The 144,179-nt window shown below is 35.3% G+C and overlaps 4 protein-coding genes across 6 annotated transcripts in view; 2 read left to right on the forward strand and 2 right to left on the reverse strand.

Moving 5' to 3' along the window:
* Window positions 1-21,414: 21,414 nt before the first annotated feature.
* Window positions 21,415-24,186, forward strand: LOC132546642 (dentin sialophosphoprotein-like). The gene has a single exon (XM_060210364.1). It carries the CDS (start codon window positions 21,415-21,417, stop codon window positions 24,184-24,186), a length of 2,772 nt encoding a protein of 923 aa, XP_060066347.1.
* Window positions 24,187-31,165: 6,979 nt separating this feature from the next.
* LOC132546655 (polyhomeotic-like protein 1) lies at window positions 31,166-46,002 on the reverse strand. Of its 3 annotated transcripts, none has more exons than XM_060210379.1 (13): window positions 45,917-46,002; window positions 44,214-44,499; window positions 43,451-43,676; window positions 42,718-42,881; window positions 41,682-41,907; window positions 40,872-40,924; window positions 39,777-40,589; window positions 39,446-39,643; window positions 39,108-39,240; window positions 37,568-37,732; window positions 36,338-36,438; window positions 35,485-35,658; window positions 31,166-34,561 (listed from the first exon to the last, which is right to left on the reverse strand). In XM_060210379.1, the coding sequence occupies exons 2-13, from the start codon at window positions 44,448-44,450 to the stop codon at window positions 34,364-34,366; spliced, it is 2,688 nt and encodes an 895-aa protein (XP_060066362.1). In that variant the 5' UTR covers window positions 44,451-44,499; window positions 45,917-46,002; the 3' UTR covers window positions 31,166-34,363. The 3 variants fall into 3 exon arrangements, with proteins under 3 accessions (XP_060066362.1, XP_060066359.1, XP_060066361.1); XM_060210376.1 differs by having other exon boundaries at window positions 44,202-44,499; XM_060210378.1 differs by having other exon boundaries at window positions 44,202-44,499; window positions 45,904-46,002.
* Window positions 46,003-58,459: 12,457 nt separating this feature from the next.
* LOC132546657 (multifunctional procollagen lysine hydroxylase and glycosyltransferase LH3-like) lies at window positions 58,460-111,134 on the reverse strand. Its single transcript, XM_060210381.1, has 20 exons — window positions 110,937-111,134; window positions 101,151-101,239; window positions 100,679-100,815; window positions 99,951-100,065; window positions 73,915-73,966; window positions 73,448-73,560; window positions 72,165-72,228; window positions 70,029-70,126; window positions 69,093-69,194; window positions 68,619-68,750; window positions 68,325-68,446; window positions 67,468-67,569; window positions 66,828-66,953; window positions 66,309-66,441; window positions 65,797-65,910; window positions 65,470-65,538; window positions 61,947-62,057; window positions 60,756-60,902; window positions 60,436-60,564; window positions 58,460-59,189 (listed from the first exon to the last, which is right to left on the reverse strand). The coding sequence occupies exons 1-20, from the start codon at window positions 111,025-111,027 to the stop codon at window positions 59,034-59,036; spliced, it is 2,202 nt and encodes a 733-aa protein (XP_060066364.1). The 5' UTR covers window positions 111,028-111,134; the 3' UTR covers window positions 58,460-59,033.
* A 30,387-nt stretch (window positions 111,135-141,521) lies between these two features.
* LOC132546646 (uncharacterized) overlaps window positions 141,522-144,179 on the forward strand; it is a 6,226-nt gene continuing 3,568 nt past the window's right edge. The window contains exon 1 of the mRNA XM_060210369.1: window positions 141,522-141,753. Coding sequence (XP_060066352.1) covers window positions 141,522-141,753 — 232 coding nt within the window. The remainder of the gene's footprint in view (window positions 141,754-144,179) is intronic.

Genomic DNA, 144,179 nt, shown 5'->3' on the forward strand with positions numbered 1-144,179 from the left:
ATATCATAATTACAACATTCAAGGGACACAGAAACATGTTAACTGGTATCATTTATGAAGTCACAATTAATAGCTTAAAAAATTATATAAATTTGCTATTCGCAATAAAAACAGGATGTTTGTGAAAAAGTGATGAAAAAAGATGGTTTAACAATGGTGAAGTAAAAAACATGTTGTTTATATACAGTTTTTTGACAACAAAATGGAACAAAAAGGGATTTGTTTTGGAATAGGTGCAGTAATACAAAGTATTTGGGGTAGGGATTTTAAATGATTGGGAGTGATGTTTTTCTGCATATATTTGATTGTTAGTGTGTTGTCTCATTTTCTGTTTTGTTATGTACTGGATGACTTGAGAAGCGGACAGCAAACAAAGATAAAAATTACATTAGAATAGATTTACATAGGTGCAGGTGTCCAGTTATAGATAATGGAGGGTTGTGATAAAGGGGATGGGTACAGGAAGGGATGGATGGGAACTGTTGTTATTCTCAAACATCTGCACACCATATTTATCCAGCAATAAGCCCATGTCTGATAATAAGCCCACCCTCATAAACAAAGGTATTATATTGTAAAATGTGTATACAACTTGCCAGGGGTTTTATTTTCTGCTATTTTCACAGTTTGAATCAAATTGATTAAGAAAGACAACCTGAAAACAAAACTAATAAAGAAAATTACATGCAGTGTGTTTCAAGCTTTGTTAGATTTACAGATTTATTTATTTTGTTTGTGCCTGTAACAGAACATGTACATCATTGTGGAACAAAAAAAAAACTTCTTCTCAAATAAGCAATGTGAAAAATTTAACAATTTAAAAAGCATAATAAGTGTGATGAAAAACAGTGCATTTCACACGGGACGTCGGGCAGAGCAATACATTTTGTCCTGTTTTAAAGTTTGTTGAGTATACTTCTTAACGTTTGTCTTGCCTCCTTCCATTGATGGAGGTGTGTCACATATAGGGGTTACCAAGTGCAAGTAAAGAGCAGTCCAGGTCAGCTAGGTGTTTGATTCAAGTGCAAAAAATTGGTATAAGAAGAATTACTTACACGGAGCCTGAGGGCACCAGTATGTTGGAGTCTTGGCGACAATAATGAGACAGAGTATTAGTAATGGGAGGGGTCACAGAGTGCACTCCCATGCATTAGATATCCCCTCAGCTGTAGTGATCCCTCCCATAACCAAGCTGTTCTCGACTGTTTCTGTAGGCACGCCTCTTGGTTCTGTAGTTATAATTACATTTTGGATGTAAAATTAGTAACTCTTCAATCAACTAATTATTTCATGAAAGACACTATGTGTTACGTAAGATTTTCCTGGAGAATACTTTTTGAATGAATACTTCAGGGTCATAGTCTGGACAGATGATAAAAATGATAACTATGTAGATTTATCTAATAATAGATAAATAAACATTATGTTGCGTTGTCAGATAAACAAAAGTTCTATAAAGAATGATTTTGTGTCTGTTACATATAACAAATACTGTAAATCTGGATTAATTCTAATTGATCGAAAATCATCCATTACAAACCATGTAATGATTAATATTTCAAATCATTCTGGAATTCATTTTAGTGAAACAGAAGAGATTCTACCGTTTGTTCTTATTTGTCTCATGGAGTATAAGATAAAGAATTTTGATATTAATCTATGGTGTGGAAAGTTTCTGCCAGTAATGAGGATTTTGGTTTGTTTTTTTTGTGCTCTACTAAGACTGATTTGGTGAAAGTGATGAAAATTTGTATTAATTAAGCATTCTCTACAGAAGGAATTATCAGGAATGATTTTGAAGATGATGTTAAGAAATTTCTAGACAGAGGATTTTAGACTGTATGTCCCATGAGAAAAAGAAATTGGCTCTGTCTTTCATACACAAAACATTATATATCAAAACAAGCCCTTAAGGCCAAATGGTCACCATATTTCTGTGTTGTCTTTATAGACAGGTGGTCTTTATAGGGAGGTGGCCTTTGTAGACAGGTTTATTTTTTTGATAATAATATTGATTTATAGCCAAGATATTGTTATAGACTATCAGTCTGTCTGGAGAGGTGGTCATTATGGACAGGTGGTCTTTACAGTCAGGTGTTAGCTATAGACGGGTAGATTTTAAGGTCAGATGTTCATGAAATAAGATGGTTTCTTAAGACAGGTAGTAATCAGAACTCATTCTTTATAATTAGAAGTTTTTATTTTTATTTTCAGCTTGTAACAATAAGAAAGTATTCTGTCCATCAAAATTTGTTACTTCATCTTTGATGTTTGGGGAAAAAAGATATTAAGTCGAGAGAAAAAGGAAGTCTGATGAATGTTATTAAATTTTATTTCAGAACATGAAGCATCGATGGGGGATTGTAACATGGTAACATAATGATTAAACACCAATGGCTAGTCATGTGTGTGTTCCTTATATGGGTTTGTTTTACTAGGAAGACATTTTTCTATGGCGAGATGAAGGTGAGAAGAAATTACCTCTGGTAGTTGTTGCTTCAGATTAATCTGATAAAGATGCTGTCTTAGTGAAACTTCACCTAGTAACATCACAGGATTTTCTTTAAGGCTGCGGGTTCTTAGAATCAATATGAATGTGTAAATCTGTCATTAATTATTCAATGTTTGATTTGTACAGCTGTATAATTTGATTTTTAGTCAAGCCTAATTGAAAAACTCATCTGATTTGAAAGGAGATGTGTTGCATGACTCTGTGTAGTTAAGACAACATGCATGGAGCACTTCACAAAGACAAAGAGATAGGGAGGTACACAGCTTTAAACACTGAATAGATAGTATTCAGCAGTTGTTGAATTGAATCTGGTTTGTGTTGAAGATTTCAGAACTTTAAGAAAACATTATTGGTATAAATACATTCTAAATAAATGCTGTTACACATTAAAACAGTTATTTGTTTATTAATATGATGAAAATTAGAATAATTTTTTTCATTAAAGAAACTTGTTAGTTTGCTGGGTTTATTATACACGAACAACAAAGATTGTTTTGAGGCAGAGTCTCCTTTAAGTAGCTGGTGGCTACTTCACTGAACAACATACAAGAGGCCCATATAGTGTCTTGCCCAAGAACACAACCAGGACACCACAGAATGGCATATTTCTTAGTTTCCTGAAAAACACAAAGGGCCACAATTGGGAGTGTGGAACCACGCACCTCACCTGAGGTTACGCAGACCAATGCCTTGAACGACAGATCTGTTGCAACCCCAACTCTGGTCTCAATGTTTTAATTTTTGCCTGCCAAGACTCTTAAAAAAAATCATGACTTGTTTCATAAAATCTTGTATGAAAGAAAATGTCCATACAGATTCCATGTTTCCTGTACAATAATGAAAACTGATTATAACTGGAGATCGCCATTACCAGCCAGTTAGAACTTATATAAAATTTCTCTCTCTCTACCTACTAGTCCAGACATTGAGGGAGTATTTCCTCACTGGTGAAGTTGGTGGTATTGATTGCTGTATATGAAAAGCAACATTGTAGATAACATAAATAAAAACACATTGCCCAGAAGAAACAATAAATGATACATGAAACCAACATACACATTTACATTGTGTATGATACAATAAACCAGTTGTTAACAATATTGATCAGAAACTTTTATTGCTAATGAAAAGCAATTTTATTATCTTTTTTATTTCCTTCCTGGCTCATAAAGTACACAATTGTGCAGTGTATATGGAAAGTTAAATATCTTTACATACTCCAAGTGAAATATTTTTATCGGTTTTATTTTCATGGTGTAGGTAGTTTTCGCTTCAAGGGGCACTAGGCCATATAGTGACTGTTAATGATTGGGCCATTAGGGTCAGTTTGGGCACACCTTGCCCTGTGGGAACTGTATGGTCAGTATGTGTCAGAATGATGATGGATGAAATCTGTAGTGACCACTACTGACCACTACATGTGTAATACTCCAGTCAATGTGTCTATGTAGCTGACACCACTTCAGTGACCTTCACCTTTTAATGTACAGCTTGCTGTACTATCAGCTTTGACCTGAACACTTTAGGACCATAATGATCCATAATGACCCTGGATGACAGAACTAACAAGTGATTTGTAAAGCAAATGTATGTATAGTTGTCTGTATTGATTTGGACTAATCTATGAATATGGTGCTTTTGTAGATGTCAGGAGTTACTAGTGGGAATTTCCCTTTAGTCCAGCTATTGTGTCTGCTGGAGGTGGAATTTAAGGTCTGTAGTTCAAGTCCCAGTGAGGACAGAACATATTTTTCATAACTGCTTCCTATTACACATTAACCTTGGAGCAACTAGACTTTCTCTTGCCCAGTCATTTGCTTCCTTTGGGTCAGTTTGACAGGATGTAGCTCAGATAAAGTAACTCGAGTATCAGATAATATTTTCCTCAACAGTAGGAAGTATTTATTTTGGTAAATTAATTAGCTTGAAACTGCCAATGTTATGAACAGCTGGTATGTTGTTCTTGGACTGTCCAAACAGGAAGGAATCTGTGAAAGGTTTTAAAACAAAATTTGTAATGACTGTCAACTGCCAAACACTGTCTAGAGAGTAATAACATGGCAGATTTAAGTACCAGTAGATTTGATAATTCATATGGAATTAGATATTAAAAATAAATAAATAAATAAATAAATAAATAAATAAATAATGGCAGAGATTTAAGTACCAAAGAAGGAAAACATAAGAAAGAATCCATCATTACTTAGTAGATAGACCATCATTATTGTCTTATCATCAGCTTGTGGGACGATCATTAACAGATCTAAGGATTCATTGTTTTGGGCTGTTGTGTTTGTGATACGGTACACAGTCAATCCTGCCTACAGAGGTCACTTATAGGAGCAGAGAAAAGCGGTCTTTATACACAAGTGGACTTTATATAGAGGTCCAATTACTATAAATTGCAATTCATATTGAACAAAAAAAGGTTGGTGTCGTATAAAGGTGACCTTAAAGACAGGTTTGACTATTGAAATCAGTCCACATTTCTCTAAACTCAAGCCTATGATATGACATATGTAGAAGATGAGGTGGGGATAATTGTTGCTCTTTCTGAATAAATAATTAATTGTTTCAAGAAATTAAATTTTATCATTTAGGTAGTGAATGCCAGAAGCTTAATCAGATCATTTTTAAGGCATTCAAAAACTTTATCCATTTTTTCTCTCATCTTTATTCATACAAGGAAAAAGAAAATTGAACGTGTTGCAGGTTTTGGGAGGTATGTGATCTGCATGCATGATCATTAATCTAAAGGATTCTGTCAGAGATGTTTTCGAGAAAAAGTAATTCATTATAATAATATTCAAATGGATAAGAAATTAGAAGCTTGTTAAACAAGACAAATCCTGAAATGATTGGAACTCGATGGTTGGAGATAATACAAAAAACGTGCAGATATTGTCATGTATGAATAAGAAAAATGCTTTTTTGACAAACAGTGATGATCTTCATGAGATTTATCTCAAACCATTGACATATCAACTATTTTCATGGGTTTTTTTTTATAGTCTTGTTTGCTTAAAATATTCTTATCAAGGAAGTGCTAAAAAGTCAGATTGCCAAGCTGAAGTGAGTCCCTGTCAGATTTAGCTTTCAATGCTATATTAAGGCTTATAACATTTGAGCTACTGAGTGTCAGATTATCCCAGTAGGAAAATTGTGTGTCCAGATGGTATGCTTGACCAGCTGTGACAAGTGACAGGCCAATTCAGTGCACATGTCATTAAGGGTGGAATGTGGTCAATGTATAAATTGATTAAACTTGGGTTACATTTTCGAAGGCCATCGGAGTGATTCATTCAACCATAAAATATTGTTTAATGTTTGGGGGAGGGAGATGAGGGTTGAGGTGTGAGCAAATCCAGTATAAGAGGACTTTTTTGGCTATATCAGTGTTATTATGCATTAAAATTGGAGTAGAAAATCTCTCTCCCATTTATTTTATGTATCCTGTTGTATAGGTTTAGTCTGGGGCAGTTTGACTAGTGGTTTTGGTTTACATGTCATTAGGGACAGAATCCTTGACCTCGCTTTTAATGTCCAGTTGGGGATGACCAGCGTAATCAGAAAATTGATCTTGACCAGTACTGGTTGCTTACTGACCCAGACTGGACAGCAGCTTGAGGATGGCTCAAGCTTTAGGATGAAGTGGTCAAGAATCACAGCCTTGACGGTGTTTGAATTGATTGTGATTGTTAACTGTCAACACATGGTCAAGACAGATGGAGAAAGTGACCACTGGTCATAATCAGATAGAATAATCCTGGGATATATATACATCAGAACTCCTAAAGGTACAAGTATTACGTTTATTTAGGTAATGCATGAGCATTAAGGTCAATATTATACCTGTTACCATTAGATCTATACATTTAGATACTGTATTTATTCTACAGCATATGTCCAGGGGCTAAAATACTAGAATTCTGGCTCAAAGGCAAGGAGTATAGATTTATTCTAGGACAATGAAGTAATATTTGTACATAATTCTAATAAATGGCAACAGATATGAATTTGCTAGCAGAGTAATTTACGTGGTACAATTGAATTTGTCAACACTAGCTTGATATTTCAACAAGGTAATTTAAAGGTCAATTACTGCAATTTCATATTCCAAATTAATATAATTCATAATAAATGTATTTAACTACACCTGCAAATTATATCTAAATCAAGAAATATTTCTGCTAATAATCAGAAGAAAATCTTATTTGAAGCACAATGTAGGGCGAAAATAGTATTAAGAAGAATAGTATTACAGTTTTAAAATGCTGCTGCAATGGTCTTGAGGAGGATCAACATTTGTATCTGTAAGTGAATGTGCTGTTTGCTATAAAGAAGGTAGGAAGATCAAGAGTTTAACATTACATTACACTTTTGTCAAAGCCATTGATCAAATTCCTCAGAAAATTATAGGGGTGGATGTACACGTTTGAAGCTGAATGTTTGACCAATGGTCAACTGACCATGACTAAGCCATTAGAGTGGACATAATTCTGCCTGTAAATCTTGGAATGACCACTAGACTTGAGTTAAGTGTGTACATGTGGCCTGGAGATGCCTTCAGGAGGTTTCTCATTTAAAGGGGCCGGCTGGCCAGCTTTTCAATGGCTGCCATTATGGGTGAAAAGGTATATCTACCTGTCCAGAGTACCTGTTCCATACACCTGTCATACAGGTACGCTGAGGGATCAGGTGTGAAGATGTTGACGTACGGTATTAAGTCCTTATTAAGACTTGTTAACATGTTTATGTGTTGACTCAGTGAAAACGTTCAAATACTTGATCTCTAGAATGTTTGACGTCAGATGGGGAGTGTACAAATGTGCGATATGATCCGATTTATCCGGAGGAAATAAATAATATCCTAGTCCTTTTTCTGTGATTTCGTATAGTTAGTAAGGAATGTTCAGCTGGAAAATTTCAAGTTGAGATGATTGGTACACTTGTCAAATTTCTGAATTTAAAAAGAAGGACAATCTATCGGAGATAAATTTTTCTTCAAAATCTAGGGTTAATATAACTTCACCTATGCTATCTTCAGTATATTGACGATTTACAATCACTGAATATCTAAGTCTAGCAATTTAGGATGAAAAGCAGACTGCGGCAAAAATATGAACCCGGTATTGATAGATACAAAGTTTTGATTTTACACCAGAGATGAAAATGATTATAAGAATTCAATAGAAACCCTGGACATGTGTTCGGTTTATCAAATATCAGGAGCTTCCTCTATGTCAAAAGATATGATGTGTTGGTGTATATAACAAAAAATTTCGAAATTTTATGTTAACGTAACTGATGCCAATATTAACTGGCTAATTACTGTTTAAAATATACCACTTACAAAACAAATGTTAAATTTAAAGCTTATGTCAAAGTCTAAAAGCTTTGATAATTTCTTTTCTGTCGATCTAACAGAAAATTTTGTTTCTAGATCGTTATTAGACACCGACAGTCAAGGGTCATCGACATAAGGGGTTAAGATTTGTTTGTTGACAAAAGCATCAATATGATGCTGGAAGACGTCGTTCAGATAGAGAGAGTCAGTAATATCCAAGCGTTTTGCTATATTTGTAGTCGTAAAAGATGGCGCAAAATTGAATTACCTGCCCAGATAAAATTGTTACAGTGAATCAAAATCTTTGAAAAAAAACACTATAGACCTGTATATATGGATCCTAACTGATTAACATGCATGAAATTTAATCCCTCTAGTCATTAGCATAAACTGGGCCAAAGACTGAAATATCTTTTCTGCGAAATTAAACAAGAATGCAGTAATATACAAACTATGACATTCGTCAAAGAAACATAAATGTTCAGGACCTCTCCACCAACCAGACTGTGTCTTACTTAGTAAATGGGAACAAGATCCTAGCAGGCTTGTATCCACACTGTTATTTCCGAGAATAGCGGCCTAACACTTGGTATAAGATATTTAATTCCTTTTTATTCATTATTATTTTGTGGGTAGAGTTTGACATGTGGGCGTGAGTGATATTAAGAGGGTAATTATTGCTCAGTGACAACAAACCAATAAAATGATAGCTATAGAATGTGGGGGAGTGATACACCCTTTCTAACCTTTCAGTTAGGAGTGCTTCGAAAGCACTCCAATTTAAATGTCTTTTGATCATTTCTTCACTAAAGTTGTTTTCCTATATTTTCTTGATTTATTTTTGTTTTGGTAAATACTGGTGGATATATATGTGATATACTGGGATCAGTTTTGACGATAGGAAAGTGTTCGTGTCAGAATCAGGATATCATAATGCTAAGCTGCGAGTCACAGAGGATTCTCAGAGTTGTGTGAAGGATACACACTCCACTACGCATCGTTGATGACTAAATAATTGTGCTGTATACTGGAGGTGTCTAGATAATACTGTACACATCTAATTGGGAAATATTACATTTAAGTTGACATATATGTCTACCTTCAGGGATTTTTTCACATAATTCTGAAAAAGGTAAGATAACAGGACTTTTTCAATTTGTTGGAAATTTATGGTAGATTTGAGTTGGATGATTACTTTACTGTTGACCTCAACTTAAATGTTGACCCTGATGACCCCTTCATTGATACAGACATCACTGTTGATGCTTTATACTTTATTCACCAATAAATGTTGACCTTGACCTTACCACTGACCTTGAACTTTACTGCAGATCTTGACCTTTATTGGTGATATTCACTTTTACTTGACCTTATGCTGTCCTTTATAATCTAATTTGCCCATTTAGACTCTGTATGTAACTATTTGTCCTCTACTCAAACCAAAATTTTCAGTTTGTTGCTCTCTTCTAACAATATTCTTCTCTTAAATCACTGAACATGCATAATTTTTACCCAAAATAACCTCGTTCAATTTGTTTCAATTTTTGGACCTTTTTGATTATTAATTAAGCTTGGTGATTTAAGTGGTACATAACCAATGTTTTTGTACAAGTCATTATAAAAAACAGTGGTAGTAATCTCATTAAGATATTAAATTAATTAAATCTCTCATTGTATTGATTGACAAAAGTTCAAATTTCATAGTTAGAACAATGGTCTTTTTCGGGTGGACTCGTCCTTGATTTTTTTGTCCTGTTTTTCTGGACTATTATGAGATTGCATTACAGAGGAAATAAAACATTTTTACGACTTACAAACTTCTGATACTATACTAATATTGTATGGTTTTATAATTCACAGCACAATTTGTATGACAGGGTAGGAAACGGCTATCAGATCCTAAAAACGTCCATAATTAGTACATATACTCTGTTGGAAAATATATTGGCTGGTTCCTTGTATTCTAATTATAGTAATTTTTTATCTGCCGTTTGCGATTCAGACTGGATATGATATACTAGGTATTTCTTTAGTAGCCTGTGATTAAAGGAGCTGTCTTTTGAAGTGGAAGAGTATGCCACAGACACATCTAGATAATTTCCTGATATGTCCACACTGACAATACAGCACTATATCTTTTACACTGATAATCATTTTGAAAAGCTTCACATTCAAGCAGCACGTAAGGCCTGACAGAATACTGCATATCATAATTACAATACTATAGAACTATATTGGCGGGCTATATGACTGTACCGTATTTACTGAAAACTTTATCGGGTAGGACTTGTATTACATGAAGAACTTTTATTTTATATTCCAACTTTTGGGGTTGAGGAATACACTTATCAAAGTCATTCACCTCAGTCTTAAGGTTCTCAGAGAAACTTCATGCAACACATCATACTAGGATGAGGAGGTATTCACCATGATTAAATGTCATGGTATGGAGGGCTTGACTTTACTGAGTCATGTCAGGCAAAAGTCATATGTCATGTGAGGTTGTGACCATACATCATGTAGATCTATAATCGTACGTCATGTAAGCTACAACTATATGTCATGTAGGTCTATAAACATATGTCATGTAGGGCTGTGACCATATGTCATGTAAGCTACAACTATATGTCATGTAGGCCTATAACCATATGTCATGTAGGGCTGTGACCATATGTCATGTAAGCTACAACTATATGTCATGTAGGCCTATAACCATATGTCATGTAGGGCTGTGACCATATGTCATGTAGGGCTGTGACCATATGTCATGTAGGTCTATAACCATATGTCATGTAGGGCTGTGACCATATGTCATGTAAGCTACAACTATATGTCATGTAGGCCTATAACCATATGTCATGTAGGGCTGTGACCATATGTCATGTAGGTCTATAAACATATGTCATGTAGGGCTGTGACCATATGTCATGTAAGCTACAACTATATGTCATGTAGGTCTATAACCATATGTCATGTAGGGCTGTGACCATATGTCATGTAAGCTACAACTATATGTCATGTAGGCCTATAAACATATGTCATGTAGGGCTGTGACCATATGTCATGTAAGCTACAGCTATATGTCATGTAGGCCTATAACCATATGTCATGTAGGGCTGTGACCATATGTTATGTAAGCTACAACTATATGTCATGTAGGCCTATAACCATATGTCATGTAGGGCTGTGACCATATGTCATGTAGGGTTGTGACCTTATGTCATGAAGATCTATAATCATATATCATGAAAGCTACAACCATATGTCATGTAGGTCTATAACCATATGTCATGTAGGGCTGTGACCATATGTCATGTAGGGCTGTGACCATATGTCATGAAGATCTATAATCATATACCATGAAAGCTACAACCATATGTCATGTAGGTCTTTAACCATATGTCATGTAGGGCTGTGACCATATGTCATGTAAGCTACAACTATATGTCATGTAGGTCTATAACCATATGTCATGTAGGTCTGTGACCATATGTCATGTAGGGCTGTGACCATATGTCATGAAGATCTATAATCATATATTATGAAAGCTACAACTATATGTCATGTAGATCTACAACCATATGTCATGTAGGGCTGTGACCATATGTCATGTAGGGCTGTGACCATATGTCATGTAGGGCTGTGACCATATGTCATGTAGGGCTGTGACCATATGTCATGTAGGGCTGTGACCATATGTCATGTAGGGCTGTGACCATATGTCATGTAGGGCTGTGACCATATGTCATGTAGGGCTATAACCATACATTACGTATATGTGTAATAGACTCTGTTGGGTGAGTATTTAAGTTACTACGGCATACCTCAATTTCTTGTCCTCAATGACAGGGAAAAGAGAAATGTTGGACCGCTGCCATTTTGAGTATTTGTAAAAATATGTTAATTACACACCAGTATTGATACAAACATGTTTTATGGGGACAAACTGACAGAGTCAACTTATTCTTTTTTGTCTGTCTGAAAGGCTTTATACCATTGTCTTACTAAACTGAAAGTAAGAGTTTAATCAAAGAAGCCTGCAAACATTGTGTTAAAAAAGTTATCTTTTGAGGATTTCCTTGTGATTAAGGAATCTTAGACGTGTGAACTTTTGCTGGTAGGTCCCTGTGATGAATTCCTACTAATTTGCTAAAAGGAATGACTCATGTCTTCATGAGAGGTCTCAAATAACAGGTAGATTATCCTTACCTGTAGATGAATTATTACACGTTTGTTGACTATGAGTGATCTCTGATGACAGGTAATTTGTATCTACCTGTATAAAAAACCACTACCTGTATGTTGAATCTGTGGGTGGTCTCTGATGACAGGTAATTATATTTACCTGTATACAAACTACTACCTGTGTGTTGACTATGAGTGATCTCTGATAACAGGTAATTTGTATCTACCTGTATACAAACTACTACCTGTATATGGACTCAGTGGGTGGTCTCTGATGACAGGTAGTTTATATCTTCCTGTATACAAACTACTACCTGTATGTTGACTCAGTGGGTGGTTTCTGATAACAGGTAATTATATCTACCTGTATATAAACTACTACCTGTATGTTGACTCAGTGAGTGATCTCTGATGACAGGTAATTATATATACCTGTATACAAACTACTACCTGTATGTTGACACAGTGGGTGGTCTCTGATGACAGGTAATTATATCTACCTGTATACAAACTACTACCTGTATGTTGACACAGTGGGTGGTCTCTGATGACAGGTAAATTTATTTACCTGTATACAAACTACTACCTGTATGTGGACTCTATGAATGGTTTCTGATAACAAGTTGTTTATATTTACCTGTATACAAACTACTACCTGTATGTGGACTCTATGAATGGTTTCTGATAACAAGTTGTTTACATTTACCTGTATACAAACTACTACCTGTATGTGGACTCTATGAGTGGTTTCTGATAACAAGTTGTTTATATTTACCTGTATACAAACTACTGCCTGTATTTTGAGTCATGAGAAGAGTGTGTTTGTTCCTAATGAAAGCTAATTAGTATTTAACACTGAAAGGCCCCACAGTTGATTGGGACATATATTCCTCTAATTGCTTTTTGACAAGTGTGGGAATGATGGTGGTGGTGCTACCTCCTGATTATAAAATGATTGTAATTATTCGTTGTGAGATCACTATTACAGACATGCAGAGTAATAAGACGTACAGATCAATGCGTGTGATATCATACTGTATGTATGTACACCAATCAAACTGTCAAACCGTGATAAAGCAGGCAATGCAGTGCTGCACATGTCAGCATAGAATTAAGACAGGATAACACAGCCAAAAGAGCAACAGACTTTAAAATCCAAGGTGTATGGTTCCTGCCTAGGGCCTCAGATGATCTTGTGTTGTCTTGGTTACTGTCTTCTGAGTGCCTCCTGCATGGTATTCATTGAGGTAGCCACCAGTCACTACGAGGAGACTTTGCCTCAAAATTACCTTAGCTGTTTTCTACGTGATAAACAAATAAGCCAACTGTGTTAAGAAGGTGTGATCTCTAACAAGGCACAGGTTCTCAGTGTTTTTCTTGCCTGGTACTCATTACAGCACTTGTCTTCATTTCATTACAACTTGATATCTCTCAGACTACAGATGTATTGCTATTTTCAAATCTACATTCAAATGCATAAAAAAAATTGGAAAAAAATAAAAAGAAAATAAAAATGCAATGTAGGGGAGGGGGTGGTTCAGGGCAGGAGCTCTTGTATATATGTAGGTAAACTCTGGGTATAAATCCTGTTGATAAGTGGAACATCTGTTTAGGTTGTGTTCAGGTCCCAGACCTTAATCTTTCTACCAGATAGAGATGAGAGAGTCCTATATTTCATGACTTTTCTGGATTCCAGATAACTTGTTTTGTGTTTCTTGTCTGTTTGCAGTTTGATGGTTTCTTGATAAACCTTGTTTCTAATATATGTTCAGATCTTATTTCAGTTTGTTGGGAAGTTATCTGTTTATATTTGTATTTGTACTAATCAACATATTTTCTTATTGAAATAATCAAATACAAACTCAGGGTTAACCAAGATGCAGTTAGGTCATGTCGGTAAATCAAATACAAACTCAGGGTTAACCAAGATGCAGTTAGGTCATGTCGGTAAATCAAATACAAACTCAGGGTTAACCAAGATGCAGTTAGGTCATGTCGGTAAATCAAATACAAACTCAGGGTTAACCAAGATGCAGTTAGGTCATGTCGGTAAATCAAATACAAACTCAGGTTAACCAAGATGCAGTTAGGTCATGTCGGTAAATCAAATACAAACTCAGGGTTAACCAAGATGCAGTTAAGTCATGTCGGTAAATCAAATACAAACTCAGGGTTAACCAAGATGCAGTTAGGTCATGTCGGTAAATCAAATACAAACTCAGGGTTAACCAAGATGCAGTTAGGTCATGTCGGTAAATCAAATACAAACTCAGGTTAACCAAGATGCAGTTAGGTCATGTCGGTAAATCAAATACAAACTCAGGGTTAACCAAGATGCAGTTAAGTCATGTCGGTAAATCAAATACAAACTCAGGGTTAACCAAGATGCAGTTAGGTCATGTCGGTAAATCAAATACAAACTCAGGGTTAACCAAGATGCAGTTAGGTCATGTCGGTAAATCAAATACAAACTCAGGGTTAACCAAGATGCAGTTAGGTCATGTCGGTAAATCAAATACAAACTCAGGGTTAACCAAGATGCAGTTAGGTCATGTCGGTAAATCAAATACAAACTCAGGTTAACCAAGATGCAGTTAGGTCATGTCGGTAAATCAAATACAAACTCAGGGTTAACCAAGATGCAGTTAAGTCATGTCGGTAAATCAAATACAAACTCAGGGTTAACCAAGATGCAGTTAGGTCATGTCGGTAAATCAAATACAAACTCAGGGTTAACCAAGATGCAGTTAAGTCATGTCGGTAAATCAAATACAAACTCAGGGTTAACCAAGATGCAGTTAGGTCATGTCGGTAAATCAAATACAAACTCAGGGTTAACCAAGATGCAGTTAAGTCATGTCGGTAAATCAAATACAAACTCAGGGTTAACCAAGATGCAGTTAAGTCATGTCGGTAAATCAAATACAAACTCAGAGTTAACCAAGATGCAGTTAAGTCATGTCGGTAAATCAAATACAAACTCAGGGTTAACCAAGATGCAGTTAAGTCATGTCGGTAAATCAAATACAAACTCAGGGTTAACCAAGATGCAGTTAAGTCATGTCGGTAAATCAAATACAAACTCAGGGTTAACCAAGATGCAGTTAAGTCATGTCGGTAAATCAAATACAAACTCAGAGTTAACCAAGATGCAGTTAAATCATGTCGGTACCTTCAGTTTTATGGACTAATACTCAGCGTAATTAACTTTATGCTAATAGTTTACCGCCCATTTGCCTAAAACTCAAGAATCAGATATTTTGAAGAGATCTAAATTTTATAGTTGATTTCTGATTTATGACTCAAGATTCTACTGACAAGGACTTAGTCTACACTGATAAAAGAAATCAAAAGAAAAGTATGGAATGAAAATTACCTTATCAAAAAAAAACTTTCTTATCGTTTCTCAAATATTGCCGAAAAACTACAGCAGGCTATCTTGATAGAATTCACCTAAATTTTGAGCACAATGTTGTAGATGTACACAGGGATGTTAAAATAAGGGGCAGTACCTTAAACTAGGCAGATAATCCTGTACTGAAGTGTACTGAACAGTACTTCTGTGTAGGCTTTTGTTGACTTAAACATCCTAAAGGCGTCAGATGATTGAAGCAGGTTAATTGAGTAGAGTAGTGGAGTATGGTTCATTACAGGTCCTGTCTCGCCACCCATTAGGGCAAACTATCAGCCCCTACTTACTTCTTGTAAAGGCCTGCCTATATATAATGTGGATATAAATGACTTTAATGGCCGATCTCTCAGCCAGAAGGGCAATTATTAAATGACCTCTTGATTGATGTGTATTTTGTGGAGTTTTTCTCTTCACAGGACTTATGGAAGGATGGGTCTTTCAAATACCTTTATTGTGTTTCACAAATCATGGAAATGTTCATGTCACTCAGGGACTATATATATTTAGAGATAAGTGTACATATGGGTTCCTTGGGCTCCATGAAATCAATCAGGCAAATTTTCATTTAAATCTTTTAATTTTTTCATCTTTTTTATCTTGATATATATCCCATTGAGTACTTTTGGATGGCACCAAACCCTGTCATCGTCCCGTCATTTGTTTCTGGACCTTTTTATAGGGGAATTTTAACAACTGAGATTTACCTACTAAAACATACCAAACGTGACTGATTACATTTACATTTGGGGAAAAAAAAAATTTCTCTTCGCTTTGATTTAGAATAAAGGAGCAGATATTTCCAGATCAAAAATTGTCTGCAGTCTTACTTATACTTTAAAATTGAAGATTTAGTGGCAGGGGCAAGTTGATACAGAAAGTGTTAGAGACTCTAAAAATTCGTCTTACTGTATTGTAACTCACAGTTTATTGTAATTTGGACCCTTCACCCTCCCTGTTGAATTAGAATTGCATAACCACCCAGTTGTGTTCCTGTGGCCTTGCAGCCCTGTAGGAACTTAATAATCATGCTGTCTCCTCTCTCAAGTGTTTTATTCTGTGCTATTTTGAGAGTGGAGCCCTCCCTGTTTGTCCTGCTAACTGTTGTGTTATGTTTATCATAATGCTCTGACCTTACCCCCCAAACTCTTTTGCATATCTCCTTGTAGCAGATCTTATGTCCTCCTATCTTACCATCATATCCTGTTTCTATCTCCTAAATGGGGTCCTCTGTCCTCCCTTCTTTATAATGATTTCTCTATACCCTTCCCTCCCCTAAATTACGGGGGTGGGCTGTCCTGTCATTTTACCCCCTTCCTCCCCTCTCAAATCTCTACTTTACTATCTCCTAGAGAGGGGATCATCTGTTTCCCTGTCAGGGTGGAGTCGTTCAGTCTTCACTTTCACTCCTAGTGAAGACAGGCTGATATCAGTGAGTCATCAAAATGTTTAAATGTTGGAAAATTTTCCCTGTTTATTCCAAAGATGTTATTCAGCAGCAGGTGTGTTGGTTACAGAAACTTAAAATGTTGTGAAGTCCAGATTTTTACATAGAAGAAGATATTTTGTTATCAACATTTGAAAAGCTACCCAACCATAACCGCAGCACTCAGTCTTCTGCTTTAGACTTACTCCTGTCTCTAGAATATTTCAGTTATAATTAAAATTGAGTCATATATTTCTAATGTCATGGATATATCTGATAGTTTCAAAGGAAGGGGACATAAGTCAGTAGAAAAATGTAGAGAGTTTTTCTTAACAAAACTGGGGAACTGGTAGTTGTAGTCTAACATTCAGATGTACAGATTACAATTTCTTCCAACTTTCTTATCTCCCCTTGGTAAACCATGGTCAACTATTTTGAATATAGACCCAAGTTCTCCAGTCTACAACAGAGATTTGTTTTTATACCGTTTTTATTTAACAATAAGCCCATACCTGGTAATAAGCCCACTCATATCTATAGATTTTCACTAACAGATATTTTACACTGGTTGATGGTCCTAATAACCTTTCATGTGTTGACGGGCCGTAAAGAACATAATAATGATAATGATTTTCAATGACCTGTAATAAGCCCACCCCTGACTCTTGTGTCATAGGCAATGTGTTGACCCCTTGGGCTTATAACAGGATAAATATGGTCTGTATCATTGTAGAACCAGTACCAAAACATCAACATTAGAAATAATGGAGAGAGAGATGATTACGGAAAATGAATTCTGTTTATTTATCGTTGATGTTAGGAAATTTCTGAATGCTTTGGTGGAAATTAAGAAATTGTAGGAGCTGGTATCAGGTTTTACGAGGTATATTATCATGTGCTTGACAAGGGGATAGATCAGTGCTTATAGTTGTTTGTGGTTCAGTGTTCAAAGACTGTATAACTGCCATTTATATAATGCTGCTTGGCAGAATATACAACAGGTCTGTTAGCTAACAGGTTGTACATACAAGGGAAGGGACCTTGGTAGTCCAGGCTATTACTGCGTTGGCTTACATAACATTTGATGAAGATTCGAGGTGTGTGGTTCGACTGTAAAACTTCCCCATGTAGCAGTTTGTGTTTCACAGGAATCTTGAGAATTGAATTGGTCTGTGTTGTTGTGCATGTATCCTTAAGCAAGACACTTAAACTTTTAACTTTAAGCTGTCGAAATGTTAGAAAGTTAGCGAGGGGGGGCGGAGTTTATTTCAGGATTAGAAATAGCCTTTTATTTGTAATGAAATTTTTACAGAACAGTAATAAAGGTGATGGGCTTATTACCAGACATGGACATATTGCTGAAGAGATAAGTTTTATGTGAAGTGACCTGTATAAGAATTTCATAAATATAGCAGAGCAAGGAAATTGTCACTAATTACAAATAGTAACTATCATGTCATCTGGTCTGTGGCCTTTTCAGCTTGTATGTACCGATGCAGCAGATTGCAATCAGCTGTAGCCTATATATTTATTATAGATACCTGTTTACAGTATTGAAAAGCATAAATTATTGTAAACACTGGAAGTCTGCCAGCCCCAGACACAGATAGGATATGTTACATTGGTATCAATATAAACAGCCAGTAGCTTTCACATAGTGTCACAATCCATCTGATCGTTCCCACCAACATTTATTTATAGGTCTTACAGGCCCATTATTTTCTGTAGGACTTAAATGTACCATGTCATTCATAATGCTCTAGACGCAGGCAACTTTGTACAATGAGAGGTGAAATTCAAGATTTATGAAAAATTTATCTCTGGAAACATAAATAGGCTAATAATATATTAAGGTATTGTCCGATTGGTTTCATTATATACAAGTGTCTGGAAATTTATGCTGATTCATCGGAAATTTATTACACGATTATAGATTTAAACATGGCAAGTGTGTCGTTTTGTGGGAAGTTCACATCCGTCTTGAAGTGGTATACTTTTCTCCGGTTCTCCAGAATCCCTGATCCTAATCTGATAGCTTTGATGAATTTTGTTATACAATATCTAGATATCAAAATATTTTATATCACTTATAAAAAAGGTCTTTTATATATTTTTTCGGTGATTGTTTTTTTTTAAGTACATATGTACTAAGAGAAGCATTCTGCGCAGTAAATTTTATCTTATACATAACGTCTACATCAGCTATAGATATTATATAGTTTTGTTTAACTGAATTGTATTCAGTCCTGAAGCCTTACTTGGTAAGAATATATTTACAATGATCTGTAGCTGAAAGGAACCTGGCTTATATATAATGATTTAGATTGATATCAAGTTGTCATTTGTTTGTATATTGCGAAGTCTTTTCATGAAACCTAGTCAATGATCTTTCACAACCCACTATCAATCCTTTTTTTTTTCTTTTGAAAGATTTGAAAATATGTAGTATAACTTGGGTATAAACACAAAATTATTTTTCTCCATCATTCTTTCTATCTCCACTACATTTTAAATTTACCTTATTTGTAAATGAAACAAGTGAAATTTGATAAATATAGATCATGTGTAAAACCAAATTGATTTATGATACTTTGCTTCACATTATTGCAAGTTATGTCCTCCTTATGATCCCTATATATTTTATATAAGGACCATGAAAAGTTTTAAGAAGAACCTGAGGAACATGTCAGGTTTATTTCCAATATGAATTACTTATGATAAGATAACCAGACTTCTGTAAAGAAGTTAAAGATGTTGGTAAGGTTTGATACACTTTAAAATTGCATGGTTGAATGGTTGACTGACTCTGTTTGTCTTCCTATATTACAGAGAGTATCCAGGTGCTGTGGTCACTCACTCTACTTATTCTGGAAACCGTTCCTGAGTCGGCAAAGATCTCCAAAAAGTGAACCGAGATAAAAACATTGTGCTTTGAGCAGGAAAGCTTTGAGAAAAAAAAGAGGAGAATAAATGAAGAGATTGCCCGCTGCTTGCCACTTGAATGAGAATTTAAGTCTGTTTTACCATTACACAGCTGGGGATAGGATTGTGATGTTGAAGACGATTTTTGGATTTTAATGGTAAATTTGATACTTGCAAGTGTTGTGTAAGGTTTCGAGTCACTGTAGTGTCCTTCTGACTCATCCTGCACATCAGAGGGCAGTCGTCTGCTGCTGAAACGCGTGGAGCATCTGTGTGATCTGTTAGGTTCGTTGATGAAATACAGGTTACTGTGGTGAACTCGCATGTAACATAAGTACCTATAACTGTAGGCCATACAGACTCCTCACATACACGGAGGAGAACTGGCTGTTTTTGTCCTGTTTTACTTAACTTGGAAAAAATTCAGGTCATGATTGGTTTGAAATTTACCTGGAGAATGACAGTTTGAACTTTTGGATAGTAAACAGATATATATGCTGGAAGTGAGGTCGAAGACTTAAGAAGTCTTTGTTGCACTTTAATCATTTCACTGGCATAAACACAGCGCACCTGGCATTGTGAAGAAAAAAATCTGGATTTTATTTGTTCTGAAAGTGTTTCAACACAACTACACATCACCAGAAAATAGCCTTGATTTAAATTCAACTGTTGTTTCTGCGCTCCTTGTAATTAACAAATTCCAGTTTCATTGAATGAACAGAAAGCTTATGTTGAGGTATACCAGTTGTATGACTGTACTAGATTATTTGTGTTTTGTTTCGGTGGACAGGTATTGTGTTCTACTTTGGTTAGGACAGGTATTGTGTCATTGACTGCCCTGAGGAAACAGACCAGGTATTGACCAGTTTACCAGCTGTTGCATACCAAATTGAATTACTGTGCAGAATTAGCCTGCTAGGCCTGTGTTCAGACACTGATTTAACAACCCTGTGAAAAATTCACCTGGTGATTTACTCTATTGGAAATAACGTGGGAGCTGAGGAATCCTAGTCAGTTTTTGTTGGATTTTGTTTTGTGAAGTGGAAAAGAAATTGTTTTGTAATCTCAATTTTAACACCGTTATTTTTGGATTACACCAGAAAAAAACTTTAATTCAATGAACATCATTTTCATTGGATCTACTTCAACATGTCTGGTAGATTCACCTGTGTTGATAAAATTTTCTACTTAGACAAAGTCAAATTTGTCGGTCTTATAGATCTGCCAACACCAGATAGTCTACAGCAAGGGACCATCTTTTGCCAGAGGGTCAGTTTTGACCATTGGTCAATGTAATATATGGCATTTTTGTGACTGTCTGACTGATTGACCAGGGTGATTACTCGAGTGTGACCATGCATAACTTTGCACAAACAGATGACAGTTGGTATGTAGTTTACGTGGATGGGCAATGAATGGAACTCAATGATTGTGATATATAGATGAGACTTAATGATCACAGGTAAAAATGACTCTAATGTTGACACTTTGTACAAGTCATCATTTATTTATTACAGGAATATTTACGTGAATCATAGTGTTATTGGGTGTTGTTCCAAGGAGAATATTCAGCTAATCATTCATGAGTGTCGAGAAAAGATGAACATTACAAAATGACCAGCACAAGCCACCATCAACTATTACAAAGCTCATCTCGGCCGTCACATATGATTGAGAATTACCAACAATCCTTCATACCAAGGAGGATGCCCCAGGCAAGTCGTAAAAATGAACAGGATACGGTGAACCGTGATGACAAGCTCACACCACCTCTACCACCTCGGAGCCGGCGAGATGTGAGGAAGTCAACAGAGCAAGCTGGAGAGTTCCCACCCAAAGGGGGAATATCCAGTCTGTTAAAAACATCTCCGAACTCTTCTGTGTTGACTCAGAGATATCCGTACAACCGGACCGTGTCTAATTCTGCAGGGTCAACAGGAAGGTCATTTAGTTCGCTGCCACGTCGAGTTGGCAGTGACAAAGCTAAAAACAATTCACAGGTAAATGAGTCAAAGTCTCCTCTCTACTCACACCGCAGTGACCAGGTCGAATCAGTTCGGAGTCAGTCTGGTCAGCAGGACGACTCCACACAGGGACTTCCCTCCAACAGTCAAGCTGATAACAGAAATGTTGTGTTAAATACAAACAACAAACCAAGTGACTTTAGCAGGAGTAATTCAGATTCATCGGATATTCCTCCTCAGATACCTCCTCGAGGTTTACCGCACAGAATTTCAACCAATGGAATGCCACCCTCTCCCAAGTCACCTTGTCATGACTCAAATTCTTCTTCTAAAGAAAGTGCTTCAACTCCAGAACCACAGCCTTTGACTCGTACCAATGTCACAAAGCATGACACAATTTGGACTGTTGAGAAAGAGGCTGATGAGGGAGTTGGTGACCTACTTAGTCCTCCAATGAAACATTTAACTCCGGAAGTCACAGCACAAATGCTTGACAATTTCGATCCACATGATGTGTTAGATTCAGCTAGTGATTCATCAGCTGATACCATGATCATGATGACTACGGAAGAAGAAAAGAGAAATGAGGAAAGCATGAATCATAGTCGTCAGAAATATGAATCAAAAAAGATTTTCGCTGACTCGGATGTGACGGTTGTACCAGAGTGTAAAAATTCTATCTTGTCAAAGGGAAATGGGGACAGGTCACATCTGAAAGTGACATTTATGTCCCCAAAAAGACAAGTATCGGAAGACGAAAGTTTAGATGACGGTTATGGTACAAACTCAAGTTCAGGAACGTCGTTATCATCCCCATTGTCATCTAGTTCGTCATCATCAACAACAAATTCTGACCTGGAAAATTCATGTAATCAGGGAAACGGTAATATTGGGAAACGGGATTTGAAGCCTTCTGTTCACTTCAATGGACCAATCATAAAGCCAGCTTTGACTAACTCTCAGCCAAGTACACGGAACACTTGGGCGGTACGACGGAGAAACAAAATGGTAGAATCGCAAGATAATTCTCTTCAGGAAAAGTTACGACAATTGGCAATTATTGAAGAAGAAGAAAATAATCAAAACATGCATAATGCAACAGACGTAAGTCCGGAGATGGAAATGTCAAATCATACTAACAATAATGAAGTAAGTTCGTATGACAGGACTAACGTATACGAGAAGGGGAACACTGAGGTTGGGACTTCGATAGAAATGCGTGGTGCAAGGACACAAAGTGGTGAAAATATTGGTCCTCCAGAGGACTTACGCCGATTCGAGGGGGATTTATGTGACAAATTCACTGATATGGATCGAAATTATAGGAATTACTATGACTTCGATAAAACAAATGAAAATTTGAAAGATGATTCAAAAGTGCTATACTTCCATCAAAAAACGATGAAGCAAAACTATGGAAATGATAATTATTACAACCCTCACGCACATCGGAATTCCCAAAACATGGATCAGAGTCGGATTGGACAACTTGACCCTGCAATGCAACCCCAGGTCTCCTCAGGTGTACCAATGTTAAGTTTGAAAAGTATGGTTTCCATGGATACAAGGGGTCCTAACTCAGCGCGTAGTGATTATGGAGGACGTGTGCCATTTGCAGGTGATATGCCTGGGAGAAGTTTCTCGTATCAGTCAAATAGTTCAGGGGTCAGTTCAATGGGAAATATGTCTACTTCGAGTGATTTCGTAAAAGCAAACACAAGTTGTGATAATATTTTTGCAAATGGTGGCACTGATGGAATGCCACATAAAGGTCGTTTCATTTCTGTGGACAACGTTAATCAGAATGGCAGACGGCCATTTTTTGCAAGCTCAGCGGATATTTACAACATGTTTCAAAGTGGGAACAATCTAGCCACACAGATTCATCGGCCTGCTTCGTATCGCCATAGTTTTCACGAAATGCCATCTTCTGGTAATGTTGTTGTGGAATCTAGTCAACTGCAGCCAGAACAACGGCCGCGGGCTGCATCGACTAGTGTGACTATGCAGAGCAAATCCTCTTGGAATTTATTTGGAAGTATGTTTAGTAAGAAGAAATCAAAGTCATCACAACAGAAAGCTGACAACAGTGCTAGCAATAGTCAACCAGTAACAGAAAAAGCTTCTACTTTAAAACCATCAGGAAAAAAGTCATCCCAAAATGCCAAGGTTTTCCCTAAGGAGCCAAGCAAACCTGTCCCCCCACCTCCGGTTGGACAAAAACAACAATACACAGTAGTTCCCATCATACGAACTCCAAAAGCACAACAAATGAGAAACCCAGGAACTGACTTTGGGGTCAGAGGTCAGTCTCAGACACTCCCTACACGGGGCTCATATGACCACAATGTGTACAAAAGCAGATTTAAGACAGTAACTACTGACGAAGGAGATAGTCAGAAGTTATCAACACTTGTCTGAGTGTTTGGACTCCTTTTTTTTATTACAGTACTCATGCACACGCTACATACGTACAATTCTCGGTGATTTTAATGATTACTGCAAGTTATTAATTAAGTCATAGTATTTCATCATTGCAAGTTTTTATCTACTTTTTTGTCGAAGATTAACATCATCAACTTTCAGATATATTTTTGCATATCTGATATGACCATGTGTTGATACTGGATGAATTAATTCCAGTATCAGCGATATTCAATAGTAATGAAAATTACCAAATTTAGTCATATTTTATTCTTAAAAGTTAGAACCTGATGCTTAATGACGATTTATGACGTTCTAGAAAATTTTTATTTCAAATCTCTGAAAATATTTCATAAACTTCCATATCTGAGGGTCTGTGTTACATCCTATTGTGTACTTCATATAAATACAACTTTTTTAAAGTAACTTAAACTTGGATCACTTGTTACATTGATTCAGTCAATTAATATTTCTATTAATAAATTACTGATACTGTAAAATTATTAATTTTTGTCGGGAATTTATTTTCCTTCATTTCTTGGATACCCTCAAACCACAAACTCATCTATGTCCAAGAACAGTTGAAATTAATATAAGTTGATGTATTGAGCTATATTAATCCACAAAATTGATATCGCATGAAGGAGTTATTTTTGAAAAACCATGAAAATTGAGCCCAAAGAAAAGACGTGATTTTACATTATTTTATGCTTGGGACAAACAAGTAAGGGACAGTCATATGGAATTAAATTATTTTGGCAGGTGACATCATTAATGAAATCCACCAGTACCAAAAATGTGATTTTGGTATTAAGTTAGAAATATTTATCGTTTATGATTTCTGTAAAAAAAATTTGATCACTCTCGAAATTCTTAGATTGTTTCTACAAGATACTGAAGTGTGAAGTCATGGAACTGGTTTCATAATGCATTATTTTGATTCACTCAAAATTCCATTATTGAAATTGTGACTTTAATGCTTTCTGGAAACTACTTCATAGCTCACATACCTTATAGTGGAATTTGGCAATTTAGCCCTAAATCCTGAAAGTTTATATTTTGCAATTCAAATTTTGGCTGTTTTTCATCATTCAGACTCTAATATTCCGACCAATTTGACAAGGATTTCCAATCGACATTGAGCATGGAGAAGTTTGTAAGATTTTTTTCTACGATAAAAGTTAAATATATTGATGGTACTGGAAACAATTGATCCTCTATCACAGCTGTCATCATTTGTTTGTTTTCCATGAGGTGACCTTGATATCGGGTGACCTTGCATGATCATAGATCATCTGTATGCAAATTAGTAAATGAACTACCTCGTCATATAGAACCACACACATACTCTGTGTATACATGAATGTTTCACTGCTGTTAGCCTTAAGCCATTTTTTATCCATTTTCTGTACTTTTGTAACATGATAACATCACCATTTTGTGGAATGTGTCAGCATTTTTTTCTTTTTTTTTAATCATCTTTGGTTTAATATCTAATGAAACATTGCTACATTAAGTCCCTAAAGTGATACAATTTTTAAAATATAAAGAGTTTAGGTTAGGAGAGTATTGCTAATGCCTTGTTTTTTAACTACTGCAGATTCTAGTGTCTGTTCAAAACTACCCTGAGCTGATGTTTTTTTAAAGGAAACTGACTAACCTCATTCTGATATTAATGATATACTTTTTTCATGTCTCTGTGTTATGTAACATGTGGTTACAGAAAAAAAAAATTGTAAGGTTAAATATAGGAGATTTCTTACAACAATCACACAGTGGGGAGTCCTGATTGTTCACATCAATTACAAGATAAGAATTACTTCAAGAGAAGTTCATGTGCTCACAACATCTCTAGTTAGTTTTGAACTATTGTGGAACTCTTTTTCTTTAAAGATACGAAACAGATCACTGTTACCTACCTTAAATAGTAAATCTGGCAGTCACTCTCACAATTACAAGGCCTTATCTCTAGTTACATCTACACAAAACTGTCAGAAGGGTTTCAAGGTTTTTCTCAATTTTCATGAAAAGATGCATTTTAAAGGCAGGAAAACATGAGAATATAGCCGTGTGAAAAATGTTTATGAAAGTGACCTACTTTTATTGCATGAGTCATATATATATAAAATGTAGACATCTGTTGCATGTCACTGTTGACTATCTGTTTCCATCTTTACATCATAGCACAGGTGTATCAAGTTACTAGACTGCATATGTAAACAGAAATTTCTTATGTTACTTAGATTAAAATGGCAAATTGATAAAACATCAATAACGATTATGTCAATCATTTCTCTTTTTTTCTTTTTTTTTTTTTCGTGACTAATTCATCATAATTTATAATATAAATCTTATCATAGTTTTGAATTTTCACATAATTTTATCAATTTTCACCAATTTCCATCAAGTTTTTACAAAAAGTTTAAGAAAAGTTATCATGATTTTACTTCATCTTATCAACTTTTGTCATAGTTTTCACAGTCACTTGTATTTGTATAAGGAGTCTTAAATTTTTCAACTTTTACTTTTGATAAGGAATAAACAACCTATTAGGATGGAACTTTTATAGTGATAGGTATTTTCCAGTATAGAGTAAAATTGACCACGATAATTCCACAGGGACCAAAAGATTTTTTTTGGCATTGGAGTATTCTGAATCTGAAAGGTTATATGAATTTCTACGATATATTGGAAGTGAATCGAAAAACTATATGAACCGTGGTTTGGGTACGATTCAGTTTTGTTTATGTTTATTACACATTTTAGATACCATCAATATTTTATCCAATTTACGTTTTTAGAAAATGTAAACCTATATATTTTCATGGCCTTTCTATTACCCGACCCAATTCTTCAGCGTCTTACCAGAGATAAGAGGGTTTAATTTTGATTCATATCATAGCATTATATATGAAAACATTTTTGGAAAGCCTGATCACAAGTTGTTTTAAATTGATAAAAATGGGACCATATATTATGCTTGGCTTTATGGAGTACATTTTCAGTAAGTACATTTTTTCAGGGACTTCAAACGCACAGAAGATCTAGGATAAAATTGATAAAGTGACGTAGCCTATGGCAAAATGTAAGGGAATGCATGATTACGGTAAAGGTCGGATCATTTTGATTGACAGAAACAGAATTAAATGTTGTATTAGGTACATTCTGAGTGTTTGCATCACTTCATCGACTCTTATTGTGATTTTTCAATCCATTTACCAAGTATTCATTGATAGTGACCTACCTGCCTGCAAATCAAGAAATATGATACAACTCAAAATTTGCAGCTGATTAAATTTCCATTCTGTTTTGTTTGATACATGAAGAAAAAAACAAATTTTCAGAAATATTCTTAATGTGACATCAAAACGAAAAGATAAAAATGAACACTTTTCATAGATATCTTATTTACAGAAATGTTTGTTTTGAAAATGCTCTTAATATCAATCAAATCTTGATGTTACTTACCACATTTAATTTTTTAGAGCAGAGATTGATTTCACTTTGCCAGGAACACTACTTTGAAGTCTGTTAACATTGTCAACCACTTAACTAAGATGCTTTTTACATGTAACTAAAAATCAATTTTAAACCGTGGTATCAAAGTCGGTGAACTGTCTTTTGAATTTTAAATGTAACAAAAACATATCTATTTAGGGTATATCAAATGTTTTGTTGGAGAGAAAAAATAACGCAACTAAACCAAACAAAATTTGGTTTCTTTGATTTGGGTTATGCACACAAATCACATAAAGCATGTGTGTAGATAAAATTATGGTGTAAAGCAGATCTAAAACTCAGAAGTATTTCTCAGACATTTTACTCATTTAAACCAGAGCTAAGTTTAGAACGTCTTTTCTGAACACAGGTCCAGTCCACAGAAAATATTAATTCAAAGTGTATCATTTTTGGATGTTTTGATCTATAGTATAACATCGCCACATATTTTCAGATTTTGACAGGGCTGGTAAAAGTTGAGATTTTCAGTGTTCACCATGAAATTTGTTGAATTCTTTACAATGTATTTTCAGGCCACTGTACTTGATGTGAAATTGACCAAAAATCGTCAATGAATGTCCTGAAATGCTGCTTCTCAATTTCAATGAAGTGAATTTATGCGGGCTGTTAATATTACTGTAAAAACCTGCGAAACATGCAAACCTTCATAATGTACACAGATATGTTTTGGACTGAAAATGGTAAAAAAATCTTCGACTTGCATAATGTTCGCACCCAAAAATTCTGTCAAAATTGATCTCCAAGAGCCAAGAAATTGATCTCAGAATGTTTAGCTAACACGTCAGACCAATGATATAAAGTTCAACTCGGTAATCACAGCTTGGAAACACTAGAAAGAAACGTCTATAATTATTTCATATATTACTTTAATGTGGAAATGGCAATTATGGTTTTATTCAACAAAAGCTCAAAGATTTTCAAATACTTCTGTAGAGTATTAAATTATGCATGTTCAATTACCACTTTTCCAACATTTCAACAATCAAATATCAATATTTATTTCATAAATGATTTTTTTTATCTGTTTATATCATAAATGCACGAATATATGATTGATTTTCCAAACAGGTTATTATGCTACCTGCGGTAAAATGTAAATTGAGGAAGTCAAGTTTTATGTTCTCTATTTTGTTAACTCTTTTGAAAAGGAGATACAAAAGATAAACATGGTATATATCCTTATATATAAGTGTTTTTTCTGCTTTTTCTTGGCTCTTTATTTTTCTCTAGAAGGGACTGAAGTGTCTGAAAAGAACTAAGGTGTACACAGACCATAAACAGGTGAATCAAGAAGATTGTTGATAAGAAAACACGATACAAAAGGGTTGAAAGACATAACAATGATGAAGGATCACGAAAATAGAAATCAAGTTATGAATGCTCAGGATAGTTATTTTACACTTAAATATTAATACTTTTGTATATACATATATTAACATTTATCATTGTATCCCGTGATTATAACCTACCACAAATGTAATTTTAAATTGTTAAAATTTCTACAGCAACTTCAATATAATCACATTTGTAATCACATTATGCATCATTTTTCTCTCTTGAAGAAACTCTTGCCAGTAAAATTTTCAATCTTAATATGTGACCAAATAACTTGGTTACAATATAGTTACTCGCAAAATGTATGATGTCACTTCCTGTTATATGATGTCACTTCCTGTTATATGATGTCACTCTATTGTAGGAAGCTAAGTTACCCTTGAGCTCTTGTTTTATGTAATGGTACTCGTCTTCCCATTTGATGTCAAATGTCATGATATTTTTATTTCAATATTTTGTATTTTAAGCCATGCGAGTTATACTTTCAACATCTTATTCACATATTGTACTTAAATCATTCGTCTTTTGTCTTAATTTGTCATCATATGTTGTTATGATTAATGTTCATTCATAATTAAACAAAATATAATACTGTGAATTCCGATATTGTCTTGAGTTTTGAATTACATCTCCATCTTAGGAGACTTGACAACCATCAACATAACATCCACTTCAGATGTAAGAGGCTATTGTCTGTTCCATTGCCTCTGCTAGGGATTCAACCCTGGAATCTCTGACTTACTAAAGTCTTGTGCACAAACGATCAAGCTAAAGAGATTTCCATAGCAATGCAGTGAATTGCAGCTAGTATTTGCCATGGTTACATATTTCTCCTCTAAGAACTCGTCTATAAGTTCCCAAAAGTTACAATGATATTAGCGAAAGTAACATAAAGCATCATCAATGTAACCAATGTACCAGCCATCATCTAATCTGATGCTTCCACAAGGATTTGAACCAAGAACCTGTGTCTTGTCGAATACTCGACTGATTGAACTAGAGTTCCGCAAGCGTTACAAAATAAGTAATAAGTCCTAAGTTGAGCAGCCATAACTGGATGAATTTCAGGCGAATAAATTTGCTTTCTAGGTTTAAGATTGATTTCAAAGATTATCTACTGAATTTCTATAAAGTTAACGGTGCTTGTGCAAAAACTGCTACGACCATTTGTAACAAAGGATATTTTTGATTTGTAGGAAGGATTACTGACAACTCTTAAACAAACTGACATTGACGATTAGTAGAAAGGTTTCATTCATAGGAAGGCTTATTGATGATTTGTAGGAATGTTTATTGATATTTACAAAAGTTTTCAGACTATTCATAAATATTGTAAGTTCACTGACATTTCGTGATAAAAGTTCACAGACGATTCATAGGAAGGTTTATTGCCATCATTTGCAGGATTGGGTTGAAAATCATGGATTAATCGCCCTTTGTGGAATTAGGGAAATTGTCCAATGCAGTATCACATTTAGTCAAATCGTTAATTGAGATAACATGGCCATGTAATGGTTTATTGACTGGAAGTAAAATTGTAAGGATTACCTTACCATGCTAAAGTGCCATCCAAATAATCTTTTTTGTGATCAGAGTAGAAGGTTTCTATCACACCTGTAAGAAGTTTATTATCAGTATTGGAAAACATCAAGTCAATGGTTGTACCAAAGTCTGTGGTAGGTTCCGTTATAAGCTGTCGATAATCCATCTTTGAAGTAAGTGACTGAAGTTGTTTTTGGTGAGCAGACTTTTTGCTGAAATCAATGTTAAAATCTCCCATTATGACAGATTCACAACCCCGTAGACACTTCCTAAGTTACCAAGCTTCCATGACAATAAAACTGCCTCAATGAATTCCATTTAATTGTTATTACATAAGTAATCTAATATGTCCCGTCTTTCGACGAGCTTATAAAAAAAGTATCTTAAATGTACGTTGAAGTACACAAATGGGTTTTCTGAAGAAAGAATGCTATTTCATACAAAAAACATTCAAATCAGATCGACATCATACCAAGAAGTTGATGCTTCAAGGGAGGTAACTGTTACACAAATTTTAACTTTCACAGTTTTCCAAAGGTCTCTGGAGTTCTTTAATTTAAAATAGAAAAGAAAAACACCATTCACTTTCATATCTTCACATCAATGTTTTAATGCCGTTTCGTTGTGTAAATATAATGTACATCCATTGTTTCTGAAAATCATTCAATCAGAGGTTTTCTCAATTTCTTCTTTTGTTAAAATCTATGACTATTTAAACATCTTTAATTTTATGACTTTAACCTAGCATCTGTTTTCCTTTTGTGATACTAACAACAAATGTAAGCAAGTAATGTGTCAAGACTCAATGCAATTTCCTTTGTTTAATACGACATAGTGTTATAATGAAAGTTTGTGGAAAAGTGATGGCAGTACACAATGAAAATTTCGCTGAATGACGATATCGGATAAAAATTCCCAATAACACTCTTTTAATTCTAATTTTACATGAAACTAATATCATAACACCAACAGAAAACCTATTGAGAAAACATCTGATTTACAGAGAAGTCGCTGCAGAGTTTACTAAATCTAAAATTAATTTACACATCCAGCACTCCAGTAATCATTTGTCCAGCAGTCCCACGATCAACATTGAAAATTGTCCTTTCAAGCTTTTTCACAACCCTGTCGATTCAACTTGATATTGTGGTTTGTTTTCAGGTAATATAGAGTCAGTGATTCAATACTACAACTTTACATTCAACCTGTTTAAAAACGGGCACTATAAGGTACTATACTCACATTTATTTACAATAAACTATGGCACAATTATCAACCTTCCATCCATTGTTTTGTCGTCCTCTTTCTTATCTAATCCAACATTTATTTTCTATAACATGACACAATTTTCAAATTCGTTGAAAAATATGTCATTTCACACTCATTTCTAAAGAATTTTCTTTGGTTACTATTTTCATTTTATAGGTTTTTCAATAAACAATAAACAAACATTTTCGTATACAATAAACAATTGCTGTAACTTGTTTGTAATTGAATATGCTATAAATATCCATTTGGAAAATATTTTGACAAAACCTGGGTCTGGTTTGAAAAGGAAAAATAGGTCTTGCAATCGCTAGAATTTAAGCCACATTTAATGCCATTATCTGACGTACTACCCATGTATTAGAAAGATCAAAGGGGGAAAAAGTTTTAAACTACAAGTACCTCAAGGTCTGCTGAAAAGGAAGCTTTCATGTTTCATGACATGAGCGCTACATAAAACACAGATCTGTTCATAGTTGTTTCATATCAATCTAAATTTTTGAAATATGGTTTTATAAATCTCTGATATTATATGCAGGAAAGTTAAGTATGCAAGGCAACAACACTGATGAAAGTAAAGAAGGTCATCTCCATTCATCTCTTTTTTTTTTTGAGAATTTTTAAATCACATATTTGGCATGGCATAAAATTGCTAAAAATTTCTAAGCAATCGAAATTGAATATTACAACAGATGAAAATTTAGAATATTATCCTTATATATGTCTAAGATTTCAGGTTTATCAAAATTTAAAAACGTTAAACAAACAGAAATATAAAATTACAGACATCTAATTCAAATGTAAAAATTGATCACTCTGAAACCACAACTTCATTTGTCAACACACCAAACTTCCCACAATAATCATACTTCAGAAGATTTCAAACAGTATTTATTATCTAAGCATTTAGTGTACTTACCAAATTTCATAAAGGTACACATTTACTTTCGCCCAGGAATGAGATATTAAATAAGGTAAATATCATTTATCACTTTTAAAAAATCACATCTTTACAATGAGTCCATAATTGGTAGATATAGAATGAAGACGTTTTATCTAAAAAAATTTTTATAAAAGTTGCGAATCCCAAAGAGAGCAATGTTTATCAATGATAAAGTAAAAGAAAATATGAACCTGCTGTTTCTAAAATTCTAAAAATAGTAACACAAGGTTAATAATATCATAAACCTTTGACCTGTCTGTGATTAAGATTGAACCATTGTATAGTGTCCACTTGTGCATTAAATAATTTCAAATGTATCTTGTTTTCTTCATCTTTCCCTCCTTTTTTCTGCATCCTTTCTCACACTCTCTCAAAATATGATGGCTGTAAAACACATGTAGACCAATCATCTTCTGACTTTCTAGCATGCACTTTCCATTGATATGGCGCATAAACACATGAAATAAAAGGTGAAACGTCCAATACGCGTACAAACATTTAAGAATTGCATGAAGAAATATTTATCAATATGATGAAGATGACAAAGTTACCATCAGTACACAAAGCAAATGAATACTACAGTGTCCGTCCTATATACACGCTGTATATAATATCTAACCCATTTTCCACACATTTTATCCGAATGCATTTTCACACATCTTATCTTGTTGAAGTAGCCATTTAGCAGCGAAGTGTGTCATACATTTTTGCACCAATGATTGCACAACAATAAAAAACAGAAACTTCAAGACTTACATCAACAGGATGATACGTCCTGTATTGTTTTGTTCACCTCTACTATTCAAAACGAATACTCCACACAGATTTTTGTACACAACAAATAAATAACCATCTCCTCTCTTTTTTTGCACCAAATATTACATATTTAATGTTTTCGATAGACAAGAATTCTGATGAAAGTTGTCATATATCTAAAAAATCGATCATGAATTATCAAATGTATACCACAGCAAGATAATGGTTTATATAACAATCAAGCACACTAGTACTTAATATATCTTAAATACCAGCATTTTCTTTACATGTATACTGTAATATCATATATTTTTGTGGGGCTCTATTTTCAAGGTTTTTTTCAAATAAGTATTTCATCGACACTTAACATTTGTGACTAAAAATAGCTTAATAAATCTACTCATATAAATTTGTGAATTAAGAAGGCCCACGAAATCAACGAGAAGGCCCACAAAATCAACAGGAGGGCCCACAAAATCAATAGGAGGGCCCACAAAATCAGTGAGAATAAATACACCACAAAAATTGATGATTTTACTGTATGACTGTATCAGCACTAAATGAACTTTGAAAGGGTCCTCCAACTGACCCGATCAATAACTCAGTGATTTATGAAAGTCAAAAGATCTCATCTGTTATTTAGATGAAATTTAAGATTATTCACCAAACCAATGATGAAATGTAACCATATTTCAGGGTATAATCTCAGGAATAATTATCATTATTCATCCATAATCCTTTGATTCATGTTTTCCATCTAAAAAATTTTCTAGAGAATTATAACTATTCCATTGAAAAGTCACAATTGACAATTTACACAGCCTCGTCTCTCAGACTGTTAATACGAGCACAGATTTTAAGGGCAGGTCCAAGTTTCATGCTCATGGCTGTCATAAGATGATCCTCCTTAAGGAGCATCAGTGCCTGACCATCAATCTCTTGCGATCGGAACTCTTCAGCATATGGTGCACAGCCAGGCATAGATTTGATAAACTCATACACTTCCACAACCTGTAAGTAGAAAATCAAACTTACATATTATTACTCAAACTTGCAAATATGTTCACATTTTTCATGATGCACAAAACTTAAAGTACCACAAGCTACAGTACTTCGGAGTAGTTTCAACCAGAGTCGTCAACTCTTTTGACAATATACTATTTCAAAAAGTATTTCATTGCATAAGCTTTTTCATGGATACACATGTGTCATGTTTGTTTAAGAAACAAGAAAAGACACTATGTCTAGAAAAGATTCTATACAGTAAATCTGTGAGAAGTTCACAAGATATGTGACTATGATATGGAACATGAAGCAGACCCTTAGACAGATTGACATGGATAGCACACCCCCACAACCTCCTGTAAAATGTCTGTGGCACAAAAGCTTTTTCTTTTAAACAAAGTCTTTCTTATCTTCTTTTTCGGAACTGCCTTTGACCATCAGATGTTCATTAAGACTGAATTAATTCAAATACTATCTTCTCATATGCTTTCAGTGAAGCCAAAGACATGACCAACACTAGAAATTCTTAATGCTGAAATGATTCCCGAACTCCAAATATCGCAGCGTTGTTTTACTATATATAATAATGGAACAAAATCAGCCTTCAATTTTATTTTTCTATTGCAGTGCCCTACATGTCAAAACAAAGATCAAGAAATAATATTTAGTCTCTTGGACTGTTCTGAAAGTCAAAGTAGAATTTTTTTCATACATGCATAAATTCCTATTCCCCAAGCAGATGTGAAAAAAATATGGGGAAGGGGGGCGGGGTCACCAGCCTGACTACATAGGTTGTCCTTGGGTACTCCATTTTCCTCCCACAGCAAAACCCGTTGCGAGCTACCATCCGGGCCAACAAAAGTGATTAACATTAGCCGACAGCTCGGTAATATTAACATCTAACTTGCTATTCAGGCTGTGATACTTACATTCCAGCGAGCTGGGTTGGATTGTGGCGTGTCCTGGTAGTCGCCATCCCCTTGGCCCTGTACTGTGGTTGGTGAGTCAGGTGTCATGCTGCTTTCGTTCTCAGAGCTTGGAGAACTGCTCTGTTCCGCATGATCAAACTGGCTATTGTCATCCACGTCCATTTCTCCAGAGAGCTGCAGACATAACAGGGTAAACATTGATTTTTCTTCATTATTATGACTATATGTTGATGCATATTTGGTGAAATATGTGTGTAGATACAATAAAATACTGACATCTTAGCCTTGGTGTACACCGGTGAAATCATTCATACTAAATGTAAAAATTATTTTACTGAAATCTGTCTTCAGTTTGTACCTGCAGACCAAATTTTGAAACATCTAGTTGAACATTATTTTTTTCCAATAGATGAGAAAAAAAAAAAAAAATTGCTGAGTATTGACATTTAGTACACCATAATCCATCATTTCAAAACCATTTTATATTCATAAATTCTTTGGCTACTTAGTGAAATAGTATAGGACTGATCAATCAGGCAAGCTTTTGGGTTTTTCTGACACCATTTGCCTATTCTGTCTTTTCCCGTTTTGTTTGTTTAGTTTTTTTTGTTTTACAAAAACATTCTCCATAATTCACCTTAACAAAACTTAATACCAAACAATAATGCAACTTGTCCAACGACGGTTTCAGATCCTATCCCTCGCCCCAATCTCCCTACCAAGTGAACTGAGCTGTTCCTTTCTTCTTAGACACATAAAATTCCCCTAGTAGTACCCCATTCTTTAATCACACCACAGTAAGTCTCCAACACGAATACCACATCAATATGACAACATAAGACCGTATACTAACGTTGTATGACATGCGCGATCCACGTCCACCTTGTCGCCAGCCTTTTCTCACCCCAAACATTGGTTTCTTTTTGATTACCTTGCCACCAGCTGCTAGTGAAGCTGAAACAAAAACAGAGGCGAACTAACAAAACGTCATATCAAGATTTCAGAAATTAATTTATTATTAATATCTTTGTCGTAGTTAGAACCGTTAATTTTACTTTTCTGTTTTCAGAAGTACCAATCTAGTGAATATCATATTGAATATTTTACTACTGAAAAATCACTAATTTTTGTGAAAGATTAATTTTGGTTGACATCAAAGGTACACTTAATCCATGAAATCATATATACCTTCAAACTCTTCAAATAAGTTTAAGTAGATTTATTGTGCTATAATTATCCACCCGATCAAAAACAAAATTGAGCCCTATGAAAATGTTTTGTTTTAAAATATATATCTGGTCCCCCCCGCCCCAAAAGTTGGGAGATGTAATTATGTAGAAATTAATTTACGTCTATTGTATAAATTTTTAAATCTACATACAGCTTTTGCTCTAATTTATTGTCAAGCTGAAATTTAGTCAAATCAAAATACTTGAACATGCCTGAAGATTAATTCCCCTGAAGATTTTTACACTAAATGACCAAGCTAATCAAGTGAAATGTGAGTAGACCTTACAAATACTCTGCCTCTTCTACTAATTATTGATCATAATACCAAAACACAGATGAGCCTGATAGGTAAATGGGTTCCGCAATCTTTTCGGAGGAGGCATTTGGCATTTCAGCATCGACACTAGTCTTTGCATTTTTATATCTATCAGAATTTCTACTTATCAAAAGAAATGAGTTTGCCTCAAAGACACTTTATTTCCTGAAGCGTTGCTTAGGGAAATTGTCTGGTCAGTATGAATAATTTGATAATATAAAGACTGAATGTCAATTCTCTATCTTTCATGGTGTTATGAAGGTTCATCATTCAGTTATTTACATTGCATGAACCTTGCATAAATGGCACAAGTTTTCATATCCTAATGTATATTCCTTTTTCTAGTAATATAGTGTGCTTGGCAATGCAAATGTAAATATGTATTCCTAACACTCAAAACTTGTATACTATTTTCTCTTTATGAACAAATTCTATATACATAATCCATTTTGGTTTTTTTTAATTGTTGAAGAAAAATCAAATTTAAATGTGATAAAGTTTAGAAAATTAAGGGGATGCATGTTTAAGACTACTTACGTGGTCGACCACGAACCCTGAACAAGGATATACGGCGTGAACAAGCAACATTAAACCTCTTCGCACACGGCATTGAACAAAACCGGTTTGACTTCTTAAACCTTGTAGATTGTTCATCTTTACCACAAAACTCACATTTGACAAATGGTCTTCTTGTGCTTTCCCCTGTTGAAAATGATCAATTCTGTAGTAATTGGGAGGAAACTTCTATTTGTCATATAAAAATGAGACTAGCAACAATTCCTGTGGCATAAAAGACAAAACCTTTATTTTAGTCATCTACATGTAAAATGATTATGAACTTTTTATGGAAATTATCAATTAGAATTTGTTGGTCTCTCATGACGACTTTATCCTTGTATCTATTCTCGATGATTCCATCCCATCCTTGCAAACACCAATTACAGAATCGCAATAAATAGGTTTTGCAATAATGGAAATGTTATACGATCACTTGTAATAATGGAAAAGTTATACCATCACTTGTAATAATGGAAACGTTATACCATCACTTGTAATAATGGAAACGTTATACCATCACTTGTAATAAAGGAAACGTCATACCATCACTTGTAATAATGGAAACGTCATACCATCACTTGTAATAATGGAAACGTTATACCATCACTTGTAATAATGGAAACGTTATACCATCACTTGTAATAATAGAAACGTTATACCATCACTTGTAATAATGGAAACGTTATACCATCACTTGTAATAATGGAAACGTTATACCATCACTTGTAATAATGGAAACGTTATACCATCACTTGTAATAATAGAAACATTATACCATCACTTGTAATAATGGAAACGTCATACCATCACTTGTAAAATGTAATAATGGAAATGTTATACCATCACTTGTAATAATGGAAACGTTATACCATCACTTGTAATAATGGAAACGTTATACCATCACTTGTAATAATGGAAACGTTATACCATCACTTGTAATAATGGAAACGTTATACCATCACTTGTAATAATGGAAACGTTATACCATCACTTGTAATAATGGAAACGTTATACCATCACTTGTAATAATAGAAACGTTATACCATCACTTGTAATAATGGAAACGTCATACCATCACTTGTAATAATGGAAACGTCATACCATCACTTGTAATAATGGAAACGTTATACCATCACTTGTAATAATGGAAACGTTATACCATCACTTGTAATAATGGAAACGTTATACGATCACTTGTAATAATGGAAACGTTATACCATCACTTGTAATAATGGAAACGTTATACCATCACTTGTAATAATGGAAACGCTATACGATCACTTGTAATAATGGAAACGTTATACCATCACTTGTAATAATGGAAACGTTATACCATCACTTGTAATAATGGAAATGTTATACCATCACTTGTAATAATGTAAGATTTTTTATATCATCACTGCTATCATATGTCAGATTTCCTTTTCACACCAGAAATACAACAGCATTCTCACAGTAAAGATAATAATATATCACATGTAAAAATATCTAATATAAGACATTTACAGAATTTACTTACCTGCTTTGTTAACTAGAGAAGAGTGGCTACTTTCCATCGGAGATTCTCCGTTTAGGTCTGTTTCTTTGTCGTCAGAAGGTGTCTGTCCAGGCTTCGGTGGGATAAATTCAGTGAGTAGTGAAGACCTCTCCACCTAGACAACAGAAATAAAAAAGAATTCTTTTTTGATGATCTACGAGCACAGCTCTGAACAATTAAATTTTGGGGTACGAAAGAAACTGAACTGGTGGATCCCAGAAAAAGTTTTTAGAATCTTGATTGCTGGATCAATTTATCAGTTCTTTTAAACATACACATACATAAACATTTGAAAATTGATAGTTGAACTGGTTACTTACAGGGAAGGGTTCTGGCCCTTCCTGTATGATAAACCCTTCTATCACGTGAGTAAGGATGTGAGGTTTCACAATAGCCCGCTGTTTCTCCACCATAATCGGTGCCACAGCAACTGTTTCCACCTTCTCATTGGTATCCATTGGGTTCTCTGATTGGTCTGTTGTTGAGTTCACCAGATGTGGATCTGAAGCAGGGGGTTCCTAAAAATAACACAATTTTTATTAATGGTTTACAGAGCACTTAGCCAAATCTTGAAATAATAATATTTCTACATTATCAGCAAGTAATTTATTTTCATTCGAAATAATTCCCAAATAATTAATTTAATTTTACCTTAGGTCCAACTTCTGCCTGGCTGGCCTCTGTGATTCCATTGCTAGTTGATTCAAGTGGTGTAGCTTTCTTTGCAGCTTCTAACTCTGAATCCGACTGACTCTTTGCCTGCGTGGTCAGATTCACAACTTGAGTAGTTGGCGTTGCAGGTTTCGACTGACTTGTCGCTGCAGCAGTGGCTTTTAAGGCTGATGCCACAGTGTTAGTAGCTGCAGTGGCAGTTGTCACTGCTGTACTCTTGTTTTGATTGCGTGGTCGACCCTTTGGTGTTCGGGGCAGACTTGGTATAGATAACTTTGTCCTCTGGCCTATCATCTGTGTTGGCGGTATTTTGGCAGTGTTACTTTTAACTAATGATGGAAGGATAGCTTTACCTGCAGACTGACCTCCAGCTGCCTGTTTGGACAAAGCCACTGACCCTGGATTAGATTTGACCTGCAAATTCTGTGGCATCTCCATGCGACCACCTTTCATGGCTGGTCCTATAGTCTGAACACCTGTGGCTGTCATCATACCCTGCTGTGTTGGTATCTGGCTAGCAGGCCGTAAGAAAAGTGACTGTCCTGCAGATAAGATGGTTGGTGACTGGCCAGGCGCAGAGAGGAGTTGCTGATGAGCCAATGGAATCCCCTGTTGCTGGAGACTTGCCATGGCCTGCAGGACCGCTTGATTGGCTAACATGGGCTGGACATGAGAGGAGATTATCTGACCCGTACTAGACACAATCTGGGGTTGAGAGAAACGTATCGGTGCCTGTGTGTTGATGAGTTGTGACTGACCAGCCTGGCTCAGGGACATTGACTGTCCTTTGGTCTGAGAATAAAACATTTCATAAAAAAATCACAAGATAAACATGAAGTTTACATAAGAATAGTTTATACGCAAGATATTGCACTATTTTCATTAAATTATATGGACTTCTACTTTCAAGCAAAAGCACCCAGGGAGGTAGGTCTACGACAGTATGTCATTGATAGGTATCAAAGACATAGAATCATTTAACAAGTGCACTAGGGTGATACCATGTGATAATATCAAAGAAAACTACTGTATAGAACTATCACTTTAAAATTTACTTCTAAAAGTACTACTTACATGTCCAGCAACAAATCCCTGTGTGTTAGCCACTGGTGGGTTAGGGAGCACACCTATAAATAGTAAATACATAAAAACCTGTAAAAGGACTCTATTTCATACAGGTATTATAAATAAAAAGCAGTACTATGCTTATTTGTTGGTTTTCAGGGTTTATTGCTTGGTGAACAGCCAGGAACATTGTGAGGAGATGTCTCTTTGTAGTAGCTGGTGACTTCATTATTGAACAACATATGGGAGGCCTATTGCATGCCAACTAGAGCAATTAAGGTAAAATTCTTGCCAAAGGACACAACCACACAGACCTGCTGTTTTCTCAGCTGCCTGAGACACAAAAACCGCCACAGGTAGGGCAAGTCGAACCATGCAACTTGGATCTTCGTCTGAGGTTTTCATCAACATGAGAAGACAAGTTTATTCAAATAGCCCCTTCATCTGGATTTAAATTTCCATGAACTTGTTCGGGCTCTATTTGGGGTTTCAAGTCTACAGATGACATTCTAAGTTGTACCACCAGTCTGTATGTCTTGTGTAGAGTAGTGTAGGGGCGTAGAGATGAGTTTATCTAGAGAGTACTACAGTACTTACTGAGTTGTGACAACACCAATGGTTGGGGACCACCAGTCTGCATGCCTTGCGTAGAGTAGTGTAGGGGCGTGGAGATGAGTTTACCTAGAGAGTACTACAGTACTTACTGAGTTGTGACAACACCAATGGTTGGGGACCACCAGTCTGCATGCCTTGTGTAGAGTAGTGTAGGGGTGTGGAGATGAGTTTACCTAGTGACTAAACATTTACAACAGTACTTACTGAGTTGTGATAACACCAATGGTTGGGGACCACCAGTCTGCATGCCTTGTGTTGGCATAATAGGTTTTCCTCCCACCAAAGCTGTAGCTTGTGCCTGTTGTATCTGACCCATCCCTGTTGTCTGTCCTTTGTTGCCATTTGAGCCGCCTTTCCCATTTGAAGACTGCACGTTGCTGTTGCTGACCTGCGATGTGACTGCAGAGCTGAAATTCATTCCTGGGTTTTGCTGTTGGTAAAGCATAACCATAAATTACATCTCAAAGTTACAACAGCAATTTATTTTCCAGATTCATATTTCCAATATTAAGTTTTACATTCTCTCTTAAATTAAAGCATAACATTAATGCATGTTGTAGATAAAACATGCATTCTTGATCAGCAACTTCAATAGCACAACAATTCCCTTCAAAAACAGCTTTATTAAAACTTGTAGTTTTTATTCATTCCTAAGACACATGGATCTACCAAGCAATGCTGATTCTTTGCTTGTTACATACTGCTGTTCTGTTTCAGCTTTTTGTGTGACATTTACCTGGAATTGTGTTTTCGGCTCAGTAATGGCTTATTTTTCATCAATTTTTATGCAGGGCTTACCTGAGAGTAGCCAGGTTTTGTGGTGACAGATCTTTTCAGGTGTGTTTTTTAAGTAATGTTTACTTGGGTTGGTGTGGTGGGATTTAATGATGACAGGTTTTTAGGTCATCTGACCAAAGGGTCTGATGATCTATTGCGATCGCCTTTTGTCCGGCGTCGTCCGGCGTAAACATTTTCAACTTCTAGTTCTATATATTGACATGATCCTGACCAAAGTTTGTTAATTTCAAGTTGGTCCAAAATCCAGCATGGCCGCCATCTTCAAAACACATTTTCGACTTCTTGAGTTCAAAATCTTAAATCTTGTATTTGATGTCAGATGACCGTTAAGGCCCATGGGCCTCTTGTTTAAGATGTTTTGGTGTATGATACTTACCTGGGTTGGTGTAGTTGGGTTGGGTGACAATAGATTTTTTCTGACATATTTTTATAAGATACTTACCTGGGTTGGTGTTGTTGGGCTGGGTGACAAGAGGTTGCCAGGACTGTTTAGATTATTATTAACAGACTGAGGCTGTCGCTGCATCGCCATGGCCGCCATGTTCATATTCATGTTGAGCTGCTGTGGGTTTAGGTTCATGTTCATAGCACTGGCCTGCATGGCAGCTGAAAAACACAAAAATTGGACAATTTCATTCCCAGAAAAGTTGTTTCTGTAAAATATTATTTAGTTCAAATTACCAAATGTAGAATGTTGTTTTAGTCAATATTGAATAAAGAATCTTACAAGAGTGTCAATGTAATAACAAATTTAGTATACAACTTCAATAGTTTTGATTAAAATCAAAGTTTTTTCGATGAAAAGTCCCTAAAAAGTGGTCAATGAAATATTGGTCATCATTGTTTTGACTCGTGTATCATTTTTGGTCTCAAGACTTGATAACAATGTTGACATGTTTCTTTATAAAAGGGCAAATAAATCACTTTTCTTTCCTTAAAAAGGATGATCCTGATTTTCATAAAACAGTTTAACATTCAACCTATTTCATTTGTTGTATTACTTAACTTAATGAGTAATAAGCATGTACATTCTTTTCCAGCAATACATTTTAACAATCTTGATTTCAAATTGTCAGCAAACTTAGTGAAACAGACTAAGATCACAGTACACGAAAGTTTTACTGGAAACCTTAATACAATTAATCCACAATATCTGTAGGTTTATCAAAGCTTACCCTGCATGGCGGCATTCTGTAGCATGATCTGTTGCTGGTTGTATGGAAACTGTGATATGTACGGTGGACTGTGCATTTGTGGGATGACCTGAACCTGTGGTATAGGGTTACGTATCCCTGCTGCAACCATGGTTGCCATGGTATTAGTTGTCATGGAAGTCACTGGTAGGGAAGTGCCCATATTTGAAACAGAATGCAGGGATGTCGGTGGCTGTGCCTGTTGTACCTGTAACAACGTAGGGGAAAAAATCATACATTTTATTTCTATCTTTTAACACATGTAGTATTGGATTTCATTTCTCACAGCATTTAAATAGTATTTATTATATGATAACAGTGGCATGGTTTTAAATACAACATTACATATATGTACTTTTAGTCTCTAATCTTGAACCAAAGGAGAGTAAGGGTGCAAACAGACCTTGGGTGATAATCCAATTTCCCTATCTATAAAAGGGACATAACCCTTATTCTTGGATTCAAGAATGACAATAATTTCACTGGCAAATATATTCGTACAATTGAATTTCAATTAGCCTCCAACATAATTTTTCTTTGATTGAGATTCCTAATGCAATAGATAATGTGCAGTGTAATGTTTTTACATTATTTTCTGCATTAAAACTTTGAACATTAAATGCTATGATTGTGTAGTTGAAAACTGACAAAAGTACCTAGAGAGTGTAAACAAAAGATAAGTCTTCATCATATCATCCAAAAAAATTTGATTGATCATATTTGTAACACTTACGGCCAGCCGTACCTGAGGCTGTGAGGACTGGGGCTGTTGGTGTTGCTGCTGGTTTTGCTGGGGGACATGTTGTTGTTGTTGCTGCTGTTGTTGCTGTTGCTGCTGCTGTTGTTGGGGGTGTGCCTGTTGCTGTTGTCCTTGACTGGATTGTTGCTGGGCTGGTTGATGCTGAGGTGCAGAAGAAGGTGGATGTTGTTGCTGCTGTTGTTGTGAAGGCTGTTGTTGTTGTTGCTGTTGTTGTTCAGACATATTTGTTTTTAAATTCAATATATCACTTACAAACTGTCAGTTTTGATGTCTGAAAAGAAATAACACAGAACTATTATACAACTCTGTACAGTTACTGATTAAATCACAGAAAATCAACACCATTTTTAGAATCTGAACACATTTGTTGGACAATGCATACTATGTTTAATATCCAACCATATATAATTATTGCACTCCTCATAAAATAGGTATTGTATCCAAATTCATCAAAAATTAAAAACATTATGGGTTAATCTGATTTCATTATATTTTCTCCAATTTTTAATTAATGCATAAACTGGAATATTGCACTTATCAATTAATAAGAAGAGTAACAGGAAAGTGAAAATGCTGCAGGTTCTGACCAAGACTTGAACTCTGGACCTGCTTTATATTGCAATCTTATCAACAGTAATTATCTGGTCTGACCTCACTGTCCACGTCCCCTTGATTTCATTTTTTTGTTTATTAAGTCTTCACAATTGGAGACAGTATCATTTCTATCTCTACCTTTTCAAATTACATCATTTTGTTATTTTTTTGCATTACCTTTGCTTTGTTTGTCTGTATTTTTTTTGGGTTTTTTTTTACATTTGTGCTGATAAAACATCTATATTGCAATTTTCAGAAATACACTTTCATAAATGTTGCATTGTTTTAGATATTGCTATAGAAGAATGTATCCTGTCATGTTTTAGTTTTTACCATATGGTATATAACTACATCAGACATGTCTCATTAATGTGCTGGGTTACTTTATATTCAGTTATATGTGATGCATGACCTTATTGTGACATTTTGTTGTGTTTATTGTTTTACTGATGCTAATAGTCATAAGAACTGTTACCTGTTCAAAACACGATCTTAAGAAAAACATTCTTCCATCTTGTTTTTCTTGTATCTTGTCATGATTTCATTTTCACATGTTGAATCCGTCAAAACTGGTTACGTAGCTGATGTAGGTCATTTAGATTATTGAAATACGCGAATCATTTACTAATGTGTGCAAATATCTGTTATACTTAAACTTTCGTGCTTGTGTTGTTGCGATATATTAAAAGGTGTATGACATATCAACTGCTTAAGAAAAATGAACAGGGGCTTGAATTTGTACAAATATCATCGGTAGGCAAATGTGGAAACCAGAGATATTTAGGCCAAAACCCGATCTGTCTGTTTTCCAAAAGTTAAGGATTTTAATTAAGAAGCACAAAGCATCATGGTAACTTTTTGATGAAAGCTAACGAGCCATATGTCTCATTGTTTGATCAAAATTCCCGAGCGAGGTATGCTGGACACAGATCCTTGTTGTAATAAAAATCAGCCGCTGGCGCTGTCACTTGGTGACTTCTTTCCTTTGTGTGCCAACATGATCTCCAGAGAGATTTCCTCCAATATTTCAAACATTTGCATACCTGCACGCTTATCATTTTCTTACCAGTATGAACCTTACTTGTGATGTATACCTTGCTTTGGTTTGTCTTCGTCTCCAGAATAGAAAAACAATTCTCATTACTCGCACATTAGTGCTAACTCTCGTCGCCCGTCCATGTTGTTGTAGTACTCGGTATTTTCCGGACATCTTCGGCGACTTCCGGTGCATCCGCAACTAGTTTCTGGCGCGGGAAATCGTCAAACAATATGAAAGCTTAATTAATACTGAAACAGAGGAATTGGGCTGAAACAACGTATAGGTAAATTACAGTACATATAGGTATATTAAAAAATATACTTTATCTATCAAAACTTAATTTGTGAAAATAACAAATAAGGAGCCAGGTCGCGTTGATAAATATAAATGTTGATGATAGTAGACTGGGTTGATTGATTTTTAAAAATACTTTACGGTCTGCATTACTCTAATGTCCGTGTAGTTTTGTCATAAAATTATATGACAAATTCCATTTCTGTTGCCAGAATATTTGCATTTAATTACAAGTTAACAGCTTTTCGCTGTAGTTAGTTTGAACGTTAAATATTCATTAAATTATGTAATTAAGAGTACGAAATGGCCCAAACTTGTCTGTAAAGTTATGAAAACCTAGGATGACGCCTTAACAGAATTCTACTTATCAATATTGTATTGAGAGAATAAAACTGAAACGTTCTAATTTGCGTTCATAGTTTGGAAATTGTATATCAAACTGTTATTGAAGGGATCATCGTACATTTCTGTCTTGCGGCGCAGTTCTCCGGAGGTGTCTGTGCAAGATTGTTGGGATTTGAATTTGCATGTATTTGAATATTTAGCACCACGTGGTTTCTAACATACTAAGCCATGTTATGATCATATTAATCTTGAAATTGGCTCCTTATGAAATAAAAGTGATTAAATTTATATGTGAATATTAATGAAACAATGGATAAAGCCCTTTTCTCCGGGGTTTAAGATAATATTTTGTATGACTTCACTGAACAACATGCGGGAGACCGTCCACTCCTCCATGGCACAAGGGTCTAGTATCAAAACTTAAATCTTATGGTATATCAGGAAACATTCTGAACTGGTTAATACATTATTTAAAATCAAGACAACAAAGAGTATTTGTAGGTGAACATTTTTCTAATTACCAAACAATTGAAAACTGGAGTTCCACAAGGTTCAATTTTAGGGCCTCTTTTGTTCCTAATATACATCAATGATATAGCTGATGAATTATTAAGTGTATCACGTTTGTTTGCCTACGATACTTCATTGACTTATGGTTTTTCCTCGTGTTGACTTTATATATCAGTCAGTATTAAAAAAGGTCAAGGCAATTAAAATTTTTAGTAAATAGAAAAACTCTATCTAAAATTTACACCTCATTTATACTGCCAGTTTTTTAATACTCTTGTGAAGTTTGGAGTGGTTGTTCTAAATTTCATTCTGATTTACTAGAAAAATTACAATTAGAAGCAGCGAGAATTGTGACCAGTCCACCAAGTTACGTTACTAGGCAAGCATTATATTTCGAAACTGGGTCGGAATCATTAGAAAACAGACGAAATAGAAGAAATTTGTTTTTTATTTTACAAGATCCATAATAATCTAACACCTTCTTATTTACACGATCTTTTACCAACAGTTAACAGTAATCTTAACAGGTATGAATTAAGAAATAACAATGATTATGTATTACCGAATTATAGATTAACTAATACCAAACTGTCTTTTTTGCCTAGCACTATTAAACTCTGGAACAATCTTCCCGATGAAACAAGAAATCAACCATCTGTGTCTATATTTAGAAAAGCTATCAGTCCAAGACAAAACAAATCTACTGTTTTTTTTAGTGACGGACCACGTCGTTTAAATATAATTCATACTAAATTAAGATATAACTGCAGTGCGTTAAATAACGATTTGTACCGTGTAAACTTAGTAGTATCATCATCATGTTCTTGTGGACATTTTTGTGAAGATGCATATCATTATTTTTTTAATGTCCTAATTATACTACTTTGAGAGCAAACATGTTTGTAAATTTGCGTCCGTATTACTCAATTAATCTCGAAATTCTTTTGTCTGGAAAATCTGAACTTGCCGTTACTGAAAACGAAGATATTTTTCACATCGTACAAACATATATACATGCGGGCCAGCAACAGATTCTGACTTCACTCTGTGAATTGGTGATCTTGCCCTCTTCTCCTTTCTGTATCCCTAATAACTACTTGTAACTATATTAATTTTAATATTGAATGTTATTAATTAATTACGAGGAATGTTTGCCTGGCACTTTAGTTAAGCTTAATTGAAAGCCTTGAAGAGAACGAGATGGCCTATAGCAATGGTGTTTTAATGAACTGTGTAAGAAGGAATGATGTGTTGTGCAGTTATAGTGCCAGACATGAGCGTTGACTACGTCAGATTGTTAAATCAATTGCTTCTCTTCCTCTCCCATCTTTTCTTCCCTTCTTTTTTCCCTACTACATTTTACATTTAAAAATAAGTTGTAACTTACATAGCTGTTGTCACATTCATTGTATATATTATTGTTGAGAGGGCTCTTATGTCCTGGTTATGTCTGCCCTGGTTACTTCTGTCCTTGTTATGTCTATCCTGGTTATGTCTGTCTTCGTTACTTCTGTCCTGGTTATGTCTGTCACCTCTCGCCTGGCTACTTATGTCTTGGAAACGTCTCTTCTTCTAGTTATTTCTTGTCTGATTTCCTCTGGTTTTTCTCTCCTGGTTACCTCTCTCCTGGTAACCTTACTCCTGACAACCTCTCATCTGCTTACCTATCTCTTGGTTACCTCTCGTCTGGTTACTTCTGACTTGGTGGTAACATCTCTCCTCGTTACTTCTCCCCTGGTTACCTTTCACTTGATTACCTCTCCTAGTTACTTCTCTCGTGGTTTCTCCTGGTTACCTCTTGCTTGATTACCTGTCTCCTGTTTACTTCTCTCCTGGTTATCTCTCCTATTAACTTCTTGCCTGGTTACCCTGTCTTGGGAACGTCTCTCCTTGTCACTTCTCACCAAGTTACTCTTCTCCTGCTTATATCTCTCCTAGCTACTACTCTCCTGGTTTCTCCTAGTTACTTCTCACTTGGTTTCCTTCCTATGGTTACTTTTCTCCTGGTTCTGTCTCTCCTGGTTACCTCTCCTGGTTCCGTCTCTCCTGCTCACCTCTTTCCTGATTACCTCTCCTGCTAACCTCTCTCCTGGTTAGTTATCTCCTGGTTACCTCTCTCCTGGTTCCGTCTCTCCTGGTTACCTCACCTGCTAACCTCTTCTGGTTCCGTCTCTCCTGGTTATCTCTATTGGTTACCTCTCCTGGTTATCTTTCTTGGCTACCTCTCTTGGCTCTGTCTCTCCTGGTTACCTCTCCTGGTTACCTCTCTTGGTTACCTCTCCTGGTTCCGTCTCTCCTGGTTACCTCTCCTGCTAACCTCTCCTGGTTACTTATGTCGTTATTACTTCTCTCCTGGTTACCTCCCTTCTGATACTTCTCTCCTAGTTGACTCTCTCCTGGTTACCTCCCTTTTGATACTTCTCTCCTATTTAACTCTCGCCTGGTTACTTCGTAGTATTTTGGTCAAGTCCAGAAATTCCACGACGTTGTACGTCGCCAGTAAACTTTATAAGTATTTTGTCCACCTTTGTTAGCATAACGAAAATGCCTCGTGTTAATTCTTTGTAACCTTAAGCTCATATGATTCTTCTCGCTTCTTCTATCTTCAAACCAAATGTCTTTTGACAACATCGGTGGTTCTTGAACTGACCATCTGTAAATTACATTAAAAGATGAAAATACCTAATGATTGTTGTAAAGACCTGATGACATACAGACAGATATACACCAATCATAATATTTCAGTTTCTTGTCGGTCACCCGCGGAAACCGCTACAGGTTCGCACGGTGTACACTAGCTAGTTGTAAGCTGCCTTGTGTATTGCGACCAGTGGCTATAGATAGATGCGGCTTTGCAAATTCGTCGTCGGCTACAGGACGGAGAAGAGAGAATCAATATCCCCCATAAAAAGGACTCTCGTTCATCGTTTATGACCAGTAAAAGGGGCAAAGGGAGACAACTGACTCGTAAATAGGTGTCCCTCGGACATGTTACTACAGTTGTACAGACCCTGAATCATTTCAGGTTTCCATACACGATCCGGCATACGCAAATGATTAGGGGGGAAATAGTAAAAAAAAATCTCTCTCGCGGGATTCTCGAAAACGATAGTTTTACAAGGACAAATCTGGAGAGAATCCATATAAGGGTGTCCATTGTAATGCTGGAAAGTAAAGTCGTTCGGGAAAAATATTTTGAAATATATAGAAATTAAATATACCTTTTCCACTGCTTACTTATGGTCAAATATCATGATCCCAGGACTTCTGGGAATTGAAAAGAAATTGATGGGAAATTCAAATATATTTGACCCACGCGATGGGCCAAGTTTATTCCAACACAGAGACTTGAGTAGAAGTTCCTCATGTTACTCTACCTGTCACTTCCAGTCTCTAGCTTTATGTATTGTATTGTGTTCTGTGTATTTAAAACAACATTTAATCATCTTTTAACAATGAAACAATACATTGTAGAGGGAGCGGACTGGGTCTCTAGTTTCCGGTTCCCAACCCCATTAAAGCCAGTTTCCTATCCCCGACTTCCTGTTCCCATCATGTCTTCCAATTTTCTGCCCCATATCCAAACGTTTTCTCCTACAGAGTGGCATTGGACCGTTGTGTTTAAAAGATGGTTCAGTGTGGAGCATGCCAAAATCTTAAACAACTCCTGTGGAGTTATCAAAAAGCACAGACCCATAATACATAACAGAAGGTCACTGAGGTCAAATGTTTTATATATTCAAACAACTCCCCAGATACATAATTTCATCAGTAACTTGTTGATATTAAGAGAGATGAGGTTTTGGATCGATATGAATATTACGAGATATAATCAATCACATCCAATATGCAGCTTTTCAAGAATCCTTTGACACTATTGTCAAGCAATTTTCCAAGATTTTGAAAGGATGGTTTATAAAATTTATGAGTTATGACTTGCAATTTTCCATAAAACTTCCGTTTCAAAGGAGGCAACCACGACATTGTAGGTTGAATGTGAAAGTAGCAACAAAAGAAACAAAATAGCTGATGACGTCATCGCGTCATTTTTGAGGCATGAAAAAAGTTCTAAGACTTTTCTAATCTGTATGAAATATGTTATAAGCTCTAGAGCAGGTGAACGATACAGGCCGATTGGGTAAGTGGTGTTTTACAAACCTTAATCAAAAGTGAAAGACAGAACATCCGATTATGATAGATAAGATGCACCAGTTATATCTTAAACGTCCAAACTCGACCGTTGTTTCATTCAGAAGTTGCTTTTTTCCCATTGATTAACAAACAACATACAGACCATCATGTAGTATAAAAGGCCAATGCATGGGAGCATAGAAAATATGTCTACTTTTACAGGCAAGAAACCTTAGTATAGAGGTTAAATTACCATAGATTTTCTTATATTGGGACACCAAACCAGTAACCTTTATAGACAGGTACTAGAGACGCAAAACTAGTTACTTTATAGACAGGTACTTGGGACACAAAACAAGAGATCTTTATAGACAGGTACTAGAGACGCAAAACTAGTTACTTTATAAACAGGTACTAGGGACGCAAAACCAGAGATCTTTATACACAGGTACTTGGGACACAAAACAAGAGATCTCTATAGACAGGTACTAGAGACGCAAAACTAGTTACTTTATAGACAGGTACTTGGGACACAAAACAAGAGATCTCTATAGACAGGTATTAGAGACGCAAAACTAGTTACTTTATAGACAGGTACTTGGGACACAAAACAAGAGATCTCTATAGACAGGTACTTGGGACACAAAACGAGATCTTTATAGACAGATACTTGGGACACAAAACGAGATCTTTATAGACAGGTACTAGAGACGCAAAACTAGTTACTTTATAAACAGGTACTAGGGACGCAAAACCAGAGATCTTTATAGACAGGTAATTGGGGCACAAAACAAGAGATCTTTATAGACAGGTAATAGAGACGCAAAACTAGTTACTTTATAGACAGGTTTCTGGGACACAAAACGAGATCTTTATAGACAGGTACTTGGGGCACAAAACCAGAAATCTTTATAAACAGGTACTAGGGACGCAAAACCAGAGATCTTTATAGACAGATACGTTGGGCACAAAACTAGTGACCTTACAAACAGGTATTTGGAACTCAAAACCAGTGACCTTTTGTATAACAGTGGCCATGATGGCAGATTTACCTGTATACTAGGAAGTATACTTTATAAGATCTATAATCACTTTGCTTCTAGGGTATATCATCCTCTGAACAAAGATCATTTTGAGGTGGGGCCAATTTGCCAATGGAAGAAGATATCGATTTAAATCAAAATGCAGTTTGAAAATATTATATTCTCAGCCCCACCCCTCGCCCTATCTGCTGTCAAGGTTATTATATCATCTGATAAGAGTGAAACAAAAGAATACGTATGGTATTTTGTTAAGTTTCAAAATTAGTAAATAATAATTGATGATATATTAAGACAGCAAAACACTGGAGAAAATTGTTGACTTAATTAAAAGACAAAACAGTTATAAATGAAATAACATTTTATTTTGCAAAAATATGGCAAAAGTTCTGCTTTCAACATCAGTGAACATGGCACCAAATTCTATGAACCTTCTCGAAGATCAATGAACAGATAATCTGGTTCGACTGAGATTCAGTAAATAACAATATTATGACTAGAATTGTGTATTTTTTTGGTCCACTGGAAAGACTGGCACTGTTAAATAAATTCTACATGACAATAAAATTGATCAAAATTCCTCTTTATAGAATTCAAAATCTCAAATCGCAATAACAAACACTTCTGTAGAACAAAATTCTCCTGAAGATTTTGAAAAGATTGATTTTTTTTTACCAATACAGGTCGATAATGGAAAATTAAAATTCAACTTTCAGCACCAGGCACCACTAGGAAACTTTCACCTCTTTGGAAATTTTTTCCCTCCAACAGAAAGACTTTCACCAGTTGTGAAATTCCCCCTAAACAACATTTCCTTTCATGTGAAAATTTCACTCAATTGTTAAATTCACTTTTTTCACAGTGCAAGAATGGTGAAAGTGAAAAGGCAGAAAGTCTCCTCGTGTAGTGTATTTGTCATTTCATGAAAAATAAAAAAAAAATAGAAATAAGATCCGCTTCTTATGATGAAGTATGTAATTATCTGTAAGATGAATGTTCATTGATCTACCAAAGACATGTCCACCAATCTCTCAATAACTCATTTCTTTGAAAAAAAAATCCAACATTTCCTCTCACAAGAATTCTCTCGCAAAAACAAAATAATTTTATGAAAAATATTGACAGGATATTGATAGAATACAGCAGTAAAGAGTAAAAATATTTAAGAAGCAATAATTCAAATATACATAATGCCATTTTTTCTTTAGCGGTGGGTAAAAATACTGTATAAATATTGTTGAACCATAACATGGGAGATAAACCTGGATCTATGTGCTGAATTTGCATTGAAGCATCTATAATATGATATACAGAAGCTGTTATTGGGAAGCCATGACTTTTTTCCCCTTCAAAAATCATATTCCAGTGAACAAACTCCTCAAGGGAAAATTGAATTTTCATCTTTCAGTCATTAATAAGTGAAAGAAATCATCAACAACATTCTCAAGAAAATCAACAACATTAAATTTCCTGAATGTCTTCCCTCTTATTTAGAAAATTAATTTTTTCAAATTGGGAGATTCAATTAGAAACTTTTTAATCACAATTTTAATGAGATTTTTTTTTCAGAATGAGGAGATTCTGTCGTAAAACTGTTTAACTACAATAACCTTTCAAATTTTCTTTTCATTATTAGCAGATTCAATCACAAATCTAAAATCTATTCACAAATGTTAACTATGAATTACAGCTATACTATGAATATTGCAACTACAATTACACCCTGTTAATCTTTTGTTAAAAATGACATTTTTTATGGAGAAATCTCAGCAATGAATAATCAGCAAGCTTTAGGAGAACATGGTTAGGTTTATGAATATACAATAACAGCACAAAATAAAAAGAATTATGTTTTTCAATATCACAAAACATTGAGACCTGTTTGAGATCCTGTGTTTTATATCATTTACTGCCAAATAAGGCAGGATGTCAGATAACTCTGGGATGGAAACAGAATGTTTGAAAGCATTGAACTTAAATGTTACAAGAAGCAAGAATTTTCATGAATCAGATCTGACAGGATTTCAGAAAAATTAGGTGTCCGAAAGGATAGTATTTAGAAAACCCGAGTTCATATTGTAAAAAGTGACAAAATACAAGGGAGTAGTGGGGTGAACAGGTGGTTAGAATACATTTAGTGTCACGTTTGACAAGATTTCAATCCAACTTTATAATTAAACTTTATAATCAGCCTTAAAAAACATAGAATGAAAGACTATGATGATTTTCTGGTTATATCTCGTAATAGTTATCACTCTGATCTGCATATTACCATAATATACACTATTACAATGATGATCAATATTATCAATTCTAAATCATTCAAAACAGCAATTATAATATCAGCAGCATTGGCAATCATACAGTCATAAATGACACACACCTTATGGCATTATATAAGTAAACCAAGTGCAACAAAACTATGTGAAAATTAAACTGTTTAACATACACAGTGAAATTGTAACGAAATATACACACACATATATATATCATAGACATGCTTTAATACTTTTGTGGGAATTTAGAAAACAATATCGACCAAATGGGACCATATAAAGGACCCTACCTACTCCTACAGTAACTGACTAAGGAATTAGTGACCAACTTACAAAAAGAGAAACACAACACTTCTGGGACAGTGGTTTTGGGTGCCATGAAATCCTGATGATGGTTACATAGCAGCCAAAACATCTAGAAATAAAGCTGTTCCAAGTGTTGAGTTTTTCTGTAAGGTTTCCCTTGTAATGATCTATGCTGAATCTATTGTATATCCTGCCTGGAACTCCATTGTATTTTCTATGTTTTGAGCGTTCGATATTATTTTCTTTATTATCAACAGACTATCTGTATGAAATTCCACAAATCTGAGGCTGTGGCAGCCATCTTTGATGTGCAAAGGCTACAATTTTCTGAAAAAAAAAAAATTTTGTTTGCTTAGTTAACGAAAGAATTTTCTCCGGCTTAACTCGTATTTAATTTTTCTTGTAAAAAGCCTACTAGAATTCCCAGATTATCTCCCCTTCCCACAAACCATTTGGACTAAGATAATTACCCTGGTATGAAAAATGAAATGTTATTTGATTGTTAGCGCAAATATTAATTTACAAAACATTTTATTACACATCACTTGGTGGCGACAATCAAGTTTTCAAACTTTGTAATTTGAAAATGTTATCACTAAGTGTTTCACACATCTAAAATTAAAATCTGCTCGATTGATCATGACAGATACGTTGAAAAACAGAAAGGAAGACAACACACATTTCAGGAAATTTGCCAACCAAAGATAAATACAGTAATCTATGAATATCAAAATTATTACCATACATCATTTTAGCTGATGAGGATGAAAAAAATCAAATTTGGGAAAGAAATTAATAATGTATGTGTAATATTTTTGAATAGTGAATAAAATACTGTTTAAACTTAATGAAATGTGATGAATTTAATTTGTAATGTTCAAAACCAATACATTTGAATTCATGGTGTGAAAAATTCAGCAAGTTGTATTTTATTTTTTATTTTAGAGATACCACAAATGATATTAACACATTCATGAAAATGTTTAAAAAAACTTATGAAATATTTATTAATTGATTTGATTATTAATTTGGGAAATTCTCTTGGCCACTGACTGCAAAGTTAAGTGTACAGAGCAAGCAAAGTTCAGCCTGTGATAAATGGGGTCGGTCACTTCACACAGAGTATTTCATTAAAGTGTTCAACACCAATTTTAAATTCACATATCAAAATACAATTTCTTAATCATCTGTAGTACAAGGTCACCAGCGAGGTCACCAGCACGATCACCTGCACACACAGTAACATTGATCTGAAGACGGTGGGCTGATCACGAAATATATTCTGATTTTAATTGCGATACAACAGGTAGATATTTATGGACGGCAGAGATGAAAGTAAGTAGCATTTATAGATACAAAAATCTTTATACATCTACATGGCAGTGAAAAATTTACAACTGTAAGCAGTGTATATGCATGGCGCACTGGTTAGAGATCCCAAAGATAAAATATATCTCCGTACATCAAGCATACATAAGTACAAGTTTAATACAGTTACCAGACACACAAAAATGTGCGTATTGGGTGTATCATATTTTTATCCTACAATAAGCCAAACCATATCTATTTCTTCTCTAAATCCCTCTCCTCTGATTGGCTAAAAGGTCTCCTACAGGTTTTGACAAAATGCAATGTTAACCTAAAATCAGCAAATTCCTACACCTAACACCACAAGTTGACCACCTAGTCTAAAATTAGTAATAGGGAATTTCCATGATGCAAAGTACTTTCGACCAATGAGAAGGCAGCATTATCTGTTTACAAACATGGCAGACGACCAGAGCTGGAGTCGTAAAGAAAGCAAATTTGTTTCAGCGTCTGAGGAGGATGATTACATGTCCACAGAATTTAACACCCTTCTCTTGCTCTGGTAAAATTCTTGGAAATTTTTGTCTTTTTTTTTTTCAAACTTGTATCATAAATATTTTGTTATATAACGAAACAATTACAGACATTTTTCTTCTGGTTAACACGAGGATTTGTTGACCTTCGGCCTCGGAGAATATCATCTTTCTCAGGTCGATAAATCCTCGTATCAACCTACAGTAAGTCAATAACTGTATGATAGTCGGGTACTACCTTCTGATTCGGAGTCATGGGTAACATATTGTGAACCTTCAGCTATGAAAACAGAAAATCTTAAAAAAAATCCTGAATTATATTTACTTTTTAGTGGAAACTACATATAGAGTTATCTATTTTCCAAGTCAAAAAGGCTAGAATCAGCAAATCAGCTGAGATTTTCATATCTGCACCTGGGCTTATTCCAGATAAAATATGTTAATACATGAATGTGTGTGCTTAGTGTGCATCTGTACAAACATGCATACACATCACAAAGACTTGTAAACTATAAATAAGATAACTTTCTGAAAATATGGAAATGAATCACACTAATTACATACAGAATACAGCTATTACAGGTACTGTTCAGTATTAGGAATACTAGAGGTAGTTTTTCATATTCCCTAAACCTGGGCAGGTCTATCCACACATTTCCTTGTCACCTCCTAGAGAGAGAGACGGAGGAACTCCCCGAACAGACATTGGTGTGATGTCACAGTAACCGAGATAACATCAATAATGGCAAGCATTGAGATACCAATATTACATGTAAAGTATCCAAGAAAAGTAAAAGAAATATTGTCCTTTAGGGGACCGAGATTGGGTGATCTAAATCCCTAGAGGAAAGATTATTTAGTTCACAAACAGTTGGCAAACCTTTTGCTTGTCAACTTAATAATTTTGTCACTCAGATTAAGATCACCCTACCACACCCACGAAAGGATGAATGATTCCACCATTAGACATTACAATAATTAGAACCAGCTATCATTTAGTATATAAATTTCACATTATTTTCTATCACAAATATTTAATTTTGGTATCCTTAGGATGTCTTTCTCAAACTTAACCAGTAATATGTCTCAAAAAAATTATTTGACAAAAATCATTACTAGTAAATAAATTGCAAAATTTCAAATAAAAAGAAAAAGAAAAAAGTATAAAATATTTAGATTTAATTACATAAATTGTAAATCATGACTTCCTCTTTATACAAGTTGGCCACAATTCTCATAATAAAAACATTTTTGACATGGTGAAAAAAAGGAGTTTCAACTCTGCAACATGATAGGATATACAATTTCATCTTTAGGGTACAAAACTACAGAATGACTTTAACACTTCTAAAAGAAAAAAATTTAAGTTATTTTAAATATCAAATAGCTTCACAAGCTCGATGTAGAAACCATATCTCTCCTTCATCTCAAAATAACATAATGAAAAATCAGATACCATATTTCTTCCTTGGAGGGAACTTAAAGTCTGGGGAAGAATTTGCTGTTACACCGATACAAAATTGCAAGCACAATACTGCAAGTTGGTCTTAGAGACGTTTTAAGGCATAATTGCAATAAGTCATATAAGTATATAATACTAATAAGACAAGTAAATATCTAATCTTACAACTATTGGCAGAATATTCTAGGTGAGATGTGAATTTAACACCCATGATAATGAGCAACCAATCTGTTAGTGAAATAAATGTGCAAAAATTTTCCAATGTCATTGATAAAATTCAAAAACATCGTTAGAATTGTGACTTTCAAATAATTTGATATGTTTTGTTTTTAACATGTGGTAATCTGTAAAAAAAAACTTTAATAGAAGAAATCTTTTAAAAAATTCAGCAATTATAGTATAATTAACAAAGAGATGCATACTCATATGCAAGTCTTTATAAACAGAGAAAGTTTTATTCATAAACAAACTAAACAACAATGTTTGATGGACAGAAAAAGTTAAACATTGAATTTATTTCTGGCCCGATTATCAAAATTAAAGACAGATACATTGTTGATAACAGTTTAATTAATACGTTTTGAGAATCCGATCACATACATGTAAAAACATGTGGTGTTATTATTGGTTTATAAATAAAACCTTATATGAAGAGGTATTTATAGGCCTATGAATAAAACTTTATGAAGCAGTATCCATAGGTCTTCAAACAAGATCATAATGCAACCTGTTAGACCACGTAGTTCATGAGGTGATGTTTGTAGTACATTTGAGGCGCTATTTCCGGATCTATAAATGAAACATGACGTTTATGGGTGTATGAATGACACCATGTTTGTAGCATAGTATTTATTGGTCTATGAACCATGAAAAATATGAGATGTTGCAGTCTTCTTATTATTAGACCAAGACAAAATGTTGTTTATGGAATAATGAGACCATTATGAATAAGACCAAGATGTGATGTTTATGGGTCTATGAATGACACCATAATATAACGTGTGCCCTTAGTTGTATAAAGTCCTTCGTGGTAATGTGTCAGTCGCCCTGGGTGCATCAACATCCAGCCTTTTCTTGTGGACTGAACGCTGCAGTTGTAACGTATAAATCTACAGCCACCTCCCTGTACAGACAGAGAAAAAATATGTTACAAATTACAAGACCCTGATTCTATATATATATATACAATAGATATATATTGCCCCTGTGGGTAGAAACATAACTTCAAATCTATCCACACAATGTGATATCACAGGACTCTGTTTTAATGAATGTATACCAGATATATACTGGTCCCTGTGAGAAAAAAGATTAAAATGTTTCCACAAGTACACAGTATAATTACGTAAAGAATATAAGAATGATTTCTAATGATACATGTAGTAACAGTGGTACTATTGTCCATGACCTAGATGTGAAGTAAACGAAGCTTTCAAGAACCTTATTCTCTGAGACTTAGAACGTACCATATATGGTCTGATGGACACCCTCATTTAATATGGTGAATGTATAACGAAACATTTCTTGTGGTATTTTAAAAGTTTTGTTGTATTTTATTGTGATGTAGTTCTAGGGACTGAACCTCACGGTCCAGCCCCTCCTGGGTGACTGTTGAGTAGACAACCCCAAGTATGGACTGTTTAATACAATTTCTTACCAGCTTTTATAGAGATGGACAAGGAAAATAAATGTTACATTATATAAGAAATTACATGCACTACGCCAACATGTTGGATATACTAATATAAGGATTACATATTTAGTATCCAGGTAACCAGGTAAATTTGACATCTAATGACCAAAGGCTAAATAGGTAATGACCATAGGATCGTCAACTAGACTCAAACCTACATGTGTGATGTGTATATCCTTAGCCAGGTCACCAGGTAAATTTGACATATAATGACCAAAGGCTAAATAGGTTATGACCATAGGATCGTCAACTAGACACGAACCTACATGTGTGACATGTGTATATCCTTAGGACATATAGAACAGAATGATATTAATAAAGAATTTATTACATTTTCTAAAATATTTAATGATAAAATACCAAATTATGCTTCAAATGTGAGTGCACATAAAACAGGCCAAATACTACTATATCATGTATTTTTTTCTATTTTCATGGTTCTTCTTCACTTTCTCTTTTTTTGTGGACACTTATTTTCGTGGACAAATATAGATCAATTAATCTACAACAGTTCGTAGACATAAGAATTTGTGTATTTCAAGTGACTGTGTAATCAACGGAAATAAACCTCTCTCAAAAATTAATGATTCTAAATTTCAGCAAAGTCTATCGTCAACATTCTGATTAAAACGTAACGAAGAAATCATATGCTGCAGCTTTAATTCAAACAACTCACCTCGAAGTCTACGTTCGGTGTGTTTAGGGCGATGTTAATCGTAAAGGTTGATGAATCGTGGTGAGGTTTTAGGAAAGGCTGTTCATCTGGTCGGTAACGTACCACAAAGTTCATGATAGCATGTGGAGGCTGTCAAAAATCAAAGTATATATTCTGAAAATAAGCATCCTTTACAGACAGCTTGAGAAGGTGGTAGAGAATTGGTTATGAATTTTACCAAATATAATTGATGATTTAATTCAATTTTGTGTCCGTTTAAAAATTTTGCAAACTTCTCTCTTTCAATAAGAGAAGTCTTAATTTTAAGCCTTAACTCTTACATCATGGAAGTATCCCTCATAAGCCCGCTGTTGTAGTCTTGATACGTAGATCTTCAGGAAATGCAGCCATTGTCTCTCGAATCCAATCTGATTCATATGGATGTCGACTGTAGGTACATTCTCGTAGCCTGTGGCTAATCTCTCATCCTGAAAGACAAGTTCAACATAGTTGTACTGTAGAATGGAACATTTGTATTCCCTTCAAAAAGTGACACGTTTCTATTCACTGTTTGTAACTGTTGCAAAATCATTTTAATATTTAGTAATGTTAATACATGGACATGTTTTCCATAGTTAATTTCGTCCCGTTTGCCCATTTCAGCAAAAGGCGAAATTTTAAAATCGGGTAAAAGTTTGATGATAAACCTAAAATAGATGGTTTATGAACTTTTAAGGCAATAATGAGCATATACAAACAACTTATGGGAAGTTAAAAAAATCGCCAACATTTCCGAGTATTCTATTGGTATTATATCAATAGGATTTCAGGACAAATTACAGCGAGTTTCAGTATTTATTTCATTTTAAAATCATTTTAAGAAAATAATGAAGAATTTTGGTATTTCAAAGCCTTTTATAGCTTAACAAAAACTGAAACGAAAAGCAGAAGACGATTTTTTTTCGCGGGAGTAATGAAAATATTAGCTAAATATGAAACGGTAATAGAAAAACAAGGAAAAATATCAGGAATTGAAACAGATTTGATCAATAACGGACTAGACATGTAGAACAACAAATATATGAGGTCAGAGTTCAATTCAATTTGATCATATTGGAGTTATCCCCCCTTCTCAAACTGATTTTCATTCTCCAAAGGCATTCATAAGTGACAGATTAATGTTATCAGTTGCAACATGTAAATATCACAGCTTAGTTTTGATATCTTATATATATATTTAGCAACGAAAATAGAAGAAACCCTCCATCTCCGCTAGACCCGAACCACTACACCTAACACCCAGCACAAAAAATTCTACAGAGGAAGGATCTTGAAAATACGCCCAATACAAGTAGTAGAATAATACACTGGATATTTCAGCTTTCCCTAGATTTTCAGAATCAATCGAAGTAAAATGAAAATCAGAACTGACGATGACCTCTATCTATTTGACCTTCAGTGAAATGGAAATAAACAACTAAACTTAAAACACATTGATCAGTCATCAGAAACAGACTGACTTTGATACTGACCTTGTGACTGTCGCGTCCTCCAGACCAACCACCATGATTTTCCATCTCTGAGATGAGTTCATCACAAAAAGCATCAGTGACGATAGGGAACCAGAAAACATCCGGGCATGGCTACAGACAATGTAATATAAGATTAGTCAAAAGATATTATTTAATACAGAGTTATCTCCCATACATCTGGGAAAGGCAACATACAATAATAGTTATATCAGATAAGTCAAAAGATATTATTTAATTCAGAGTTATCTCCCATACATCTGGGAAAGGCCCAGGATAATAACAAAAGATATTATTTAATTCAGAGTTATCTCACCTGGGTAAAGTACAACAGATAATAACAGGATCAGTAGTAAAAACAAAAAATTATTTAATTCAGAGTTATCTCCCATAATTCAGAAAGTTATTCATCTTAGTCAAAAGATATTATTTAAGGAGTTATCTCCCATACATCTGGGAAAGGCCCCAGGATAATAGTTATAAAAACAAAGATAGATTTAATTCAGAGTTATCTCACCATAGGTAGGGTAAAGGCAACATACAATAATAGTTATAAGAAACAAAAGGTAGATTTAATTCAGAGTTATCTCACCTTACATAGGGGGAAAGGCAACAGGAACAGTATAAAAACAAAAGATAGAGAGGAATTCAGAGTTATCTCATTGGGAAAGGCCCCAGGACATAGGGCCCCAGGATAGTAGTAAAAAGAAATTATTTAATTCAGAGTTATCTCACCTTACATAGGGAAGTAGGCCCCAGGAGTAGTAGTAAAAACAAAGGGTAGAGAGGAATTCAGAGTTATCTCACCTTAGGTAGGGTACTAAAGTAGGGCCCCAGGAGGAGTAGTAAAAACAAAGGGTAGAGAGGAATTCAAAGTTATCTCACCTTATAGGGTAGTTATAGGGCCCCAGGAGGAAAGTAAAGGGTAGAGAGGAATTCAGAGTTATCTCACCTTAGGTAGGGTACTAAAGTAGGGCCCCAGGAGTAGTAGTAAAAACAAAGGGTAGAGAGGAATTCAGAGTTATCTCACCTTAGGTAGGGTACTAAAGTAGGGCCCCAGGAGGAGTAGTAAAAACAAAGGGTAGAGAGGAATTCAGAGTTATCTCACCTTAGGTAGGGTAAGGCAACAGATAATAACAGTTATAGTAGAAAAACAAAAGATAGATTTAATTCAGAGTTATCTCACCTTAGGTAGGGTATTAAGTAGGGCCCCAGGAGGAGTAGTAAAAACAAAGGGTAGAGAGGAATTCAGAGTTATCTCACCTTAGGTAGGGTACTAAAGTAGGGCCCCAGGAGGAGTAGTAAAAACAAAGGGTAGAGAGGAATTCAGAGTTATCTCACCTTAGGTAGGGAAAGGCCCCAGGACAGTAGTAAAAACAAAGTTATAGAGGAAGTCAAAAGATATTATTTAATTCAGAGTTATCTCCCATACAGGAGGAAAGGTAAATAACAAAGTTATAGAGATAAGTCAAAAGACATTATTTAATTCAGAGTTATCTCCCAAACATCTGGGAAAGGCAACAGATAATAACAGTTATATCAGATAAGTCAAAAGATATTATTTAATTCAGAGTTATCTCCCATACATCTGGGAAAGGCAACAGATAATAACAGTTATATCAGATAAGTCAAAAGATATTATTTAATTCAGAGTTATCTCCCATACATCTGGGAAAGGCAACAGATAATAACAGTTATATCAGATAAGTCAAAAGATATTATTTAATTCAGAGTTATCTCCCATACATCTGGGAAAGGCAACAGATAATAACAGTTATATCAGATAAGTCAACAGATATTATTTAATACAGAGTTATCTCCCATACATCTGGGAAAGGCAACATACAATAATAGTTATATCAGATAAGTCAAAAGATATTATTTAATTCAGAGTTATCTCCCACACATCAGGACATGGCAACAGACAATAACATATTTTTCACTTTTATTCAAGAATCACTTTTCATCTCCATTAGCAAAGCATTGATTTACATAAGCATATAGCTTACTTGTTTTTGAAGTTTATAATTATTTTCATACATGGATGTATAATTAAAGAATTCACTACATTATTATCTGTGCATGTAGGAAAACAGGTATGGGAAGTATATCTATATTTATAGATAAGTTATCTCCCTTACCTATATCTGTAGATAATGTTCCATACCTATGTATGTAGACAGAGTTATCTCCCATACCTATATCTGTAGATAATGTTCCATACCTATGTATGTAGACAGAGTTATCTCCCATACCTATATCTGTAGATAATGTTCCATACCTATGTATGTAGACAGAGTTATCTCCCATACCTATATCTGTAGATAATGTTCCATACCTATGTATGTAGACAGAGTTATCTCCCATACCTAGATAATGTTCCATACCTATGTATGTAGACAGAGTTATCTCCCATACCTATATCTGTAGATAATGTTCCATACCTATGTATGTAGACAGAGTTATCTCCCATACCTATATCTGTAGATAATGTTCCATACCTATGTATGTAGACAGAGTTATCTCCCATACCTATATCTGTAGATAATGTTCCATACCTATGTATGTAGACAGAGTTATCTCCATACCTATATCTGTAGATAACCATATATATGTTATCTCCCATACCTATATCTGTAGATAATGTTCCATACCTATGTATGTAGACAGAGTTATCTCCCATACCTATATCTTTAGATAATGTTCCATACCTATGTATGTAGACAGAGTTATCTCCCATACCTATATCTGTAGATAATGTTCCATACCTATGTATGTAGACAGAGTTATCTCCCATACCTATATCTGTAGATAATGTTCCGTACCTATGTATGTTGACAAGAGTTATCTCCCATACCTATATATGTAGATAATGTTCCATACCTATGTATGGAGACAGAGTTATCTCCCATACCTATATATGTAGATAATGTTCCATACCTATGTATGGAGACAGAGTTATCTCCCATATATATATCTGCATACATGCAGGATAGAGTTGTCTCCTATATCCACACATGTAGAATAGAATAATCTCCCAAAGTTATGTATGTAGATTGACATAATCTTTCACCAACTTGGAGGCGAGAAAGGTGAATTTCAAAGATGATTAAGATTGCAAACACGAGGCTTGCCCAGTATTTGCAACTATAATATCATTTCCCAAGAGTTGAGATCACACTATTCAACAAACAAGGAGGCGAATGATTACTTTTCCCCTTACCCTACAGGCTTTATTTGTTTAAATATATATATATTTGTTTTTGCTGTCCCAATGCATTGCAACGTTGATGTGATTTAATTATAAATGTGATGTTAGTGAATTGTCCTGACAGGGAATCCCCCTGTCTCAACTCTAAGGTGAGACAAGGAAATCTGACAGCTGTAAAAAGAGTAGATCTACCCGTTCAGGATAACAGAAAGAGTTATCTCCCTTACCTATATGTACACTACAGTGTTGTCTCCTGTACTTGTGTGTGCAATAAATAATGAATATTATAAAAAGCTACAGGATAACAGTACTCACCTGGGGAAGTGTGTAGTTAGGATCTAGACTCATCGAATAATTCTTATTTATATATTTCAACTCCCAGTCCTAAAACATAATGTCACATTCATCATCAAACAAACGGAAGAGAACTATAAAATACATACCACTATATCAGGCTACATCTGATATGATGAATCATTCGGAATTTTTCAATCAGGATTTAAAAATTTACAATTCATTTCCAATGTATAAACATATTTCTACTCTTTCTATACAGGTCATGTCCACAAGTGTTAGAAGCATATACGTTATCAAATAAAATATTGTAGTATATAGCAAATGACCTTTAGAGGACACACTTACCCAAGGATTGTTGAAGATATCAAACATGTCGTTATTTTTGTGTGTTGTCTCATAGTTATCAGGATCTGTCTGGTGCCCGTACATAAACATGTTGGATACATACAGGAAAATACCCTAAAACAAAATAATTCTTAAAATAGGTATTGAACGCATGTCAATTGTTACATCTCATTCAACAACAACAAAAAATTTTTTTACCGCATTTATCATTTTATGGTAAAACACTAATCCACCAACATCGGGGACAACAATACAATGTTCGATGTGACAGGATGTCAGTGATGTCAGAGGTCGATACAGTCTGGTTTTACCATCCTGTTCCCATGACAATCCCCAAACCCAGGACTCAAATTTGGTTATAGCCTTAAAATAGGACAATTATGGGAAATCTGTGGGAAGTTCTAATTATGTATTAACTCACTAGAAGACATATTAATAATAAAGAAATAATGTTTGATAACTATTGATAATGGTAAGTATGGAGAGTTATTTGCAGAACAGCTAATTCTCACCTTATCACGGATGACCTTGCAAAAAGCCATATCTGGGTCAAGGTCAGGATTGGTGTAGGCTCCATGTAAGGATGGGACTAAAGATCCGTGAACGAGATATGTACCAGTGATAAACGGAACATTCCATAAACCCCTGGAAATAAACAAAAATATTACTTATAACTTCTTACAAATTAAAGAAATTTTTCTATCAATACGAGTCATGACTTCTGCAAAGTGTACCTGCTCCTTTTGTACCTCAATTTTTTTCCTGAGAAAGACCACGTACTTGTAGATAAAAGACGACATATTCTTACTCAAAGCCAATAAAAATATAGCTTACTTAATTGATCTAGCAATACTATATTTAGCCTTTTGTATATAACTATGTAATTTGGCTGAGATTAACGATTCTTTCTCATAAATTCAAAAATAATTTTTTTTCACATTTTAACAAATTTTAAGTCAAAAGTTTCTCCAGAAATAGCGTTATTAAATGCTGATAATGTTTCAAATATTATTAAGAATTGTTTTGCTTACATCTTGTTATTCTGTACAATATCCATGTAATCGTCCGAACGGGCGTAGAATCCGTTTTTGTTGAGGGCGCCCCACCAGTTTGACCAGAGTTTATATGGCCTTGTCAACATCGGTGCCAGTACTGTCCTGTAATGTACACCAAATGAAAAATCAGTCATATATGTACACTGAAAGAACACAATAAGGTACACACTTACAGATAAGAATGGAAAAGATTCTGGGGAAGGGGGATAACTCACCTAAGACGTACATAATTTGGCTCCACATGACAGAAGGTATATGCTTTCTTGTTAGCATTATTTGAATACAGTTTACATGAAAATCTTTCAATCAATCTGTTATTCATTTAAATAGTGGCAAGGTTCAGTATATATACCATTTATATCTAAATCTAAAATTTAAGGTAAAGGTGATTTTGTGTGATTTCCTTCAATCCTTGCTGGTGTAAGAAAATTGTGGTGGACTTTAAGCAGTAACAGTATTTTTTGCCCCAATAATTTACAACTAATGCAAATTAGATCATCTTTTTTATGAAACAAATAAAATAAAATGGAACGTAGTGGTCGTTTGTTCCTGATTGAAGCCACATTTTGGTGTCGTGATCAGACAGTAAAGAATGGTAGACATTGTCATTACGTACCTGTTGGTCTCTATAAGGATGTGAAGTCCACCATGGTGACGCAGTTGGGATGTGGAATCGACGTTGAAGAAATACTGACATTTTCTCTTCGTACATTCCTCGCTGTCAGAATAAATTAGTATCACTATACAGTGTTGACATGGTGACAGAAAATTAAATTTGATTTTGACCAAGAATACAGAAGCAGCAATTCAGATTTATTACAGATAACATTAAAAAAGTAATTTCATGGTAAAATATTTCATTTCACCCTAGAAATACATATCACTGAACGTTGTATGAGCCTTCTTTAGTTCAGTGCATGAGCAGCATTTGTTTATTATTCAACTGAACAATAGTAGATATGACAGGCTTATTTCAAGACATGGGCTTATTACTATACATGGGCTTATTACAAGGCAATAGCTCATTACTTGATGTGGAATTTTTACAAGACCAAGGCTTTATTACTAGATGAGGGCTTATTACCAGACAAGGCCTTATAACTAGACATGGGCTTATTACAAGACAAGGCCTTATTACCAGAGGTGGGCTTATTACCAGACAAGGCCTTATCACTAGACATGGATTTATTAAAAAAAAACAAGGCCTTATTACTAGATGTGGGCTTATTACCAGACAAGGCTTTATTACTAGACATGGGCTTATTACAAGACAAGGCCTTATCACTAGAGGTGGGCTTATTACCAGACAAGGCAGTGTATTCACACTGGGTATCTCCTGAATAATCATCCAGGGGGAGAACCTACAAGTTCTCAAAGGGTGGGCTTATAGCAGGACTGTGAAATAACATAATTGAATAGTAATAGATATAGGTGGGCTTATTACCAGACAGATGTGGTATGATATACACTTACAGTGCCCAGTTACGAGCCTGGATCTCGGTTACTTGGTCATCAGCCCGTAAGTGGTTGATGGAATGGTAATCGTCTTTCACGGTTTCCAGGAAGTCTGACACGGTCTTATCATGGAGCTTCACCTGAAGACAGGTAAGGTCAAGGTCACATTGCAATGCAAGGTTACAAAAAGGTTTTCCAAGTTTAAAATCACACCTTAAATAATACAAATTTAAACGAAAAAAAAAATTGTTTGTCTCCATGGAGATGATATGAACGTGATTATTTTTAAGTATTCAAATCAAACTGACTTACCTTGTTGTGAACAAAAAGGCTTATCTTTTGTTTAGGGTAGATCTGATCTCGGATATGTCCCAAAAACTCATTAAGGAATGGCGTTGGCTGTTCAATCATCACGGCCATCAGTACTGTAGGAAAATCATCTGGCTGAAAAAATAAATCAAAACATATTTCAAAACGGAATTTCATATTTGAATAAAACTACATTGTACAAGTATCCAGAAGATATTTTTCACTTATCAATTTTTAAATCCTTTCATTGAATATTTTGAAATAAAAACATGTTAAATTTAACTAGTGAATTTAGATAAACAAGATAACCCGTTATAAAATTTGACACAAACAAGAAAGTGGGAGGGAAGCTTTTTCATCACAAGGACCTCTAAAGTTGTCATGGAAACAAATGATGTCTTTCAATCTCAGAATGCTACAGAATGACTGTCGTAAGATTGTTGAACTTTCTTAAAGCTGAAATACGATAAAACGTACCTTGACATCTCGCAGACTGATAAAATCCTCCTGACATGACTGACAGCCCATACTCTGTGTCCACCCGTCACCAAGGTAGTTTGCAATTCGGTTAAACTCCGGCTGAAATAGTTGAGGGCTGATTATAACTTCTCTCCCTTCATTTCCACTTAAATATGAAAACAAAGTCCCCCATTTGAAATTGTGTTTGGTTTCCTTTATAAATTATCCTCAGCAATTTTTCCTACTTACACTATCATGTCAAAACTACTCATCACATAACATCACTGTTTATTTTTGACATTTCCTATATTTTTGATTTTACCAGAAGCTTGATACTTTCGAAAAAGCCATGAAATAGATTTTATTAATTTGAATTTCCAGCTTGATGTAAAAGGGACGTCAAGAAATGGACAGTTTTCTCTTTTATTTCATTTTGAGAGCTAAAATTTTTTTTTTTTTTTAAAGTTCTATCTTCTAAAAAAACAAACAGAGCCTCTCGAAGATAGTATCCTTTATAGCGGAACCATTTTTTATCACAATTGTGGAAAAAATTATCAGTGCATATTGAAATTGTTTTATTATTTTAAAGTACAGTTGTACTTTGTTATCTCGAACTCAACAGGACCATGGGAAATCTTTGAGGTAACAAGGTTCGACAGTAAGATAATTCGTCTCCCAGAAAATGGAGATTAAATCCTCTGAAAGCATTTTCATTTGAAGATAGGGATTTGAAAATGTTCTTTTCTAAGGCTTGATGTTTTAAATGGAAACTATTTCTCCTACAAAAGAATTGGGAAATATGTAAGATAATACTTTTGAAAAACTAAATATCTATAAACACATGTTTTGTTTTATCTAGAACACCTGCAAAGCTAACTATATAAGTCACTGCTTTGATTTTTGTTGTAATCTTTTGATTTCTCGACTACGTTTGGTACTAAATAAATTCAGTACCTTAATTGGACCATTTCCGTGGATAACAACAGGAGTGGTCCCAGTCTTGGAATTGTACAGATAACTCCTTGATCCTACAAACTTCAGGTCAACATTTCCTGTAGAAGAAATACAATCTTTATAGTAACAAAGTCTTAGTATCATTTTCCAGATACAAAAGTTCAGCAAGTATTTCCTCCATGCAGTTGATTTAGAAATGGAATTTTACTATTTTTCTACCTAAGGATATTTGAGATTATTTCGTAAAAGCTGACAAATCAAAAAGGCCCACAAGGCCTGTTAGTCCTGATGTTAATTCTATATGGGACTTTAATTCCATACGAGACTGTGAGTCTTAACATCAATTTTATATCAGACTGTTAATCGTAGCATTAATTCTATTACATTTTTCTTACATTTAATGGAAAAGAATAAATCGCAATTGGAACAACAGACCTCACAACTTAACAAATATGAAGCATTCTTTTTTCTATTTCAAAATCATCTGAATTTGTTCATAATAGATTTGTACATAATTTCGTCATTGTTTTAACATATCATCTTGAAGTCTGAAAAGATCACATGAATTATGTGTTCAGTATTTTTCAGTGCATCCTCAATACCAAACATTCTGAATTTTAGTCCCGAAACCTCAAATGTTAATAGAAAAATTTGCAAATGAAGAAAAAATGTGTTCTGCTAGGAAATGGTGTTAGTACCAAAGCACCATGTTATTCTAAAAATAGAGGGAATGAAGGTGTGACATCCATGGTAAATTTCTGATCATTTGTACACATTCTCGTAGATATCGCCCTGGTATACGTCAACAATATCAGATAGAATAGTGCTACCGATTCAGTCATGCGTTATAATACACTTACCGCGTGGACTAACATCTTTCCCGCCTGTGTCAATTTCAATGATAATACAAATGGATACTTTCTTTAATCAATTTTAATTAAAACTAGAAAATGTCTGTAAGACATGAATGCCCCTGCCCCCCCCCCATGTGAAATAATAGTGAAAGGTCCGAAAGAGATGATTTTGTTAATTTGTATGCAACTATGTACAACTCAAGTTTCATACTTAAATTGACAAGTTGATTTAACGTACATGAATTTGGAATTTTGTTCTCTGGAAAAAATGAGGGAATATATTAGTTCCTTATGCCTTAAAACCCACAAGTACCAAATTATGTAGAAATAAGATGATGTTCCTCTTTTTTGAGTTATCTCCCCCTGGTGGCCATCTTTTTTTAGGATGCCGAGAAATTCAACACTGCATGAGGTCTTTCCATACTTGATATTTGTATGAAGTTTCATGAAAATTGCCTTGCGAATGAAGTTGTTAGGTGGTATATACTGATTTGGGACGCGATGCGACGGGACGGGATGGGACGTGACGTGACGGGACGGGACGGGACGCAACGGGACGCGACGGACAGACATGGGCAACGCTATATGCCCCCGGCCATAAATGGCAGGGGCATAAAAATTTCAAGTGTAGAATTATGATACCTGCTAAATCATCATTCAATTAATCCCTTATTACTTTTAAGACAAATTTCTGCAAATTTCCAAAACTAGAAAATCAGAGTCATACATTAATCCTGTGCTATCAGGTCCTACTAAACTCTAAGGACAAAGTTTTTAAAACAATCATCTTTATCCCAGGGAGCTAAATCGTCAACTTTTGACCTAAAATCAAGGGGAGGGGGGCTTATTAAAAGATAATGAAATCCTATTTATTAAAATCTAACCAAACAGAATAGACATTGGTGCATTTATTGCCAGACACAGGGTTATTACAACACATTTATCGCATTCAAACACGATTCCAGCATTTTGCTGTACTTTTCCAGCCATCAACAGAACGTTTGGAGTCAAGATTTTCAGGTCTCATTGCAGATAGATTCATATCCTATCGATATCATCAAAATATACTGAGATAGCAAAGATAAACAGATCTTCATATCTGTCAAGGAATATGAGCTCTGAAATCAAATGTGACTACGTCAAATATGGTAGAAGTCTTTCATTGTTAAACAGAAAGAGCAAAGAAATGAAAGCTTATTCTTGTACCAAGCTTAAGCAAAATAAAAAAAAAACAATGTACAACAAGCAGAAATAAATAACTATTTATAGACTATCTTCTTACCTAAAACACCATGGAGATTTTGAAATATTTCTGATTTAGTGTCCAACTTTAAGTTCCATTTTTTCTATAAAAGAAGAAGAAAAAGTTATTTTTATGATAAACATTATACATTTCAAATTATTTCAGCTGACTTAGCTTTCAAAAACACTTCATTTTGTTTTTTCATATTCAAAACATTAAAATTTATGACAAAGGTTTTAGAATGAGGTTGCTGTGACACTCTTCACCTGGGAGATAAAAAAGTTGTGTGTTTGTTCTCTATCTATCTGATTTACCACCAACCCCTCACAAGTTTAAAGTCTGTATTTTAAAACACGAAATAATTTATTCCTCGCTATTCTTTAATATTTCAATATACCTGCACGCATATAGACAACCAAAGCATGTTACTTCCATGCATGCAAAATATAGATCTACCTATCAAACCCCCAATACACCCTCAGCTTACAATCAGATCTTTCAGATAAATTTGATTTAAAGTTGACCTAAATTTACTTCAATTTGATAAAAGATTTCTCAGAACTCAGAAATTCCAGTAACTCCCCCCCCACCCAGCACCTTTTCTATCCACAAACAGTGATAAAGCAGAATATTTAAATGTCTTATCAAATATGCACAACCCCTTGAAAAAAGCTGTCACCCGTCACCAGGTAGCCATTCTTGGTACACGATCCCTTGAAAAAAGCTGTCACCAGGTAGCCATTCTTGGTACATGATCCCTTGAAAAAACCTGCCACCAAGTAGCCATTCCTGGTACATGTACCAGTATTTCATTTTGATTAGCATACTTCCATTTGTATGAGCAAGCTAAGAATGCAAAAATTTTTTTTAAAAATCTTCTGATGAAAAGAATGTAAAAATTCCTTTCCAAAATTGTTTACTAGTAAGAAAGTCGTGCTATTTTCTAACTTATGGACTATGATAACAAAGGTATGTACAATCAATACAGTCAGGTGAACAAGCTTGTTTAAATCCCCATTTCCAGTATATCACAAATCTGACAATATTCTATCAACAAATAATCAAAACCTATCTTTTCATATCTAGATATTTAATCTAAACAATCATTTGAAGACTGAAAAATAAAATAGAGAAAAATAAAAAAATTATTCTAGAAGAATTTGGGAAAAAAAAGTTGAAAATTAAATTTTGCATTTCATGTAGAAAATGAAAGATCTTCAAACCCAAGACAGATGAATAAACACAGACGTTTACAAAGATACAAATAAAAGATATGATAATCTTTTACTTTTAACAAACATTATCACGTCAAAATCACTTACTCGCAGAGCTTTGTCCAAGAATATTTCTGTGTAATACAGTTGATCGTCGTCCTGATTACCTATAGCCTTATGGTTGATGATTTCCACGATATCTTTGGCGTACCCAATGAATCCTATTGAGGTAAAAATCAGAATTACGTAGATTTTTATTTGAATTTTTATACCATGGAAAATCTGAAAGTGTAACATGATGATATAATACATGTACAAAGATTTTTTTACAGCTTACCATGGTCAAGGTCATACTTGGGTTCAAGGTCATTTTTAATATTGCAAGTGAGGGTCAATATTATTGGTATTTTATACTTGTTCATACCGACATCAAAAGAAATTCCATGAAGATAAACGGGGACAACTGTGTCAGAATGCTTTGGAATTATGATATATTAAGGATGTATGGCACCCTTTGTTGAATATATCTTCATTAAAAAAAGATTTCTTCCATCTAAAAATAAAGAAATTCTTACCTCCGGAGTTTAGGAATCGACTTTCCTGTGGTTTGACTTCTGGGTAATCTTCCTACAAAGAACAAATACAAAATTCTTAAACCACTGTATGTGATAGTTTGAAATAACCACTTTTGAATCTTTCTACAAATTAACAGGGTTAGGGAGGACTGTAGGTTAGCTTTGTAGAATACATGTGTTTCTATAGAGGAAACAACAATTTTGAATCTTCTGAAAATTCCAAGACAGGAAAAAAGAGGTCATATTTACTTATCAATCAATTTTAAATCAATTTTTACTATCTTTTCTTTGTATTATAGTTTTCAAGAGAAAATTTTAATCAAAAATTCAAACTTTCATCTGTTTGTCAAAAATATCACAAATGCAATTAAAGATGGTAATTTTTGTTTTCGTAATACAGAATTATCTGCTATTGTGAGTAGGTATTGCTTGTCATTTGTTTGTGGGAGTAATTTCACAAATATTTGTTTGTAAATAACACAATTTTCTCACCCGACCCAATGACGTAACAATCAACAATTTATACCCGCTGGTAAGAGCAGATAATTCTGCATTATGTAAAGATGAAATACCTTTCACAAAATAAGCATTATAGAGTTCAGAACATTATTGAAATTACAATGTTGGAGGTCAAATCTGATTTTTTTTGATGTTCAATGAAATAATGAACAACCTGGGAGACTAAAGGACAGTATATGCCCCAGTGAACCATATTTCAATCAATATTTTTTTAAATCCCAGCCTATGATAAAGTTAAAGACTGCCAAAACATGAAGTCTACCTACATAATGACCTGATCAACAGACGATACTCAGCAATCTGACAGTCCCAAACTTAACATGTCTCTACCCTGTACTTGGGTGGAGCCCAACACGGAAAATCTAACCCCTTAAATAGATTTTGTTCATTTTCATATTATTGCTCTGCACCATCAACAATTCATCTGGAAGACACTAAATAGTTCAGGTGCGAATGGAAGGAGGGGGAGAAAGAAAGAAAAGAGGCAATGCTTTTCGTTAAGTTTAAAATTACACCAGAGAATAACCTTTGACCTTGATCTTGATGAGGAGTAAAGGATGATACTGTGGATTCATTTTATTTCGTGGGGGTCCAATTTTCGTTGTTTTCGTGGATGAGCAAATCCACGAATTTAAAAACACAACGAAATATGAACTACTTACTAAAGTAATTTTGAAATTTGACCAAGTAATCTTTGCCGACACCGGAAACGTCCACCGGTAATGACAGAAGCCCCGTAATTAGTCGGGAGTCGGGTAGTCTGAGGCTCGACATGGATACGCTAAATTGGTGTCAACGATATATAATTATATATTATTAAACATAACAAAGGGTAAGTACCCATTGTGATGCTAAGTATGATGGGATCGCAGTCGTTAGCGACACTGTGGACACTAGGCTTGATCGGACCATCCTGTCAATTGAAGATTGGATCCGTATTTCTATCCGACTACAGGTTCACAATAATTATTGCAGATCTTGTTTACACACCTGTTTACACACATGGTCCAATCGATACGCGTGGTGTTTTCATATGACTGCGGTACACCGACTGATCAGCACACAATGTTTATCCACTGAAAACAATTGTTTCTGATAATTACCGATTGATTACACGCCAGGATATATACTGATTTGTGGTTTGATATTAATGCGAGACTGTTGTAAACAGCGTTATAAAAACACAGGACGCTATCTTGAAAAAAAACGTTCTTTTATTCTTGTCTTAGCCTTAATACAAACAGAAAAAATTTCGACTGGAAGCAAAAAGAGAAAATTCTAACGTTTTTATTTTTTTCCCACAGAATAAAAAATCCACGAATTTATGAGTCCACGAAACTGTCTAATTTGTAGAAACAACGAAAATTGAACCCAACGAAAATAAATGAATCCACAGTATTACGTCCTTGAATAAGCCACATAAAAGGGCCAATATATATTCTAACCTCTGCAAGATTTCAAATGGTAATTGCTAACCTTTGTACTAAAATGCATTAGATGTGGAAGAGCTAAAGTCATAATATCTAACATAAAGACATGCACATTTCTGTGAATCAAGCTAAAGTTTTATATGTTTTAAAACTGATCTGGGGATCTTGGGTTTGTCAAAATATTGTCAAAAATTGGTTAAAGAAATGACCAGGAAGTAATTCAAAAAGTTTCTTTGAGATTTATGGTGTACAATATTCATACACAAGTGTATAGTTTTAAAACAAGACAACACTTAAGTATACATATATATACTACAATGTTATTCAGTTAAATAGGACAGCAGCCAGATAAGCATTTAAATGCTGAACAAGAATCAGGCTTTGTCAATATCTGTCAGCTTTAATATTAATCAAAATAAAAAAAAAAAAAATAAATCTTAAGTAATATGCAGAAATAACTCTTTAATCTTTATTATCACAGCTTCATTTTTAAAAGATGTATATTTCAATATATAAATTTCTTTTCAGGTTAAGACAATAATCAAATGTTTATGATTCAACTTTTATCGGCTTAAGTTGACAAATCTTTATACAAATAAGATTTAACATGTTTGTCAGCTTTATAAGACATATTTGTTATTTTGATACCAAGAATGTATACCTGAAAATTTCAAAATCACTTCTCCAACATTATTCATTACAAAAAACAATATTTGATAAACTGAAATATTCACCAAAAAAAAAAAAAAGAATTAAAATTTTTTTTTTTTTTTGGCTAAATCAATGTGTATTTGGCAATCAACGACTGGTACGTATGTATAAGTTTACATAATTACTCGCATACCAGTAGAAGCCTATACATATATGTCTCTCTTGTGGTAGGTATATATATTTCAATACACAAAATACACATATTAATTAACTGAAGTTCCATTGTCTTCGTAAGGTTGATCGGAGTTCTATACAACCAGTATGTAACTATGTTGGAAAATACACAGAGCTGCTCCGAACAACACCAAACTTTGGCTGAACATGAACGAGTGGTAGCCATAATTTTAAGATCGTCACTGTCAGAGGAAATTACCCAGGTGAATTTGTAGCTGCATAAATGAACAAGGATGAAGTGATCAATTGAATCGGTGAATCCAAGTTTTGACTTTTCAAAGGATTTTGATCGAGAAGTGTGGCAGAGCACCAGTCACTGAACAAGGAACAACTGAAATACTAAATTTCTACGATACCAACAACATTATCTGATAAAAACTAGACAAAATAATTTTGAAGTGACAGCTACGTTTTCTTCATCATTATGGGTTTTTTCACCATAAAAACCATCCAAATTGATGGACCACACCCTCATTTCATCGAGGTGGCTGTCGTAGATTTGACGTTACGCGTCATGCAAATGATCAACAAGAAATCGCTGATTGTCAACTTCCTAATTCGGGTGATCATGTCGTTTCTGTTTGATGTAGCTGAAATTCTCTTCCTCCTTATCTACTGGAATCTTGGAGGATTAAGCGATTTCTTTGTCTATGTGTTTTTACCGATCTACCTGGCGACGCTCTTTGGGTTCTGGATTGTGTTCTATGTGCTGTATTTCTGTTGTGTTAAATGTATGGACGGCTGCTGCTATTGTAACATGGCAGCCCATTATGAACGATTTTTCTTTTTTTACAAGATCGATTCCTTAACCCATGCTTCTTTCGTCTTCATCTACATGCTTGTATATAAATCAGCCGTTTTCAACACTGTAGAAACAGTTCTTATCATCATAGTGTCCATCGACATATTCCTGATTCTTGTCGTCATGGCAGTCTTCATATACGAGAGGTGCAAAAGTCATCGAGGTGGATCAGTGTATCCTACCTAATATACCACGCTTGAAGGACCACAAATATATAACATCTTCCATATAAGGACATCCAGGGAATAATAAAGGACCAACTGTGTACAAAAATCACCTCTATATAAGACCACTAGTGTATAATCATCACCTCTACATAAGGACCACTCATAGAAAAGGAAGGTTTGTATGGATAAATGATCTGAATACTGTTACCTCTATGTAAGGACTACCTGTGTGTAGTCCCATGTGTGAGAGGACGCGTTAGGAAAAGGGTGATCTTTGTAAAACAAAACCTTCTGTGTACATTAATTGTCTGTGAAGATGGTCACCAAGCTGTACTTTATGATCAGCCATTATGACGGGTCACCCATACATTAACAGCACCCATGCATAAGGATCCTCAGTCATATTTCACAAGACTGACTACATGGTGTTAAAGCTGTGAGAATTGGACCATAAGTGTATACAGAATGTCTTATGTATAAGGGCCGCCAGTGTGTAGTGTTCGGTTTATTGTTACTTTAAATCTTAATGTACAGCTAGGTTCATTTAAGGATCTGCCAGATTTGGCTGGTGGAGGAAAGCCGAAGTTCTCTTCAGTGAAACCATCCGCATGTGCCCAGTACCTGGCGACTGACCAATGCAGGTCTTGAACCCATGACCCCCGAGATATAGGGCTAGTGATAAAGACGCTCAGATGCTTTAACCACTTGGCGCCTTGTGTGTACCGACTGCCTGTATACAAGGACAACCTGTATGTACTGACCACCTATTCATACAAACTACCTGTGTATAAAGACCTTGTTCAATATCTTAGAACCATCTTGATAATAGTTAATATCTTAAGGAATTACCTTGCATTTTTTTTAAACTTAAGCACATGTGACTAAATCTTATGTCACTGCTATGTTAGCATGTAAATATTCTCGATCTTGTTGTTAAATTATTTTTGCTTAATTTACAATTATATATAGCCAACTCTGTGATACTATTGTAAACTGCATTGTAACATATCATTTTTAAGTAATTTATGACCTTTGTCTTTCTGGCATGTATATTGTACTGAAAATTATAACGAAATTTATATATAATGCATACCAAACCTTGCCGGTAAACGTTTCCCTGTTTTTTAATAAATGATTTATAATCCTTTCTATGAAATGAAAATGATATTTGAAAATTTGGTCTGGACAATAGCATATCAGTCACGTTTCTAAATTTGAAAAGAATCAAAAAAGGAATGTGAAAATCTAACCCCTAATAACATAACATGATATGTATCCCTGATGTTTGTCAGTGAGACAACACCTCATAATAATAGGATGAGTTGAGGAGACTGAAAATCTACAACCAACCATCTATCCATCCAACCAACCAACAACCAACCAACAAACCAACAAACAACCAACCCACCAACCCACCACCCCACCAACCAACCAACCAACCGACCAACCCACCAACCGACCAATCAACCAACCAAACAACCCACCAACCAACCAACCAACCAACCCACCCACCAACCAACCAACCCACCCACCAACCAACCCACCCACCAACCAACCAACCAACCAACCAACCAACCAACCAACCCACCCACCAACCAACCAACCCACCACCCTACCAACCAACCAACCCACCAACCAACCAACCCACCCACCAACCAATCAACCAACCAACCCACCAACCAACAAATCAACCAACCAAACAACCCACCAACCAACCCACCAACCAACCAACCAACCAACCACCCCACCAACCAACCAACCAACCACCCCACCACCAACCAACCCACCAACCAACCAACCCACCAACCAACCAACCCACCCACCAACCAATCAACCAACCAACCCACCAACCAACAAATCAACCAACCAACCACCCCACCAACCAACCAACCCACCAACAACTAACCAACCAACCCACCCACCAACCAACCAACCAACCAACCAACAACCAACATAATGGTGCAATACCAAGTTTGAGCTGTTCCATAGATTGTACTAATCTAATTCAAGGAAAGATGCAATGTTTAAAAACTATGCAGAATTTAAGTTTTATAACAGTTTGGTGTCCTATGAACAGTGAGGGTCAGATAATGATGTGATTGGTTAAGATGGTGGAATAAATTAGCCTGAATAATCCGAGACAAAAAAACCCACTGACCTATGGTCAGCACCTGTTCAAAGACCATACTGAAATGCTTAAATAAAAAAAAAGTTCGTTACCACCCCCCCCCCCCCCCCACCCTCCACCTCCCACCCATATATATAAGTACAAATAGTACTATGTGACGAAATGTGCAGGCCAACACCATATTACATGTTCTCACATGCTTGGAAAACGACGCGAAATTCACTCAATATTATCAGGGAGACTTATTATATGTTGTGGACACAAAACAGCCAACAAACTCGATCTTTTCATTACAAAGGTTTAAATCTCAGAATGTTTTTTTTTCGTGGAAGACATGTAATCAAAATTCTTGCAAGTAGTTTACTCCCATTCAGTCTGATGTAACATGAACCTTCTCTACCAACACACTTCCCTTTCCACACTTTTCATGTCTATACTAGTAACAAATTTTTCGCAGAGCTATCCAATCAAAAATGCGTCGCAACTGCCTTCTGTTGTAGCAACAAGCTCAAAGCTAGTTGGTCTCTTGCGTCTTGTTCAGTTCTACCAAAACCAGACATCTGGAAGGATTAGAATTTGTCTTTTTTTCTAACTGATCCATTTCGCAGTGTGTCCCCATTTTATATTTTGCTCAACCAAAGGAAGCATTTTCTTTTTGGATTTAAAATAAGTGTTTTCAAAACTATCAACTATTTCACTGCAAGCTGTATGTATAGAAACGTAAAAATATTGCTTTAAACTGAGCTGGAGTAATAAGAACGCTTGGGAAAAAAATCTCAAACTTTTCTTGAAGGTCACTTTGAAACTTTTGAGGGAAACATTTATCAAAATTTGCATCATACTTGAAGAGACAGGAGACTGATGTTCATACATAAAACTTAACCACCTACCTACAGGAACTTACAAAGCTCAGTATTTTTGAGATTTTGAGGAAAAATTCCAACTTAACAGTCATCATGGAGTATGTGCACTCAAAGCAAAATTAGATTTTCCCACCACTAAGAAGAGCATACCACACGTAACTTTCTGAATTAGCAGCCCACAGACAGATCAAGTCAACCAATGCATTACATCTCCTTAAGCAAGAACAAGTATTTTAGTACTAAACTGATTGATTAAACTTCTGGAAAAATTTTTTTTCTTCCTGAAGGGATACAGGAACTATGGCTGGATTAATCACTTGATTACGGAAAAAAAAAAATTTTGTGTGAAATAAATGTAAGTGAATTTATAAATATCTGACAACATTTCAAATCGTCAATTTATCTGATGGAATTTGTAAATTTGAAATAACCGAGAGACTATAGTAATGTCTGGAAAATGGAAGAATGATCTGACCTAAAGTGGTGTTTGTGTGGAAATCCCGAACAGATTGTACCTAAAATTGAACCATACTGTACTGTTATAAAACGGAGAGTACATGTGCTGGAACAAACAGCCGAATTTCACAGATTTCCGATTCCACTCTGAATTTTAAAAAAACTGGACAGCAAAGTTTTGTTTTTTCTTACCTTTCAAAGGAAATTAAAACTGTACACAACAGAAACAAGGTAAAAGTGAAACGGCAATTTATTTTCAGAGAACTTTTGTTTCACTTATACTTGATCTTTCAAGTCACTTGGAACTGATGGATTTGCAAAAAATAAAGTTTTGAGAAACTTCTATTTAATGTGAATAACATTAACAAATTATTGTAGAATCAAACTGATCATGCATTTTAGCCTTATTTTTAAGAGACAAACATATTGATATTTTCAAATTAAGATTTTCAGGAAACATTTCAGACAAAAGGCAAAGTTTTACATCAAAGATATTTCAGTCCTTTTAAGATTAATATAAATACTTGATTTTAATATTCTATACAATCCCGACACAATGATTAACCAACGAAATGCCATGGATGCGAATCAGCTTAACAGTAACAATATCAACGCGCCACATGCACAAAATGTCATTGTTAACCAAAATATCCAGCAGAATCAGACTAGTGTTGTACAAGTAGCAAACACTGCCGTTATTGAAGAACACGAAGAATCTGAATGCTGGGTTGTTATGAAATGCATTTTCGCCATCATTTTCATTGCGCTTGTAATCGTTGCAGCAATTTTGTACTTTTTGTTTCTTGTCTGCAAATTCCTGGTATATTCCATGATTGTTGAAGACAAAATATATTTAGCTCGACCCATTGTTGACAGAATCTCATACCCCGTTCTTGACCTCACATTGCGAGTTTTCTACAGTCTGAGCGATAAGGTTGAAAGATTTATTATATTTCAAGAAAATTTTGTGATTTTGTTTTTCTTTCGAGTCCTCTACTGTCTGTTGTTTGACTTTGGCATATATCTGTATCTACAAATCCTGTACCCTATAGTCTTTTACTTGGCTATGTTTGTTTCCTTTTTTGTTGTAATCTCAATTTTAATGATTGTTTCTGCTATCATGAACTTCTGCTGTAGAAAGGGACTGCATTCAGGTTGCAAGTGTTTTGATGCCGTCTACAATTTTCGTACTGTGTTTTTTCAGTATAAGTTTTTTTCTTTTTGTTTGTCAGTAATCTTGTTCGCTAACCAGATTGCTATCATACAAAACACACAGACAAACATTGTTCTGACCATTTTCACAATCATTACATTTTTTGATATTTTTTTCAATGTTCTCTGCTTCATTGCGATGGTTATAAGCGCAACCAAGAAGAGGAGACCAACTGTTCATGCTAACTCCGCTAACCAACAGCCACAAGTTAGTGTTGTTGGACAGCCAGGACCCCCAGGACCACCTGGACCACCGGGTCCACCAGGGCCACAGGGGCCACCACCTCCACCACCACAACAGCCTTCATCATCTGGGCCGCCACAACCCTTAGAACCCCAAGGCGCTTACAATAAAGCACCAGTAACCCCTGATGCTCCCCCCAACTATGATGCTCCTCCCAGCTATGATGAAGCACAACAGATGATGAAGAGATATTGAATTACATCAATTAAGACACTAGAGAATATCTGCATTTCTTCAGATGCTAGAAAATATCTATTTCTTTAGACACTGGAAAATATCTAATTCTTTAGACACTAGAACCAATCAGTATTTCTTTAGACACTGGAAAATGTCTATTTCTTCAGACACTAGAACCAATCAGTATTTCTTTAGACACTAGAAATATCTATTTCTTTAGACACTAGAACCAATCAGTATTTCTTTAGACACTAGAAATATCTATTTCTTTAGACACTAGAACCAATCAGTATTTCTTTAGACACTGGAAAATATCTTTTTCTTTAGACACTAGAACCAATCAGTATTTCTTCAGACACTAGAAAATGTCTATTTCTATAGAAAACATCTGTATTTTCTTATCCAATATTAACAAGTGGCTGTTTGCTTTCTGCTAATGTTGGAAACGGATAAACACATTAATATTCCGGCTACTATTTCTTCATCAGATCATCATATTTGACATCACTGTATTTTCATCATTTAAACAAAAATTTAAAGAAAAATAAATGTGTGGCTTATGCTACCTCATTTAACAAGGGGAGGGTGGTTGTATGTTAAATAAACAATCTTCATTTATTTTACTACAATTGTAAATCAAGACTTTCCAACTTATATTAATCATTCTTGTTGGCTTGGATGGAATCACGCAAGGGGTCTTATGGTGAGAGGAAACCGGAATACCCTGGGAAAACCCATGTGGTCGGGCAGGTGACCCCTTACCTTTACACATCCATTCCTGGAATTGAACCACAAATGGCTAGGTGAAAGGCGAGCGTGTTACCACCACTGCGCGACCTAACCACCCAGTTGCATGTTATTCAGAGCAATTATGGTAAAGAGTTTTGCCCAAGGACACAATCACATCAGCAGAGACCAAAATGTTTCTAAACTTAAATAAATAATGAATTGTTGTTTTAAATCAAGTTATTGTTGACAGACGACAATGACATGTGAAGGTTGTGATATAACATTAATCAGTGCCTGATTATTGGTAATAACCACTAACCATGTGTTGTTATATTTTTTCATATCAATTTTTTGTCATCATCCATCATTTTTTCTGTTACTATATTTTATTTGCTTCACTGTGATATCATGACTTCTTAATTTGTTGGATTCAGCATTTTCTGTGATAAGTTTATATATGTATGGTTTTGTAATCATGTGATAATTTTGTTTTTATATAATAACATTTAGGTATACATGTAGATGGAGTTTTATGTCATACCAGATTTTATGAAACAAGTTTTTATTTTCTTATATAAACTTTATACAAAAATTTGTAAAAAAAAAATCATCAACATTTTAAGACACGGAAACCTATTCTGTCAATTTCATTATAGGATGATTCATTTCTTTGTACATTTATGGAAAACATGTTTTTAGTTCTCATTTTCGATGTAATTTTTACTCAGAATTTCAATGCATGGTCTCCACTATGTTTTATCTTTTAATCTGCAAGGGTGAGATTGTCATAAATTATCATATCAGACATGTAAGTGATGCATATTCAAAAAAGGGCACATTCAAGTTTTGTAGCAATAGTAGGACCATAGTCCTTATGTTTTTATATAAGAACAATGAAATTTTTGTTTCTTTTATTTTGTATATCATCACATCCTCTCTAAAACAAAATGTCTCTGTTAAATAAAAAAAAAACCAGATGTATGATATAGCCAAGAATAAAGGATAATTCCTGTACATTTAAATTAATTTTTTCTTCAAACATCGTATCAACAAATCTTATCCAAGAATGCTATATTCTAAATAAATGTTTAGGAGAATTAGAAAGATTTTAAATGACCTAGGTTTAAGTAATCAGAAATTAAATCCGACACAGATTTGATTTAGAGGTAACAAAATACTGTGTTAACATGTTTATGCTTCCCGAACGGAGAGCATGTAGTCGCTGTTTTGTTCATCCGTCCGTCCATCTGTCCATCATAATTTTGTCCCGAGCATAACACAATAACTATAAGAGGTATCAACATAAAACTGTATAGGTAGATATATCTCAACAAGGAGAAGTACAGTGCACAAGAACCATGACTATCTTTTCCATGATTTAGGAGTTATGGCCCTTTGCTATTTTTCATACTTAAATTTTGTTTGGAGCATTACACTAAAACTAAAAGAGGTATCAACATGAAACTTAATAGGTAGATAGATCTCAACATATAGGAAGGCAGTGCGTAAGAATCATAACTCTCTTATTTCATACTTAAATTTTGTCCCAATCAGGAACATAACCCGTCTCGGATGGCCCTTGTTCATTGGTCATTTAAATAACCTATCAGCGAGCAAACAATTCTAATGGATCTAGAAAAGTCTTCAGCCATACTACAGTATGTACAATACCTAGTACCTTTCATTATCTGTTGATTTTAAATATGCCATTGAGAAATTAAGTATGCATGACTGCAATTTTCACAGAAACGTTTATAAATAAAACCTTAATTCTAAGAAGGAATAATTATTTTTCAAACTGCTTTGATTATTTATAGATTTGAATTCTGATTTATCAAATTGAAAATTGTGAAAAATGATCTTTTGATTTATCTATTTTTATACTTTTTGTCTTGACTCTTCACTATGAAATATTTATAAACTTTTAAGTGTGTTAAAAAAATAAAGCATTTCACCCATTGTCATTTCCTTAATTGTTTTTACTTATAGAATTGAGGTATTTTCAAGTAAAACCAATTTTCATGATGTAGTTTTAAGTATGCAAATACAGTACCTACATCCATCTTTGTAGCCCAAAAACAAAAGATTAAAAAATCCTGTCCTCCCCCACAGTCCCATGAGCCATAACGACAGGGACATAGAGTGATCTCCCTTCCTCAAAAATCTTTATGGAGCCAAACAATGGGGCAATTAGGTAGAGACAGAAAGGGGAGGATAGGGTGGGACTCCATTAAGTTATGAGAAGCCAAGAAGAGACAGGGAGATTCTGCATTCCAAGGTTGTTTGTGTGGCTAGAGACAATTCTACAGTTGTCATATATTTGGAGATATGTAGCAACCAACGCTATAAAACATCAGCAAACACCACGGAGAATAAGCAATATTTTCGTTGCTCTCAAAACAGCACTTGTCTGCAAATTTGTATGTGCATTTCTTTAATCCTAAAAGCAAAATTTCTTTGGATTAAACAGGATTCACTTGATTCATTCCCAATACCATGAGGATTTCTTTAATCACTGGAAATTCAATTTAAACACCAAGAATTACTCAAAATTCACAGTTGGAAAAGTATATTTTGAGGCAAAACCGAAGTTGAATTATTTTCAAAATCATATTTACAACAGTTGTCCACAAGTAAAAGGATAAGTTTGACAAGAAATGTGGATTGCAAATTTCTATGGGGAAAAAATTAGGACCAAAGATGGCAACCTTGAACAACCAACAAAAGAACAGTTAGATCAGAGCTCAACTGTCACTGCTGAACAATTTGAGAGTGATCAAAACTGGATCGGAGCTCAACTGTCACTGCTGAACAATTTGAGAGTGATCAAAACTAGATCAGAGCTCAATTGTCACTGCTGAACAACTTGACAGTGATCAAATCTAGATCAGAGCTCAACTGTCACTGCTGAACAATTTGATAGTGACCAAAACTAGATCGGAGTCTCTTGTTTTGTACAGGATATTGAAAAAGGAAAATTCAGAGGAAAATCTTTTTGAAAACGACATAGCTCTTGATGTCACCATGTGAGTATTTTATGCCCCAAATCAAAACTGTGAATATTTCAAGGACCATTTCAAGTGTTATCATGTCCATGTTTCATTTGTACAAATTCTAATCGTCCTTGGTTATGATCTGGTTATATTCCTATACTTACAGATAACATTCCCTGTAGCTGCTTCTGTTCCTGATAATGTTTAGCGTATTGTCTATTGGTATGGCCATTGGTGCAGTCATCAACTGCTGCAAATGTGCTAAAAAGGATCTTTTTGATGCTGGAAAAAATTTCAGCTTGTTTTATATATATACAAAGTTGGGTCATTCTTTTTTGTCAATAATCATGTTAGTGAATGAAATAGCTTTTATGAAATATTTTGAGATTAATGTTTCAGTTATTGTATTCACTATAATTACTGCTGGTGATTTGTTTTTGGAGGTTCTTTATATCACGGCAATGATATTCTGTAAAACAATGGAAGCTGAAAAAGGTAATTTACTTAACCTACAGTCAAAAGCTGATCCATCTGAGAAACTAGGTAATAACATAAAACTTAAAAAATACAAGAATGATAAGTCACGAAAACTATCCACTTTGTCTGAGCAAACTAGACAACCATTGCCCTCAGCAGACCAAAATTCAACATCAACATTTAACATCAACATCAAAACAAGGTTTGACACTGGAACACCAACAAGATGTGCTGATAGATATCGAATAAGATTCAACAAAAATGTGTTACCAGTTGCCTGATCGACTTGAATTTATCCTTACCAACCCTCACATCTTTTTTCATCTCATGGTCTTGTCCTTAGGCAGGACATTTTAACCTTATTGCACTGGATTGTGTATGACGTACCTTCTGTATGATGTACAGTAAGGTAGCCACCATCTACTAACAGGAGACGTTACCTCAAAATGAGCTGGCTGTTAAATCTTTTCTTTCTGACGTGTTTTAATATTAATTTGAATATTGAAACTGAATCTTGTTTATGTATTAATTAACAAAGTGCTATCTTAATGTGAAGATTGTCCTGTTGCCTTGTGTTACACATACTTCCTCTTAGAGATAAAAATCTCGCTAGAGCCTATTTTTTTCTAAATTAGCTAACTCCCTAAGTTTAACTTTGGATTAATTCTAGTTTCTACAGTTCAGGCTGTAGTTTATATGGTATTATGTAATCATTAAAGAGGACAAAGAAAGACTACACAGAAAAGTAAAAAATTGACTTAAGTTACCGAATAATAGTGACTTTACAAGGGTTTGGTGAATTTCTCTGTGGTGTTTCCTTTCCCCCTTTACTAGTAAGGATAGATAATGCGCACGTCACCCAGAAATATGATTACATGCCTCTGTGGGAATGAATAGACCTTTTAAGATTTAAAGCGGTTACCAGTGACATAACTGATATTATTAACATATTACCAACACATAACATTCATGGCGTTATATCCGACACCATGTAGACCACGCTTGGTACCCCCATTAACAGCAGATCTTTATTGAAAAGCTTCTGAAACAAAGGGTTTATCAACTATGTGTCACTATTGTACAAAATCATTCAACAAAGACCTTTTCGTGGAACAGTCAATTTATCGTTAATTTTCCGGATTACCAGGTACTGTTTGAACTACCTTGTAATTAAACTTCACATTACTAGGCGGTAGCAGATAGTAAGCAAGTGAAAACAAAATAACATACGCATTTGAATTTCCACATTAGCAGCTTCAAGACAGATTTTAATCTTGATGGACAAGTACCTCTTAACTATTTCATCTTACTAATTTGACAAACAGAGTTGGTCACTTTCAAATCAATACTTGTTTCAAGATCTTTACTACTTCTACAGACCAAATCAGATTATTGGGATTTATTGTTAAAGACTCTAAAACGACAATGTACACCGTTTCAATATAAATTTAGAATTTATATAGAGATAAAATTAGAGTCATGCATACAAAAATGTATTATACAAGTTTTCTTCTTCCTGGACTCATCAATGATGCCAGAAGCCTTCATTTCGAAATTTAGGAGCTTGAGGTGAACAAAGAAAATAAAAACTAGTTGAAACAAATTATAAAAAAAACTAGAACTAACTCTTGAGTTAAGTCTGTTTTAGTTAAAGTAGATCTTTTATTGATGGTGATCAAATAAAAAAAAAAGAAAATCTAAAAAAAAAATCTCCTATAGTATACACAATATTTCTTTTACCCAATAATCTATTCAGGCATTTTGGACAAGTAGCCTTTCAAAAAATCCAAAAGGGGTGGATTTATAGAGGAAGTTGTGCATGGCATGAACACCTCAATTCTTGGAACCCGCGGAAAATGTTTTAGCAACTACTAGCAGCTGTATTCTGTTAAAGCACATGACTAAATCTAATTGTTCTCGCATGACACCGTGTATTGTTTCAAATTAATTCTACCAATCACAGTCAACAGTCAAACTGCTCATACAAGTTACAACCCCCTATCTGATTACAAAGAAAATTAGCAACTGCCTACTGTTGTAGCAACTTAAGCCCTCCCTTGTTTTGGCGTTGTTCAGATTAACAAAAACTGAAGAACTTCGAAGATCAGAAATTATCCTTGCTCCAACAAATGAAGTTTTTCCTGGCGTTTCTATGTTAATTTTGCTCAACTAATAGCAATTCTTATTTTGGATTTTGAAGATTGTGTTTGAGAAGACATTAGGATTTCACAAAGACCAACCTGAAAGTGCAAAAACACCGAAAGGAAATGTTTCGTAACCAGAAAATTTTGAGAATTTGATTTGAATATTTTCAGGAAAAACTAGTCATCATTATATTCAAATTGACAGGAGAAAGTTGTTGTGCAAACTCATGAACTGCATACCTTTCATGTCCTTCTGAATTTGTAGTGAAATTAAAGAACAGCTCATGACAGTCAACGAAAAACAGAATAAACATAACAAAACATCACTTAATAACACCTTGTGAAGCAAGACTAAACAGTTAAGTAACATGTACTTAACTCATTTCAGTTCTTAAAAAAGGTGATCTCTTCGGGATTTAAAAGGATTAAAACACTGGAGAAACTTTGAAGGAACAAACAGACCCCCTGTACGTCTTGAATCAACATGTGAATTTACAAATGTACCTGGAAACATTTCTATTCATCATCTGATTTCCAGAAGCAACATCACTTCGTCAACTTTATAAAACATTAATAAGAATTTCTTGTTTAAGCCTAGTGAAGTAACTTATTCCCTCTGGAAAGAAACTAGATAGTTTTTGATGTTACAACATGCAAGAAACAGCAATGGATCTAAATAACCAAAAACATTAAAACTTTCCATGTTGTAGAAAAAGCAAATATTGAAAGTCCTATACCTAAGACTGCTGAAACATTTGAATTCAAATTTTTTTCTGGATATCTCAATCCGGTTTTTTTTATGCCAAAAGAAAATTTGTGGTGTTTTCTTATTTGTGAAGAAATCAACAGAAACAGGTAAAATGAACTTTTGAGAATGTTGCATCTTAATTTCTGTTTCAGCAGATCTGTGTGAAAAATGTTTTTAAAGATGAGCCAAAGGTCAGCTTAGAAAGGCAGTTTTCTGACAGAATTACCATTATAAGAAATTCTATCTAAGACTGATTTGCCCATTGAGTAACAAAGTTACAAAATCATATTTAATTTTTATTTTCCAGGACAAGACAGTCATAAATAAAGGTATTTTACATACTAAAAATACATTGATTAAATCCAAAATTAAAAATCTGAATTAAGTATATACTTTTAGCTCGCTCAACATGATCAGCTCAAGCAATGCTATTGCTAGTAGTCAAGGGGTTAACAACAATATTAATGCTCCTCAGGCCCAAAATGTCAACCTCAATCAGAATATCACTCAAAATCAAATCAATATCGTTCAATCATCGAACACCGCAGTAATTGCGGAAACTTCTGAAGAATGGGATTGCGTAATCTATGCGAAATGTTTCTTCGGCATAGTTTTCTTTGCCCTTGTAATCATTGGAGCAGTTTTGTACATGTTGTTTCTCATCTGTAAATTCTTGGTTTTATGCATGATTGTGGATGGTGAGATTTACCTGACTAGGCCTATTAGAAAAAGCATTGTTAATCCAGTTCTTGACCTCACCCTGAGTACTTTCTACAACCTCAGTGATAAAACTGACCGCTTGAATACTCCCATTCAAGCCAACTTTTTGATCTTGTTCTTTCTGCGTGTCTTGTTCTGTCTGCTGTATGACGTTGGAGTATTTCTGTTTCTACAAATCTTGTATCCTATTACACTGTTTTGGGCTCTCTTTGTTGGCTTTTTTATTGTTGTAACAACCATCATGATCGTATCTACTATCCTAAACTTCTGCTGCAGAAAGGGACTTCGCTCAGGTTGCAAATGTTTTGATGCAGTCCACAGCTTTGGGAACCTGTTTTTTCAATTTAAATTTTTCTCTCTTGCATTGTCAGCCATCTTGTTTTCAAACCAGATTGCTATCAGTCAAAGTGGTGTCACCAATACTGCACTTGTTGTTTTTACACTCGTTACGTTTTTTGACATCTTTTTGGATATTCTTTGTTTCATTTCCATGGTTACTAGTGCAAGTAAGAAGAAAAGTTCTATTACACATGTCACCGCCGCTACCCAAGAACAACAAATTAACACTGTGTCACAACCAGGGCCACCAGGCCCAACATATCCACCTGGACCAGCAGGCCCAACATATCCACCTGGACCAGCAGGCCCACCATCACAATATTCTGCACCATATCCACCTGGACCAGCAGGTCCCATGGGGCCATTACCATCTGGACCACCACCCGAATACCATAAACCACATGCAAGCCCCATTGAACCCCCGAGCTATAATGAATCACAACATAAATATTGAATCAATACAATTTAAAAACTAAACAATTGTTTTCTTTATTCAAAATCTCCCTGACACCGTGGCCAGAAGAGAGTCCACGGAAGGCCTTGTCTATGATGTAGGAGTCTGTTCCTAACTCCCAGCAGGTAACCACTGCATTAGTGCAGGAATGGATTATACAGTAATTACAAGGAGATTTGATGAGCTCTAAAAATCATTTGCAAGGCATTCTGAATATAGTGGTCCTGTATTCTGAGAATGGATTGAAGTTTAGTTTCTGGTTTTTCCATTTGACCTACTGGGTTCCCTAAAGATTTTAGCCTAGTTTTGGGTTTCTCCATTTGACCTGATGGGTTTTATTTGAGTTTTGGGTTTCTCCATTTGACCTGATGGGTTTTATTTGAGTTTTGGGTTTCTCCATTTGACCTGATGGGTTTTATTTGAGTTTTGGGTTTCTTCCATCATAAAATGTGTATTTTCTTTCACATGTTTTAAACATTAAATACCACATACTCATGTTTCTTTTTCCCTCATCACTGGGTTTATTTGCACATATTTTCAGTGAAAAGCCTTCGAATTCAGCATTTTTGAAAACTTATCCTCAATAAAAGAATCTATAATTTGTAACCACTTGAATCTTCCTGCAGTTTCATTTTTTATTAAAACTCTTATGAAGTACATGTTCTCTACAGTAGCTGTACACAGCTCCCTCAAAGTGCCATCTGTTTCATTTACCTGGTATATAAACTATACCTGTTGTAATGTATCCCTTAAAATTCTGCTAGAGTAGCTCCCATGAATGCCAATGTTTATAAATATATAGTTCTTTGAGTAAATGCACATTCTAATCCATTCTTTATACTTCTGTTTTTGTATAAATTAGGTAACATTTGTAAGATAGGAGTATTGATTTTAACAGTGTGATCTGATGCACATTTTTTCAACCTATGTATATATATATTTTTCCATTACTAACAAATCTGTTTTTTTTCCATTTCACTAGAGATGTCACAATATGTCCAGACTTGTTCTTCCTCTGGATTAACATAAACCATGATGTTATATTACCATTTCCATCCCATCCCGCCCCGTCCCACCCCGCCCCGCCCCGCCCCCCGCTCCCCAACCCCCCCCTTTCTTCTTTATTGCTTCTTTTACGCTTTGCTTTGTATGAATTGCGCATCATTACACTTCTTATTGTTGTAACTGGTTTTGAATATGGTTTTTGTACTTTTTAATTTTTAAATTTTGTAATTTCTATGTAACTTTGTCCTGATGAAGCCCAATTTAGGGCGAATCTGGTCGACAAATAAATTGTTGAACCTGACCTCTTTGTCTGTTGTGACCGATTCCTACTACGTTTTTGGTTTTGAATATGATTCAAATATGTAGACATTAAAAAAAAGACAAACTGTGGCAATCATGATGCAGGCTTTTAGGTATATATACACATATGTATAAATGTAATGAATTATGATCACCATTGGCCAATCAGGATACACCATATATTGCACCGAACACAAAGACTGCCATTCTGATCCAAATATTGTACAAAATAGCTGACACAGAACTTTTTTTCGTGGAATAGATAAATCAGTTGTATAGGTTTCTGGCGATTAAAATCTGTTTGACAGTCATATAATCTACAGATCACCTTGATTAACAAGCATTGCTTACTTAAAAGAAAAGACATTTAACTAAAAATTGCATTGTTACATGGACACAGAAACAGATTTCTTAAGATTTGACACAGTGACCTTCAAAATTCAACTTAAAAAAGCTTGGTCAGGAAAAACAAGAGGTACAAAGGGCATGTATTGCTCACCTGCTAATTATTTATCTGAGAATTTAACAAGAGGTCCCTCGGGACTTTGCCGCCCACCATTGTTTGATCTTTATTTGCTCTTTGAAAGTTGGATCTTTTCACCCTTAATTCTTCTCTTCTCGGTTTTTGTTCTTAATAATAAGAAATTTCACCATTCCTTTGCAAAAATAGCAATGATAATCTTTATCTGCCAAATTCAAGATGGTCGCATGAAAGCCATTTTGTTTTTTCTGATCACTTTCAAAATCAAACAGGTACAAGAAGAGACCAAAGGGATCACACATATTAAATTTGAGAGATACCCATTCAGTACCTATTAAGAAATAGCAAAAAAAATCTTTACTAGGTGAAATCAAAGATGGCTGCCTGTCAGCCATTTTGTTTTTCTTATCAGTCTCAAAATCAAGCAGGCACACCTAGGGCCCAAGAAGGAACCTATACATGAAATTTGCGAAATATCTATACAGAATCTCTCAAGAAGTAGCAATAACAAATTTTCAAAGTCAAAATCCAAGATGGCAACCTTTCATCCATTTGTTTGTATGATAAGATCCAAAATCAAAGCACACCTAGGGACCAAGGGGAGCCTATATATGAAATTTGAGAGAGATCCATTGAGTACTTTTCAAGAAATAGTGATACCAATCTTCATAGAAAAATCCAAGATGGCTGTTTCTCAATGGGCATACCATCAAGCCATCACCCTTCACTCATAATTTGAAATATTTCCAAAAGAAATTACATAAATCATGCTCAAAAATCTACTTTTCCTATATAAACCATAGTAAACTACCCCCTCCCTACAGGGAAATGTGATGTTTCCAGTTACAAGATGAAGCAATACAGTTTCCCTACTGGCCCCTACAAGTTATTATACCATAATGATTTTTTACATTTTCTGAAAGTAGTAACAGTGGCCTAGGCCTCCACTTAGACTACCTAAAACTTGAACTTAAGATAATTTGATGCTTTGTAAGTATGTGAAGTTTGATGAAGATCTTTCAATGAAAGAAAAAGCAGAAAATAATTTTCTTAAAAAAAGTAACGGTGACCTTGACCCAACAAACCTGAAACTGAAATTTGTCCTTGACAATTTGACACTCATCAAGTCAATGAAGATTGATGAGAATCTCTATAGGAATGAAGCCACTGGAGTGCTGACTATGATTTTCTAAAAATAGTAACAGTACCCTTGACCTTGATCCAACAACCTTGAAGCTCTACCTTGTCCAGGATATTTTGAAGCTTGATTGATGAATGAAATTTTGATGAGAAATTCTACTGGAATGAGACCACTAAAGCCCTGACAAACTTAAGACAGAGGGAGGGGCATGCAGAGGGACAGACAGAGAGGTAGGGGACTAATGATAATAACAACATCTGTTTATAGATGAATAAAACATGAGAAAACATAATTCATTGAAGCACTTTCCAGATTTAATCTTTACATGCAGTTGTAAATGAGCCTTTTTTTAAGCTGACAAGTACAAGCCTTCACCATATTTTACACATAAACTAGGGTCTTCTTTTTAATCTCTTGATAACATTTTAATCAATAGTCCCACAAGCACCTCCTATCTCTCTCTCCCTCTACCCCTCACCCAACAAAAACATTTAAAACCTGGGAAAAGAAACGGTCACGTGTGCAGACAAAATAAAACGTACTTCCTCGTTGGGATGTGTGCATACCTTGTCGACACATTACAGAAACTGACTTCTTCAATTCAAGGACGAAATCTTGACTGTAATTCTGTGCTTACTGGCTAATACAGAACTGAAGACTTGCTTATTTTATTGATAAACTTCAATAAGAGAAAATAAAACTTTCTTGTAATACTACTATTGATAAATACTCTTTCTGCAGCAGTTCTCTATAAGAAAACAGTACTTCTGTAACAGATCTTGATCGGGGAACATTGCTACAACAACTTTGGATCAGAAACAACATTTCTAGAACAACTTCGGATTAGAAACAACATTGCTACAACAACTTCGGATCAGAAACAACATTTCTAGAACAACTTCGTTCCTGCCACATCAAAAAACAACTTTCATTGGACAGCTACGCCAAATAGGAATATTTTTCTGTGCTATCTAGAGATAAGAAAACAGTTCCAGGAACATCTCTAGATTGGAAACCAACACCTCTGGGACAGCTCTGGATCAGAAAGTAACATTCTTGTGTCATCAACAGTTTAAAGAACATAATTACCTGTTTGAACAGATCAACATTAAAAAATATCTTGAGCATCTGTAGGTGAGAAAACAAATCTTCCTTAAGACCTCCAGATCTGAGAGAACCATTCCCTGGACACCAATATACAGCTTTAATTTTGAAAAAAAAAAAAACAAAAAAAAAAGTATCGCTTCTTGGACGATTTTGCTAGAATTCTCTTGGCAGAGCTGGATCAACAAAAGAGAAAGAATTTGTCTACCAGAAAGTAAGCCCATTTTAAAGACAGATATTGAAATGCAGTAATATAAAGAAGTTGATGTTTCAAACCTTGATAATTTGCTATTGGTCAAAGGCATTTATGATCTATTTTTCTTGACAAGCACTGGTCAACTAAAACGAAATATTGCTGATTTTCAAGACTAAACTGACATTTCCCCCCCAAAAAAGGTACTATTCTATATATAAAGATTTTTTTTATTTTCACTTCACAGAATTGCAAATCATTCTTATTTGTATTAAACAGTTTGCAGTTCTTTTCCAAATTTTAAGCTTAGATTCAAAGAAAAGGAAACCTCTTTTTTTTTAAATTTCTATTGTTATATACATTTCTGTTTTTTAAACATTACTAATCTTTTCTTCATCAAAAAAATTCATTTCATCCAATATTTTTTGTAAAATTCCCATTTTGAAATTGTGATCCAACAAACAATGGCCTCATATCCCAATGCCATTGCTAATCAAGGGGAACAGCCAAATGGCGTTGCTATGCAACAAGTGCAACAACAACAACAAGTGGTTGTCGCAATGAGCAATGTAACACAGGTGGAACAGAATCACATCACTATCATAAAGAATGGCGAATCAGAAGATGACAATGATGGTGATGATGCCATAATCTATCTCGTTTTAGCGATCATTTTCTTTGCGATCACAATCTTTGTTGGATTTTTCTATCTGGTTTTCATTGTCTGCAAGTTTTTGGTTACATGGATGATAGTTGAAGAAAACATTTCCGTTCAAAAACCAGAGTCAGGCTCCGTCGTCCGTCCAGTCCTTGACCTAACACTACGTTTTCTCTTCTTCCTCAGTACCAAATTCGAAAATCTGACCCATCAAATACAGGATAATTTGATCATCATTTTTTTCATTCGAGTCATGATCACAGAAGTGTTTGATTTGGTTATCATTCTATACTTAAACATTGTACATCCAATCACTTTCTACTGGGTGCTTTACATGGTAATCAACATAGCTTTTTGTACAATAATGGTTATTTCTGTTATCTTAAACTTCTGTTGCAAAAACCAGCTCGACTCTACCTGTAAACGCCTTGATGCAATCAATCACTTCAACACAATGTTTCTCCAGTTCAAGATGTTTTCATTTCTATCTTCACTGATACTTATGATCAATGCACTAGTGTTAATTGATCAGAACTCACTGGTCAGTTTTTTCATTTTTGTCACTGCGTTGGATGTTTGGTTTCTATTGCTGACTTTCATAGCAATGATTATCAAGTCATTAAGGGAATCAGCGGTTGTTGCTGATGTTCCACAACAACCAGAATAAACAGAATCCAAGTTTTAACCAACCAAAACGATCAATTTCTCAAATTGATCAAGAAAAAGACAAAATCAAACCAGTAAATTGATCTAAAAATTCCATTAATCAGCCTTTTCTATTACAAAAACTTGTAGGCCTAAACTACAGTGATATTTTAAAGGAATACCATCTTGGATAATCGATGCTAGCAAATACAGATGGTTCTAAATTAATTAATTCATTAACTTATAAATATATTATTTATGCAAAGTTTCTAATGACAGATAACACATTTTACCATTTTTCAAACATTTTTAGAATATGATAATTAGTATTCTGTGATGCAAAGAGATATGAATAAGATCACAACATTTTGTATTTTAGTATATCATTAATTCCTCATGTGATAAAGAGCATTTTATTTATCTGGCAGTAAACTGATGTTCAATAATAAGCCAAACTATATCTATTGCTATTCAATGGAATTACAAACAAATGCTATTTCATTGTCCTGTAATAAGCCCATCCTCGACGTCAAGTCCAAATTGGTATGTTGACTCTTTAGCGTTATATTGCCTTGTAAATAGTCCAACCCTGACTTGCAGTCAAAATTTGTATGGTGGTCCCTGAGATTTTCAGTCTTTTAATAAAGCCATCCCTGACTTTGGTTATGTTGGCCATCCAGGTATTGATATTGACCTGTGATAAGCCCATCCCCGATTGTGAGTCAGACTTTGCTTGTTAGACCTGGGCTTATTGTCCTTTAATAAGCCCACCCCTGACTGCGAGTCATGATTTGTATGTTGGTCCTGTGGGCTTATTGCAGGATAAATTTCATCTGTATGTTTATTAATGATATCATTTTAATATACATTTTTGAGAATTTGGGTCCAATTTTGAAATCATTATTAGCTAATATAGTTACATAAGCATGCAAAAGAATAACATGTGAACATTATTTTTTAATTTACCTACAAAAAAGAGTTTACATCGAAGTGCAATAAAACCATGACACTAGCTAGGAGATATTTAAAACAACAGGCATTCACTGAGGAGGTCTGTATCTTATATAAAAAATGGATCCGATCATAAGCATATGATGTCATCTAGTTCAATAAAATTAAGTGATAAAGTACATTGTTTACACTATCTAGACATTCTACTAAAGTCTTTCTGTTGCATTCCTATATGTCTGTGGCAGTTTATCATCCTTCAGGACAAACAAAACCATGCTTATCTATGTTAAACATTACACCTCAATGATTACTTGGACAGGTATAATCCAAGTGAAAACACCTGTAAAATGATCGATCAATTAAATCAACTGATTTGTAGAACCGTCTCATTCATATTTATTTAGCCAAAATTTAATTTTGACAGAGTTTTTTTTTTTATCCAACTTTGGAAAATTTTGCAGACAAATTTTCATTTCAATCGAAATTTAACTTGTCTAATGTGTAATGAATCTAAATTTATACACTTTTCACCACTGCATTTAACTAACTTACTGCTCTCCTATGTAAATGTTTGTTCTACAATAAATCATATCAAAAACACTGAAATACATTATATCATGATATACTGCAGTATCCTTTTGAATATCAAAATACACTGCAATACCAACACTTAATATATATATAAGCTGTTACTACATTGTCATCAACTGTATCATTTAGTGACGTGATACCTTCTAAGTAGTTACATTATTACCTCCCTTACTGTTACTATTGTCGTTACCAAGTCATTAAAACAATTGTTGGAAGAGGACCGCTTGGCTTGAAAATCTTAGCAAACTACTGCGATGTTTTATCTTTTTAATCATATATATATAACGCAGCAAGAGACTGGGGAACAATCTTGGTCAATCGAGCAATTTAGATTTGTTTAAAATTTTTGTTTCCTTTTTTTTTTTAACTTTTATACCATACAATTCAGTATTTTCATTATGTACCATCCTTAAAGCTGTAGCAATGCTTTATTACCTAATTATCATTTATCTGTTTTTATCAATGCTGTGATAATTTGTGAGATATTTTGATGATTTATATGAAACTCACTATGATGATTTGGAATTACATGTGTAGATGAGGTGATGAATAACAACGTCAAAGTCTTGAATTGAAAAAGCCATTCATTTCTTAAGGAGGACAGCATAAATTTCATATATAAAAAAAATAGTGAAAGCTTAATGCTTATGCATTCAATATTTTTGTTGAGCACAAACTAATATCAATTATTATTCATTTGAAATTCAAAGAAATGTGAAAAATTACACAAGACAGTTTTTTTTTATGTGAGTGAATTTTGGACAATCCTTATGGTGAAAAAAACAGTCCTCTAGTGAAAGAAATATCCCTGATAGTAATGGCACCTTTGACCTGTTTTTAGTTTTAGTTTTTAGTTGCAGCCTCATGCACTCATCCAAACTATGTTTTTTTATTATTGTCAAAGATTTCTTTGTCACCAATCTTAGTTTTGGTACAATTATGCATAAATATAGCTTTCTGTGAATATTCAATTTGTACTCAATAAAGTTTTAAGGAATCCTTTCAAGACTTCCATGGGTTTATGTGTATCACTTTAAATATACAACTGTACATGGTCAAACCAGAAAAATGTGTTTCAAGGGAGATAACCCAAAGAAAGATAAGTTTTGAAAAAACCTATGCCTATTACTATATCAGAGTCCTGTTCCAAGCTTCATTAATGCAAATAATGATTATGTTTCAAACAATATATGCATGAGGCCAATATCACTTTACTGGTATCTACAAAATTGTTCAATGTATCTTACTACCTCAAATTTCATCACTGACATACTTGCATTCCTGTTTAAGTTCAAAGGAAAGTTCCTGAAAACAAAACAAGCTTCTGTGCATTAAACAGGGACCTCACCAGATTTTGACACAGTGTTAGGAGAAGCACTCCATACATTATGCGTGGAGTAACCTAAACTTACTTTTCCTGAAGTGTGAAGAACACAAATTGTTTGGTCAAAACATCAAATATGAAAAAAATAATACTCACAGCCAGGTCTCGATTGGGCCAACAGAAACCCTCCGTAGAAAATATCACTCTGGCATCAAATTTCTTGAACTTTTTTAGCAATTCTTCGGCCGTGTTAGTAAATACAACATCGTAACTGAAACACCAAAGTTCATAGTTTCAAGACATCATCACAAGAATGGAATAAGGACATTATCAAATTTCTTTATACTCTATTTTAACATCAATAAGCCAATGTTCAGTAATAAGCCCACCCATTTATATCATATCTAGAAATGGTGATTTATCAAATGATTAAGTTAATACAGTATATCAACATTTCAATAACAAGCAGTTATTACAGATATCCTGTAATAAGCCCATGTGACATACACAAAAACTTTAGACTAAGTATGAGTCTAAAACTTAGTGTGAGGTTATTACAGGACACTGAAATATACTGAATAATGATATAGTGTTTGTAGATATGGGAATACATTATGAGGTATGGCCTTATTTGTAGATAAAATAAGTATCACTTTCAAGTTTACATATACTGCATATACGTGTTGGAGGGCTACAAAGATGGAATGACATTAGTCCTACAACAGACAAGTATGGTGAAAGATTATTTTAATGCGAGGCAAGTAGAACAGAGATTGACTCAAGGGCTCTAAAGGACCCTAAACCATGGCAGATCCTTTTCCAAATGATATCTTAATATCAATGCAGGTTGTGTGACCTTGACCTTTCACCCAACCTATACTGACCTGTCAGTAAACATCAGGAGGAGGTCATCCCGTCCTGCGAACTCCTGGAGTCCTTCTTTCAGCATGTTGACCTTGTGACCTCCACCAATTCCAGCCTCCATATCACCACCATCCCACTGTTGGCCGAAGCCCAGGACCTTTTCAACAGAAAATATCTAGAGTCAAACTATAGCCACTTTGCCTTCATCACTTATTTTCAAAGATGTGTTTCAAACAACCTGATGCTTGTAATACTTGCAAGCAATTGGAATTGCAGAAAAAAAAAAAAAATAAAAAAAAAAAGACAACTCAACCCCCCCCCTCCCATAACCATCCTTCCCTCCATTTCAATTTAAAAATTCAACCTTTAATGTGAAGCTTCCACAATATCTGGAACTCTTTCCAGTCCAAGTCAACATGAAATCTTGCGATTACCCACATTTTTCTTTTCGAACGTACAGACAACCGGAAAGTGTTCTTTTTAATTCCTTACTTTGACATCGAATCCATATTTCTGTGCAGACTTCATGTACCTTCGGAGACCATCGTTTGCATGTGTTGCCACGGTGATAACTTGCAGGTCTGAAAATATTATAAAAGGAAGGTGTAAACATTTCATTATTCGTTAAATTTCAACAGTATCTTGATTAATCTTATGATTATTTCGTCAATAAAAAATTAATTCTGCTCAATATTTTTTTATCTTTTGTTTTAACAGCGAGAGATTTTGAGTTGTGTTTACTACCAGTAATTAAACATGTAAATCTGGTAACATACAATATGTAACTTGTTAAAATTCCAATAACATTTTTTGACATGGACCAGACCATACCACTATCCTATGTTAAAACACTATGAAACAAAATCCAGTCTAATTTCAGTCAAACTAGAAATTGAATTGTTCAAAAAAGAAAATATTAAAACATTCATTCAAACATATTGATTTTTTCATTCGTACTAAATGACTTGCTCAAGAATCTTCAAAAATTGTGTAAAACTAGTTAAAATATACTTATTTATTTCTTATACTTTTACAAAGTTCATGTGACTGTAGTGGAATTCCTCATTACTTGGCCTAATAGCAGTACCATAGAGATATATGTTGTCTTCTGTTTGATGATGAATAATGGTGACACAGGTGGAGCTTCAGTTAAACATGGTTGACCAAGGGGAACAAACAATATCATCACCTTATATGACAAGGGTAATAAATATGTTATTACACCCAAAATAAATGACACAACATTAAACTGTCTATAATATTATGTGTCACTGTTTTCTCCGTCAATCTGTCACAACTCAAAACGTGATCAAGTTACATACATCTACACTTGCTACATATTTTTTATAGAGGTCTAAAATGTTGTGGTCTTTCTGTTGTTTTTTTTTATTTTTGTAGTTTGTTTACTGTATACTAATCACAAAACAACTAGGGTCGTATGAAGGCTGGAGTTCATAAACACAGAAAAAGAGAGCAGGCAGTTATAGCAATTAAACAAAGGATATAATGCCATGATTCTACTTGTTGAAGTGGTCAAGAAGCAGATCAACTAGTGATTGTATATCACAACACTGGGAAACTGAACTTATAATAAGAAAGAAAGAAAGAGAGAAAGGGAAAGCAAAAGAAAGGAAAAAGAAAGTAAGAAAAAGAAAAGAAAGAGAATGGAACAGAAACAAAAAGAAAGAAAGAAAGGGAAAGAAAGAAAGAGAGAAAGAAAGAAAGAAAGAAAAAGAAAGGAAAAAGAAAGAAAGAAAAAGGAAAGAAAGAAAGAAAGAAAGAAAGGGAAAGAAAGAAAGAGAGAAAGAAAGGTAAAACCATTAAGTTAATAAAATTACAACCAAATCATTAACACTGATGACTTGCTATTCTGTAAATCCCATAAAATCTTAAACACTGTCACTGTATATTTTTGTACTATTAACTTTCAAACATTCCATCAACACCACATACTTGTATCCCGATACAACAAAAGCATTGATGTCCACTGAGGATTTTACAGTTGGACGTAATAGAAACAGAAGTACCGCGTGCATGACCCTATAGTCATAAATAACCCCACAGCTGATACACATGGGACACTTACTTAGGAGAAATTCTCGCCCTATCACACATAAATGACAAATACAGAATACACTTGACATAAATGCATATGTCATCGTTACGGCTGAAGTGGACTATTGGTAATCATATGAATTCTCATCTAACCCTAGCTATCTGCCCATTATAGCTAGAAGTCTTCCTGCGGTATTATATACAAAGGATGAATTATCTTATTATCACACAATAAAGTCAAGTCATACATTTTCTAGCTTTCAACTTGTTGTTATTTAAAGATTAAAAGATGTATCTGACCACTGTAATTCTAAATGAGGTCAAGGTCATTTATTTAGGCAACTTCTGGTATACCTCCATTTCAGCAAGCAACAGTCTGAACATTGTGGTAGTGAGATACAGAGATGCTTTGATCTAGAATATGGGCCCCTAGCCCTCTTTTGAAGCATCGATAGTATTTTCTCGACCGGTCTACCCATTAGTATTCTGCCCCTGAACACAGTAACATCTCTTTTCCATCAAAAGAATTTAGTCTTTGTCAGTAACCATGTGACTAGAATGGTGATATGAATATCTCTGGTCCTGGGTCTCCAATTTAACAGGAGATACAGTTGTGTTGGTCTAATAGGACATCTTGTCCACCGAATGTCCTCCATACAAGAAGTCATGTGACCTAATACTTGAAGAATCCAAATATTTGAACCTGTTCCATCAACCCTATTTCTCCGAGATACTCTCGGAGAGCAGAAACTCTTTCCTGCAGTGGAAAAACTAGAACTAGATCTATTAAAAAATGAGCCCCTATATACTGGAAATGTTGAGTACTGGAAAATTGAGTTTTTCCTGCTTTGGAAGAAAACCGAGATTTGTGAGGTTTGGGAGAATTTTCCAGCCTGACTCTGATATCTTTTGATGACCTTGAATCAACCTATCATCCAGACACGCATGTGGGTGTAATCTCAGACCTATCAGATGAGCTAGGACGACTGATATTATTTTCACAAAAGCTCTCAGACCCGACATGAAGGGAAGGGCCACAGTCTGGTACATTTTTCCTACAAGGGCTACCTTTGATTCTTTTGACTTTCTTTGTGAATTGGTATGTGTATTTGCATCTATATGAGATCAATTGATGCTGCCCAATCACCCCTGTTCAAAACTAGAATGTCTGACTTTATATTTTCCATCTTCAAATGTTGGGTTTAAACTCTAGGAAAGATCTGAAGCCCCCACTCTTCTTTGGGACAATAAGTAGGGTGTTGTAGATACCTGGTCCTGGTTTTACATCAGATGAAATATAGATCCCTTCATTAGTAGAGCTTCTAATTCCGACACTAGAGTGTGGGCTTTCTGTTTTTCTGATTGTTGTAAATCTTATAGCTTCTGACAAGGGTGAAACCTGACTGAATTCTATCGTGTACCCCTGAGAGACAAATTTCAACACAAATCTTTCCGAAGGGATGTCCTCCCGAACTTCCACAAAATGGTGAAGGCATTCCCTGTCTTGTATTTCCGGTAATAGGACTTAAGTAAAACTGGGGATGCAATTCCTAGGGATTAAAGGGATGGCCTTTCCCCCTACCTGTAATTTTACTAGAACCACTCCTGTTAGACTGGTTATTGAGAAAGTTTGTATATTCTTGTTGTAATCGTTGCCTATAACCACACTGGTTAGCCCGAGATACAGAATGGTTTCTATTTCTACCTTTATTGTTTGGTTGTTTCAACTTCTTATCGGAACCTGCAGGAGTTTCATCAAGGTCATTGGTAGGAAAAATGGGCGTTCTAAAACACTACCTGTCTGTTGGGTAGAACCAGAAGTGTGAGCCGTTTCTCAGATATCTCCAGTTAACTCAGATGGCTGATGGGTACCAAGGTAATCTGCTCTATTTTATAACCTACCCGTAGAGGAATCATTAGTATGTTCTTGCTGTGTATTCTGTATTCTGTGTAATCTGCATAGTGTCCAGGTGTAAATTCCACCTGGCCAATATGCAAGATGCCCCAATAAACAAATCTCCTATGTCAGAAAGTGTAGCTGCCAAACTACCAAAGAATTGTGCCATGGTCACATTCGAGGCCTGCTGCACTTCATCGAAAATGCCTTTGGAAAGAGCTGTCAAAAAACATATGGCAAGAAATGTAGCAATCTGTTGGTGATGGAATGATTGATCAATCGAAATAAAAATATGATCTTTCTTGAAATCTCTCGGGAGTAAGTCCTTTTTGGATCCCTTCAATCTTTTCTGATTATTTATCATAGACTGAATGAAAGTAGAACTTTGCCATATTGTTGAAAATCCTGATCAGGTCAACGATACTGGGACCCATGTCTGGCCTTGAAGGAAGCAAATTTAGGAAAAGATCTCTATGTTTAATTCCAGGAATTCTACAACATCCTTTCTGCTAGTAACACTGGCCCAGACTCCTTTTGGGTATTGGGCAAGTCAACAAAGGTTTCTGCCAACACTGATGCTGATGAGTCCTTTGACTTGGGCTCTTCACATTCAATCTTAAACATCTTTCGCACATCCTACACTGATTTGTTCTCAGAAGGGGGGGCAACCTCAGTGTCATTGACAACACGGTCATCCTCTGAGTCGCCTCCTACAGACTGACAGTCTAAATGCTTACCTTGACTACGTCAGGTAGTAATCTAGTATAATTGGGGTGTAAATTTGTAAATGATGAACTGTGCTCACACGTTTTGTGACGAATGAGAAACCCTGAAATCTAGGTCAAATCATCTTCTTCGTCTAGTTTAAGCAAGTCGGGATTCTGTGAATTAAAGCTATATGGCTCCTTAGAAGTTGCAGCTTTTTTGATAAAACTTCCTATTTCCTGTTTCCATGACATGAATTTGCTCTGAAACTTCCTATTATGTCAGACTTCACAATGCCTTTATAAGGTTAATTTTTCCCTCCCTTTATATAGGATTTCCCGCCATGTCTGACAACTTCTTTCACTCAGGAGTTGCTTTGTCAAGATCTCTGCGAGTAAGAGGTGTGTCAGTTCCTTACCAAGGCCCCTTTTATCAGAAATCAAATTACTTGACCCTTTGCAGGAGTCTGATTTCCTTGAGGATTAAGACATTGGTGCCTATGGAAACGTGGTACAACACACAGCCATCAAAATCTCAAAAAAAAAAAATTACAAAAAGACAGTGACCTCAAAGAACGTAGATCCAAAATCAGAATATACTTTTTTAGGTCCAAAATCAACCAAAAATAAACAGCGAAAAGTGGATACAGACCAACCTGTAATGGGTCACATGGATTGCACATGTGCGAAGGGGACCAGTCTTTGTTGGACCCCAGGGAGCATTAATTTTTTTGTTTAACAGTGGGTAATAATAACAATAAGTGGTTTAAGCTTAATATAGTTTGTTCACCTAACAGGCAAGTATGATATGAAGGAGATAACAACAGCCTTGCTCAACCAGACTTCTGTTGTCTGTGCATCTGCACACATCATTATCAAGTGTCTGACTGAACGTGGGGGACGGAGACAATTTTCTTGCATAAAATCTTATACCCATGATTAATCATAAGTTTGTTATGAAGACAGATATTTACCATTGCAAGCAATTGATGCTTAAGACAGCTGCAGTTAGCAACATGAAGAGATAAATTCATACAAAATTCTGGTAAAAAATATTTTGAAATTCTGAATATATGTAGTCTATGGAAGTCTGTATTATATATCATATGAGACTAAGATATATTGAACCATGCATCAATATGCAGTTTATAAAACTGTTGCGACCCGTGTTCTTGTAAGAAAATGGCTGCCCATGAAATGTTATTAGCAGGACATCAACGAATCAGAACCGCCATTCCAGTGTGTGTACAATATTCACAGAACATTTTTAATATCTGTCTCCAGTTTTGGTTTTTTTTTCTTTATCTCCAGTTTTGGGACTTTTTTTTACAAGATTCTTAACAATTATTTTCAAAATGTGATTAGAGCCAGGCATAGTAGAACAAAGACAATATGCTACTTTTGATCGGTTTCAGGAAGAGATGCCGAGTGACTGGACTCAGACAAGGACATATGTATGTTTGTACATCCTGACATATTAAAATCATTCTCAGTTGCAGCTTCAAGAATTTTGTATTAGAGATATAACAAGTATGTAATGATAAAGTGTTGTATATATAGTTTATTTATTTGTGTATATGTTTTATAAACTCTAATACGACATTATGCACATGACCTTTGTTTTGGCCTTTTCTCCATGTTATAGCTGGTCATGACCCGATATTTCAGTCCCAGTGGTTGGCAACAATACTATTTAATGGACATTTCCTGGATATGAATGCTTTTTAACAGCACATGGACATACAAATCATGGATTTAGAGGACCCCGCCAAAATAAACCCCCACGAAAATAAATCTACCACGAAAAATAATTTTTTACAGTAGTTAAATAATTCCCAGAAGTTAATTTTTCAGGTGATTGATCATTTTCCAGAAATTAATTACTTGTAGATCTAAATATATATGAATATTTTTTGATATACTTATATGTATGTACCAGTATATTACATTCATCACTAGTAAATCATTATGTACTTAAATACAGAAGGGGTCCAGGACATATTTAGTGCACATATAATTTAATGACCATGACATATACATAGGACACAGAACCTCTGGTCAGTCTAGAAAGTAGTGCCTATGTCCAGAGGGTCAAACCTACAGAATGGCCAGAGGGATACAAGGTTTTTGGGTCAGGAAGGACCGTGTTAGACCAGGAAGGAACATAAAAGCTAGATTTGTCATTTACTAACATATATACATTTATAGATCTACTTCAGTGTATATCTTCCTGGCACCTATCTCTGACACCTGCCATGTGACTTCAGATTTTTTCGTCTTTTATTTTGTCATTTCTATATTGTCACAGCTGCAACTGCTTATAAAGGCTTTTTATATTAAAAAAAAGTGTCATTGAAATTATGAAAAAAAAAACATTCAAAATTTGTTCCTATAGATTTTGAAAAAAAAAATACAGTAACTGGTAGTTGTGTTTGAGACAATTTTTTTCTTGTCTTGGTGAGATTTTCATGATATTTTAATCATGTGTTTCGTAAAATGTATAAAACTGACCATTTAGAAAGGCTTGTAACATTGTAAAATGATCCACATGTATGATATAACAATCATTACAGAAGAAAAAGGTCAAGAAAAAAAGAAAACCCAATGCAAATACTTATAACAATGAAAATATTGTATTGTGTTTGGAAACTATGAAATACACCAAAATGAATCTAACTTAAATTCCATTATAATTTTTCATTTACATTCAATCACCAGTCTTTGATACCAACAATTTTTCTTTTAAATCTACTTAAAACCAATCACAAATATTTCTTTATTAACAAATTCTTTAATTAAAAATTCATAATTGCTTTCTGATGCTGATTCTAGTGTTGCTACTAGTACAATATTTATTTTTGTTTGTTTTTCTAGGGTTTTCGTTTGTTAATTTATAAACAAATATCAATTTTATTTCTGAATACATGTTAAGTTCAAAATTAAGGCAAAGAAAATTACACGTACCTTGTGATTATAAGGTACAACAATGTGTCAGAAATATATTATACACACAGAGGGATACACATGCATTTTATATGGATACTAGTTTTCTCTGGATATATGTAAATAATGTATGTAAAATGACAAATATGATTTATGACCAAGTCTCTTATTGATAAAACAAGATTCTTCATTTACTCATGTCACATGCCTACATGTGTATCAAGAGATCAAACAAACAAAAACAAAACATGATATACAGAAAACAATGCTAAGTACTCAGCAATTTTTGTAATGTCTTTCCAGACGAGCCCAGAGTGCCATTTCCAGAATTTTGACAAGCCCCAATGCTAAGCAATAGAGTGGTTCCTCAGAATTCGAGCTCGTCCCAAAGGAAAGTCTAGAGTCTAGGACCAGAAATTTTTACAGATATTTTTTCAGTCAAGTTCAAGGCACTTTTTCAAAAATTTTAATGAGTCCAGTTACAAAGAGAAAGAGTAGAATCTTTAGATTTGAAGGAGTCTCACAGGAAAAGCATGAGTCAAGGACTCAAATATTTGAGTCCTGAAAATCACTGCAAGACTCAAATATCTGAGTTTCAAAAATTTGATGAAGTACTGACATTAATAAAGTCAAGTACAGATGAAAAGTTTGCCAAGAAAAGGATTACCTTATAACTTACTAATAACTATTTTCACAATGGAATTACCTTATAAAATATTGATAACCATATCCTCACCTTTTAAATTTCTTTGACGTGTCGTCTCAGACCTGTATACCGTATCATGATAATTAGTAAGTTTTAATAATTACTATCTTTGATCCTAAATAATGATAATATTCCCTTGTTATTAAATGACATATACTTATCATTAATCAAAACCATTTACTACTTAACATTTTTAATATCATTACCGTCATAAGTTGTGTGAATAGAATTACAATATATGTTAAAGATCGAGGAGTTAGGGTCACATGTTGACCTGTGTCAAAGTGCTCTCAGAAAGAATATAAATTATCACTTTTGACAGCTTTTAGTGGAAAATAAGGTTTATTGGACACCAAAAGTAATCAGAATTTAAGGAATTTTGCAAAAACCTGTTTGAAATGGACTTTTGAATATATATCACAGTGAGTGACCGATGAAGTAGAAATTTATTATTTGTATACCTTGTAAACCAAATGAATATGATCTACATCTAGACATGCTGCGTAATTATAATGTCCTTTATATTCCGTTGAAAATGATCTGTCAAAGTTTCAAATCGTCTCTGAATATTACATGAAGAAAATATGTCAATGTAGAGGTTAGATTGATACTTCTTTTTCATGATTTCAAAATTTGTTCAGTATTTGGTTGAGAGGAGGGGAATTTTCCCTATTTTGGAGAAAATTCCTCAAGTTCACAGGAAAATTTCTTGATGGGGAATCTGTCGGTATTGAGTGTGGAAAACATACCACTTTTTCCATTCGTAGAATTTGTTTAGATAAATCCCCGTTATATCAGATTTTTTTCACAAGTTACTGACTTTTTAGTCCACATGCAGGTTGCACCAGTATTTAATTAACATGCCCAGGGACGTCCCTGACATGCCTTACCCACAAGAAAAAAGTCCACAAAATATGGTATATTACATCACTTGCTATGTCTTTAGTTAGTAATTGGCATATTTCATTTTGATATTGAAACTCTAATGTTTGTTTTATTTAGCTAGACTGGTAAGGCAGTAAATGTACTTGTGTTGATTCCAATACATTGTTCTGAAACTTTGACTTTAACTCTCATGGCTGATTCATTGTAGGTGTGTCAAATCGAACTATAAATTTTTGCTATAAAATCCCAGTTATTGCGAATAAATAAGTATTATATATAGTGTGAATAAAAAAGCAGTGTTATTGATGCCTTACACTTCTCTAACAGATGGGAATAGCAACATACAACAACCAGATAACACCTCGTATGTCTGTCACACATTTCATGTTTGTCTGTCATGCATTCCATATGTTACAATTAAAATGTACAAACTGCATTATTTGTACAAACTGAATTATTATTTGTACAAACTGAATTATTTGTACAAACTGAATAATTAAATAAGAAAGCGCGAGGAGAGAATTATCACAAACCTCTGTGGTACAAGCTAAAAAATCTCAACACTCAGGTTAAGATTTTTTGAAGTCATGCACTTAGCAAAGCCTCAAGCTCATATAAGACAACTTCATAAATCTTACCTTCTGGTTGAGTTTGGGATACATTGATAATGTTTCTTAGTCAATATCTACATCACAATCTCAGTATTTTTTTTAATAAAAACGAGATTTATCCGTTCGACAGACAAGCGTTCTTTTTAATATAAAAGAATGCATCAGAAACAGCTAAACTGCTGACATCTTGTTTTGCTAAATTTAGGTTAATATTGTCAGCGTTTAATCAATATTGTGGAAAATGTCTTGTGGCTGAGTTTTATCAATATGCGACAAACTTACACTAAAACAAGATTTAAATATAGATACAGATGCTGTTCAGCAGTAACGTTAGTGAAAGATAGGCTGGGTTGAGCATTCAGTCATTCGTTCTTCCTGTCATGGAATGTTCGATTAATTTCAAATTTCGGTTGTAATCATTTCTTTCTGATATGAGGTATAAAATATATTTGCTCGCAATGTTCCAAATCAACTTACCTGTGCAAGAAACCACTGACGTTCCAAACCAAAACAATACCACGCAAAACATGGACATTCTGAAGATGGTGTGTTGATTCCCACGGCTCATGGTGGAATTAGAGGCTTCAAATAATCTTTTATGTAAATTTTATCCACAATCCAACTTAAAATGTCCGGTGAATACTTTCTCAGCTATGGCAGCAGTTTGCACGAGCGGTGCCACATCACACGTTCAGTGCCTAGCAGAAATCTGATACTTCTAGCTTGACCTCTGACCTCCACATGTTGATTTCGTAGTTGCACTACGCCTGCGCAATAGATATTTCCTCTGGGTAAAAATAACGCTAATCATTTCCGCACTCCGATACTACTAGGTGATATCCTTCCCAGTAATGATAACGACTAATTGGCAGGGGTTTCGCAGTAATACGTGATCTTTCCAACGTGCACAATAAACTCGCTCGATTTATCTCCCCTCATGGAAGAAAGGAGAAAAAAGAAACCAGTGTTTTAGGAAACGTTCATGGGAGAGCTGATAAAATTCACTTAATTATTGATGGCTCATTAAGAATAAAACCGAGCGCAATTTGATCAAGGAAATGCACATAATTATAATTTAGTGTTACATATTGATTTATGCTCTATCGTTAATGACACTTTCCCTGTGTTTTGAGAATATGAATGCGGTGTTTGAGATAACGGCTAATTAACAGAATTTCTCTCGACTGCGCAGACTGTGCATGAACGTCTGTATAACTCATCTTTGGGTAACAATAGGGTACCCAATTGTCGGAAGCTACAATTATAAACCGCATCCTAAAATATGTCAAGAAATCAACCGAATTATTGATAGACATATTATATACATAAAATCATGTATCTAACTCTCTAGTACATAGGTGAACACGGGAAGTAATCACGTGACTTGTAATGATCACGCTTTCACCAGAAGCGGCTCGCCTCGGAGGTAAGTTGACCTTAGTTTAATATGATAGATTGTGAATTTGAAAATAAGACATAGCCCAAGGAAGATGTACATATTCCTTTAGTTTTTTTCGCCAAAGGACAGCATTCAAACACGTGTAGTTTCTGCAAACACTTCGACAAAGTGTCGAGCGAGTTATAATTTTGTGTTGATCACACCTACACTTTTATCGAAAGTGGTATTCGGTCGCCATTTAAAACGTTAAAGACGTTTTCAAGATCACCATTAAAGTCACCAATGACCAAACAAATTAAATTGACAGGAAAAAAGTGTATACCGTTGAAATTGCCACAGTGTATTCAATCAGTACTCAAGTCGCCAATTTCGAAGAGAATCCGAATCGAGCTTTTTGCCTCGGAAACTGAGACGACAGAAATTATGCCACTTTCTGAATCCGAAATAACAATTATACCTGAAGGAAAGATTCTGGGATATGATGATTTTGAAAGTGAAATGAATGAAATAGCATTGTTATATCCACACGTAAAAAGAGAGCTTGAGAATAATGGAACAGAATCCGTGTTTTTGGGTTTTTTAGAGGAATCAAAAATAAAACCATCCCGCTAAACAACATAACATATCTTCTCTAGGTTGAAGTTGTAAGGTGGTACAGTAAAGAAAACTCTGTTAAGATGCGCTACATGAATGATACCAAAAACTTTTGGAAACTCGGGTGGAGATTATTTGGTGGGAAGTTTTTACGGTTTATGTCAGGGCACAAGAACATGATTATTACTTGGTGATGAATACATTAATTCATTCTTTCTTTCTTTCACGGTTCGAAAATGAATTAACGCATCGCCAGATTTTTTTTATATTTATTGGGTCGTTATTTGAAATGTAATCAATGTTTCTTATACACCACTGTATTAATGTTTGAAGGTGATTTAAAAACAAAGAAGATCACTAAAACGGCAGATTCATGTAGATACGCTGTGTATCAAAATAACAATTGTAATTCAATACTCTAACCGATTTGCAGACATTTCCCTCCATTACTATGGAGTCTCGGATGCTGCCAAGCCACACATAGGTTTCTGGGAAACTTAATATTGTACCTGTAGAAAATCCCGGTTCAAATTGGCTGCTCGCAGGGCGATGAACGATATAGACAAGCCGTGAAACAAACAAACATTTTTTTTTTGTACATATAACGGTTGCTATATACTGTATGCCACGTCCGGTTTGTAAATAAATCGAACAGTGGCACGCGGAAGCATGATTTTTTTTATGTTTTGTTTTGTCGTTGTCTTTTCCTTGGTGAAGCACAGGGACAATTTTTTGTATGTCTAATACTTTATTAGGCTATAGATCAAATATGTTTGTATCCACAGCCTTCCATTAACACACACATATATATAGTCCGATTTTGTAAATATATATAATTGATGATCCGGACTATTTTCAGACCATATAGATTAACATTGCCACGTATACAGTATGCGGACATTGCAATCTGACCCTTAATCCATTTCCTATTCGTTAGGAGGTAAATAAATGTTTTCACTACTCGATATGGTAACACGTTAGTAGCACCGTCAGCTATACCAGGCATTGGTAACTTGTCATCAAAGAGTTTAATGTCTACGCAAGCAGTCGGGGGTCATTTGAGGATGGAGTCCTGGGGATATTGAGTCGTCACAGTCACTGAAATATCAACCTTTATAGCTATATACGGTAGTAAGACATCCCTATTCTCGACCGTCATCGGTTACTGTGTTCCATGAGAGTGAAACAAAGGGAAGTAATTATGGGCGATCAGAATGGGCATCGCTGCCGACCACGCAATGTACTGACAACGGCTAAATCAGTGTGTGGTCCCCTGGCCTACCGAGATAAAACCTCATAATGATTTATGTATATTACGGCTTGGATACAAAGTAAAGTTCGGATAGTGTCCTGAGAGACATTAAAACTTGGAGTCTGTATAAAAAAAGCAAAAACAAACAAACAAACAAATAACAATCTAGAGAATGCAAAGCGTGGCATTACCCCACACGCCCGCCTTTTAAAAGAAAGACACACAATCATATTTATGTATATGATAATATTACAACAAGTCACAATTTCTATTCGTTATTTTCAATTGTTTCATTCAAAGTATTAAAACGGAGAACTTCTACTAGGAAAATGTTAAGTACCGTAATTACCTTGCACGGTTTAAGAGAACTAGTCTGAAAAAAAACCTGAATTTTGTGCTTTGGCCTATCTATTTCCATGGTAACAGAAAAAGTATTTAATTGAAAAACTTCCCCAAAGCAAATAATGAGCATTATCTTGAACGGTTTCAGAGCACTGGTCAAGATGAACTGAAATTTGTGATGAGGGCTATCTGTTTCCATGGTAACAGAAAAAACCTAACCACAGTACTAACCTTATAATTACAGAACGTTTTGTGGAGTTGGGTGGAATGGTTTGGAAGTTGTAGCCTGGAAAGGAAAGTAAACACTAATTTAGTGGGGTTTTTTTTGTTATGTCTGCATGGTAGCAGAAAAAAATTGAAATATCGTCAATATTAAAAGGCACAAGGACACTAACTTGATGTATATATAGCAAGTTTTGTGAAGTTGACTTAAACGATTTTGAAGTTATAGCCCGGAAAATCCCTCGACCGGACGGACGCAGGCACGTACGCACGGACAGAGTGAAAAATAAAATCCCCCGCAAACGTTTTAAGCGGGGATAAAACTAATATTTAAACTACATGCTGTCTGTTTGATACTAAGTATAAATTGTATGTATATATTTTTATACTGACCATCTTCTTTTTCTGCGTGTCTTTCATGTGACTAGATGTCTTGAAAATTCCAAATGTGTCTCATCTCACTCTGGCCGTTTAATTTCTGTTTCATGTAAATTTCTGCAAGAAATGACCAGGGAAGCCATCTTCAGTGATACTGCAGGACAGGGTTTTACGTATGGTTAGGTAAACAGCGGAAGAATGGAGCATTCTACGGGCAGAATTTTATAATGAAGTCGTAATTTACTCATGGAAAATGTCCTCAAAATGTTTGTTCTCGACCATTGCTATTCATATCACTGTGCGGTCACTGTGGGAAATTGGTCAATTAAGGTGTTCTTAAACAGCATGGAACAAAAAGGTCGTTTTCGATGAGAATGTTTTGAAAAATTAAGCCTTGCATACCACAAAAAACAAAAATATCATGAATTGTGGAACGGGTGAGTGTCTCCAGTTCTCGAAGAATCTTCACGCTGCTTGACTTTTTATGAAAAATATAAAATTCAGAAATATGTACGAGTATATAATATACATATACACAACTAGAAAATGTCAACACGTGAACAAAGTTAAAATCCAAACACAAATTCGAGATAATTACGGCAAAATACAAACAAAAGAAAGATTTACACGAAGACCCCTGAACAAGTACAAGGAGAATAGGACATAGCCAACGATACAAATCCCCTCGCTCCCATTTGTAGATACATCCTGTATATTGGACAGGGTAAACACCATAAACAGATGAATGAGTTATACCTGTAACGTGCGAAGATGATTTCTAATAAAGAAAGATATACAGCTATAAATAGTAATGATGACCTTGACATTGATAAATGCAAACGGGAGTACCACACAGTTGAAGGTGATATTGGTACTTGAGTAATAAATAAAGTTTGGTCAAAATCTGTTGCTAGAGCGATGACAAAAATTTTCTATAAATAGTAACGGTGACTTGAACGTTGACATCGGGACGCTGAAATACTTACAAGTGTCGAGTTCAGGAGGTTTTAGTTCAGAATTAGATAAAATTAATAGATTAAATTAACTCTTGTTTTGGTCCACGTGCTTTGTATTTTTTCAAACTCCCAACTAAATACAATTTCTGTTTCTAAAAAAAAAAGAAAAAGAATTCCTTAGACAACTTATCGCTACGAGGTTGACAGAGTTATCGCCCTTCCCCATAGTTCCCAGACCGTAAGTACTATAAAACTTATACACATCATACCAGTTCAAGGTATTATAATACTTAACTAATATTTAAAGCTTATGAGCCTGACTGTCAGTTGTCGGCATCTTGCACGAAAAGCGTGATACTATGAAAAAGTTCCTTGAATATTGGATCAACTGGGACATGTAAAATGAATAGGTTAACGATATATTAGTATTTAGAAATGGAAATGAGAAATTGAAATCATCACGCATATTCTACAGCTTGACGGAACTCTGTCCTATTGGTTTCGTTGACGGAAAATATCGAAGTAAGAAGCTGGTGAGAGGAGTCTGTCGTATCCCTGATTCCAGTTCTGGTAAATATTTACGTTTGTGATTTGTTGCTTTGCGTCCTATTAACAACCGGAGTCATTTAAAGATGTGCCAGGTCTGGATGGTGGCGGAAAACAGAGTTCTCGGAGAAAGAAAAAACCTACCTACCTACGGGCCAGTAGCTGACGACTGCGATATGCCCTAAGTAGGCCTCAAACCCACGATATATAGGTATAGGGCTGTAGTGTTCACGACAGTCAGACTCAATTTAGGCTCTTAGCATCACAGACGAGTCCTAGAAGGACGAAACAGCTGTATGATGCAGTGTAATTCACTGTTTGGCTTTATAGATTACAAGTTAAGACTGAATATTTCACCGGGATGGAAACAAAAAGGAAATGTTGACGAGAGAAAATATTTTAATGTGCAGACAGCTAATCACTGTTTTACAAGAGGTCTGTCTCAATCACATGGGAAGGGAGATGACTCTGTAACTCTTAGAGTTTCGCCCGAAGCCGCTCTCGGTTTTTGGAATGCATTTTAAATGTTATACAATATGATACATATATAACTGAGAAACACACTAATATGACAGTTACAGCAGGCCAGAAAGTCCATTGTATCACACAAGGCCATCCACTGATGAATTTGGAAATTAAATCCCACCAAAGAGTTTAATTTATGTCTATTTGCAGGTTAGAGATCTGTGTTGTTCAATAACATATCTTCAAATTTCTAATTCTATTCATTAAGTTGATCAACAATATTTGAGTTTACAATATAACTGGTCTTATGAAAACTAAACCCGCCCTAAAGAATAAATATTAATGTGTGAGGTATCTTACTTGGAAATCAGACGACATTGAATGACTGAATGAATGAATGAACGAATGAATGAATTAGAATGAATGAATGAATGAATGAGTTAGAGATTTTGGTGAGACACACTAGGTCTTCTAGTTCTTAAGGTATAATCTGAGACAGATAGAAGGATATGTTTATTTTTATTTTCATTGCATCTCTTACAACCATTTAGAATGACATCAATAGTTAAATGGTTATGAACTTCATGTGATATATTCTGAAAAAGTATAACACGCTGTTGATTAAAGTTTGAACAATCAAGAAAGTAGTGAGATGCTGTTTCAAATCTAGATTCACAAGAGCAATCCGAGGATTCAGCTAGATGATCTTTCTGAAGGTCACAATTTAGGTTGCTGGCCTCATTTCTCAACTGACAGAGAATTATATTGGTTCCAAAGTACTTAAAAATATCAGCTGTTCCTGTGTTAAGGTTTTGGACAGGTGTTATTAATTTTTAGAACGAATATTTTGAAGATCCCGAGCTACATTATTAATTTCATTAAGCATGGGTGAGAAGAGGCTACTATAATAGCTAACAGTTCAACAGAGAGGAGGATCACATAATCTAATAGATCTAAAGGGATACCTATCTAATGTGGGGCCATGAAGATAAGATTCAATAATTCTTTCAAGTCGTATGGAGATTGATCATTCATAATTTTATACATTAGCATCATTTTATGCTGCTTTCTCCTACTAACAAGAGAAACCCAACCTTATTCTTTATACAAGACATTGTGGGAGGTGCCTCTACGCAGTCCTGTTATTATTCTTGCCGCCTCTAATCTTACTGATTTTAAGAGATCTTTAAAATTTTGCGAAAATTATCCCAGACAATATCAGCGTATTCAAGTATTGGCCTAACATATGATATATATATTGTATTTAATGACTGTCTGTCTAATTTATACTTCATCATTCTTAACACATTAATTCTTTTATATGCCTTTTGATAATTATAAAAAATATGGTCATTCCACTTAGCATCATCACTGCATGTCAGACCGAGATGTTTATGCATTCGACTGACAGTAACAGGTTCATCATAAAAATATATATTTGGGTGATGGGTATTTCAATTTTTAGAGAAAATGACAGTTATGATACCTGTGTCATCCACTTTTTATCTCTAAGTCTTACTGTAATATTTCTACTAGGAATACATTCAGATATCTGTTGATTGATAGCATCACAAAGAGTATTATTAAATTCATTACTATCTTACAATTCTGAGAGTGAAACCCAACCAATTATATTCAAGTTCCTATTCATTCTAACACAATCAGCTTCCTGATAGAGAAGTATTTTTTTCTTGTAAGATTTCGGTTTGAAAACATCGAACGAAATACAAAATTGTAAAAGAGAATGATCACTACAAATAGGCGGAGAAACAGATACATTTTTGACGAAGTTCAAGCTGTTAGAAAATACAATGTCTAATGAGGTGGAAGATGTTGGAGTTATGCGAGTAGCTTCATTTACATAATTCACAAGATTGTATTTGGTCATTAATCTACCAAGATGACTATGATGTTGTATGCTAATCATGTTTACATTTATATCACCTGTTATTACTATATTAAGGTTAGTATTTATAGCTCTGTCTAACACAAAATCAAGGGTTTCCCAATAAGCGACAGGCATATCTGGTCTATAAATACAACAGAGTAAAAAGTTACGAGACTCAATACATACATCAACCCAGATTAATTCTACATCTTCATGTTCTAAATCTGTTCGTCTTTGAATGAAAGCTGTATTTTTATGATCAATAATAACTCCCTCACCAGGGTCCGATCTTCGGTCCAGCCTATCATGTAGGTAAGAGTCAATGTTGATATCCAAATCTGATACTTCAGGGGAAAGATGAGTTTCTGTTAAACATATTATGTCATTATTATTGAATTCAGCTTCTATAATGTCAACTTTATTTCTTTATGACCTAACATTTAGGTGAGCAATGTCAAGACTGCATAGAGGACTCGGTTAACTTCATTTGAAGTTGACAGTAATATACGAATTATATTTAACTCTCCGGTGAGGGCACAAACCGGAAGTCTCATCGGGACACGTGACATGGCCCAAAGAACTTCCGGGTAAGAATTGAGGATCAGCTGAAGAGCGTATTCGTGTTCTGAATCATGTTTCATCGAGGGATTAACATTTAATTATAATATGAAGTAGAATATCGACGACAGTCAAGTTTTGTGTCATTTTTCTCATTGAAATATAGACATTTATCAATTTGTTGTTGTTGTTGGTGGTGGTAGGGGTGGGGGTGGGGGTGGGGTTTATTGGATTCCGTAGCAGACAGAATCACAACAAAATGAAGTGACGAGTTGCAGTATTGAACCTTACAAGCAAGGGTACAGTCATGGAACGTTTTTGTGTCAATGAAGTATTGCAATGCTTTGTTTTCAAGAGGTTTAACGTCCTCGCAACAACCAGGGTTATATGAGAACCGGTGTCGGGAAGAATGTTACGAAAGGAAGATCAAGATCTAAAGTGCTATAATTTGGACAACAGATCTATTTTGGCGACTTCAAAGTTTCTTTGGTAGTGTACACGGAAGACAAAAACCAGGGACCCAGTTTAGACCATGCATTCTTCCACATCTCCTTCACAAAAGACAGAGTTGGTATATATTATTGTACCAATAGTAAAATATCTTGTTCGTCCAATAAGAAAAGGAAACGCTCTTAATGTTTTTTTCGACAGCAATATACCGCCCAGTAAGTCGTATTTATAAATGTTCCCTTAATGTTTTCTCTTCCGAGTCAATGTATTGTTCCTTATTGTGTTAGAATTTTATCTTAGATACCGAAATGTCTAAGTCTGGATAGTGACCCAAATGGTTTCTTGTCGAAAGTAATATGCTACTCTTTTCTTATCTCAACTGCAGTTGTTGTTATCTAGTGCAGTTTATATAAATCAGCGTATTGAAAAGCGGCGCAACCTTCATTTATTTCATATAATCTATTCAATGTTGGTTTTTTGAGAAGACATCAAATTCTTGTATAAAACAATAAATAACATGTAGATAGAAACATAATCCAAAAGTCAATACAATTAGGGCAAAGTATAAACAAATAAGATATTTACACGGCGACTCCTTAAGTGCAAGAAAATGAGACCAGGTGTTTCGGAAATGTAAGCGTCCACTGCTTTATCGACGACACCCACAATGGAAATCATAGTCAACTGAAATAATAATAAGTGATAGGTCACACACACCCCCACCCTCTTCCATCCCCGCCACCATCCCCCCTTCCGCAAAAAAATTACAGCAACAAAAGCGAAAGCAACAGAACCAACATCTAACCCAAGGCGTATCAAACAGCTTCATATTGCACATAGAATTATGGTTAGATTTTGTTTACACATTGCAATGAAACGTACAAGAACAATGCACTTTTCATAGTTGATCCATAATCCCGTTTTAAATAGATAATAATAAATTAAATTTCGTTCATCTGGGACTCGTCACTGATGCTAATGTCCGTAATTTTCAACGCAATATTCTCAGTACCGTATACATTGACAATATATGATATGCCATTGTTAGTTTTAACAGGAGATATGTGCCCTTCTTAGGTTCAAAATTACATATATACACTTACACGCTTTGCATATACAAGAACATACAAATATGTGCTTATATAATAATGTCAAGTCATCAATGATACCTCTGATTTGTATACGAAGGTGAGAGCCCTGAGTTTGTCCTACACTTTACAAGCAGACGAGAAGTAAGGCCAACATGGTTAGTTATCGATGACAACAAATATTATAACATTTTATATGCTCTTTATCGGAACTCCTGATCCTTAGATAATAGAAGTTAAAGTGAAATACTATTAGGAATAGATTACAGAGAAACATACATTAAAGGTTTATACAAGCTTAAAACTGCTTTCGTCTGGATAACTTCGGTGTAGGGCTGTCTGGTTTTCTGACTGTAGATCAAACGCTGTTATGATAGTAGTGGAAAAAAGTACCTAGCAAGTTTTCATTTTGCTTTGGAAAAAAAGACGTGGTCACCCAGTTTGGCTGGCCCACCACTTGGTAAGAATCATCTAAAAATCCATGATAGCCATAATTGCTAAATCATGATACAAAATGGACGCCATATCGACATGGTTGAATGACTATATTCAATTTCGTTGAATGGCAAGAGCAGGACTTTGAATGTTCTCAATATAGAGGCCATGGTGGCGGCAATCTAGGATTTTGGAGCGATCCGTGATATATCAACTCTACATACGCAATCACGTGACAAAAATGAGAGCCGTTGCTGTCCGTTCGAAATTTTCACAAATTAAGAAGAAAAAAAAATAATAAAAAAGATTAAAAAATGTTTAATGTTGACATCTATTCCCCGTAAGGGCTCGTCACTTTGCCCTCAGGTATTTAGGAGTATGGTCATACAATATTATGTCTTCTTTATCCAAGAACGCTTCGAAAAATAAGTGTGGATAAATTCTTACTATTGTAAACTAGGAACGAATTATCTCTATGTCTTTCAATAGGCCCCATCCCTTGTGTTCTGGGGTGCCCAGACCCAACATTTTTACAACATGTTGCCCCCACTCCCCCTGTGAAATCATCAATTTTCTTGGGGTTTATCTCCGTTTTTTGTAGGTACTGTAAATCAGAGAATCGGTATGTCTACGAACTGTTAACATTAGTATAACATTACTTAGTTACATGTACACACGAAAATTATTTGCCTGTTCAAAAACCTGAAAATGTCTTATCTTGAACGTAGACGATAACGGCCATGTTATTGAGGTCAGACCAAAAATGAGAACAGATTTTAAACGATGTAACCGTTCATTGAAACATAAAAGGAAGCATGGTGTTATCCGTCCTTAGCACATCCGGTACATCTACACAAGGTCACTGGGTTCAGAAGAAACTACACTCTATCTGTTCCGGTTTGTGATGCTGCCTGATAATCAAGAATGTCAAATGGTGGTGGACTCTCAAAAAAGAATAGATGTTGAATTTCTATTTGATGGCAGCCTGTTCACTTGAGAGCTCTCTTCGGAATCGATGTAGAGTATATACCTTTAGCCCCTGGAATAATTATAGCCATTATGGTCGCCGTAGGATTTCATTGAGAAATATTCATTTTTTTTTGCGTGATATGAAGCTGGACGTGTTTGATGCTCGTTGGTTTGCCGTTTGCCTGTTGGTTCTATTGTATGTCTTGTTCTCATTTGAGACCGTGACAGTACTTACTTAGATTTACCAAGGTTGACTTGGAGGATTTCGTTGATGAAGCAGAATATGCTTACTCTTCCGGAACACCTGGCCTTTTTCTTCTTGTACTTTTTTAGGGAGTCTCTGTGTAAAACTTTCTATTGTTCATAGTTTGCCCTAGTTTTATTGAGTTTGAATTATGATGCCATGTTAGAATTTTCTTGTTTTTCATTCTAATATGAGACTGGTTTTCAAAGCAAAGTTGGGACATGTCTGTCATCTCAATCCAGTCACGTACACACATGAAATACTTAAAACTTTGGTAGATTTATGCTCCCGTTTATTGACCCATACACAGTCATCCCATTGCTTAACTAACATTATCAGAGCCTCATATCTGTTTGTCAGTTGTTCAGTTCATAAGTACAAATTTATGCTCAAAGAACATCTATTATTTATAACTCCCCTCCTCCTCCTCCTCTCCTCCATGCTGACATGTACATAGGGCCAACAAAGGGCTAAACAAACCTATCTCAGAATTTCTCCAGTCTGGTTGTAATGGGGTACAGATAAGACATCCAGACAGCCGCTTATCATGCACAGAATCTAGTTATCCTTATCTCTCAACCTGACCGGTCTGGTAGTAAGCTATGATCTCCCTGTCTCTACAGCTACTTAATGAACTGTTGTCTCTTTTACCTGATTTACATAGAAACCCCTCACATACAAGGTAAGGAAGACAGGAACCCAATACATGGTCTAAGCGTGGTCACATAACCAATGTCAATTTCTCCTCAGATGTTTTCACTATGGTTCCGACCGATCATACAGTCATAACATCTGGCTCCCTACCGACACCTTTATCTTATTGGTTGTCCGTCTCTTTAACAGTTCCCTCTTCGGTGACAGCCTCCTTATTCATCAGCATTTGGGCATATCGCACTAAACATTCACCCTGCTGTTGTACACCCCAAATCGGCCGATCCAACTCCAGGACCTATGGTTACCTAGATTACATGCATCTACTCTTTACGACCCAGAGTAAGACAGTAAGTCAAACACTAGGCCCAAGGGTTATTGGTCCATGTAGTAGTATATTACAAGTATCATTATCGTCAGTCTGCCGCTTTACACCACAAATCGGTAAATCCAACTCCAGGACCTAGGGGTTTACCTGGACTTCATGCATCAACTCTTTTCAGAAGTTGCGGACAAACCTGGACACCCCTTGTTTCTCTAATGGGAAAGGTCGATCACACGTGGTTCAAATATTTATTAAATGATTAAGTCAGTTCCTGGGTGGGGAGGACATACCTGTCACTTTAACTGTAATACAAATTTTCCATCCGTACTTCTCGAATTATCGCATTCAGAACACTTCACGAAACTATATACCTCATACCACAGCACAATTTTGGAATTACTGGTAAACTGTTGTCATAATTTTCTTTCAAATCGCAAGCAGCGAGTTGTCTTCGCAAATAATCATTCATCTTGGCAAAATGCCAAAGCAAGCGTCCCATAAGTGTCTATAAGGTCTTTTACAGTTTCTAGTCATTTTTATTGATCACGTGACCAAAATATTAATCTTTCGATGATTTTGGTGCAACGATTACTAATATCGTTTATTCAATGGACTGAAATGAATTTGATATCTTTTATTGATTGTTGATTTCCGGAAAATAATTCATCCACAGGTGATTGGCTTACGAAATTACGAAATAGTTTGAGAACCAGTGACCTAGGGAAACATGCAATTTTGAAATAAGTTTAGAAAAGATATTGCTGCCGAAATAGTAATCTCCAACACATTGCTAAAATATTTCTGAAAAAATACATAAAACCCCACATTGTCAATTTCAACATGACAAGACCAAATTTAGGAATAATTTGTTTTTCAAATTTCAACCAAAACCTTATAATGAAGTAATCTAATGAACAAAAATATCTCCCATGGCCTCAGCGAAAAACTGTTTACTGCTGCCTGATGATATAGATCAATATCAGAAACGAATATCGCTATTGTGTTTTTGATGTAAAACCGCACCTAGATACTAATTTTCATGGAAATCGGACGATATCTAAATTTTTTGTCAAAGGCTGAACACTTTATAAAATTCACTCCAGTAGTTTATGAGAAACGTGTCAGAAACCTCATGGGAGGAAGAAATATAAGAATTATAATAATAAGAAACGGAGCAAAACCGGATTAAGAGCGCATAACTAGAAATTTCAACGACTTCTTTTGACTAACCTTAGAACACAGAAGCATGTGTCTTGCTGATAGCTTCCTAGGATGAAGCTCTTGACCCAAATTCAAAGCCGCAGAGTCGAAATTTTTTAAACCCTGATAATGATTTCAATGTGTAGAGTTAAGTATAAGGGGCTGTTGTGGAAATCGATTAAAGTTGATTGAATGTATCCACTTTGAATGCCAATGGTGTAGATGTCAATGTATTATGATAGACATCGATTTTATTTTCGAGGATCATTGAACACAAGGTAAGCGATGCTGGCCCTTTGGGCCTTTGTTTATTACAAAAACCAAACAATCAATAGCATAGTCTCGTATAACAAGGATGTTTTAGATGAAAGGACGTATTTCATTACTATCTAGTTATTTGATATAGTACTGCCCGAGATACTGGGATTTTATCTCAAACAAATGACAAATCTGTCACGTTTGAGTCCACGTTTGAGTCCAACATATTTCTCCCTAGTGACTGCTGCTATTTATTATTACTTTGCCTTTTGAAAAAAACCCATTAAGAACAATCTTCGATGTCATGCTGCCAGCCATGCCAAAATGTTATAATGAACATCAAGTTATGATAATAATTAATATGTACAAACATCAACTCACAAATTGAATTTCACATTTAAGATTAATAAAAGTTTCTCTGTTGTTTACAAAGATAATAATACTTTTGGTAGTGATATTTGGCCTTGACCATAATACACAATGAAACGTATCCGTAAAGTATTAATGAATAGTAGAACACCATCCTGGAAAAAATTCATTTAAAATGAAAGAATATATTGACAATGTTGTAGAAGAGTCTATTTGCTTGCACTTCCCAATACATTTCTTTTAATTGAGATACGGAAAATAAATAACGTTACATGCATACTACTGGTGAAGTAATTCCGTGTGTGTTATGAACTCTGATTTAGCAAACATTTCTTTATTCATAAAACGCGGTCAGTTGGGCTTTATTTCCGCAAGAAATGTCATACAATAATTACTATTTACAACATCTATCAGACTAGTCATCCACCACATTTAGTCCATATTTATAAGGGAAAAGAGGAGACCAGGGAAAACTGATGTACAATATATTGATCACATGGATTAACTTCACCATCATGCTATGACTAATAGTTAGCATGGCTGTAGAAATTAGAAGATATACAATTGCATATCTGGTGAAATTATTTCAGGGTGATCATGAAAATTTTTTAAGGGTTTTACCGTTTTCGTTTTTTTTTTTTTTTTTATTTTTTGATTGTCAATGGAGAAAACCACGAAAATATTCATTAGAAATAAAATTACTTTTTTCATAACTTCCATATAAATACATCAGTTTTCGAGAGTAAAAACCACAACAAGATGCCCAAAGGGCTTTTATCGCTATTTAGTTTAGTTTGCTGAAATTGATTGATTAAAAGAGTAATTAAAACACTAGAGAGGACCAGAACCCCCAGGACCCCAGACTTACCATATATACAAACTTGGTTCGCTTTCCCCAGGGATGCTTCAGACCAATTGTGGTTTAAATCTGCAGTTATGCATTACTAGTAGCGATTTATGCTAAAAAAAGTTGACAGGCGACGGGGTATCACCCCACTGGGCCCTTATGGCTAGGTGAACTAAAATCCTCTTAAATTCGGAGTACATTGCAGTATATAATAATTTTGATGGTGGACCTAGACACAGGTTACAAGAAACAGGGACGCAATTCCTAGAGTAAGGATATTCATGGGCGAAAGGTGGGACGTCAAAACCTATTTATACGATCAGCATTTAAGAATAAACAGACCAAAGGTCGATTCGGAGACCTACAGCGTTTATGTAGACGATCACGATGTAATTGATCATGCAATCTGTTAATCAGAGTAATGGTTTACCAATTAATATATTGATGTTAACATTGTGATATAAGGTACTTGTTCTCATGACAAGTTACAGGTGGTCCTTGAAACCGCCTACATATACAAAATCATGCATTTTAATCAATATTATAACTGGCACGAGAACAATAAATCAGACATGTAATTAATAACATATTTTATTTCTGTCACTTTAGTGGTATTCATGATGACTTGTTTTCTCGATTTCGACATAAAATCAATTTTCTCCCTATTTTTATATATTTGTGTGTGAATAAAAACATATGTCACAGTTGTTGAAAATACTTAGAAATGTTTTGAATAAAAAATAGCATCAGAATTTATGATGATTATGATGAGTAAAATGATTTATGATTGTATTCAAATAATTTTAGTTGGTATCTATCTATATATATATAGCTAGGTATCATAGATGATAGTGTCGCGTTCATGTGGTGCACCAGTTATCAGTGCCAAATTTCGGACAAATACAACAACAATGAAGTGTAAATAAATGATAATCTATTGGATTTTAGACCAATGTATACAGAAATCGGGAAAACATTACTTGACAATACGCATTTCAATAGAGAAATGGATTGGGATGTCAGAAAAACAACACGGGATGTCATTATCTCATAAAATACTGGCTCTATGCAATGCACATCGAACGTTTTGTGTTTAACAACGGGTGCTTTCTCAATGTCAATACTGCAGGATTCTGCATACAGAATTTTGGCATTCATCTGGCATCATGTTCACAATCAAAGCATTTTACGAGCTTGAATAGCTTACAAAATGACCAGTTATGGATCATGACGCTTGCACGATCTTGTGAATAGAACTCAGACGTATCAAATTAGTTTCATTTCATGCAATATGTCGAAGCCCAACGGACGATTAGCTAAATGATTTAAAGGGTTTGAATGGAAGGCCTTGGGTTGTATCATCTGACCGAGATATATCACTTTGTAATTCATTGTTTAACTCTCATTAAAGTATTGCAATGACAGGTTTGCCAATTGTCAGTCAAATTTAATCAAGTGGAATCAGGCCGTCGTCGGCAAATTGTTCATTGCAAGCTATGCACAAAAACTGGTCTTTTTCAGTATATACTAAACAAAAAAAGAAAGGCAACACTACTTAATTCTGTGATTAATTAATTAACCCCTTCATAAATCCTTACCAATCATGTACGAATAAAGTAATTGATCAATTCTAATAAAACTGCAGTCATGGTTCATTATAAAACTTTGCGTTCAGTTGATTTTATTCGACTGTAAAGGACGTTGGGGTCAATTTCAAAGGTAACACCATTAGTAACGAGTATGGCCACCGTTTGCGAAGTAAACAGCATTGCAGCGTAGTCGCATGGAACTCGTGATCGGCGGATAATTCGAGGAGAGATGTTGTTCCATTCAGCGATCAAGGCTTGGGCCAGCTCCTGCAAGTTTGACGGCTGATTTTGACGTTCTCTCACGCGTCGCCCAAGAACGTCCCAGACATGCTCAATCGGTGACAAATCAGGTGATTTAGATGGCCAATCTAACACCTGTACGTTATTCTGCTGCAAGGAAGTTCTGTCTACGCGACTGGTGTGCGCTGGTGCGTTATTCTGTTGAAAAATGGCGCCAACGCCATGGCGTCTTAAGAATGGCAGAACCACTGGTCTTAAAATTTCGTCCCGATATCGAATGCCGGTTAAATTGCCATTTAACACAACAAGCCTGGTACGAGTCCCCCCACAAATACCACCACAAACCATTACACTTCCGTCGCCAAAGCGGTCCCGTTCTGCGACGCAGCAGTTCGCAAAACGCTCCCCTCGTCGCCTCCACACTCTGCGCCTTCCGTCACCGTGTTGCAGACAAAACCTGGACTCATCTGAAAACAGAACATTGTTCCATTGTCGTAAGGCCCAACGACGGTGAACACGGGTCCAGTTACGCCGATTATTACGGTGACGTCGCAACAAATTGGGTCCAGTGTAGGGACGCCGAGCTTTCAATTGGTAGGCTCTCAACCTGTTGCGGACTGTTAGGGTGAGACACACGACGCCCAAACAATGTACTTGTAGTCTCTACTGCGTTTACGAATCGATTGCGCAAGTGTATAAATCGTATACGACGGTCATCCCTGGCGGTCGTTTTACGGGGTCGGCCGCTTCGGGGACGATCGGATGTTGACCCAGTTTGGTTTAAACGACTTACCAACGGGCAAATTATCTTAACACTGCAACCAAAATGCCGTGCAACTCGACGGCGAGACTCCCCAGCCTGGATCATGTCTACAGCCCTTTCTCTCTGTACTTGTGACAGCCGGGGCATAATGATAAAGTTAATAGATAGCAAGATTCAGTGATTTCTAAGTCCTAAGGATCTAAGGAACAGTTGTCAGTTTGAATGTTTATGAAATTCAAGCGAAGATACAAGTTAGTTGCAGAAAACCTCGTGCAGCTCTTTCGCTAATACAGACTTTCACGCTTGAATGATTTTGGTAACGCCCTTGGATTTTGTAATGTAAAACATTACCATTTTCTAATATTGCACAAACGTCATTTTGTTTTCACTTATTTACATGTATTCGCCAAGGAAACATGTTAACCTTTGTTTTTTGTTGAGTATATGTAAATGTTTAACATGCACGACCCATTCGAAGGTGGGCTAAGACGCCCACATTTAGGTGTATTTTCTGTGGCAAGGAAACCAATTACCAGTTGCCTGTTTTTTCCAAAGAAAAATGGATCATAATCCAAACTCATATTCGTATTTAAACCAGGGCAAAATATGAACGAAAGCAAGATTTGCACGGAGACTCCTAAAAAGGAAAATAAGACAAGGTGTTCCGGAAGATTAAGTGTCTTCTGCTTCAACAATGATACATGCCATGTAATTTGCGGAACCAACAGGCAAACACGTCAACTTTCATATCGCAAAAATAAAAACTTGCCCATAATTTTCATTAACCCTTTTTTAAATCCTGTGTTACGAATCAACAGCAATATGTAAACAGCATCAGTTGGGAACGAAGGGTTGTGGCTATTCAGAAATGGAAATTCCATGATAGGGAAATTAAAATCATCACGCTTAAAAATACAACTCGGTAGAATGTTGTACATTTTGGTAAAGTAATTTGTAGCCAGCATTTTAAATTAATTCCATTTATCTTGCAACTGAGACATACAAAAATTAATTACAAACGGTTTAAAATCTGTAAAATCAAGTTAGAAATTTCCATGAGGAAATCATAAAACTCCCTGGCTTTTCATTACCAGGCTCCACTTGTATAAAACATCTCAACTTGAGATTTCCTTAAGTCGAGATTTTCCTCAGCTGATATCTCCTCAAAAACGGCTTATATAAAATTTTCTCAAGGAACAGGAGGAAGTCATCGACTAGGATGTCCTGAAATTCCTTGAGAAATTTTTATACAAGGTATTTTCAAGGAGATATTAGCTGAGGAAAATCTACACCTCTGTTTAAAAAACATAAACCAAAACGATAACTAATGTCAAAGTTGAGATGTTTTATTAAGGAGGACGAAAAATACCACACGGAAATACCGTAATTTCCACAACATCTGAATGTGATATGGTTAGTGTGGAGTAGGAGCAGAAAACAGGAAGGAAACCAGCAAAACTCAATGTGAAAATTTTGATATAAGACTAATATAATTAATGTATTGTCAATGAATTTATTATAATGATTTTCATTCCGGCGTCTTTGTAAAGATTGTACAAAAAGTGAATATCACCTTTTAATACAATTTAAGAGTTAGTGATACTAAAAGACAAAAATTAAACAAGTGTCAAAATAGAAAACTGCTTGTGATATGTTAGCTCTTATGTGTTCACGGACAATACCGTAACAAAGTTATAAGACCACAATGTGATGTTACTATAAATCACCAGTGGTCCTTCATTCTAGGACACGTTTTCTTTTTGGCCCTAGCTATTGCAAGGACATAAATGAGCGTTACAGATGATTATTCTTCCGGTTCGTTTGCTGAAGCGTTTCCATTTTGATCCAAGATGGCGGAACGATAATTCTTTCGCTACCTTGCACATGCAATTTTGTTAAAACCCAGATGGGAATTCATTCGCCGTTTGCTTGTTGAATTGTCTTAAAAGTGAAAAAAACTATTAAAAATTCTGCATTTTTTAACTTATGATAATGTGTTCACACAAACATCCAGCCCAGAGAAAATAGAAACACAAACATGTGATGCATTTTACATCGTTTCGCGTACATCAATATATCCGGATTTGTTGTAATCTGTCAGTATGAACCCTACATCTATACTACCGTAGAGTCTAAAAAAGCATACTGTCGCGACACTAAAATATTAATGATATGTCAATGACGATGTTCAGAATGAAATGTACGCCCCTTTCAATATCTCTCAAGAGAGACATATTTTCCTTTGTTGATGGACACGTATATCAAGCAGTATTCAAAGAGTGCACTTTCATATAGTTATGCTAAACTGCTCTCATAGTGTAATAGATCGATACTGATAAAAAGCTCTGTGCGTCAACAAAATGATTCAATTGTTTAAGGTCATATCATTTCATCTGTTTTGACCTACTGCGGAGTAGCGTTATTGGGTGTTTAACCTTTAACAGCCAACACAGAAAGACGAAGGAAGGTGATATTGTCACAACTCGGTCTCATAATGATCAATGTACTCAATGTATATTGTATACTTACATCAAATGGACCATGGTCATTTATGTCCTAAGTGATATGTAAGAACTGCAGTGTTTCTACCTTAGTAAGCAGTGTCAGATCTACATAGCGTGTTACCAGAGCATCACCGCATCTGTTTCATTGGGTCCCTTGCTATTGAAGGTATCAAACCATCTATTGGAACAAGCTTGATAGTGATAACCCTACCGACAGTCATGAACCTTCACCGCTTTACAGAAATTATAGTTGGTTTCGTAATATGTAAGTATTGTTTTCTTATATAAATCAAAATAAAAAGGTTATCAAATTTCGAATGCTAAATTCATTAATAATGACATTATTCAAATTCGTATTTACATTCTTAATAACAAAAAACATTCAGTTAGGAGATTGCCTTGCTAATGGGATGTTATGCGCTTCAGCTATCCAGGATGATATTCGGAAAATGTACATGGGAATTGGACTTGCGGCGAAACAGTATTAATTAACTTCAGAATTTATTTTTTCTTAAAAAAGATGAAAAATTATGATTTCACTTCAAATGTCTTATTTTTATAAGATATGTAATTTTGAAGCAGTCGATTTCATTTTTTGTTCTTCATTTTGTTGATGTTACGCAGGTATTTGTTGATCAGGTGCTCTGTTTCCTCTTCTTTTCATATTTGTTTTATTCGAGCAGACCGCACTTTTAGCATGATATGTAATGGATGGCTGACAGTTGTATCTAAGTGTTTTGTTGATATTTATATTCACGTGTAATTTTTATCAACAAATAATATCTATACTACTTTAAAATATTTAACATGTTGGGTAGACAATGTGATCCAATCGCTGGATGTTAATGAAATCGACTCGTGGTATTTAAAAAAATGAAAATTTTACTCCGTGCACTAAGCAAATGATCTGGTATTGCTCTGTCAAACTTTGGACAATGTTAAGACGAAACGGATATCAGATAATTCATTCATCTACCAATACGTTGGTCATCCCTAAAGACCTCGTGCAAGCATTTTGCATGCTGTCGCAAGATTATTGGTGACATAAACAGTTCTTCAACAATGTTTATCGTTTTAAATCATTTGAAAGTTTTCTCCTGGAATAGAGATGTTTGTTTTTTACGGCTTGGTTTGATTTCATTCTGTTTGATGTCCTATATTTAAATCTATGTATCTATATATTATAACATTGGAGAAGAGGTTAAACCACCAACAGAGACAGAGAGGGATTATAGGTGGAACGGATTCTTCGTTCACGAATTAATTTCAATATCATGTTTGTGTGTAATATGTTCAATAAAAGAATTATATAGAGTATCTTATTAAATTAAGTATATGTTGAACATAAATTTCAAAAATGAAAGAAAGAAAAAACGCTTCGGCATTTTTGTTTTTCTAGTAGGTTACTCGATCGTCCTTATATGGCCAGATATGTAAATGAAATATAAAACCATGAAAAATGTTTCTAAACCCGGGCAATCGTTATGTAACAATAAGTATTTTTTCCGAGTTCCAATTTTTGTAGCGTGGTTAATGGGAAACACGTAATAAGCTGGTGGTATTGTTGGTAGATATTGTCATCGCCATTGTTTGACTGTCGTGACTCGCACCTAAACTTTGACGTCAGCGGCGCGAAAAACCCAACAAAAGCAATTACTTAAATGTTGCATGAACAACCACTTCACTTGGTATTTTGTTATTGTTTTTAAGTGCTTTAGTCGACCGATTAACCTTGTCGAGCATGTAATGATCCACGTCTCATCTGTAATAATCGCAGTATAACAATTACTAATGTCTGGATGATTTTATTCGTCTTAGATGTTTGTGTTTCTATTTTCTCTGGGCACGATGTTTGTGTTTCTATTTTCTCTGGGCACGATGTTTGTGTTTCTATTTTCTCTGGGCACGATGTTTGTGTTTCTATTTTCTCTGGGCACGATGTTTGTGTTTCTATTTTCTCTGGGCACGATGTTTGTGTTTCTATTTTCTCTGGGCACGATGTTTGTGTTTCTATTTTCTCTGGGCACGATGTTTGTGTTTCTATTTTCTCTGGGCACGATGTTTGTGTTTCTATTTTCTCTTGGCACGATGTTTGTGTTTCTATTTTCTCTGGGCACGATGTTTGTGTTTCTATTTTCTCTGGGCACGATGTTTGTGTTTCTATTTTCTCTTGGCACGATGTTTGTGTTTCTATTTTCTCTTTGCTGGATGTTTGTGTTTCTATTTTCTCTGGGCACGATATTTGTGTTTCTATTTTCTCTGGGCTGGGTGTCAGTATTTCTATTTTCTCTTGGCTGGATGTTTGTGTTTCTATTTTCTCTGGGCTGGATGTTTGTGTTTCTATTTTCTCTGGGGTGGGTGTCAGTATTTCTATTTTCTTTTGGCTGGATGTTTGTATTTTGAAATTCCCGAGGCCGGATGTTTGTGTTTCTATTTTCTCTGGGCACGATATTTGTGTTTCTATTTCCTCTGGGCACGATGTTTGTGTTTCTATTTTCTCTGGGCTGGATGTTTGTGTTTCTATTTTCTCTGGGCACGATGTTTGTGTTTCTATTTCCTCTGGGCACGATGTTTGTGTTTCTATTTTCTCTGGGCACGATGTTTGTGTTTCTATTTTCTCTGGGCACGATATTTGTGTTTCTATTTTCTCTGGGCTGGATGTTTGTATTTCTATTTTCTCTGGGCACGATGTTTGTGTTTCTATTTTCTCTGGGCACGATGTTTGTGTTTCTATTTTCTCTGGGCACGATGTTTGTGTTTCTATTTTCTCTGGGCTGGGTGTCAGTATTTCTATTTTCTCTTGGCTGGATGTTTGTGTTTCTATTTTCTCTGGGCACGATGTTTGTGCTTCTATTTTCTCTTGGCTGGATGTTTGTGTTTCTATTTTCTCTGGGCACGATGTTTGTGTTTCTATTTTCTCTTGGCTGGATGTTTGTGTTTCTATTTTCTCTGGGCACGATGTTTGTGTTTCTATTTTCTCTTGGCTGGATGTTTGTATTTCGAAATTCCCGAGGCCGGATGTTTGTGTTTCTATTTTCTCTGGGCACGATGTTTGTGTTTCTATTTTCTCTGGGCACGATGTTTGTGTTTCTATTTTCTCTGGGCACGATGTTTGTGTTTCTATTTTCTCTGGGCTGGGTGTCAGTATTTCTATTTTCTCTTGGCTGGATGTTTGTATTTCGAAATTCCCGAGGCCGGATGTTTGTGTTTCTATTTTCTCTGGGCACGATGTTTGTGTTTCTATTTTCTCTGGGCTGGATGTTTGTGTTTCTATTTTCTCTGGGCACGATGTTTGTGTTTCTATTTCCTCTGGGCACGATGTTTGTGTTTCTATTTTCTCTGGGCACGATGTTTGTGTTTCTATTTTCTCTTTGCTGGATGTTTGTGTTTCTATTTTCTCTGGGCACGATATTTGTGTTTCTATTTTCTCTGGGCTGGGTGTCAGTATTTCTATTTTCTCTTGGCTGGATGTTTGTGTTTCTATTTTCTCTGGGCTGGATGTTTGTGTTTCTATTTTCTCTGGGGTGGGTGTCAGTATTTCTATTTTCTTTTGGCTGGATGTTTGTATTTTGAAATTCCCGAGGCCGGATGTTTGTGTTTCTATTTTCTCTGGGCACGATATTTGTGTTTCTATTTCCTCTGGGCACGATGTTTGTGTTTCTATTTTCTCTGGGCTGGATGTTTGTGTTTCTATTTTCTCTGGGCACGATGTTTGTGTTTCTATTTCCTCTGGGCACGATGTTTGTGTTTCTATTTTCTCTGGGCACGATGTTTGTGTTTCTATTTTCTCTGGGCACGATATTTGTGTTTCTATTTTCTCTGGGCTGGATGTTTGTATTTCTATTTTCTCTGGGCACGATGTTTGTGTTTCTATTTTCTCTGGGCACGATGTTTGTGTTTCTATTTTCTCTGGGCACGATGTTTGTGTTTCTATTTTCTCTGGGCTGGGTGTCAGTATTTCTATTTTCTCTTGGCTGGATGTTTGTGTTTCTATTTTCTCTGGGCACGATGTTTGTGCTTCTATTTTCTCTTGGCTGGATGTTTGTGTTTCTATTTTCTCTGGGCACGATGTTTGTGTTTCTATTTTCTCTTGGCTGGATGTTTGTGTTTCTATTTTCTCTGGGCACGATGTTTGTGTTTCTATTTTCTCTGGGCTGGGTGTCAGTATTTCTATTTTCTCTGGGCACGATGTTTGTGTTTCTATTTTCTCTGGGCTGGGTGTTTGTATTTCTATTTTCTCTGGGCTGGGTGTTTGTATTTCTATTTTCTCTGGGCTGGATGTTTGTGTTTCTATTTTCTCTGGGCACGATGTTTGTGTTTCTAATTTCTCTGGGCTGGGTGTCAGTATTTCTATTTTCTCTTGGCTGGATGTTTGTGTTTCTATTTTCTCTGGGCACGATGTTTGTGTTTCTATTTTCTCTGGGCTGGGTGTCAGTATTTCTATTTTCTCTTGGCTGGATGTTTGTGTTTCTATTTTCTCTGGGCACGACGTTTGTGTTTCTATTTTCTCTGGGCACGATGTTTGTGTTTCTATTTTCTCTGGGCTGGGTGTCAGTATTTCTATTTTCTCTTGGCTGGATGTTTGTGTTTCTATTTTCTGTGGGCTGGATGTTTGTGTTTCTATTTTCTCTGGGCAAGATGTTTGTGTTTCTATTTTCTCTGGGCACGATATTTGTGTTTCTATTTTCTCTGGGCTGGGTGTCAGTATTTCTATTTTCTCTTGGCTGGATGTTTGTGTTTCTATTTTCTCTGGGCACGATGTTTGTGTTTCTATTTTTCTCTGGGCTGGGTGTCAGTATTTCTATTTTCTCTGGGCTGGATGTTTGTGTTTCTATTTTCTCTGGGCACGATGTTTGTGTTTTTATTTTCTCTGGGCTGGGTGTCAGTATTTCTATTTTCTCTTGGCTGAATGTTTGTGTTTCTATTTTCTCTGGGCACGATGTTTGTGCTTCTATTTTCTCTGTTCACGATGTTTGTGTTTCTATTTTCTCTGGGCTGGGTGTCAGTATTTCTATTTTCTCTTGGCTGGATGTTTGTGTTTCTATTTTCTCTGGGCACGATGTTTGTGTTTCTATTTTCTCTGGGCTGGGTGTCAGTATTTCTATTTTCTCTGGGCACGATGTTTATGTTTCTATTTTCTCTGGGCACGATGTTTGTGTTTCTATTTTCTCTGGGCCAGATGTTTGTGTTTCTATTTTCTCTTGGTTGGATGTTTGTGTTTCTATTTTCTCTTGGTTGGATATTTGTGTTTCTATTTTCTCTGGGCACGATGTTTGTATTTCTATTTTCTCTGGGCTGGGTGTCAGTATTTCTATTTCCTCTGGGCACGATGTTTGTGTTTCTATTTTCTCTGGGCACGATGTTTGTGTTTCTATTTTCTCTTGGCTGGATGTTTGTATTTCTATTTTCTCTTGGCACGATGTTTGTGTTTCTATTTTCTTCTGGCACGATGTTTGTGTTTCTATTTTCTCTGGGCCGGATGTTTGTGTTTCTATTTTCTCTGGGCCGGATGTTTGTGTTTCTATTTTCTGTGGGCTGGATGTTTGTGTTTCTATTTTCTCTGGGCACGATGTTTGTGTTTCTATTTTCTTTTGGCTGGATGTTTGTGTTTCTATTTTCTCTGGGCACGATGTTTGTGTTTCTATTTTCTCTGGGCACGATGTTTGTGTTTCTATTTTCTCTGGGCACGATGTTTGTGTTTCTATTTTCTCTTGGCTGGATGTTTGTATTTCTATTTTCTCTGGGCTGGGTGTTTGTATTTCTATTTTCTCTGGGCTGGGTGTGTATTTCTATTTTCTCTGGGCACGATGTTTGTGTTTCTATTTTCTCTGGGCACGATGTTTGTGTTTCTATTTTCTCTAGGCACGATGTTTGTGTTTCTATTTTCTCTTGGCTGGATGTTTGTGTTTCTATTTTCTCTGGGCACGATGTTTGTGTTTCTATTTTCTCTGGGCTGGGTGTCAGTATTTCTATTTTCTTTTGGCTGGATGTTTGTATTTCGAAATTCCCGAGGCCGGATGTTTGTGTTTCTGTTTTCTCTGGGCACGATGTTTGTGTTTCTATTTTCTCTGGGCTGGATGTTTGTGTTTCTATTTTCTCTGGGCACGATATTTGTGTTTCTATTTCCTCTGGGCACGATGTTTGTGTTTCTATTTTCTCTGGGCACGATGTTTGTGTTTCTATTTTCTCTTTGCTGGATGTTTGTGTTTCTATTTTCTCTGGGCACGATGTTTGTGTTTCTATTTTCTCTGGGCACGATGTTTGTGTTTCTATTTTCTCTGGGCACGATATTTGTGTTTCTATTTTCTCTGGGCTGGATGTTTGTATTTCTATTTTCTCTGGGCACGATGTTTGTGTTTCTATTTTCTCTGGGCACGATGTTTGTGTTTCTATTTTCTCTGGGCACGATGTTTGTGTTTCTATTTTCTCTGGGCACGATGTTTGTGTTTCTATTTTCTCTGGGCTGGATGTTTGTGTTTCTATTTTCTCTGGGCTGGATGTTTGTGTTTCTATTTTCTCTGGGCTGGGTGTCAGTATTTCTATTTTGTTTTGGCTGGATGTTTGTATTTCGAAATTCCCGAGGCCGGATGTTTGTGTTTCTATTTTCTCTGGGCACGATGTTTGTGTTTCTATTTTCTCTGGGCTGGATGTTTGTGTTTCTATTTTCTCTGGGCACGATGTTTGTGTTTCTATTTTCTCTGGGCTGGATGTTTGTTTTTCTATTTTCTGTGGGCTGGATGTTTGTGTTTCTATTTTCTCTTGGTTGGATGTTTGTGTTTCTATTTTCTATTGGCACGATGCTTGTGTTTCTAATTTCTCTGGGCACGATGTTTGTGTTTCTATTTTCTCTGGGCTGGGTGTCAGTATTTCTATTTTCTCTTGGCTGGATGTTTGTGTTTCTATTTCATCTTGGTTTGATGTTTGTAAGCGTCAGCTAATTCATTGCCAAAATATTTTGTCTAAATTAAACTTAATATCCATGATGAAGTCAAAGCCTTTCCTTTTAAACCAATGCTAGCTTTTCTTTACCGTATTCGTTATCAAAAACTGTTTATCCAGTTTTTACATTTGTCATGATGTGATATTCAGACATGGAGGAAAAAACAGCTTGTGCTAATTGAGGCAACACCAATTTATCGGCACAATGGTGTGTAGACGGTAATAGACTTAATGCATACTAGCATAGACAGGGGTAAGTAAGACGTGTCTGATTTCTTTAACTAATAATAGCAAATTAAGGATTACTTATATACGAAGTCTATGCTAATTTTTAGGATAGGAGTGTTTTGGGGTCTGCACGTCTTCAAGTTCTTATGTTATATACAGAAATTGACATTTGATTTTTCTCGTGCCTGCAAAAGATCAAGTTATGTGATTTGGAAGACAAGTGTTGGAAATATGTCATATGAAAATCTTCCCATGTTTACACCTTCTTTTGGAATTTCCTTTCAAGACAATATGTGTGTGTGATGGTGCGGACCTCCAGGGAAAATTGTCTTTAATGATTCATTCGTCTGTGTTTCATGTCATTAAATTCAACACATAAGACTATCCACATCAAAGTCCGAACTCGTTTAAATATTAATGACTCATTCCGATTAATGCGAAAGTGTTCTATTCTCATGCTAGCAAATGTTCAAGGTAATTGGAACATATAGAATACCTGACAAGCTTGTTTCCTTTAGAACCGTCCGTCCACAGGATGTCTCCCTATTGACATCGACTTTTATCGTGTACGAATTTTCAAAAGGCCATACAAGTTAATAGCACCATCTTCAATTGTAGATTGCGAAATGATTGTTAACATGGCAATGACAAATATTTGTAAAAGCTTCACACAAAGCTTGTTTCAAGAAAATATGTGTATAAATACGACTCTCGGCGGGAGTTTACAGAACTCCAGGGAAATTTGTCTTTAATTATTATTGTTTTCGTCGATGCTTCTATGTCAATAAATTCAACACACAACACTAACAACATCAAAGTTCGAAATCGTTTAAATATTGATGACTCATTCCGATTAAAATTAAAATGTCTAATTCCTTTCATAGCAGATGTTCAAGGTAATTGGAACATATATAATGCCTAACAAGCCAGTTTCCTTTAGAACCGTCCGTCCACAGGATGTCTCCCTATTGACATGGACTTTAATCATGTTCGGATTTTCAAAAGCACACACAAGTTAACAGCAACATCTTCATTATAGATTGCGAAATGATTGTTAACATGACAATAACAAATATTTGTAAAAGCTTCACACAAAGCTGTCCCGTAGGCGTAGACCAATCCATTATTACCAAGAAGTCGCTAAAAAGGTCGCTGATACAGAGCAAAAACCCGCATCGTGAAACTGGAATAATATTTATACATCGACCTTAGGGTAATCATCGAATATTGGAAGAGTCGTAACGATTCTCATTTGTGTTTGACGTCACACTATTTCCTTGGCAGGATATCCTGGGAAAATTAAACCATTATGGATTTGTCATTAATGGTCAATTCCAGGCCATCAAAGACGATTTATTCTTACGTCATCTACACATTAGTATTTTAAAAGCATTTGTTTGTTCAAAAATATTAACAGACCTCAATGACGACTCCAACGCATATAAATATTTTAGCTTCATATGAATAGTAAAGGGACGGTGAACGATTTATGTTTGCATACCTCGATGGTATGAAGCCATCGAATATGTGAATGTGGTCATAATCCAATTCAATGCAACCTTTTAGCGATGGTGTTTATAATTGTTATACTTATATAAATATATTATAAATTTCAGATCGTCCATCCTTTCATATGTTTTGAACAAGATCCCTACATAGCAATTCATCATATACTAGTACTTAATAACATGTGCAGTCACCGGAAACCTTTATCTTCTGCATCCTGTTGATGTGGATCAAACTACTGATCTACTTCAACCCTTTTGACTTTGCTTATTTTGAGAATGGAATTAGGTCATGTTTCTTGTTTCAACTTGAATCGACGCCGATGCTGTAAATGACAATACAATGATCTTTGTCATAACATACTTTGTATTTAAAAATAAAAATCGACATATGAACAAAAGAAATAGTTACATGGAGACCCATGCGTTGTTCGTATTTACAATTCAGCTTCATGAATGCGATTCTTCCTTGTAGAAAGTATAGGCGTTACCTTTCCTTAGAATTGTGTTTTTTGTATTTTACTAAATTACATTACAATATTTTTCGTGTTGCCAATACAAAGCTATTTTCCATTCTTCCTAGTGATAAAATGTCTGTCCCAATGTTCTGCCACCTCACTTACCACTTTGGTTCTACACGAGGAGGTAAAGTCATGGAGCGAAGCAAGACAAATTTGTAATCAGGACGGTGGAAAACTGATGTCAATTCAAGACCCCGACAAGTTAGCCGACCTCCTGCACATGGACTCTCTACCATCATGGAACAATCGCGTGTAAGTATATACGTGTTAAAATGTCAATATAGGATACTTCAAGACTTCCGTTTCATACAAAATCGACGGAACGATTCTAAAGATTTCTTGCACATTTGGTCCGAAGACCTAAGTGAGCTGAAGGGATACCGCATCGTCCATCGTCCAGCGTCTGTTAACTTTTTCTATAGATCATTACTAGGCTTGAAAGCCTGAGCGGATTATAACCAAATTTGGTCTGAAGCATTCTTAGAGGAAGAGGAATTGATTTTGTATATGTGTTGGGTCTGGGCCCCCTTGGGGTTTGAGAAGCTGGGCTACATGATTTTTTTTCAAGATCTATCTTGTTCTTCAGGAATTTCAGGGTATTGTTCAGTCTGGGCTGAAGAATGCCTGAATGAAGAGAAGTCAGTTTTATATTAAAAATGGATGTATGCCTCCTGAAATGAGAGTGGCTGGGATCAATAGGAAAACATGGCAAATTCCTGACCAAAATGCCTGGATTATGTTTCAGTTTGTCCTGAACTAAGTTTGAGTGAAGGGGTTAAGTTTGTATAAACATTGCCCCCCCCCCTCCACCTCCCCCCTAGGACTAAAGGGTGTCGGGTCCCATTAATGGAAGAAGAGCACATTCTTTAAAATCCTTTTCTGTTGGAAATTTAGTAATGTACGAAAAGTGCATCTAATACCCTTTGAGAGGAGGGTCAAGAAAAAAGATAAAAGTCTTCCAAATACTTTTCCTTTTCTAAATCCTCTGAGCGCCTTTATCCCTGGCCTTCCATTTCTGAGTCGAGAGTTCGAGGTTACACAGGGCAGTCACCAGGCCTTCGGTGGTATACTTCTGTATGATTGTACAATTAGATCGGCTATAGTTCCACACTATTAAAAGGATTATCCTAACATATCACAACCTCTCACAAACTCCTGATCTGAATACATGCACACTCAACTAATCAGGTTTTAAATGATAGAATAACAACCTACAACGAACGTTCCTTAATTTGAGATAAATAAACCTGATTGTAAAATATACTTTCGATCACACTGTTTTGTGTACAGCGATGAAAACATCATCAACAACCATTGGCAACCTCCGTTGTTTCAGAATGACTTCCGAATTGTGGTTTGGTTTGCACACGGATGTAGGAGCATCGTGTGACATGGTACAATATCAGTGGGATGATGGAGAACCATTAGGGAGCTGGTCAGACTGGTATGTTGGGTCATATACGGAGCCTAACTCGTGTTCTTCTGACCTCTGTATACGCATATCGTCATCAAAATGGAAGACTATAAGCTGTAGTAACCAGTATGGATTTGTCTGCGAATATCTTGGAGGTATATCAATAATATTGTATCATCCCGATACAGTTTTGATAAGTTTTTCATTTCAAGAGCGAGAAAACCTGTCATTCAAGTTCATGAAAAAATGATGATACAGGTAGTTTGAAAAAAAATGAAGTAAACCAACTATATCAACCAGATACTGCCAACCATCAGGGTTATGTTTGTTTTATGAATCAAATATTCAAATTAGTGCTATTCATTCAAGTAAGACACATGCTTATCTATAGCATTTGTAATGAGATTATAGATAATTGATGCAATCGCTACACGTCAGGCGAAATACGAAAACAATATCGATGAGGAAGGAATAAAATACTATGTTGATACTTATCAAAAGTGATAATTCGTTGTTTATGAGAAATTCGGGTTATTACCGATCGCCTTTATCAAAAATATTGTACCTTCATATAAAACCACGAGTCAGAACTACTGCTAGATACATTTTCTTCACTTTAATTACATGTACACTTTCTTATGAAATCAACTACATTTAGCCTTCTCCTGACATCACCTACATCTAGCCTTCTCGTGACATCACCTACATTTAGCCTTCTCCTGACATCACCTACATCTAGCCTTCTCGTGACATCACCTACATCTAGCCTTCTCCTGACATCACCTACATCTAGCCTTCTCGTGACATCACCTACATTTAGCCTTCTCCTGACATCACCTACATCTGGCCTTCTCCTGACATCACCTACACCTAGCCTTCTCGTGACATCACCTACATTTAGCCTTCTCCTGACATCACCTACATCTAGCCTTCTCGTGACATCACCTACATCTAGCCTTCTCTTGACATCACCTACATCTGGCCTTCTCCTGACATCACCTACATCTGGCCTTCTCGTGACATCACCTACATTTAGCCTTCTCCTGACATCACCTACATCTAGCCTTCTCCTGACATCACCTACATTTAGCCTTCTCTTGACATCACCTACATCTAGCCTTCTCGTGACATCACCTACATCTAGCCTTCTCCTGACATCACCTACATCTAGCCTTCTCCTGACATCACCTACATCTAGCTTTCTCGTGACATCACGTACATTCAGCCTTCTCTTGACATCACCTACATCTAGCCTTCTCGTGACATCACCTAAATATAGCCTTCTCTTGACATCACCTACATCTAGCCTTCTCGTGACATCACCTACATCTAGCCTTCTCCTGACATCACCTACATCTAGCCTTCTCCTGACATCACCTACATCTAGCTTTCTCGTGACATCACGTACATTCAGCCTTCTCTTGACATCACCTACATCTAGCCTTCTCGTGACATCACCTAAATATAGCCTTCTCTTGACATCACCTACATCTAGCCTTCTTTTGACATCACCTACATCTAGCCTTCTCATGACATCACCTACATCTAGCCTTCTCCTGACATCACCTACATTTAGCCTTCTCCTGACATCACCTACATCTAGCCTTCTCCTGACATCACCTACATATAGCCTTCTCGTGACATCACCTACATTTAGCCTTCTCCTGACATCACCTACATCTAGCCTTCTCGTGACATCATCTACATATAGCCTTCTCGTGACATCACGTACATTCAGCCTTCTCTTGACATCACCTACATCTAGCCTTCTCTTGACATCACCTACATCTAGCCTTCTCGTGACATCACCTACATCTAGCCTTCTCCTGACATCACCTACATCTAGCCTTCTCCTGACATCACCTACATCTAGCCTTCTCCTGACATCACCTACATCTAGCCTTCTCGTGACATCACCTACATTTAGCCTTCTCTTGACATCACCTACATCTAGCCTTCTCGTGACATCACCTAAATATAGCCTGACATCACCTACATTTAGCCTTCTCCTGACATCACCTACATCTGGCCTTCTCCTGACATCACCTACATCTAGCCTTCTCGTGACATCACCTACATCTAGCCTTCTCCTGACATCACCTACATCTAGCCTTCTCTTGACATCACCTACATCTAGCCTTCTCCTGACATCACCTACATTCTCCTGACATCACCTACATCTGGCCTTCTCGTGACATCACCTACATTTAGCCTTCTCCTGACATCACCTACATCTAGCCTTCTCCTGACATCACCTACATCTAGCCTTCTCGTGACATCACCTACATTTAGCCTTCTCTTGACATCACGTACATTTAGCCTTCTCTTGACATCACCTACATCTAGCCTTCTCGTGACATCACCTACATCTAGCCTTCTCCTGACATCACCTACATTTAGCCTTCTCTTGACATCACCTACATCTAGCCTTCTCGTGACATCACCTACATCAGCCTTCTCTTGACATCACCCTTCTCTTGACATCACCTACATCTAGCCTTCTCTTGACATCACCTACATCTAGCCTTCTCTTGACATCACCTACATCTAGCCTTCTCGTGACATCACCTACATCTAGCCT

The sequence above is a fragment of the Ylistrum balloti genome, unplaced genomic scaffold (assembly GCF_031769215.1).
Source record: "Ylistrum balloti isolate Yb309-2 unplaced genomic scaffold, AGI_CSIRO_Ybal_v1 Utg369900, whole genome shotgun sequence".
Lineage (NCBI taxonomy): Eukaryota > Metazoa > Mollusca > Bivalvia > Pectinida > Pectinidae > Ylistrum > Ylistrum balloti.

What these genes read in the sequence shown, in the direction of transcription:
- LOC132546642 (XM_060210364.1), top strand. Translation starts at nt 21,415, where the DNA reads ATGACCAGCACAAGCCACCATCAACTATTACAAAGCTCATCTCGGCCG.
- LOC132546657 (XM_060210381.1), bottom strand. Translation starts at nt 111,027, where the DNA reads ATGAGCCGTGGGAATCAACACACCATCTTCAGAATGTCCATGTTTTGC. An exon ending in GGCCCAATCGAGACCTGGCT is followed by an intron (nt 73,967 to 99,950) that starts GTGAGTATTATT and finishes TGTTCTTTGTAG; the next exon opens with GAAGATTACCCAGAAGTCAA. An exon ending in TCTTGGACAAAGCTCTGCGA is followed by an intron (nt 72,229 to 73,447) that starts GTAAGTGATTTT and finishes CTTCTTTTATAG; the next exon opens with AAAAAATGGAACTTAAAGTT.
- LOC132546655 (XM_060210376.1), bottom strand. Translation starts at nt 44,450, where the DNA reads ATGTCTGAACAACAACAGCAACAACAACAACAGCCTTCACAACAACAG. An exon ending in GCCCAACAACACCAACCCAG is followed by an intron (nt 41,908 to 42,717) that starts GTAAGTATCTTA and finishes CTTTACCAACAG; the next exon opens with CAAAACCCAGGAATGAATTT. An exon ending in ATTGGTGTTATCACAACTCA is followed by an intron (nt 40,925 to 41,681) that starts GTAAGTACTGTT and finishes TACTATTTATAG; the next exon opens with GTGTGCTCCCTAACCCACCA.